Genomic DNA, 115,082 nt, shown 5'->3' on the forward strand with positions numbered 1-115,082 from the left:
TATTATCATTTAACCCTCACAATAACCCCCATTTTACTGGTGAGAAAACTAATGCTTACATGGGTTAAGCAACTTGCCCGAGGTTAAGTTACATGTTACACGTAGCAAAGCTGAGGTGTGAACCCAGGGCTGCCTGACTGTTGTTCTTGCTGTTAACGACCATACTATATTCCTCCCATTCATGCAAATGTTTGAGTTGTAACCATTTGAGCTTTACAACAGTGGGCCACAGAAAATCAGCATGGTCACATACTAGCTTTGTAATTTGACTAAAGGAAGCTAAGTAAAGTCCTAATTCAGAGAGTAAAACCAGAACTGCTGAACCTGAAGCTGACCTGTGCCTTGAATCTGCAGGGTACCAACTAAAAGGACTGCACTGTAGGACACTAGCTAAAGGTGAGAAACAGCCTAAATGTCCATCGGGAGGGAATTGGTTAAATAACGTGGTACTGAAGCTATCAAAAAGCAAAAGGGAAAGAAAAGAAAAACGAGGACGTTTTTAATGTACTGATATGGAACACTTTCCAAGACATTAGATGAAAAATGTGAGCTTCATTACAGGATGTTTCTTATGTTACCATTAATAATTATGTTTAAAGAGGATGTACATACATAAACATTATGTTGAACAAGCATGACTCATGGGGTGTGTATCAGTTAATGCAGGCTAAACTACTGCAACAAGTGGATTTAAAACAGGACGCAAATAGTTTATTGCTTGCTCACCTAATAGTCCTGGACAGATATCCAGGTCAGGGAGGTGGCTTTCCTTCATTGCTGTCATTCAGGGCCCTTGGCTCCACTCATCTTGTGGTCTGCCATTCTCTAGGTCAGAAAGTGGAAAATAATATGGAGGCTCCTCAAAAAACTAAAACTAGAACTACCATACAATCCAGCAATTCCACTTCTGAGTATTTTTTCCAAAGAAAACAAAAACACTAATTCGGAAAGACATATTCACCCATATGTTCATGCAGCATTATTTACAGTAGTGAAGATATGGAAGCAGGGGGCAGGGTAGAGCTCAGTGGTGGAGCGCCTGCTTAGCATGCACGGCATCCTGGGTTCAATCCCCAGTACCTCCATTAAGTAATAAACAAATAAACCTAATTACCTGCCCCCCCACCAAATATGGAAGCAACCTAAGTGTCCATTGATAGATGAATGGATAAAGAAGACTATATATATATATATATAGCAATGCAATGTAATGTAATATTACTCTGCCTAAAAAAAGGAATGAAATCTTGCCATTTGCAACAGCATGAATGGACTTAGAGGGTATTACACTAAGTGAAATAAGTCAGAGAAAAACAAATACAGTATGATCTTACTTACGTGTGGAATCTAAGAAACAAAACAGTGATCAAACAACAAAACAGAAACAGAGTCATAAATACAGAGAACAAACAGGTGGTTGCTGGGGGTAGTGGGTGGGGAATGAGCGAAATAGGTGAGGGAAATTAAGAGATATAATCTTTCAGTTACAAAATAAATGAGTCACTGGAATAAAATGAACAACTTGGGGAATGCAGTCAATAATTACATGATAACTTTGTATGGTGGCAGATGGTAACCAGACTTGTCATGGTGATCATCTTGGAATGTATAGAAATATCAAATCACCATGTTTGGTACCTGGTACTAACTCAGTGTTGTAGGTCAATTATACTTAAATTAAAAAAAAAAAGAGTTAAAAGGAGTATAAAAAAAATGCCCTTTCCTGGAGGTGAAGCAAGCTCCTAGGCTAGACCCAACTTTGCTCTTTGGGAAACATTCTCATGTCACTGTTCTCCTGAAACCCTGCCTCTGCCCTCTGGCAAGTCCTCCCTTGGCCGCGTTCTCTCTGGCTACACGTGAAGTGGGAGCGCACCTTTCTTTGGGACTGCAGAGCTTTGACAGCCTGCTCCCTGAAGGTGCAGGTTTGGAGATCCAAGTGTTGTTTTATGGCTTTACTTATTTATTCAGTCCAGGCTTGTGGGGTTTTTGGCAACACAGGTCCCTCAGGAACTTCAGATTTCTCTGCAGCCTATATTCCCTAAGATCTCTGAGATTTTTAATATTGTCAAAAAAGTTAGAGAAACTTCAAAAAATTTCAAAAGATAACAACCTGGTCAATACTCCTTGTCTTATTCCCATAACTTAGTTTGAGAAGAGGATCTTTTCTGGGGGTTAAACCTGTGAAAAACTTGGATCATGATTTTGGTGAACTTCCCAGTCCCTCCTTATTCTACTAGTTGTATGTTTGTTTACGTTGCTGTCTATTTGGTGTCAGAATTAAACTCTACTATGTAGTGGCTGTCCCATCAGATGGTGTAACAGATGATCCTGAATCAAAACCAAAATGAAATCATGATGATTACCACAACCACCATTTCACCCTGCAGGGAAAGCCATAATTGTGTCTAATCTAGATAGAATAGATTTAGAATTCTAGATCAGAGGTCCGCAAACTATGGTCTGTGGGTCAAATCTGGCCAACCACCTGTTTTTGTAAATAAGGTTTTATTGGAACATAGCCGCACTTCTTTGTCTACATGTAGTCCGTGATGCTTCTGTGCTACAACAGCAGAGATGAGTAGCTGCGGCAGAGACAGTATGTCTTGCCAAGACTAAGAGATCTAGCTGCTGGTCCTTTACGAAAAAAAAAAAATTGCCCACTCCTGTTCCAGACAGTATTTAATAGTCTCTTCCATGATCTGTCAGTGAAGACCAAAAGGGAGATGAGAATGGAAAATTCTATGCTTGCCTGAAGGACCTTACTCATGCTCTCGGGTATTTAAACAGGAAAAAGTAAAACCAGCCAATATCAGCCTTGGGCTAAATCACCCAAAGCCACCAAAGTCTTCTACAGTAGGTCTGCTCTTGAAATCCATCCAGTCAATGACTAACCTCACTTCACTCTGAGCCAATCATTCATATTTAATCTAAAGCCCACATTTCCCCCAAGCCCTATATAAATCCTATCTTTTACTTTGTTCACAGAGATTTTCTGTCTCCTTGCAGTGTTCCCTTGTCTGGCAAGAAATAATTTCTACTTGTAGTGGGCTTTTTTTTTGTTATTTGAAAGAATTGTGATACCTTTAATACAAGCAAACCCAAAATACAACAACTTAACAAAACAGAAGTTTATATCCTACTCACCTAGTCATCGTGGACAGGTGTTTAGCTTGGTGGGGCAGCTCTCATCCTCGTTGTCATTCATGGACCCGATTCCTTCTATCTGTCATCCTTTGTGTCCTTGTCACCACCTGCATCCAGCTGGCAGGAGAGGAAAGAAAGAGCTTCATTGTGTGTGAGGGTGTGAGAGTGTGTTTAATAGGCCGGTCCTGGGAGTGGCACCCATTGTTCACCCCTAACCCATCTCATATTCCATTGGGAATTCAGTCTAACGGTTATTTCAACTTGCAAAGGACACAGGAAATACAGCCTAGCTTTCTGCCTGTAGGACAGAATGTCTATCAGTAGGGAGCCAGAGGTCTCTGCTACAGGGTGTAGATCAGAAAGCATCTTAATTTCTTTCTTCCACTGGCCCTTTAGGTTATTCTCTGTGGCTGCTTTTTCTTTGTCCCTCAGGCGAAACCTTGGTCAAGTCCATCAACTTCGCTGATCATTCTTAGTATTAAACATCCTCCTGAAATGCTAGTCTCCCAAACAACATCAGTTAAGTAACAAAAATGCCCATCCCCCTCTAGTAGTCATTACTCTAAAATTTACTTAATACCGAGGCTTCTTCCTCTCGCACAGCATGGGCTGTGATGTGGGTCACTTCCCATGGAAAAGGAGTACGTGGTCAGTTTCATTCCTTCATCATTCAATGCTTCCACTTTCCTCATCCATTGCTACTTGTCTCTGATCCCTCCAAGCTGGGTGGCTGCTGGTTCAACTGATGTCTTTGTGTGGATTAGAAAAAGTTTCCCCTTGTGGGTGGATGCAACCCCATGATGAGAGAACTGCACCTCTGTGTGAAGTAGGAAAAGGCAACTCTTCCTCCAAGTGGACACAACCCTGTGCCAGCCCTGTGCCATGTGGTTTGGTAAGTGGAAAGCAGGCTAGATTTTAGACCCTATTAGAACCTACAGCCTGGCTCCCTTTTCAGTGAATGACTTACACAACCATGAAGCCTGATAAGGCTGGAACATATGGAGGAAGTGGTGGGGGAACAGTAATGCTTGGACTTGACTGGTACTGTCAGCAGTGGCATCTGCATTCTCTGAGGTTCGCAAAGAAGAGTCAAAGATTGAGAGAGCAGATACAGAAAAACAAGGACATGGGAAATATCACCCCTCCAGGACAAGCTACATAATTTGGAGGGCCTCTTGTTCATAAATTATTAAGAATTTCAAATCAGCAATAGAAGAACATTAAACCAAGCATGGGATCCTACTGAGCATGGGCCTTCATATGACAGCCCATGAGGCTGGCCCTGCACACACAACCTGTCATTCACTGCTTTCAGTAGAAAGGGACTAGAACCCTGATTCAGACTGGCTTCAATCATAAGGAAATGCAGATGGCAGAAGGTTGTTCTTCAGACACAGTATGAGCACTTGAAGTCATCAAAGGCACAGGTTCCTTGAGGCAAAACTCTGGGCTCAGTGTATGGGATTTGCTCACAGACCCCATAACATCCAACGTATGAAATGGGCCACCTCCTCCTGTTCTCTTTGAAGGGAGCAAAGATGACTTTCCCAGGAGCCTCTCACATTTCCTTAGCCAGAACTGGGTCCCATGTCCATGGGAGGAGGAATTTAGAACTATGATTGGATTAATCTATCAGGATGCCCCTCTTGTAGCTTGGAGTGGGGCCATCTTTCCCTGGAGCACAGGGCTATGTAGAGGAAGGTCGATGCCTGAATAAAAATAGGGCTCTGGTGGGAAAAAGGAGCAGGAGTGTCTGCTACAGTTCCAGACACACTGCTGATTCCAGAACTGCTGATACAAAGACAGGATGGTTGGATAGCAACACCATGTTGTGTGAGAGGGAACGGTGTTACACAGTTTCATTGTAGGTGGATCAGAAAGAATATTTTTATTTCAATAAATACATGTTTATTCTTATATATATATTAAATATAATTGTAAGTGGAACACAAAAAGCACTAACCATCAAGAAAAAAATAGATAATTTAAACTTATTAAAATGAAGAATTATTGTTCATCAAAGACACCATTAAGTGAGCAAAAAGGCAACCCACAGAGGGAGAGAATATATTTGCAATATATATACACTGGTCAACATACACTTATCAAGAATATACACACACACTTATATACATATACACATGTGCAGGGGAGACAGGGGAAGATTCTGTGTGTAGTTTGTAACAAGCCCAAGAAGGGTCCTTGGGGTTCTGGAGCAAACTTATGCCATCTGCAGTGGGGAATTCATCACCCTTTGAAAAGTATATACACATACTACAACACAAAAATATCAATAAGATTTTTCACAGAACTAGAACAAATAATCCTGAAATTTATATGGAATCACAAAAGACCCAGACTTGCCAAAGCAATACTGAACAAAGAACAAAGCAAGAGGAATAATTCTCCCAGACTTCAGACAACACTATAGAGTTACAGTAATCAAAACAGTGTGGTATTGGCACAAAAACAGACGTATGGATCAATGGATCAGAATAGAGAGCCCCCAGATAAACACACACACTTATGGTCAATTAATCTTTGACAAAGGTGGCTAGAATATACAATGAAGAAAAGACAGTCTCTTCAGCAAGTGGTTTTGGGAAAACTGGACAGTCACATATAAATCAAGTTAGAATACTCCCTCATACCATGCATAAAAATAAACTCAAAATGGCCTAAAGACCTAAACATAAGACAAGACACTGTCAACCTTCTAGAAGAAAACATAGGCAAACATTCTCTAACATAAATCTTAGCAGTGTTCTCCTAGGACAGTCTACCAAGGCAATAGAAATAAAAGCAAAAATAAACACATGGGATATAATTAAACTTACAAGCTTTTGCATAGTAAAGGAAACTATAAACAAAATAAAAAGACAACCTACCGAATGGGAGAAAATATTTGCAGATGATGTGACTGACAAAGGCTTAATTTCTAGAATATATAAACAGCCCATACAACTCAACAACAACAACAACAAAAAACCCAATCTAAAAATGGGCAGAAGACCTAAACAAACATTTCTTCAATGAAGACATGCAAATTGCTAACAGGTACATGAAAAAATGCTCAATATTGCTAATTATCAGAGAAATGCAAATCAAAACTACAATGAAGTATTACCTCACACCAGTCAGAATGGCCATCATTAACAAGTCCACAAACAATAAATGCTGGAGAGGGTGTGGAGAAAAGGGAACCCTCCTACACTGTTGGTGGGAATGTAAATTGGTTCAGTCATTGTGGAAAACAGCATGGAGATTCCTTAAAAAAGTAAAAGTAGACTTACCATATGATCCAGCAATACTGCTCCTGGGCATACATCTGGAGGAAATGCTAATTCCAAAAGATATATGCACCCAATGTTCATAGCAGCACTATTTACAAAGGCCAAGACATGGAAGCGACCTAAATGTCCATTGACAGATGATTGGACAAAGAAGATGGAATACTACTCAGCCATAAAAAAGAATAAAATAAAGCCATTTGCAGCAACATGGATGAACCTGGAGATTGTCCTACTAAGTGAAGTAAGCCAGAAAGAGAAAAAAAAACATATGATATCATTTATATGTGGAATTAAAAAAAATGACACAAATGAGCTTATTTACAAAACAGAAATAGACCCACAGACATAGAAAACAAACTTGTGGTTACCAGGAAGGAAAGAGAGGAGTGGAGGGATAAATTGGGAGTTTAGGATTTGCAGATACTAACTACTATATACAAAATAGGTAAAGAGCAAGGTTCCACTGTACAGCACAGGGAACTATATTCAATACCTTGTAATAGCCTTTAATGAAAAAGAACATGAAAAGGAATATATATACGTATGACTGAATCACTGTGCTGTACATCAGAAATTAATACAACATTGTAAACCAACTGTACTTTAATAAAATTTTTTTTAAATATATAAAATAAAGTTCTGTGTTGTCTGAAAAAAAATCAGTAAGAAAACCTCCTAGACAACTCGATTAAAAAGAGGGCAAAATATATGAACAAACACTTCACAGAAAAGGATATGCAATTGACTGATAAACACGAAAAGTTTTTCAGCCTCATTAGTCATCAAGGAAATACAAATTAAAACCACAATGAGATACCACTTTACGCAATGAGAACGGCTAAAATTAAAACAACTGACGCTATCAAGCGCTGCTGAGGATGTGAAACAACTGGACACTCCTCAGGTGCTCCTAAGAGAGTACACAGGTATAGCCAGCTGGAAGACTGTTTGGCAAAGCCTGTAAAACAAAACATGCCTATGACTCAGCAATTTAACTCTTGGGTGTGTATCTTCAGACAGGCACACGTGTATACCTGACGACATGAATGAGAATACTCAGAGCATGGCTATTCATAACAGCTAAGACCTGGGAAAGTGTCTATCAGTGGTAGAAGGGATGAACAAATTGAGGTGTGATCATACAACAGAACGCTATGTATCAAAGAGAAAGAAGAAACTATTGCTATGGGGCCACAAAATAGAGGAACTTCAGAAACACAATGTCAGGGCAAAGAAACAAGTCCCAGAAGAATACACGTGGTATAACTTATTCCATTTATATTAAGTTCTAACACAGGTAAGTGAGTGCACTCCTATTCATAGCAGTGTTATTCACAATAGCCAAAAGGTGGAAGCAACCCAAGTGTCTGGCGACAGATGAACGGATAAACAAAGTGTGGTATACTCATACAATGGAATGCCATTCAGGCTTAGAAAGGAAGGGAATTCTGACATGTGCTACAACACGGATGAGCACTGAGGTTATCATGCTAAGTGAAACAAGCCAGTCACAAAAAGACAAATACCATATGATTCCACACTTAGATGAGGTATCTAGAGCAGTCAAGTTCACAGGGACAGAAAGTAGAATGGTGGTTGTCAGGGGCTGGCAGGAGGGAGCATGGGGGTTGTTTCATGGGTACAGAGCTTCAGTTTGGGAAGATGCAGAGTTCTGGAAGTTGGCTGCACAAGAGTGTGAATGTACTTAACACTACTGAACTGTACACTGAAAAATGGTTAAGATGCTAAATTTTATGTTACGTGTGTTTGACCACAGTTAAACTTTTTTCTAAACAAGGCAGGTAAACAAGTCTATGGTGATAGGATAGTGGTTACCTCGGGGGAGAGACATTGACTGAGAAGGGGGATAAATGGGGCTTCTGGGGTGCTGGTAATTTGGGTGGTGGTTACCTGGGTGAGTTCATTCGAGATTTGTGCACTTTTATGCATGTATATTACTGTGGGATACATGGTGTTATGTTACCCAGATCCCCCACCTTCAAGGAAAGACCTGCTACCTAGATGTAAGGAGAATGGTCAGCAGACAGAGCTGACAGAGAACTACCTTGTCCGAGGTCACCCCCTTCCAGGGGCAGCCTGCATCTGGTGACCGAGCCAAGTAGGGCTATAAAGGCCCAGCCATGTAACCCTGATGTGGGACAGCTCTGATGGGACTTCTCACTCCAGAGTGAGCTCCGGATTGGCTGGGACTGTGCTGAGCCTGCAGCACAGGCTGACTCTCCCTCTGCTCGTCCTGCTCTTGCTCCCTCCCTTTCGAGAGTGAGGGTCTCTAATAAACGTTTTATAACCCAAATTCTATCTCAGCATCTCCTTCTTGAGAACCTGATCTTTGAGAGTTGATACCCGAAGTGAGAGATGGAGCTGATGATAAGATGGGAGTTTGGAACCCAATCACCACCCATCAGACGAGGACCCCATTACTGGAGATAGATGGTGTACAACCAGTGGCGAACTGGGAGGGTGGACCAATAGAATAGAATGCCCTAGAGGGCACAATGTACCAGGTGCTAGAGATGTATGGAGGGACTGGGGCTGTAAGGATGGATGGAATTGGATGGCTCTCGCTAATTCAGTTGGATGTGCACAACTCTAATGCTATCAGGGTGGATGTTCCTAAAGATTTTAACTCCACAAATCCCTTTGAATCTTCTGAGCCTGCAGAAGTGAGCCACTCCTCCCTAGTAAGAGCCTCTCTGCTGGGAGACAGGGAAGACGCCTCTCCCTCACAAGGAAACAAGTAACCCCGGCATGCTCTGCCCCCCTTCCCTTCCTAGCCACCAGGCCCACAAAAGGGTGGCTGCAGCACAACCCACTGCAGAGTGCAAGCCTGACAAGGGGAGAGAGGGCTGGTGACCAACAGGAGAGCAAGGCCTAGCCAGCATGTACCTGCAGGAGCCAGAGGGGACACATACGGAATTGGATTCTGAAGGTGCTTAATGATGGGGGAAGAAACATAAAATTGGAAATGGAAGAGTTTGTTGACGTGGGGTCCCTTTCTTAAATTACAGGATTCAATATCCTGGAAAGGACCAGGATTCGGAGCAAACTCATCACTAGGATGGATCTAGAAGCTTAGAAAAAGGGATGCCCCACGCTACAGGAAACTTAAATGTTAGAATTGCTGTGGAAGATGATGTGGGTGGGATTAAAAGACGCAGGGAAGTGGGAATGCCAGAATGGACTATGGACAACCAGACCATGGAAAGAACCAAAAGACACACTATTTACTAAGGCCAAAGCAAATGTGCTGGTGAGAAGCCCACTAGAATCTCTAAAAAACGTTAAGTGGTGGCTCTCCTCTGTAGGCCAGGCCTGAGGGTAGAATATATCATTACAGAACTTGGCTCACTGACAGCAGTGTAGATAACTGGACTCTGAAACAATAAAGGCCAAGTAGCACTGCAGAACTTCTAGAAGCCGGGGAATGACAGTTATCGTAATGGCTGGTAAGGTCGGAGCGGCAGCCAGGAGGACCTGGCCCGCAGAGCACGATGGAGGTGGTTAACAGAACAAAGCATCCCTGGGGGCCAAGTAGATGGGCAATCGTCCAGGGTACTACTTAGCCTGCACCAGCCGAAGAAGTTAAGGACCGATGACTGGGAGACTGAAGCAAGAGCAGTAAGAAAAGGTCATGATAAGTCACTCCCTTGCCCAGTGTCCAGACCATGACTGAAAAGGTAGGAAGGACCCTCAACACTATAGCAAGAATACATGCTAATAATTCTATCAGTCCTTTCCAAAGAGACCTCTAGCCATTTACTTGGGCAACTGCACTGAGAAAAGGGGAACAGCCAGATGCATCAATGTTTGTTGGACACAAGGTCTGTGTTCACATTAATACTGAAGACCTGAAATACCATCTGCTCCCTCCCCGTTAGAGCTGGGAAGGCACATGATGGGCTGGGTAACAAATAGGATCCTGTCGTAGGTTTGGCTTATAGTGGGTCTGGTCTGCTGGGTTCTCACGCCCACCCAGGACATTTCTTAGTCCCTGCGTGTAGAAACCCTCCGTGTGCTTGGGCTCCAACGCCTCACGCTTGACCACCACTGATCCTCCTCTCCCCACCGTGGACTCCCTCCTCACTTGGCTTGGGCTTCAACACTCTTAGCCCAGCCACGAAATGGGATTTTTTAAAGCAAAGGGATTAAGAATGTGCACTGAAAATTCTGCCTGTGAAGAAATCAGTCATATGTCTTCAATATGGGCATGAGGGCAAAATTAACAGTATCCTGAACTTATGTTGGGGTTCTAAACAAACCAACTACATTTCAGCATTTAGTCTACTTGGCACGTATTTTTGTAAATGGTATAAAACGGGTGTCTAGTTTTTTGCTGGTAAATAATGTCAGCACTGTTTATTACATAATCATCTTTTTCTGAGTTAAAAATTCACCTTTCACATGTTATAATCTTATCATCAGATATCTATTCCTGGATTTTCTTGTCTATTACACTGATTCATTCGACTACTCCTAAGCCAATATCCTATGGATTTTATTATAGTAGCCTTATAGCGTCCTCTGACATCTGGCAAGCCAAGTGCATCCTTAGAGTACTTCTTCCCACATTTATTGACTATTCACAGGTACTTAATTTTTTCCAAGTGAATTTTAAGAGAATTTAATCCAACCAAAAAAAAAATACATGGGTAGCTCACAGTGAAAAACAAATGTGACAATGAATATATGTATGTTCATGTATAACTGAAAAACTGTACTCTACACTGGAATTTTACACAATATGTAAAATGACTATAACTCAATAAAAATGTTAAAAAAAGAAATATATGGGGATTATAATTGTAATTTTAATTTCACATAAATTTGTGGAGTTGACCTTTTTGTCTTCACACCCGAGAATGAAATAATGAGGGCATTCAATGCCTGTTTATTATTCAGATCTTGTTTCATTCATTCATCCAACAAATATTTTTGTTGAGCACCTACTATATGCTAAGCACTGTTCTACATGCTGGGGATACAACTGTGAACAAAACAGACCAGGCTCTTCCCTTTTTGAAGTTTGCATTCTAGTAGGGGAAGACAGGTAATAAACAAATATGTAATATATATATATATATATATATATATATACACAACAAGTAAATATGCAATATGTCAGATGGTGTTAAGGGCTATGGCAAAAAAAAAAAAAAAGAGAGAGAAAAAGAACCCAGCTGAGGAGGATAGAGGATGCTGGGAGGAGGGCTGTTTTTCTATTTAGAGTGATAAGGTGATGTGATGACATTTGAGCACTGCTGTGTGGAGTGATTCATGCATTCCAGGCAGAGGAGATAGCGAACACAAGGGCGGGAGCATGCTTGGTGTGTTTTACTGGCACAGGAAGAGCAAGAGGCCCGGCATGGCTAAAGTGGGGTGAGTGCAGGCTAGATGGGTGGATGAGCTGGGGTGGAGGGCGGTGAGGACTTTGGCTCTGAGTGAGGAGGAAAATCACTTCTGAGTTTTGAGCAAAGGAGTGACATGATCTGATAAAGGAATTAAAAGATCATTCTGGTGGACGGGAGTGGAAGGAAGGAGACGAATTAGGGATCTCTTAGGACAGCTGTCTCCTGAGATGACGGCTTCGAGGAGGGTGGTAGAGATGGTAAGAAGTGAGGGATTTTGAGCAGCCTAGCTCAAGTGCCACCATAGTCCACCAGAGGGCACCATAGATGTGTCCTGGAGGGGCTGAGCTATGACACCCGGTCCTTTATCTACCGTCTCATAATTAGTTTGTGGCAGCTACCTACATGATAGCCACCCCTCTCTTTTGCTACTAGAACTTAGATTTTATTTGAGACTGTGGTGTTCCCAACCTTAAGGGATGAATCATGATGCTATAAATACCATCTCCATCTCCATGATGGTGTTACCTAATGTCATAACCTACCTTTCCTTCCAAGACCCTCCACAGTCTCCATCAGCCTCTCCTATTCATGTACATGCATCAGCTAGTTTATTAAGGTATCTGGGGAAACAGGTCTGCTTAGTGTGACTGGGAACTCCCTTCTTTGCCATTATTTCTTTTGGGGACATTGCCTCTTTAAACTTGTAGTGTTGAGAAGAAAAAAAAGCTTTAAAAATTTTAATTCGTGTACATGTGAAAAAAATTTTTGAGATGTACCAAGGAGTTCACAGCAGCACTGTCCAATAAAACTATAATGGGAGCCACGTATGTAATTTAAACTTACATATGTAAATTTTAACTTACACATGTGACCAGAAATAGTATCATTTCAAAATGCAACCAATATAAAATATACTTCATGAGATATTTTCCTTTTTTTCATATTAAGTCTTCAAAATCTAGTGGGTATTTTACATTTATAGCACATCCCAATTTGGACTGGTCACATTCCAAGCGCTTAATACCCACATGTGGCTAGGGTCCGCTGTATCAGATAATGCAGTTTCAGTGTGGAGGACCATCTCATCATCCCCCCAGTGCTCATTCTTCTCTTTCTTTCATTGTAACTCCCCACCCCCCAACAAGCTGAACAATGCACATGCATGTCCAGCTGGAGGCACCGTTTCCCAGCCTCCCTAAGGGTTGCATGTCTATTTATTTTCTATTGCAGTGTAACCAGCTACCACACACTTAGCAGTTGAAAACAACACTTGCTCATTATCTCAGAGCTCTGCAGGTCAGAAGCCTGGGCTTTGGCTGGATATTCTGCTCAGGGTCCCTCAAGGCCCAAATCAAGGTGTCGATGGGGCTGGGCTCTTGCCTGGAGGTTCTGGAGAAGAACCTGCTTCTAAACTCATTCAGGTTGTTGGCAGAATCCAGTTGCTTGTGGCCCCGGCTCTGAGGCCCTGTTTCCTGGCTGGCTGTGAGCTGCGGGCTGCACTTGGTTCCCACAGGCTGCCTGGACTCCTTCTCGTGGGGCCCCAAGTCCTCAACGCTTTGAAACTCTCTGACTTCCCCTTCAACACGCCAGCTGGAAAAACCCGTGTCTTTAAGGGGCTTGTGATTAGATTAGGCCACCTGCATCATCCTCCTTTTGTCACATAACATTGTAATCACAGGAGGGAGATGATACCCACACTCAAAGAGGAAGGGCTGATACATGGGCAAGCGGCACTAGGACCATCTAAGAATTCGTCCTATTACAACATGTGACTAAATTCTGCTCAATAGGAAGTTAAGGGCAACTCCATCCTTCCAGTTGCTCAGGCCACCATTTGGGTGTAACCCTTGTTCTCTTACTTTTCCTTATACCCCACTGGTCAGCAATCAAACTCCTCAAAAATTTGGAAGGCTCAGCAGAATTGATAGGAGAATCTATCAAACCTTCAAAGCTACTTAACATGTTCCGGAGCATAGAAAAGGGAAACTCCCACATTATTTTTAAATAGCCAAGTGCAATTTAAAGTAATCAAGATGAAAAAGTAGTCTTTGACATCAATTCACATATTTACCATTTCTGATGCTCTGCATTCTTTCCCCAAGATTCAAGTTTCCATCTGGTTCCAGGCAAGAAAAGGAGAAATAAGTGAAAAGGTGAGAAGAAGCAACACCTATAACCAGAAAGCAAAGCTTTTCCAGATTATCTTTGGCAGAGTTTTGCTTATCTCAATGACCAGAAATCACTGGTATCATTTTTAGCTGGGCACATTGCTTTGTCAAACAAATTCGGGGTTTTGATGGTTAAAAAGACATAGGGAATGATTATTGGGTAGAAAGAAAGCAGTGACTGTCACAGTCCACTCTTGGCTCTCCATCCTCCCATGTATAGAAAGTGCCCCCTCCCTAATGGGGACAGTTCTGAAGTCTCATCCAGATACTGCATCCATCTCAAAAGCCAGAATTTCTAACACATACGCCGTTTTCTCCATTTCGCGCTGATGTGAATCCTTATACATAGTCTGGTAACCTACAAACTAAAGGCCAGGTTATCTTCCCCAACATATCCCATACCTAGCAGTGGAGAAGGAACAAAAGTCAACTCCTGCATGGGAAAGGGAAGAATGGGAAGCTTATTGAAGCCATCTCAAGTGCCAGATCTACGTCAAATAGCAACTTGGACTAGACAGGAGCAGCCAGGACTCTCCGCCTGACAGTAATTTCCTTACTCAGCCAACCTACCCTCTGGGAGCAACTTTTTCAGTTGTGCTCCATGGTCCAGTTCCATCTCCCTGTGAGACGGCTTCTTGTGCATTATCCTCTTTAACCGTATCTGAAGTGACCTTTGAAGAGGATGGCCTTTCTGTTGTATGTGTTCAGGGACCTGGAGTTGAAAAATGATAAGGCTTTGCTGGTCAGGTTGATAAATTTTCATTTTTTGGTAATATGATTCCCTCAAGAATGTTGTAGGCTTCCAGTCTATTTGCCTCCTCTTCAGTCCTCTGTGTGAGTGACCACAGACAGCCATAGTCTTTAAGCCTGAAAATCCTCCTCGATTACCTACTGGCCTCTGTGCTCTGCCTTTCCCTCTAGTCTTCAACTTTATGCTCTCTGACTTGAGACAATTGGGGGAAAAGGCTCTATGGGAAGAGAGTACTTTGTAGGCCCCAGTTCCTCTGTGTAGTGGTGAAGGTGCTTAAGAAAGGCCAAGGACACCAGTCTTCTAAGCTGTTGGTTGGTGCCCACCACACCTATTGGGAGAATAGAAGCAAAGACCTTTTTTCAGCCCTGCAAGTCTCCAAATTATGAGATGTTCACTAAAGGAGATTTGCAGGCCTTAGGCAGAGTGTCTTCCTCAGTGAAATGATACTTGCTTCCCTTTTTCCTTCATCCTGGATAACTTTAGTTCTTTGGTCTCTTTCAAGGACTTCGTTGAAAGTGGAACAAAGTCGCCAGCACGTGGAAACATTCTGAATCATTCCAGCTCTTTTCTCTAACACAACAGACTTGGTTGAAATGTAGGGTATCTCCCATAGAAGAGCAAATGGACCAAAAGTTCCAGAAATGCACAGCAAGGTCGCTGGCATTCCAGTCTGCAACACGCGTACCCTCACAGCCCAACAGCCCATCCGACCACTCAACAGAGTCCCTGTTTCAGATTACATTACTTGCAGCATCTCACTTCAGGGTGCTGAATCCTCCAAGTGATAGGACTGCATTTGGATGCATTTAACAGAAACCCCACAAAGTGGCTAAACCAGAAAGGGGTTTACTTCTCTCATGTTATGGGGGGGGTCTGGGTTAGGCAGTCTGGGAACTAATGCAGCTGCTCAAGGAATCAGGCTCCTTCTGTCTTCTTCTGCCATCCTTAGTGTGTGTCTTTGGCTTCATGATCATATATTGGCTGTCACTCTTCTGGAAATTGTGTCTGCTTTGCAGGCAGGAAGAAGGTGAGGAAGGAGGCAGAATTCATGTGCCTGTTGAGTCTGACCTCTCTCTCTCTCTCTCTCTTTTTTAAATCCGGAAATTAACCACTTTCCCAGAAGCACTATCCTGTGATTTATACTTGCATCTTCTTAGTCACATTGCCATCCTCAGATCCAGGGAAATAGGGGAGATAAATATTTAAACTATGAATTAAATGGGGGTCCTGCAAGTAAAGAAGAAGGGAGAATAGATATTGGGTAGTCAGCTAGGTCTGCCAGACCAATGCAAACTGTTTTACACAAGAAAAAGGAGTATCTTGGCTTCAGTAACTGAAAGTCCAGAGGTTGTGCCTGCTTCATCCAATGGCTTATGGAAATCACCAAGAATCCAGTTTCTCTTCAGCTCTCCATTCTGCGCTCCTCCATGTCAGAATAACCTGAGGCTGACTCCTTCTTGGTCCTCATGTGGCTCCCAGGGCTACAAGCTCTCTCACTCATGAACCCTGGGAAGTACAGAGTATCAGGATCCCAGCATTTGCAGCTGACACACCCAGCCCATCACTGGGCTCAGAGGATGTAATGCACTGGTTGGCCTGTCCTAGGCGGCAAGCTCCACACCTAGATCTAGGATGGAACTGTCAGGAACTATGAGGACTGGGTCCCCAGTGGAAAGTACAGTCTGTTGAAAAGGGGGCAGGGACCTCTGGAGAGGGAGGTGGGGAAATGGAAGATAGAAAGACAACCAGCAAATGTCCTCAGGGTATCTACAGAAAGGAGGAGTTCACCAGAAGGGGGATTAGTTAGCACCGGAAACACTGGAAAGAAAGAGCTGTCAGTGATCATCCGAGCACCAGTGCAGAGAGGGAGGCCTGGTCCAAGGTCATATCCTCTCCAGTTCCCGTGGCAGATCTGTTTTCACGAGGGTCTTGGAAGCACACCCCTGCTCTCCTGGCCCCCCTCTCCTATTCTGATGCTCTGGTTCCAACTCACCACGTGGTCTTCTGATTATTTTGACTTCCTAAGTTGTTTTCTTACAGGGAGAGAGTGTCCTAATCAGAGACTGGAATGCTTAGCAATTGTGGTTCATAGTGTGAACCAATAGTGATTTTTACATTAATTCTGATTTTTATGTTAATTTCTGACTCACTGTATCGGCAAAAGCTCTTCTGGGAGCCTGCATGGCTAGGAACCAGGCCCCGAAGTCCTGGTGTTTCCAGGTTATCTGACAACGTGTGAGTCTATGAGCAACCAGCCAATGGGATTTCCTTGCCCATCCCCACATGGCCATGCTGCAATGCTGCAATCAATATTCTTACACATGTCTTATGCTGGAATCCCACTGTGTCATTCCTGATACTGATAAGGCTGGGTCTGAGCTGATGTAAATTTTTTTTTTTTTCCAGGATCTCTTGTTGTAAGCCTCATGACCTGCCCAGCTGCCCTTTTGATCCTACTGTATAAGGGTCTATGAGGCACAAACTTGAATCTTACATGAACAGACACTTCACACAAGAGGACATGCAAATGTTCATATGAAAATGTACTCATGCTCATCAGTCATAAGGGATATGTAAGATAAAACCAGAATGAAATATTATTACATCCCCATCAGAATGGCTAAAACTAAAAAGACTGACAATACCCAGTGCTGGCAGGGATGTAGTGAAAGTGAGACTGACACATTTCTGCTGGGAGTGCAAACTGGCAGAGCTACTCGGGAAGTCTGTCTGGCGATATGTGTTAAGCTGAACATACATTTATCTCATATCCTGGCAATTCTACGCCTAACTGTGTACAGAACAGAAATGCATACATATGCCCGTAGAAGACATATGTAAGAATATTCCTTGCAGCATCATTCCTAATAGTTCTAACTGGAAAATAATCCAAATGTGCATCAACAGTAGAAATAATAAATATATGCGTTATACTCACATCATGTGATACTACAAAGCAATGAAAATGAAGGAATTACCACTGCTGCTCACAACAACCTGGAGGAACCTTATTAACATAAAGTTGAATGAAAGAATGATTCCATTTAGAAGAAGCTCAAGAAAAGCAAGAAGTCAAGATAATGGTTACCTTTGGAGGAGGAGGTGGGTAACGGCTGGGAAGTGGCATGTGAGCTGCTTCCAAGGTGCTGTTAATGTTTTCATTTTGCTCTGGGCAGTGATTATATAGATGTGTACATGCTGTAAAAAAAAATCCATCAGATTATTAGTGATAATTTGTACACTTTTCTAGGCTGGGCTCACTCACTTATCTGTAGGTCGTCTGACAGACAGCTAACCGAGGCTGGCCTCTGCTGGGGCAGTTCAGGGGACTCAGCTCTGCAGCACATCCCTGGGCAGGCTAACTCAGGTATGTGCTCGTGGTGATGGCAGAGGTGCAAAAGGGCGGCCCCCACTGTTCAAGTCACTGGATCCGCTAACCCGCCATTGGCCAAACCAAGTCACATGGTGGAAGCCAGAATCAAGGGGCGGGCAGGTTACGTTACTCAGTGGGCGGGCACTGCAAAACGACATGGTACGGAGCATGGATCTAGGGAGGATGATGAACTGGGCCATCAACACAATCTACCAACTTGTGGGAGAAAGAAAAATGAAGTTAATGACAGTACAGTGAAACGCAAAATAATTGAAAGCAGTACAGAGTGCTTTAAGGGCACAAAAAAGGGCACATTTAATATTTTATCTGGTATTAAAATTATTCATAGAAAAATGTATGCATAGACATTTCCCCTTCCAGACTAGGAACTTCTTGTATGTGCTTCATTTTCACATCTTTCAAGCTCCTGGCATAATGCCTTGCATAAAGCAGGCACTTGAACGTTTGTGGTATAAATGTTCAGCTACAAAGGTAGTAGTTTCTTCTTTGTCCATTTTTAGTTCAGGCTCTAGAAGAGACAGACCCACATATGTAGCAAGACATATTTTTGTATTTTACAACCATTTTAGTGAAGCCACAATCTCCATTCACAGAGTAAGTCTCCAGTCAAACGAAGGGTTGGAGGAGTTCCAGCACAGTGATTGATGGGTGGAATCATTCAACTTTTGATGTGTTCCTTTTGTTGGTGGAAAGGGGGGGGGTGTCTTCTATTTACTTTTTAAAATCATAGTTAAATATACATAACATGAAATTTATCATTTTAACTATTTTAAATGTACAGTTTTGTGATACTGAGTATATTCACATTGTTGTGCAATCATCACCACATCTCTAGAACTTTTTTCGTATTCCCAAACTGAAACTCTGTACCAATTAAACAACAACTCCCCATTCTCCCTGCCCCCTATCCCCTGGCAACCACCATTTTATTTTCCATCTCTATAAATCTGACTACTCTAGGTACCTCACATAAGTGCAATCATACAGTCCTTTTGTGACTGGCTCATTTCACTTAGCATAGTATCCGCAATGTTTATCCACGTTGCAGATTGTGTCAAAATTTCCTCCTTTTTTAAGGTTGAGTAATATTTCACTGCATGTATATACCATATTTTGTCTATCCATTCATCTTTTTTTTATTCATTCATCTGTTAATGGACATTTGGGTTAATTCCACCTTTTGGCTATTGTGAAGTAATGTGCAAAGCAAATCTCACCCAGGTATGGAATTCTGGGGTGAAAAGTGCCTCAACACTCAATTTGAAAGTGAGATGAATCATAGCCACATCAGAACAATATAGCTGAGACTCATGGCCTAATTACCTTTCACCAGAGGTTATTTTAAAAATAGGGATTCTGATAATGACACTAGGAAGAAAATAAGAATTACTTTTCTGAAGGTGATAAGTCTGGCTGAGAATTTAGGAATAGGATGGGACATTAGACAAGCCTCGTTACGGGCCCCAGGAATGATATCCAGAGTGTGGCAGGTACTATGATTTCAAAATTAGTCTTGAGGGTGGACGGTCATAGGTGGACTGACACAGGCCATTTCTAAGATAGGTTCTTGCCTCCCTTGGTGTTTGTTTACATCTGGTTTCATTGATTCTGTGAGCTTCATGACACAGTTCCAATATAGCCCTTTTCTGTTAAGGAGTTAGTTTCCATTGTTCGTAACCAACAACACTGACCAGTACACTACAGTGAAATCTCTTTGTCACTATTTTAAGACAAATTATAACTTTAATGTAATTCATTTTTTTGATGTTTTCCCAGTTGCCATTTTATTTTATTTAAAAAACATTTTTATTGACGTGTAGTTGATGTACAATGTTAGTTTCAGGTATACAGCAAAGTGATTCAGTTATACATACACATACATATATATATTTTTTCTTTTCAGATTCTTTTCCATTATATGTTGTTATAAGAAATTTAATATAGTTCTCTGTGATATACAGTAGGTTCTTGTTTATCTATTTTATAAATAGTAATATGTATCTGTTAATCCCCAACCCCTAATTTATCCCTCCCTGCCCTTTTCCCTTTGGTAACCATAATTTTTTCTATGTCCATGAGCCTTGTTTTTGCTTCGCAAATAGAATTTGTACCATTTTTTTTAGATTCCACATATAAGTGATATCATATAATATGTGTCTTTCTCTGACTTACTTCACTCAGTATAATAATCTTTAGGTTCATCCATGTTGCTGCAAATGGCATTATTTCATTCTTTTTTATGGCTGAGTAGTATTCCATTGTGTGTATATATATATATATATACCACAAAATATATATATATATATATACCACAACTTCTTTATCCAGTCATCTGTTGATGGACATTTAGGTTGTTTCCATGTCTTGGCTATTGTAAATAGTGCAGCTCTGAACATTTGGGTGCGTGTATCTTTTTGAATTAGACTCTTCTCCAGATATATGCCCAGGGGTGGGATTGCTGGATCATATGTTAAGTCTATTTTTACTTTTTTAAGGAACCTCCATACTGTCCTCCATAGTGGCTGCACCAATTTATATTCCCACCAACAGAGCAGGAGGGTTCCTTTTTCTCCACATCCTCTTCAGCTTTTATTATTTATAGACTTTTTGATGAGGGACATTCTGACTGGTGTGAGGTGATACCTCATTATAGTTTTGATTTGTGTTTCTCTAATAAATAGTGATATTGAGCATCTTTTCATGTGCCTGTTGCCATCTGTATGTCTTCTTTGGAGAAATGTCTATTTAGGTCTTCTGCCCATTTTTTGATTTTTTTTTATATTAAGTTGCATGTGCTATTTGTATACTTTAGAAATTAGTCCCTTGTCGGTCACATCATTGGCAAATATTTTCTTCCATTTGTAGGTTTTTTCATTTTGTTTATGATTTCCTTTGCTGTACAAAAGCTTTTAAGTTTAACTTCATCCCATTTATTTTTGTTTCTATTTCCATTATTCTAGGGGATGGATCCCCCAAAATACTGCTGCAATTAATGTCAAAGAGTATTCTGCTTATGGCTTCTTCTAGGTGCTTTAGAGTATCTGGTCCTACATTTATGTCTTTAATCCATTTTGTGTTTTATCTGTATATAGTGTTAGAGAATGCTCTAGCTTCATTCTTTTACAGGTAGCTGTCCAGTTTTCCCAGCACCACTTATTGAAGAGACTGTCTTTTCTCCATTGTATATTTTTGCCTCCTTTGTTGTAGATTAACTGGTCATAAGTGCATGGGTTTATTTCTGGACTTTCTATCTTATTCCATTGATCTTTGTGTCTGTTTTTGTGCCAGTACCATACTGTTTTGATTGCTGTAGCTTTGTAGTATAGTCTGAAGTCAGGGAGCATGGTTCCTCCAGCTCCATTCTTCTTTCTCAAGATCATTTTGGCTATTCAGGGTCTTTTGTGTTTTCATACAAATTTAAAACAGTTTTATTCTAGTTCTGTGAAAAATGCCATGGGCATTTTGATAGGGATTGCATTGAATCTGTAGATTGCTGTGGGTAGTACAGTTATTTTAACAATATTGATTCTTTCAATTCAAGAACATGGTAAATCTTTCCATCTGTTTGTGTCATCTTCAATTTTTTTCTTATAGTTTTTGGAGTACAGGTCCTTTGTTTCCTTAGGTAGCTTTATTCCTAGATAGTTTATTCTTTTTGATGCAGTGGTAAATGGGACTGTTTCCTTAATTTCTTTTGATAATATTTTGTTGGCAGTGTACAGAAATGCAACAGATTTCTATACATTAATTCTGTATCCTGCAACTTTACCAAATTCATTGATGAGCTCCGGTGGTTTTCTGGGAGCATCTTTAGTATTTTCTATGTATAGAATCATGTCATCTGCAAACAGTGACAGTTTTACTTCTTCTTTTCCAGTTTGGATTCCTTTTATTTCTTTTTCTTCTTTGATTGCTGAGGCTAGGACTTCCAAAACTATGTTGAACAAAAAGTAGTGAGAGTGGGCATCCTTGTCTTGCTGCTGATCTTAGAAGAAATGCCTTCTTTCCACCATTGAGTATGATGTTAGCTGTGTGTAATTCACTTTTTAAACTTATCAAATAGGCATGGATTAAAGAAAGATAATACTACCGAAAAGGATGTGAAGAATAGGTGCTGTGGGTGTTTAATGAGGAACTCTGTTCCAAGATTGAAAGTTTGGAGAGAAGGATTCTGGGAAAATGATGGTGGTGACACAGCTTTTCCCCCAATTTTCTTATTGTGATAAAATACACGTAACACAAAGTTATATAACATAAACAACATAAAAATCTTAAGCATTTTAAGTTTATAGTTCAGTGATATTAAGTACCTCCACATTACTGTGCAATCAACACCACCATCCATCTCCAGAATACTTTTCAATTTGCAAAACCAGAACTCTGTACCCATTAAACAATAACTTCCCATTCTCCTCTCCCCTCAAACCCTGGAAACCACCATTCTACTTTTTTGTCTCTATGATTTCAACTGCTCTAGGTTTTTCATGTAAGTGGAATCATATAATATTTATCTTTTTATGAATGGCTTACTTCACTTAACATGATGGGTGACAGACTTTTTAATCTCTCTGGATTCCCACTCAAAAACAGAGACAGCAACTGAGAAGAAAAACCAAGAACTGAAGGACAATGTTTATAACAAAACTAGGTGCTATGGCCTGAATTGTGTCCCCCCAGAAGTCACATGTTAGACCCTAAATTCCAGCATGACTGTATTTGGAGATAGGGCTGTTAGGAGGTAACTAAGGTTAAATAAAATCACGAGGGTGGGTCCCCAGTACAATAGGATGGGGAGGCCTTATAAGAAGTGGAAGTGAGAGCTCTTTCTCTCTCTCTATGAACACACACAAGGAAAGGACAGTTGAGGACACAGTAAGAAGGTGGCCATCTGCAAACCAGGAAGTGAGTACTCACCAGAAACCAAACTGCTGAATCTTGATCTTGGATTTTCTAGCCTCCAGGACTATGAGAAATACATTTCTGTTGTTTAAGCCACTCAGTCTGTGCTATTTTTTTATGGCAGCATGACCAGAATAATGTAAGAGGTGACAAAGCATTTCCACCAACTCCCAAATACAAGTTGGTGAGAGCAACTGTTGGCAGCCACAACTTGCATGGTACCAGCATCTGCGCAGAAAGAAGCAGAATTAAGTAATAAGGCACCTAACAGGTTTGAGATCAGGAATTCCTACAATCAGCAGGTATTCACTGAAAAGTTTGACCGTTTTGAGGACAGCCCCTGAAACTGGGAGGTTCTTTGTCCATACAGTAGTGGATAAATGCAAGAGGTTCACTTTTGAGGTCTGAGGGACCAGAGAAGTCTAGACAGGGTGAACTCGAACATGACATGTCAGGGTTGCCTTCCAGGGTAGGACCTCACACTGTGGAAAGGAGAAGGCAGTGCGGATGCCATGCAAATTCAGGGAGGCAGGCAGGAAGGGTGAGGATGCAGAAGGCTTTTAAAAACCACACAAAGCAACTCAAATTCATTTCACAGGCCAGGTGGAGCTGTGAACGCTCCTGAGCTGCAGAGCAGAGGGGACAGGCATCAGGCTGGGAAGATGAAGGGACCAAAGAGCCCAGCTGTCCACGGGTCCTGTCCCTGCTCCCCTCCCTGTCCACCACGGCCACGTGGGGCAGGGAAACCACACAGGCTTGACCCCATCTCTACCACTTAACGGCTTCAGGACCATGAACGAGTCCCAGAAATGACATTCATGCCCCAGGCTGACCGTGAGGAGCAAAGGAAAGGGAGCGAAGCAAACAGCTGGTGCACGAGGCACATGGTAAACGTGAATCCCCTGGGCCACCCACTGAGCTGCTAGCTAAGCTTCCACTTTCCATGATGGGGAGCCGGGGAGATGCTGTCACTCCCCACTGGAAACCTGCCGTGGCTCCTTGGTCACTGCAGGACAAGTCTGACCTCACTCAGGCACTCAGGGCGCTCACTCTCAGGCTCCCGCCCTCCTTGTCTCCAGCTCCACCTGAGGATCTGCCACCAGGACGCTGCCTTCTGGTCTTGCCGACTTCAGGCTGTCACGTGTACCTCCGCATCCCCTCAGACAGGTGGCTGCCTCTGCCCGAACACCCCTCCCACAAACACACACCCCTTCCTCTGCCTGGCTAACCTTAACCAAGTCTCTGACAGTCAGCCCAAACGCCGCTTCCTCAGAGAAGCGCTCCCTGGCCTGGGCCCTCACCTCAAGCCTGGGCTGGGCTTCTCCCCCTGTTGCTCCCGCTCAGGAACTGCCTGGTGACCTCCACGGCAGGGGTGAGGACTGGCTCGTCTCCACCCCCGCAGCTGGACCCAGGCCTGGTACATGCGTGCTCAACGCTCAGTCAACGCTCACAGAATGCGTGAGTGACCTCTTCACCAAAACTGCCACAGGTACCCAAGCCAGGCGGTCACTGGAGTCAGGCCACGGTCACTGGGTGCAGCGGTGGAAGCCACAGGGACCACTGGCCTTGCTGGGAGCAGCCTCCCCTGTCACACTGCCACGTCCCAGCTCCTCCTAGAGCAAAGCAGGCCAAGTGGGAAGGCCCTCCAGAGGGCAGAAGAAAGCTCAGGGTCGAAAGTAACTAAGAAGCCGCGTGGGCACCAGGAGCGGGGAAGACTGACCTGCAGGCTGGGCTGCCCGGAGGCCTGCAGGGCGTGCTGGAGGGCTTGGCTGAAGAGATCGTTGGTGATGGGCGTCCCAGACTGGACGTGGAGGACATCGGGGAGGTCCCAGAGGAATGGCCCTAGACACAAACCAGTCATCAGTGCCACCCTCACAGCCGTCTCAGTCTCCAGCACACACCCACTCCTGTCGCATCACCCGTCAGTGCCCCGAAGGCCCAGCAACTGCCTCCCAGCAGGGGCCTGCACGAGACAACCCCACAGAGGTGCCTGAAAGTTCTCCACGTGGGCAGGAAAGGCTCCATCCTCTTCTGTCCAGAGAGATGGAACTGGGCCCCCGCCCTAGTCCAGGACCCAGCACTGGGAAGGCCTTGGAAGACGGCCTTGGACGCTGGAGTGACTGCCACCAGGAATGCATAAGCCCGTGTCGTTTGGCCACTTTCAGGAAAAAGTAAGGGCACCTTATGTGAGGGGAGGTTCTTCCCACCTGCTGGGAGGAGGACTCCACCAGGGCTGTGCTGAACTCCAGAGACTCCTGAGCCTTAAAGGCAGGGAGGGGGAGGTCACCTGAGCTGCACTGGGAACCCCACCGGGGCTCCAGGCAGAGTTCAGCCCAAAGCAGACCCAGCGCCAGGGTCAGCAAAGGGAACCCAGTCTACCCCGGGGACCTTCTCCCTTGGGGCCCAGCCGCCACCCTCCGGCCCTCTTCCCATACCTGGGTGCCAGGAGTCGGTGTGTGAGAGCTGCTCTCCGGAGTGCTGGCCAGGGCCAGGGCGGTGGCCAGCTCACTCTGGGTGATGGGCCGGGGTCCGGCAGCTCCACTGTACCCCAGGGAAGCTGGGCGGGAGCTGGGTGTGCTGCTCGAGGGTGTGGACCTGGCGCTCTGGACAAGGGAGGCGCCCAGAGTCAGGGAAGCAGCACTGGGACATTCCCAGACGAACCCCCACCCGCTCCAGGGTCAGTTCTTAGGGAGACTCCCCAAGCTGCCAGGTTCAGAAAGCAACAGTGTGACACAGATGGGCCCCCAAAGGGCCTCTGACCACTTCCCTGCTGGCACGTGCCAGGTCCCGGGGAGGGGCGCACCCCGGCACATCTCCCCCAAACAGCAGACGGCCGGGCCACTTACTGGGTGAAAGTCATCCTCATCATCAGAGAGCCCTTCAAACAGGAAGCCACCTGGAGGAAGGAGAACAGATTTAGGAGGAAGAACAGGAAGGCACAGGCGCAGCTCCAGAATCTCAGCTCTAGCTACGCTCCAAACTCAGATTTCCCTCTCTCCCCCTGGAAAATTACAGGACAGATGCACTCCCTGACTCAAACCGAGAGTTCCCAAGGAACGCCCGCTGCCAGCACTATACATAGCTGCTGAGTAGAGCAAATCCCTGGGCCACTGCCCGCCCCGGAGGGGCCTGTGCTCCGCTGCCCTGGGGCTCACCTGGCAGTATAGGAGCTGGTATACGTGGCCCAGAAAGAGGAGTTGGTCCCCGCTCTGTGGGGGGACTTACCGCCATCTCTGGTTTGGCAGCGCACACACTCACACACTCACCTAGACGGCCTAGGACGCAGAGCCGTACTCAGTTGGGGCACACCGGCACCTGCGCAGGGCAGCACGTGATCCCGCACCCCACTGTACACGCAACGCCCCCTACCATTCCGGAGAGCAGAGGTGCTGGGTCTGCTCCTTGGGTGACATTCAGTGGTGGCAGCCGTCCAGAGCAGCGGCAGCCAGGGATGCTGAGAAGCAGGTCTCTGAGTCATTTGGATCCGACGGGAGGTCCTGTCATCCTGTGGCCAGGGCTGACTAAACCAAGGGCAGACCGCAGAGTGATCCCAGCGCGAGGAGGCAGAGACAAACACCTGACCCTACCCCGCCCTGCCCTTCACAACCCTTCAGGCCAGGCTACAGGCTACAGGCAGCCAGGGAGCCTTTTCCACCTGCTACCTGGAACTCCATGGGGAGAACCTGGGTTGGGGTCGGGAGACAGCCTTGTGGTCTACGATTGGAGCCAGGCTTCCTCCGCTCTCTGGGGCACAGATACACCACCCTACCCTCACTCCCAAACTTCATGAAAGCATTGGCATACAAGTCAGGGAGGATCTCTCTGAGGGCACAGGCCACCTTGCTAATAGCCAGCTAAGTGTTTGGACCCCAGGGCTGTGTTTCTCGGAGGATGGGCTGCTGTGATTGGACAGGGCTCCCTCTGGGCCTTTACGCAGGAACAAGATGCTGTCCCCTCAGAGCTGAGTTGGGGGTGGGTGGGGTGGGAGGCAGACAGAGGGTAGATATCTGTGGGGAGCTCAGAGCCCCACCTTCGCTCCGCTCTGAGAACTGCCAGAATTTTCACCTTGGCCAGATTCTCTCCCTTCTCACTTTTCCTCTCTTCCCCAGTCATCAACCTTCTGGGCTGCCGGCCACACACACCCCTTCCCCACCAGCTGCTCTGTGTTCATAGAATCCAAACTCACTTCTATGAGTGGAGGGGGTAATTCAGAAGACCCTTTTTATTATGCTGTGGTAGTTTTCTTCTATTGCTTTTTCTTGAGTGTTTTTATTTTGAAAGGATGTCGAATTTTGTCAGTGCTTTTTCTAGATGGAGATGCTCAAGTGGTTATTTCCTCTTCACTTTGTTGATGTGGTGTATTACATTAATTTTGGGGTGTTAAACCATCTTTACATTTCAGGAATAAATCCCATTGGTCATGGCATGTAATTCTTTTAAATTGAATGCTATTTGCTAGTATTTTGTTGATTTTTGCCTCAATGTTTATAATGGATATTGGACTGTAGTTTTCTTGTAGTGTCTTTGTCTGGCTTTGGTGTCAGGGTAATGCTGTCCTTGTAAAATGAGTAGAAAGTGTTCCTTCCTCCTCAATTATTTGGAAAAGTTCGAGCAGAATTAGAATTGTATTAGTCGTTTAAATGCTTGGTAGAATTCACCAGTGAAGTCACCAGGTCCAATGCTTTTCTTTGTTGGCAGTTTGTTTTTTGTTTTAATAGCAAAATGTTTTTTTCTTTTTTTTTTTCAGAAGCTTCTCAGCACTATCTAGGGTGACAATCTTTTAAAAGTTTCAACTTTATTTAATAGTATCAGTTTTAGTCTCTCAGAGGCACAGCCCAAATGCTATGGTGTTAAAACAAGAGTCTCCAAGCAAGGTTTCCAGGACCACTAATTTCTCTGCAAAGGTACTCATCAGCTTCAAAACTCACTGCCTTTTTCCAGTTATCCTTTCATTTCTGGTATCTGAGGATTTCCCATTTCTCCTGTGCCCACAGCTATGTGATTGGTAATATGTATTATTTTATACATTTTTTGTTTTCAGCCGAAGTATTTACAGATGATTCTCACTTGCTATCTTGCCAGGCCCAGAAATCTCCATATTAATTTTATAAACAGAAAGTTATTTAAAAAATACAAATGTGTATTCTTATCATTTATTTTCCAGTAGTTAATGATTGGGCAAATAATTTCTTGAAGGTTCAATGAAAAATTGTCCACCACTTTCTCAGAGAAAACTAATGAGAGAAAACTAAAATATGAATTGGCTGAAGGACTGCCTGGATACTTTGCTTTTTATCATGTCTGGTCATCCATCTTTGTCTTGGGTTCAGGCTTCTAATTTTATCTAGAATCTGACCCTGGCTTCTGACCTACCAAGCACCTATGAGACAGGCTGGAGCCTGGGACCTGGGACCCTGGGCTGCAAGGCTTGCACCTGGACCAAACAACAGAACACAAAGAAACTATCAGGGACTAAGAATAACTGTGTACATGCACAGTTGGGGTGAATTATGAACAAGATACAAAAAGACTGAAAACCCAACTGCTACTTCTGAGGTGTCAGGAGAAAAAGCAGAGTGCTGCGCATGATCCCTGCACACAGCACCACCAAGGGGGAGGGCAGACCACCTAAGCCAAACCTCCAGCCTAACCCACGAATCCACCCCTACCCTCACCCCATTTAGGGGGCCAGCTCCTCTCTCCTTGGGGAGTGAGCAAGGGAACCTGTTACTTGTTTTTGCTCCGTTATGCTGCAGCATGGGTCCCCATAAACCTTGCCTGAATTTCTTGTCTGGTCTCATCAATTTCTATTGATTAAGGAGGCCAAGAATCCTGATCAGTAACACCTACTTAGTAAATTGGTTCTCAAAGAACATGTTTGGTCCTGGGTTATTCCTTCATTAGTTTACTCATTTAATAATTTCAAATGTTCAAAAACACTGTAATAATTCAGAACTCAGAGAGGCTTACCTCCTTTCCTGGGAGCAACAAGCCACATTTGGTAAATAGCTTTGGCCAAATTATTCATTCAACACATACTTATTGCTCACCTACAACGTGCCAGGTCTTGGTCAATTGCTGAATATAAAGGAAGGATAAGATAGTTACTGTTCATTTTCCTATAGAACTTATAACTAAATTAAACAAAAAATTCATGTGCATCTAGTATGCTCATCTCCACTATGAGGGAAACAAGACGGAATGATGCGGGTTCCGCATCTGAGGGTACTAAGGGCTGACTGCACTACGCCACTTTATATAAGGGATTTGGAGATCCGCAGATTTTGGTATGCAGTGGGGGTCCTGGAAGCAATCCCCTGCAGATACCTAAGGACGACTGTATGCCGTTTCTCCATGAGCATCCAGTGGAAATTCCCCTTCCCTAATTGATTCTATGAATGACTTATATGAACTTCACCACTGCATGTTGGGACATACCAGGAACGTTACGTGGTAACTCCTCTCAACGATACCGACTTTTAGAGGCAGTCATCCTTGGGTTCCTGGTATGACCCACAGGTAGGTTCGCCACGAGAAGCCTGAGGCGGGGAGCACTAAAGAGGCTGACTTCACTCGAGGGCAGGCGGTTTTCTGGTGAGGGCTGCTGGGAGTCGCTGGGGCGTGTCTGAAGAAGCTGCTCTGGAAAGGGACCTCCCGAAGGGAAGGGTCGGAGCAGGAGGGCCCCGCAGCGGGCGTTCCCACCTGCGGCGCTTAACCGACAGACTCTGCATGCTTCCCAGTACACTGCGGGAACCGCGGGGCTGCAAACCTCACACCAGGCCCTTCTCTCGTGACTCGCACCCTGGAACACGGACCCTCTCCTGTGGAAGCACGAAGGAGGTCTCGCGCGGGAACATTCAAGCGGCCCAGAAGCCACGCCCTCCCCGGAACCGGAAGCTCTGCAACTAGCGCCGCTTGTCGGCCGGCCATTTATAAACCGGCAGAGGCCGAGTCAAAACTACAACTCCCAGAATGCAAAGCGAAGCTTCCGGTTTCCGGCGAGAGGACCTGAGTGAGTGTTTACACCGGCGGCCCTGCGGCCGGGTTCCTTCCGCGGGACGGGTGAGGGCGCTGGGTCCTGGGCCGCGCGGGATCGGTGTGTGTTACTAGTTAGCTGGTTCTGTGGGCGCGGTGGGGTTGTCACCCAAGAGATAAGTGTCCCTGTCTCACTATTAACTATCAGTGACCTTGGGCCACTGGCTTCACCTTTCTGCGTCTCGATTCCTTTGTCTGTAACATGTCATCATCTGATAATGCCTGCTTCAGGGAACAATTGTGAGGATTAAATGGGATAATGGTAAATTAAAAGACCTATTTCCTTCCCTGCCTTAAACCTGGCGATGGGAGGATTGAGGATGCCTTAGGATCTGCTGGGCAGCCTCGGAGCCTTTTCTTTTACTTCCAAAGAAGGCACTTTGGAAGCAAAAATGATTATAACAGGGGCTGGTCTTGCCTTACAGGATTCTTCTATCCTCAGAGTTTCTGGTTCATTTTCTGGGCACCCATATGTGCCAGGCATTGGGATAATAAAGTAAAAAAATTCTAGCCTTTGCTTTCAAGGGCCTCTAAGAATGAGGTGCGGGCAAGATTGAGAAGTAGACGAATATTTGTAACCCTCTTCCTTGAGGGAATGTGAGAATAACAGAGGAAAGGGAGAGGGGACAGAGGAGGCTGTGTTTGGGTTGGTCTTAGTAGGAGTTTACTTAGAGACCAAAGGGAAGAAGAATTGCAGGCAGAGTTAGCAAATAAGCAGAGGTGTAAAGTCAGGGAGAGCTTTGTTATGAATCCCAGCTTGGAATTGGACTTAAGCGTTGGGGAGGGTAGGGCAGCCCAGAACTCTTGGGGAGGAAGGCTGGCAAAATGAACCGATGGGAATGTTTTTGAAAACCAGGGTGTGGAGTTTAGACATTCATAAAGGTGGTTTGGAGTCATGGGCGGGATTCTCAGCAGAAAAATGACTTAAACAGATCTGTGTTTTAAAATGATGAGTTGAGTAGCAGCACGGATATTTGATAGGGAGAGGCAAGAGGCAGGGAGTTTGTTATAAAGCTGTTTTAGTAGTTCAAGCAAGAGTTGTTAAAGAAAAATTGGAAATGTAGTGTACATAAGGGAGAGAGTTGGATGATTTCATTTGAACCTCACAACATTTCTGTTAGCTGGGATGGCATTTTTATGTCCACTTTAAAGATGGAGAAACTGAGTCCTAGAGAGCTGAAGTTCCTTGCTGTCTATCATAGGATGAGTAAAGAGAGGACCCCAGATTCTAGTCTGGTCTCCTGATGCTACATCCTGTGCTTTTGAATTATCCCTCATTCAACCCCTTGGGGTGAGGGTGGTGTAGGGTGGTGATCTGTCCTTTAACCACTAAGACTTTTTTCTTTTACAGGGAAAAAGAGAGAGCGCGAAAGAGAGAGGATGTCTCTCTCAGACTGGCACCTGGCGGTGAAGCTGGCTGACCAGCCACTTGCCCCAAAGTCTATTCTTCGGTTACCAGAGACAGAGCTGGGAGAATACTCACTGGGGGGCTATAGTATTTCATTTCTGAAGCAGCTTATTGCTGGCAAACTCCAGGAGTCTGTTCCAGACCCTGAACTGATTGGTGAGTCTTGGCTGGGAATGGGCTGCTGCTCTGATCTCTTTTTGGGGAAAATACTTCTGGAGTTACAAGGGTAAATTAGGAATTTGAAATTTTTTGCCTCATAGTGTTAATACTCTGGGGAAGTGATTGTTGTTGAGTGAATAGGAACACAAATTATATAGTAAAACAGTTGGTTGCCATTTCCGCTGTACATTATATACATTATACTGGACTACTTTGCCACAAAGTTCCTTAACTGTGATGCTGTTGAATTCTTTCTCTGAAAGAACAAGAATTTGGGGTGGGCTAGGGAAGGAGGAGCTGGTCAGGGAAAGCCCCCAGTACACAGCATTTGAGGTAGGTCTTAAGGGATGATTAGAAGGATTTTTGGGTGATTAGAGAGAAGGCAAGGAAAAAGGAAAAGAAGATGGAAGGGTGGAGGAAGAAGGAATTTAAATATAATTAAATTGTATTATAAACATGATGGCATATAAACTGACAAAAAAAGGTGTGTTTTCAGTCATAAAAACACTGGGTTCATGCTTTTTTATTGTTGCATTTTCCCATTCATTTAAATTGAGCAGTTTCTAGGATGTTAAGCTCTAGAGCTTTCCTGTGCTTATGCTGGCTAACAATCATTATTAAAGTGTATTTATTGAATAATAGTACTTTTTAAGGCATCTGTCATTCTCCAGCTATCTGTCAAAACAAGATAAAGTCTTAAGCGACAGAAACCATTTAAAATTGTTCTGAGGAGCAAAATATAAATGGACAGTTATTTATTTATTTATTTTTTTAGATCTGATATACTGTGGCCGAAAGCTAAAAGATGACCAGACCCTTGACTTCTATGGCATTCAGCCTGGGTCCACAGTCCATGTTCTACGCAAGTCCTGGCCGGAGCCAGATCAGAAACCAGGTGCGTGAGGAGTGGCCCTTAGACGTGCAGGGCTTCTGTAATATCAAGGGAAGGGTCTGTGTGTTCTTAAGGCATGGGCCTGGGTGGAACAAAGGGATGATTTACTGAGATGATGATAAAGGATATCTTCATTATTTACTGGATTTGACCACATTGAAAACCAGTGCAATTTTGATCTTCTTGCTACCAACACCACTAACAGAAGGGGGTTTGTTTCTCTACTTTTAAAGTTCATCACCCACTGTTCTAATGAACAGGCAGGGAGTGTGTGTCTGTTTAAACTCCTTTAGGGTAACAGTTTATTTCTCAGTGCATTTTGTATCTTTGTTTTTGTCCTTCTCATTAGAAAAAAGCTGGAAACTCCTTGCCCTCCTCTAAATGCTGTAGTTTGTTCTCTTGTTAGCAGATCTTCCCACGCGCTGCTTCAGGCGGTGACTTGTTCAGTCAGCTCACTCCTCCTGCTATACTGGTTATTTATTTTCCTAAAGCTTGAAAATTTTCAAATGGTATGAAAATCGCTCTTGAAGGAAACATACAAAGCCTTGAACAGCTTTTTTGATTTATTGATAAAAGGTGCTGTGTGGAATTCATAATGTAAAATTTTCATATGTATTTTAAAAGCCTCCCCAAGGATAAAGCTGAGCTGTATAAGAGATTAACTTTGTTAAAAACGAGCAGTTTGACGAATTTTTTATGTTCACAAATGCTATGACGGGTTATCAGCTTGAAATTTCCCCCTCTTTTCAATTCTAAACATAAAGGACAAAAAGGTCTTCTTCGATGGGAAGTGAGAAAGAGACAGGCAGTCTCTGACACCTGGGGGCTGGCCCGGTCCTCAGCTAGGCCTTGAAACATGAACAGTTTCACAAGTCGCCACCATCTACGAGCCCACACACCCTGGGACCATAAAGGATCAAAACAAAAACAAAGTCCCGCTTGTTTCTGAACAAGGACAAAGACCTGAACATTGTTCAGACCACAAAAATGACTGAATATCCCTCTATCCTGGCTGCTGGTTGCTTTACCAGGTACAGCTTTCTCCTTGCTCTAGTCTTCCTTCCTTCTAGATGAGAAGTATTAAGATAATCGATCGTAAAACCACCCCCACTTCCTGACAGCATCCAATCCAGAGCCAAGCCCTGCTTCCTTACACTTCCCCACAAGTCACTCGGCCGAAGCCCAAATCCTACAGTAAGTCCTTTCTCACATCCTCTTATTAAGACGCACCCCCCCCCCCCCCGGGCTCCTGAGGTGTGCTTTCTCCCTGTAAGGAGCAGGAAACCCAGATTGTTCAGCTGCAGGTGTGCCCCTCTGGTCTTTGGCTGGAGGGCTTTGACAGAAGGAAAGTAACATTTGTTGCTTCTTCCAGCCAGATTGTTTCTCTTTGATATCTCATTTAATCATTGCAGTGGCTCTGCAGGTTAGTTAGCATTTCAAAGACAAGAAAAAGAGGGTTAGAAAGGTATTTATTCAAGGTCACCTACTTAGAAAATGAATGCAAGGGCTGGGATGTGAGTCCAAGTTTTCCTGGCTCAAGAGCCCATGTTGTTTCCACCAGGATGGCTGCCTCCCACTTCCAAAGGCTGAGATTAGCTCAGAGATGTTATAAGGACAACTGTAACTCTTAGCTGATTATGAGCTTAAGATTTGAAGAGTCCTTTTCCTCCCCCTTCTGCCTGGAGATTTATTTTTGAAACAAATGGACTTTTTATTGGGAGGCGAAAATAAACTTTTGTATCTGAAAAGAAACTGTTTTGTGATGGCACCTTACATATTTTATCCTTGAGCACTCTTCCAAAAGGAAGCATGTTTCTTTATCTCCCACCAGATTAGAGCCTATAGGAGGGGAAGCTATCACTCTCCTCCTTCCCACCTGGATCCCTTTGGTGGTTCTTCTCAGAGGGTTACAGACCCCTGTAGGATCTCACTTAGACCTGCTGTTTGAGCAGGGATGTGTACCCTGGGCTCCAGCCACAAAAACAACTTGCTGTTCCCTCCAAGCACCTCATTATATTTTTCCATGCCTTTTCACGTGTTTTCACTTAGGCCTGGAGTACCTTCTCCCCCTAGTAAATGTCTGCTCTGCCTTAAATACCTCTCTCAAACGTTCTCTCCTGGGAGACAGCTCTGTGTGGCCCTCCCTTTCGGCAGTGGCTGTCTTCCTCTGTGTTCCTAACGCCCGCGCTGCCATCCATATCTCTGTTGAAATCCTCAGCATGGTACTTTGTAATGGTGTGTTTGATCCACTCTTGTTTCTCTACTGTCTTAAGAGTTCCCTGATGGCAGGGACTGTTAATTTTTGCATTCCTGTGCCTTACCTAAAATCAGATTTACTCCAAAACCATGTAGTAAATGCTTAGTACATGTCTGTTGAATGAATAAATAAGGTAATTTACTTGAGATGAGTATTTTTCAAAAGAGACAACCCTGATGATTAGAACTGCAGGTCAGGATGTGGTTCACCTTGCTTTGGGAATGGTGCCTCTGCAGTTGGGCCGCACCCAGACTGTCCAATCACAAGTAGCCGTGATCATTACACTTTTAAAAGTGTGACCCAGGGTGGACTTCTACTTACGCCCTCTCTTTTTACCCAGATTTCTTCACCAGTGGAGTGGGCTGATGTCCTAAATAATAAAGTGACCAAGTAACACTAAGACAACTGCTAAACTTTCCCATATATATGAAGCATAGTGTCCGAAGTTCAAAAAGGAGCTATGAATCTCAGTGACAGTGTCCTTGCTTTTGGGCACGTGATGAAAGTTTGTAAAGAACCCTAGAAGTACAGTGTTTTCTTGGTCCTTCTGGTACTTTTTTTTTTTAAAATATAATATTATAGGCTCCTGAAGGACAATATCCAGGAGAAAAGTTACCCTTAACCCTGTCACCCTACCTAGGGGCTGTTCTTCCCCTAGCCCCCCCACCCCAGTTTGGGGCCACGTGTACCCTGACACATCTGACAGAGTTTTACTAGAGAATGCACACACAACTTCGTGTTCTATTTCTTTCTCTTAACATATTGTGTCAACAGAGCTCCGTATTGTTCAGATGGCTTGAAGCTCTTATTTTAAATCACAGCACCAAAGTCTACTGAGTTCATTATACTGTTCTCCTTTTCAAAAGTAAGAAGTCTAGAATTCCTGCAGTGGGATATTGATCAGAACAGTTTCTTTTATGTGCTAAGATTCCCCTCTGCTGGAACTTGGATTTGCTTACCTACTGAAGATGCTTAAAAGAGAGTGTGGCTTTCACATCTGTGGCATGAATGGGTTTTTCTGAACGGGTGCTCATTCTTAGTGGGATGACAAGGGAAGGGAGCCTGCACCTGGGCACGTGCTGAAATGATGTTCTGCATCGGCGGCCAGGGCAGGGCCCAGGTTGTAGGATAACTGAGTGTCTTGTCTCCAGAACCTGTGGACAAAGTGGCTGCCCTGAGGGAGTTCCGGGTGCTGCACACTGCCCTGCACAGCAGCTCCTCCTACAGGGAGGCGGTGAGTGTGTGCCACGGCCCCTGCGAGACTACCCAGGGCTGCTGGAGAGGGGGAACACTGGAGAGAGGTGTAGAGTGGGAGCTGGAAGCCCGTTGCCATGGCTCCCAAGAGTCCCTTGGGGAGTTTTTGCCACGTCTGTGTGTCTCAGCAGAGCCCTGTCTTCCCCCAAAGAACTGTCAGCTAGGCATTGTTGATTCCCTGTAAGGACACAGCCTGTCCTGACACTGGCCTCATGGAATGAGTATGGTTACAGCCAAGGAGCCATATACTGTTTCTGCTGGGCTTCATTCTTTGAACTGCCTACCCACTGGGAAAACACACTGGTCTCTTTCTACAGGAGAGTTTCGATGAGCAAAATTAATACAGCTGCAAACTTCCCAATATATATAAATGCAAAATGGTAATTGTATGGAGATTGAACAGGACTTTGGGGACCTAGAGAAACCTTTGTTATTGGGCTTGTAACGAGAGCTTTTATTTTGGAGGAAAGGACCAGAGACTGAAGGTTTACTGTGATGTTGCTTTTTTATTGTTTGTTTACCCCTCCAGTAAGCCACGGTCTCAGGAAAAAAGAGGCTCCTCGGGTTTCCCGGGGCTGTTGCTGCATTGTGGTGGCGAATGTGCAAGCACTTAGAGGGAGGAAGTACTTCAGTGGAGTGTGGGTATTCGCTGAGTGCACTGAGCTGGTGGGAGGGCTCAGCCCTCCCCATTTCTCCTGCAGGTTTTTAAGATGCTCAGCAATAAGGAATCTCTGGATCAGATCATTGTGGCTACCCCAGGCCTCAGCAGTGACCCCATTGCTCTTGGTAAGTACACGGCTGAACTTAAGGAAATGGAAGCTGTTGGAGAAAGAGAAACCCGGAGGAGGCACTTTTACCCTAAAGGACGTTTGACCGTCTTTTGAAGAATCACTGTTCTTGTGGGGGGAGGGCATGTAACCCAGATGTGTTCCATGTACCCAGCCCTCCAAGGGAAATCATGGCCCACAGGGGAAATCATGGCCTACCTAACATCATAAATGAGACTATGAGGAAGCCATGTGAGGGCAGCAGTTAGCCCAAACCACAGCAGTCAGGGAAGACTTCCTGCACACCTTGATGGATATGGGAAGAACACAGAGGTGTGGGAAAAGGAGGCTGGCACATCGGTGTACAGTACGTAACCTAAGTGCTGGGGGAGGTGGCGAGCAGGGCACAAGGGGGAGAGCACCTGGGTTGTGCTCCCGGTGCTCAGTTTCCCCCACTTCCTGTGTGGGCTGCTTTGTAGTCCTATGTCCCTGGTAAGCCAGGTGCTCTGAGGTCTAAAGCCTCTTCTTCCCACTGGACCTGGCTAGATTTCCAGTCTCTGAGGTGAGCCCCTTTCTCCTTCAGGGGTTCTCCAGGACAAGGACCTCTTCTCTGTCTTTGCTGATCCCAGCATGCTTGATACGTAAGTACACCCATCTTTTTAAGGGGACCCTCTATCTGCTCACAGTCGGGCCAGAAACCTAATCGTCACCCTGGATTCTGCTCTTGGAGGCCATCCCCCAAATCTGTCTTCTAAGTATGTCAGGAGGTGAGAAGGAGTGAGGGCTTCTGGGGGAGTGACAGAGTCCAAGGGCAGGGGCACAGAGATGTAGAGATGAAGCGGGGCTCTGAAGAAGGTGGCTTTGCAGGCCAGGCTCAGCTTAGACCACATTCGGTAGACATTCGGGAGCCTTTGAAGGATTTGAAGCTAGGGGAAGAAGCAGGTGCATAGATCCCCAAATTTTAGAGCTGGAAGGGGTAGTAGAAGTTGTGTCCCCTTATTTGCAAGTGAAGAAAATAGCCCCACCCTGGAAAGAGAAGGGGCCTGTCAAAGATCACCCAGTGACATAGTGGTGGAGCCAGGAGCAGAGGCTGACACCTGAGCCGCCTTGACTGCACCTGTCCCGTCACACATGCGGAAGGGAAGGTGGGGCAGCGGCAGTGGGTCCCGGGGTGAAGGCATGCCTGCTGTTGCTGGGGGCAGAGCGGCAGGAGGACAAGGCAAAGGGGGAGATTGCTGACACTGCGGAATTGAAGGGCAGACAAGGGGGGCTCAATTACTGTGAGGGCACCCAGAATTCCTGTCATGGCCAGGGATGCTCCTTCCTTCTTTGTCACCCGTGTATTTCTTCCTGCCGCATCTCAGGTTGGTGCCTGCTCACCCCGCCCTGGTCAATGCCATTGTCCTGGTTCTGCACTCGGTGGCAGGCAGCACCCCGCTGCCAGGGGCCGACTCCTCTTCCCGGGGCATGCCCTCCAGCTCGTACCGGGACATGCCAGGTGAGCCCCAGGGCAGCGGAGCACAGGCCCCTCCGGGGCGGGCAGTGGCCCAGGGATTTGCTCTACTCAGCAGCTATGTATAGTGCTGGCAGCGGGCGTTCCTTGGGAACTCTCGGTTTGAGTCAGGGAGTGCATCTGTCCTGTAATTTTCCAGGGGGAGAGAGGGAAATCTGAGTTTGGAGCGTAGCTAGAGCTGAGATTCTGGAGCTGCGCCTGTGCCTTCCTGTTCTTCCTCCTAAATCTGTTCTCCTTCCTCCAGGTGGCTTCCTGTTTGAAGGGCTCTCTGATGATGAGGATGACTTTCACCCAGTAAGTGGCCCGGCCGTCTGCTGTTTGGGGGAGATGTGCCGGGGTGCGCCCCTCCCCGGGACCTGGCACGTGCCAGCAGGGAAGTGGTCAGAGGCCCTTTGGGGGCCCATCTGTGTCACACTGTTGCTTTCTGAACCTGGCAGCTTGGGGAGTCTCCCTAAGAACTGACCCTGGAGCGGGTGGGGGTTCGTCTGGGAATGTCCCAGTGCTGCTTCCCTGACTCTGGGCGCCTCCCTTGTCCAGAGCGCCAGGTCCACACCCTCGAGCAGCACACCCAGCTCCCGCCCAGCTTCCCTGGGGTACAGTGGAGCTGCCGGACCCCGGCCCATCACCCAGAGTGAGCTGGCCACCGCCCTGGCCCTGGCCAGCACTCCGGAGAGCAGCTCTCACACACCGACTCCTGGCACCCAGGTATGGGAAGAGGGCCGGAGGGTGGCGGCTGGGCCCCAAGGGAGAAGGTCCCCGGGGTAGACTGGGTTCCCTTTGCTGACCCTGGCGCTGGGTCTGCTTTGGGCTGAACTCTGCCTGGAGCCCCGGTGGGGTTCCCAGTGCAGCTCAGGTGACCTCCCCCTCCCTGCCTTTAAGGCTCAGGAGTCTCTGGAGTTCAGCACAGCCCTGGTGGAGTCCTCCTCCCAGCAGGTGGGAAGAACCTCCCCTCACATAAGGTGCCCTTACTTTTTCCTGAAAGTGGCCAAACGACACGGGCTTATGCATTCCTGGTGGCAGTCACTCCAGCGTCCAAGGCCGTCTTCCAAGGCCTTCCCAGTGCTGGGTCCTGGACTAGGGCGGGGGCCCAGTTCCATCTCTCTGGACAGAAGAGGATGGAGCCTTTCCTGCCCACGTGGAGAACTTTCAGGCACCTCTGTGGGGTTGTCTCGTGCAGGCCCCTGCTGGGAGGCAGTTGCTGGGCCTTCGGGGCACTGACGGGTGATGCGACAGGAGTGGGTGTGTGCTGGAGACTGAGACGGCTGTGAGGGTGGCACTGATGACTGGTTTGTGTCTAGGGCCATTCCTCTGGGACCTCCCCGATGTCCTCCAGCGTCCAGTCTGGGACGCCCATCACCAACGATCTCTTCAGCCAAGCCCTCCAGCACGCCCTGCAGGCCTCCGGGCAGCCCAGCCTGCAGGTCAGTCTTCCCCGCTCCTGGTGCCCACGCGGCTTCTTAGTTACTTTCGACCCTGAGCTTTCTTCTGCCCTCTGGAGGGCCTTCCCACTTGGCCTGCTTTGCTCTAGGAGGAGCTGGGACGTGGCAGTGTGACAGGGGAGGCTGCTCCCAGCAAGGCCAGTGGTCCCTGTGGCTTCCACCGCTGCACCCAGTGACCGTGGCCTGACTCCAGTGACCGCCTGGCTTGGGTACCTGTGGCAGTTTTGGTGAAGAGGTCACTCACGCATTCTGTGAGCGTTGACTGAGCGTTGAGCACGCATGTACCAGGCCTGGGTCCAGCTGCGGGGGTGGAGACGAGCCAGTCCTCACCCCTGCCGTGGAGGTCACCAGGCAGTTCCTGAGCGGGAGCAACAGGGGGAGAAGCCCAGCCCAGGCTTGAGGTGAGGGCCCAGGCCAGGGAGCGCTTCTCTGAGGAAGCGGCGTTTGGGCTGACTGTCAGAGACTTGGTTAAGGTTAGCCAGGCAGAGGAAGGGGTGTGTGTTTGTGGGAGGGGTGTTCGGGCAGAGGCAGCCACCTGTCTGAGGGGATGCGGAGGTACACGTGACAGCCTGAAGTCGGCAAGACCAGAAGGCAGCGTCCTGGTGGCAGATCCTCAGGTGGAGCTGGAGACAAGGAGGGCGGGAGCCTGAGAGTGAGCGCCCTGAGTGCCTGAGTGAGGTCAGACTTGTCCTGCAGTGACCAAGGAGCCACGGCAGGTTTCCAGTGGGGAGTGACAGCATCTCCCCGGCTCCCCATCATGGAAAGTGGAAGCTTAGCTAGCAGCTCAGTGGGTGGCCCAGGGGATTCACGTTTACCATGTGCCTCGTGCACCAGCTGTTTGCTTCGCTCCCTTTCCTTTGCTCCTCACGGTCAGCCTGGGGCATGAATGTCATTTCTGGGACTCGTTCATGGTCCTGAAGCCGTTAAGTGGTAGAGATGGGGTCAAGCCTGTGTGGTTTCCCTGCCCCACGTGGCCGTGGTGGACAGGGAGGGGAGCAGGGACAGGACCCGTGGACAGCTGGGCTCTTTGGTCCCTTCATCTTCCCAGCCTGATGCCTGTCCCCTCTGCTCTGCAGCTCAGGAGCGTTCACAGCTCCACCTGGCCTGTGAAATGAATTTGAGTTGCTTTGTGTGGTTTTTAAAAGCCTTCTGCATCCTCACCCTTCCTGCCTGCCTCCCTGAATTTGCATGGCATCCGCACTGCCTTCTTCCCGTAGTGTGAACACATCATTTCTCCTAAGCTGTGCACTTCCTCCTTCATGAGACAGAGATATTGATGAAGCTTTGAATATTCTAAATTATTTTAAACGCTTATAGTAGAGAAGACCTTTCATAGCTGAAAGTCAAAATCCAGGAACCATCATATAAATAGTAATATATCTTGAGTTCATAAAATTGAAAATCTCTGCATAGCAAATCAAACCAATCCAACAAAGAAAAAAAAAACAAGCAAAATCTAAAACCTAATAATAAACTGAGAAAAAAATCTGTAACAAATATCAGACAAGGGTCAAAGCTTTCCTGAATAGTAGAAATTCTAGTAATTTAGGACCAACAACTGTATAGAAAAATGGGCAAAGGACATGAGTAGACTATGCATGAGAAAGGAAGTCCAGATGGCCCTTAAAGCTGCTTAGCTCCTTGCAGTCCCATTTCTCGGAATTTCCCTGGAGCTGTATGTGCCTGTAGAAAATGACATCTGTACAGAGTCAGTCACTGCAGTGCTGTTTGCACCAGCAAAGATTGGAAACAGCTCAGCTGTAGTATGTTTCAGGGCATCCACGAATTGGAATATTACATACTTATTAAAACGTTCTTCATGTGTTGGCATAGCGAGATCTCCAGGACACATTAATTATGTTAGGAAAAAAAGGAGAGGTATAAGAAGATGGTAAATATAGGAATATATGTTCATATGTTCTTAAAGAAAATAAAATAGGTTATTGGGGGTGGAAATGGGAGTAGAGAAGAGTAAGACTTTTTACTAGGTATCATGCTAAAAAACAGTGAATTTTATTTTATTTTTTGTTTTCTTTTATTTATTTAATGGAGGTGTTGGGGATTGAACCTGGGCCTTGTGCATCCTAAGCAGGCACTCTACCACTGAGCTGTCCCCTCCACGCCAAAGTGAATTTTGAAATTTACCCTCCCCTTGCCGTGTGTGTGTGTGTGTGTGTGTGTGTGTGTGTGTGTGTGTCTGTCTCTATACATATAGCAGGAGAAAGAAAATAATTTAATCTTTTGAAATTTCAGCATTGAGTACTTTGTGCTTTCTCTTTTGACCCTTATGTTACGTTTTCCCCTTTTCTATTGGTAAACCTTTAATTTGTTCTCTAAACCCTCAGGCCTCTCTCATAGTCTTCCTAGAAGCCCTGTGCTGTAGGGAACTTCACATCAGCAGCTTTGCTGGAGGAACCCACCTTCCTCTCTCCCCCCAAAAGGACAAAGATAAGCCGGTCTCTGTAGGATCCTAACTGACCGCTTCCCCCGGTCCTGTCTTTCTGCAGAGCCAGTGGCAGCCCCAGCTGCAGCAGCTGCGCGACATGGGCATCCAGGACGACGAGCTGAGCCTGCGGGCCCTGCAGGCCACCGGGGGGGACATCCAGGCAGCCCTGGAGCTCATTTTTGCTGGAGGAGCCCCGTGAACTCCCTGTTCCTCCTGAGCCCCCAGCAAACTGCCAAAGCAGCTGCCCATGGGGAGCACTCCTGAAGGTGCCCCATCTCCCCTCTTCCCAATACACCTGATGGTTGACTTCTGCTTTGTCCAGTGCTTGGCCTTTCTGGCTGATCTGAGATGGTGGAGGCAGTGGGGCAAGCATGATGTGTGGGTCCTGGTGCCGTGGCATCCGGGAGCATGAATGGCCCTGCTTCTAGGCCCTGGGTGGAGCGTTTTAGACCCGTGTCATAGGGTGCTGTGTGATGCCCATACTCTTGTTTGGGGGGAAGTTTCCAGTGAGAGCCCCTAGAGTCTTTGGTGCACTGGGGTGTGGCATCCTCAGGATGTGCCCGAGGCTGGAGCAAGGCTGCTTGCCCAGTCTCCTGGGTGGCTGCTGTGTTACCAGCTGTGGCCAGACGAGGCTTGTGCGTCTGAGATGACCAGTCTGAGGAGTGGCCATGCGGACTTCCAGGGGGAGCAGGTCGGGCATCACGTCACTCCCTCTCTCTAAAGCTTCCAAAAGATTCCTTGTCCCTCCCCTGGCCGAGTCTCACCAGGCACTCTTTGGCGCCTGTTTTGTAATAATGCCAGAATCCAGGCCTCAGAGCTGTGCTAGGAAGCAAGGCCCTCTTCTCTGTCCTGAAGGCGTAAATACAAGAGCAGTTAAATAACAATACTAAACAACAACACCAACACGAACAGGGCTCAGCTTTCATATTGAAGAGAGGGCACCAACCCCCAAGCTGCTGCTCCATCTGCCAGAGCTCTCGTTCCCCTTGGCACGGCGTTCCCTGCTGCGTCGCAGACATGTCCAAGTTGAGCGAGTGGGTTTCATGTGCTTTGAATACTTTGTCAGGAGAAAATCCTTCCCTTCGGCTGGTGTTTCGGGGGGAGTTGCTCAGAGGTCTGCTCCTGCTCTGTGCCTTTGGCAAAGTTTCCACCCGCAGCATCCACCATCGTGGTCGTTTGGCTCCTGCTCATCACCTCCTGAGACAAAAGCTTTACCACTTACAAGAAGAACGGTCTACTCTTCTCTGTTCCCCAGAGCTTTTACCCCTCGGCCCCCTTTCTGCCTCGAGGGACCACACAGAGCAAGCCTGCTCCCTCTGCTCCACGAGCAGGGCTTCAGTTCAGGAGAGTAGTCAGTGTTTCACTTTCTTTGTGATCTGTCGTCCTGGTTTCGGTCCCCAGCACATCCTGTTCCTCTCTCCCTGGGTGACCTCCAGTTTATCACTGATGCTCCCAAAGGGAGGTCCTCGGGAGGGCCCACTATTCCAGATGTGGCCTGGGCGGCTTGTTTCCTTCCAGAAGATGTGTGGTCTCCACATTTCCCTCTCAATCCTAGAGCTAATGCTGAGGGGTGTTTGCATTGGCTGAGAAGACTCAGAACTTAGCAGGCTTCTTGGTGCCAGGTCTATTCGTGCCTCAGTGGTCTGCCTGGAACCCAGCTGCCTCTCTGTGGTCGGGAGCAAAGACCAGGCAGCTCTGTCTTTGAACCTGATGTCTGTGGCTTGTTTGTGATGGAAACAAAGGCCAGTTCCATCCTCACGGGCCTGCCTTGGTCAAATGGGGCTGACACAGCCCTTCCCGTCTCCCGATACAGCCCGCCTGGAGCTGGTTTCCATTCTGTGGCAACTTGCGCCCCGCCCCCGGGACGGTGCTGGGGCTTCTTAACTCCCCTGGCCCATTAGGCTACAGAACTTTCAGAACTGACTCCCAAATACCAGTTACACTGCTTCCCAGAATTGAACCGTCCGCACGATTTCCCTTTCCCTTCTTTGTCAGCTCTTTCCTCCAGGGTCTTGGCAAAGTTGGCTTTGCTTCCTGTAGCCATGTTTTAAATAATATATGTTGAGTCTGATAAGTGCCCCAACAGAGCCTGGGGCTTTCCATGGGCCGAGGACTCCTTCCTCGCCATTGTCCCCTTCACCCTTTCAGCATCATTCAGTCTCTGCTCTGTGCCAGGTAAACATGACGAGGGCCTTGCTCTCACAGAGCCCTGCCCTCGGTAAGACAGACAAACATGTTTACACTAAAGCCAAGTTGCGGGCTTGGGGCTCATAGGAAGAGGAGCTCAGTTGGGTTGGGGGAGGTGAGGGAGAGCTTCTTGGAGAAGGTGGCATCTGACCTGAGACCTGCAGCGGGTGAGGGGGAATTGGGCAGGGAGGTGTACGTGGGACCCAGGAGTGGGCTGGCAACGGGAAGAACACGGCTTCTGGACTCCTCTGTGCCAGGGTGGACTTCGAGGTAGGCGGAAGCTAGATCACTTCCAGCCATGAAAGGAGTCTGGACTTACCCTGAGGGCAGTGGGAAGTCACAGGAGAGTTTGAACCAGGGGAGAGAGTCAGGTAGACATTTCAGAAGGGCCACTGGCTGATATGTGTGAACAGACAGGGAGTAGGGCGAGCTCAATGGAGGGAGACCAGTGAGGAAGCAGTGATCCACTTAGAACTGATGGTGTGTGACCAGGCAGTGTGGCAGTTAGGGAGGGGAGGAGGGAGTGAGCGGAAAGAAACTTTAGGAATTAGTGTTGATAGCACATCTTGAGAAAGGCGTGTGTATTATGATTAGCTCCATTTATCAGATGGGGATGCTCAAGATTGAGAGGTGAGCTCATCTGCCCACAATCTCATGGTGGGGCAGTGGGCAAGTCAGCCTTAGAAACTGAGGTCTGTCTTACTCCAAAGCTGGCACCCTTCCCGCTGCTGCCTGTGGCTTCTGAATGTGGGGGAGTGGTGTGGGGTCGCATCGGGCTGAGGAGCTCAGGCTTCATCCTGAAGGCAAAGAGCACTCTTTGGATAGCTTTAGGCAGGGCAGTGGGGGGCCAGACACGTGTGTGTGAGAATTTGACAGCTGCGTGGAGGCTGGATTTGTGGGAAGTGAGACTCGGAGTGGGAGACCAGCTAGGAGGCTCGCTGCCTGCAGAGGGACACAGTGGGGGCCTTGACTAGAGCAGCAGCCCAGGAGCTGGGAGGAGGAGAGGGATGTGAGATGTGAAAGACGAGATCTGAGGGGCGAGGGAGAGAGGAGGCAGGCAGGATGTGAGTGGGTAGAGGGTGGTGCAGCAAGAATGAGGGATTGGAGTTGGGATTTGGAAGCAAGACCAGTTTTGGACATACTGAGTTGGAGATGCCACAGGACAGCCAGGAGGGGATGTCTTACAGGCAGCAGGATGTTTCTAGGCTGAAGATAATGATCAGGAAGTTTTAAGTTGAAGACGGCCTGGGTCATATGGGAGGGGAATTCAACCTTTCTGGGAAAGGTAGAGGAAAAGGGACACCCGCTAAGGAGTTAGACTTTATAGGAAATAGTGACTGGTGGACATGAGAGATGGAAAGGGGTGGGATGTGCTGCTTCTGGGAAGGTGAGAGCAGGAGTCATCAAAGCTGATGGAGTGGAAGGAACTGGACAAAGAGGGCATGGTCAGTGGAGTGAGATGCCACAGAGAAACGTGGTAACCCAAGGGCTGACCTTGGACTTGACAACTTGAGCTATGGTGACCTTGAGGAGATGTGGCAGAGCCCGGTTGAGAGGTTGAGGCCTGAATAGGTAGGGGCAGTTGAGGCAGAGAGGGGCAGATAACTTAGAACCTTGCGAGTGAGAGGGCAGTTGGAGGGGAGATGGGATTGAGAGACAGCTTTTGCAGTTCAGCAGAGGTGAAGTTGGAATTGATCACGAGAACTTTTCTAGGAAGCGAAGGGTAAAAAAGGAAGAGACCTGAAAATAGAACATGCAAATACGCAGAGACGGGTGAGTTTTTCTGAACAGATCCCTTCTCCTGATATAACTCAAATTTGGCTGGGCTGGCTGGGCTGGGCTGGCACAGCTTGCTGGGCACATGGGCCCCGGTTCTGCTCCTTGCCTTAGCCCCATCTGGCCTGGGCCCCAGACCAAGCTCCTGAGTCCTACCCTGAGGTGGCCTCTTGTTGCTTCTGCCACGGGCTTTGGCAGTGAATGCTTGGTGAGGATGTGGCTAGGGGTGGGGGTGGGGTAGGGGCGGTGTTTAGGCCTCCCTCTATCTGCTTATCCAGCCTCTCCAAATCCCCTCTGACCCTGCGCTGGGGTTAAATCAGCTTGGCTGTGTCCCTGCTTTCCCTGGGCCTGGCCATGTCTAGCTCCTGTTGACTGCAGTTGTTGGTAACAAAATTCAGCTTTCTCTCTGCTTGAAATGCCTTTTGCAGAGACCCAAGCAGTGCCCTACTGTACCTTGGCAAAAGCGGCCCGCAGCAATGCAGTACAATAGTGCTCAGTTATCAAGCGCCCTCTCTGTGCCAGTCACTGAGCCAGGCCCTCACAGGTGCATCTCAATTGATCCTCATAACAACCCTGAAAAGTAGATGTTACTATCCCCATTTCCAGATGAGTGCCTCCCTTTAACTGGATGTGACTGTGCTGGGAAACTGGCCTTTCCAGGACTTGGTGGCATTATATCAGCACGATTTCATCAATGCACCCACCTGGGGCCTTGTGCCTGGCTGGCAGGCCCGGAAGCCACTCAGAGGGGCTGAAGGGTCTGCTCATCACTCATCTTCCTGGAAGTGGCAGCTTGAGTCTTGGAGGAATCAGGTTTCTAAGTCAGACTGACCGAGGTTTAGGTCCCTTTTACACAGAAAACCTAACCTCTTGGAGCCTCAGTTGTGTCCTGTTTGATGTTTCCCCTCAATTTATATAAGTGGATGTTGACAACATGTGTATCAGAGATGCCAGGGCACAGAGCAGGACTGGTGAATATTCTAGATGACCGAAGGAGTCGTTGTCTCCTGGCGAAGAGGCAACCCTGACAGAGGGACAGGAACAGGGACATCTGAGATCCTGTGGTGGGAGCTAGAAAACCAATGACTCTCCTGCAGGAGGGGGTCTCAATTCTTCCCCTCCTGGGCCCAGATTCAGACTGACAATCTTTCTCAACCAGTGTCCCAGAAAGCCATGGCTGATGGGTGGGAAATGGCGCAGGGATGACCCTAGGCTAAGATCAACAGGATTTAACAGCCTGGTGTCTCTGCCCAACGAGGCAGTGCCTTTGGAGGGGCAGTAACAGAAGATGTCAGTCTTTCCATCCTTTTACTCCTCCACCTCTCCTTTAGGTGCTGTCTTCTGACCTGACTTCTAGTCTTTGAAGGAGATGGACACGAACCAGACTGCCTAGCACTTAAGACAGTCTCAGTAGAAGTTTGTTAAATGACTGGCTGATGATGTCCTAAGAGCCAACCAGGATTAGACCAAGAAAAGCCCCACGAGGGACCTCGTTGGAACTGGGGTTATTTACCCAGAAAAAAGAGTAGATTCAGAAGGGCATGACTTCTGTGTTAAAATCCCTGAAGGGCTCTGTTCTGGGAAGAGGGATTGGATGTGGTCTGTGTGGCCTCGTAGGACAGGTTTAGGACCACTGGGTGGGACTCTCCCACTGGGGAAGAAGGGTTTGTGTCCGAGCCAAACAAGATGAGTGAGGCTGCCTTGAGGGTGAGCTCGTCCTCCTGGAGCTGTGTAAGCAGAAGCCACGTGACTGCCAAAAGGGCTGTTGTGAGGGGCTCCCAGTTTGGTTGAATGACCTTTGAGAGTTACCTCTAATTCCATGAATTTGGATTCTTGGATCACTGTGTCCATGAAAGAAAGTGAACTGCATATGGGAAACCACACATCTACATGAATTTCTTTTCCTCACTCAGGTGGCCCCAGCAGGCCCAAGGATCGCATCAGAGCTGGGAGGGTCCTGGGATGTCTACTATCCTATGAAGATTTAAAAGCATGTTTATTTCAGCCTACAAACAAGAAGGAAATGCAGATATAGAATGAGAGGGGCTTTGTCTATCTCTGGTCCAGAAGAACTGCTGGTTTAGTAAGCAAAAAAATGGAGGCCTGACCTGGAGCAGGGTCTTGCTTAATTTGGGTCAGTGGTGGAGCTGGGACGTGAGCTTCGGCCTCCCGCCGCGTCAGTCAGGAGACTTTATTAGTGTAGAAGGCTGCCACATGACTCCCACAAGATCCTGCCTTGCCGCAGGCCGTGTGCACTGAGAGTGGAGGCTCAGAGATGGATTTTAGAGGGACTGGGAGGAGTTTATCTCCAGAAAGCCTTGGGAGTGTATGCAGTTGACCCTTGAACAAACTGGGGTTACTGGCGCAGACTTTCCGTGCAAAAATCCACGTATAACGTCCAGTCAGCCCTCTGTATATGCTGTTCCACATCCGGATTTGACTAACTGGGGATCGGACTAGGTAGTACTGTAACATTTACTATCGTAAAAAGTCCATGTGTAAGTGGGCCCATGCAGATCAAACCCAACTGTGTATCTAGTCTCTGCTAAGACTCTGTTCCGGAGTGGCCACCAGGTGGCACTCCTGCCACAAACCCAAGGCCATATGGGCAGAATTGTGGGACTAAGGCGGCTGGGTTGCCCCTGGACCATATTTTTAGGTGAGCTGAGTGCCCTGATAGAAGGAGAAAAGTTCTCTCTCTTCTCTGCCAATGTCCTGTCCATCACTGAATATCCCCCTGTGGATTTTTACTTTGTTTCTCCATGTGCCTGAGCAGACTCCCATCTTAGCAATTTAGGGTAGGGCCAGTCAAATGGAAATGCATCTGTCAGTGGTGGAGCTCATGCTTAGCATACACAAGGTCCTGGGTTCAATCCCAGTACCTCCATTAATAAACAAACAAACACCACCCCCCACAATAAAATTAGTATATTAAAAAAAAATCTGGACTTTCTGTGCTAGCACTGTCGTGACGCCACCAGGCCCACGCTTAACAAGCAGAATGATGCTGGCGAGTTTATGGACCTGTAACATGCCCTGGAAATGCCCCACCAACAACTGCATCAGGACCATGCATCCATCCAGATGAACATGGGCAAGGTTGACAAGATGACAGGCAGGTTCAATGGCCAGTTTAAAACCAATGCTATCTGCGGGGCCATTCGCAGGATGGGTGAGTCAGATGACTCCATTCTCCAGCTGGCCAAGGCAACGGCAAAGATCTTCTGAGACTGGAGAGGATCATGGATGTGGACTATTTTTCATAAATAAATAGTGACCACCACCCCCCCCCCCCAGTGCATCTGGAATGACTAAGGCAGAGAACAGAGATGAAGGAACTGGATGCTGCTGGGAAGTGTTGACCCTCTGTGCTGAGAAGAGTGGTGGCAATTCTGAGAAGTTTTCCACTTACGGTGGCTCCGAGCTGGCTTAGAAGGGAGAGGCTGGCTTAGGTAGGAGAGGAGGGGGGAGGGGCAGGGGAGGGGAACATCCTTGCGGAGGTTTAGAGATAAGCACCGAGGGGAGGGCGAGGTACGGTGTCAGGGTCTGCATGGGCCGAGGAGGATTTCCTCTGCACACCTCACCTGCTCCAGCCCTGCGTCCTGGTGTGGTCTTCCAAGAGCTGTGCCAAGCACTGGTGCTAGCTGAGGCTGTTGCGTGCACGCCTGTGCCTGTGAGATTGTCACGGGCCCGAACACCATGAGCACACGGTAAGCTGGAATTCCCAGATGTGGCCTATATGACCGTAAACATCTTACTTTTGAATTATTTGCCAATGTTTTTAAGTTGGGAGTTTCAACAAAAACTCACTTTCAGCTGCTCTTGCAAAATCAGCCGAGTGTACTTTCCCGTGGTCCCCGGGGACTGGAGCTGAGTAGCAACTGCCCTTTAGACAGACCCCCCTGGTCTCCCTGCCCCTGCAATGGGCAGAGGTGGTGATGGGGGAACAGGAAGAGCTGCTCTTATTAGTAGCCAGAGGTCCTGGGTGGGCACCAAGCTCGGAGGCCCCAGCAGGCGTGGGTTTAGCATGAAGAGGCTGTAGTCGGCTTGGGCTCCTCAGACCTCCATCCTTATACCTTCCACGGGCCTCTGTTAGGGGCGGGTCTCTCCTTTGAAGACAAGGAGTAGTCATGGAATCAAGGCTGAGGAGGGGTCAGAGGAAGCTTGGAGAGTGAGGAATGCTCTGAGAAAAAGACCTGGAAGACCTTGCTTGGAAGGCTGGGCAGAGCTCCCAGGGCCTCTTGCGGCTTCGGGGCTATGAACCTCAGGTCTGTGCGTGCCCATTTCTGATTCCCCAAGGGGCCTTCTTGGATTTGGCTTTGCCTCCGCTGCCCGCAGGGAAGACCTCTTCAAGGTATCTTTCTCCTGGATGGAAGCTGCCGCATCACCTCTTTCTCTCAGCCTCCTCACCCGACTCCCCCACAGGTGGAGTCGTGGGGAAGGGAAGGGCAGGACTGTGCTCTCAGACCTGTCAGCATCTGCATCTCTGGTTCCTCTGCTGGTTTCTTTCCCATCACTGACTGTGAGTGGGGATTGTGCCCCTGTCTTTGGTCCAGTGGTGCAAGCCCAAAAACCAGCCTTGGCCTCCAGTGAGGTAGGCTGACTCCTGTCACCATCCACACCATTCTCATTTGACTTCCCTGTGCTACCTGAGGCAGGAAGGTCCACACCCAAACACTGGCCCTCCCCACCCTGAGGGCCTGTTCCTCTCCATGCCTGTAGTCTAGCTGCTCTCTCCCTCTGTAGAGCTACTGCCCCAAGTCGTGGGCTCACTTCTCATCTCCCCCAGGCTGCCTGTAGCCAACCAGGAGTGGGCTGCCATCTGGTGCTGGCCCTTTGCCCCTAGATTGGCTGGTTCGGGGCATCCATTGGTGGTGAAGCAGGTGCTGAGCTGAGCATGGAGGAGCCCAGCCAGAGGCCCACCCTATGACATGAGGTGGGACAGTCTTCAGGACTACCCCTCACCCCCACCCCAGCCTGGAAAAAAAATGTTCCTGGCATCTTCCCCACTTTCCATCTGCTGCCCTGTTGCTTGGGAGGCCAAGCCCAGCCCTGGCCTGCTCCACCTGGTAACCTGGGCCCTGTCTGGTTGTTTCTGAGAATCACTTGGATCCAGCCACACACAAGAGGGTGCATTGCATTGAGAGCATTATGATATAGAAGATAAAGATGTGGGCCCCAGAGAGCCTGCCTGGGCTTCGATCCCAGCCCTACTTTAAAGAGCTGTGTGACCTTGGGCACATCTCATTCCCCCTCTGTACTTTGGTTTCCTTGTTTGCAAAAGGAGACAAGTAATAGCACCTACCTCTTAAGATTGTGAAGATGAATGAATTAAAGTGAGGCTATGAAATGAGCACAGCAGATAGTAACCTCAACATTAGCTCTTGCTACTGGAATCAGAAAACCCAGGTTCCATCAGCTGATCTTGGGCAGATCCCTCCCCCTCCCTGCGCCTCGGTTTCCTTCCCTATATAGGGTTGTGCTCTCCCCCTCACTAAGGAGAGAATGTAGGACTGGGAGGGAGAATGTAGGTGGAAGTGGGTTATGTTGTGAATTGCTGTGCACATGGGCAGTGTTATCCTTAATTCTAAATTCTCAGTTCTTAAAGGCAAGGCGGGGCAGGTGATTTCTCAATTTGCTTCCCCTTGCAGAGAGGGCAGGCCCTGGGGGCCATACGGCTTAGCACATGAGGCCCTGGGCTGGAAACGGAGTGTCAGTCTTGGAGGTTAGGCTAGGCCAGGACATGCTGCTGGCTTCAGGGTCACAGACTTGGGTACAGGCCTGGGGAGGGGTTCTTCCACAATCCACAGCCTCTCCCTCTTTGGGGCAGTGTACCTCTGGACATCATGAAGCTGTTGGCCCCACCCAGCAGGCCAAGAACATAGTCCTGCATGATATCTAGAGGCATCCTGACTTACCTTTTGGCCTGCTGGGGTATCTTGGGGGCACTTGGGGAGAGAGGAAGGGAGAGCTGGGAACAATATGGAACTGTAAGGCAGAACTTCCTGGTGATAACTTTTTCGTGGCCATGCAGCAGGGTAGAGGTTGGAGCCGGGGCTGGGGCCAGGGCAGCCTGCTCCCTGTTTTTGCTGGTGTCTGCAGTGTGTGAATCAAGTCCAGCTAGGTATGTGGGTCTTAGAGGCCCCAGTGCACGTCTGCTACTTCCTCCTAACCCTGTCTCCTCTCAGTGCAGCCCACCTGAGGATGGGCATCGAGTAAGCACTGGATAAGTGGATTTCCCATTCATGGTTACCTCAGGCAGAGGCAGAGGGTCTGGGCCTTCTCTGGCTTGAGAAGCGACTCCTTTAGAAAGAGCAGGTATGCAGCTCTGAAAAGACAAGTTGGTGGTAGAGCTGCCTGGGCTGCTCAGGTGACTGCAGAGGGACTGGGGGACCCTGCAAGGGATCACCACAGGGTCATCAGGTTGCCTGCATAGCTGAGCCCTAATCATCTTATGGGCAGAGATCCCCTAAAGCTGGCGTGACTCTGCCTTCCCAGCAGTGAGTCCTGGGCATGTGGGATGCTCCCCTCTCTTCCCACTTGGGGAAGGGGCCTTCTTAATTATATCCCCCTCACATGGAAATGAGTTTGGATTTTCTGAGCATACACCAGCTGGCTGGGGGGGAGGCAGCCCAGAAGGCTGCTGGCTGGGGAAGGGAGGAGAAGGGGTGGGAGGGAGCCAGGCCAAGATGAAAATTCCATGTTCTCACAGCAGAGCCTGGATGGGGCTCTGAATGCTCCCCACAGATCATCGACCCTATGCTTGAAACCACCCCTCCTTGGAAGAAAGTATCGTGCTCCTGCTTATAGGCTCAGGGGAGCCTGATCACTCAGGCCAGCCTGCCGTCTGAGAACCACAGCCTCCAGCGTCCAAATATTTAGCTGGCCATTAGTGAGGCTGTCTGTGCCCTCAGAGAGGTCCTCCCCGACTTTGAGGTCGATCTTCTCCTGAAGTGGTGAGGAGTGAATCTAAGGCCCTGAGAGGGGACGCGGCCTGGCGTTTAGCACAGAAGACCATAAGTCTGTCTTACCCCCGCCCACCCGGGTTGTCCCCGTTGAGTTGCCGGGGAAGGGGTAGTGAAGAGATCCCTGGCGAAGGTCCCTTCTGCCGGGAGGGGAAGAAGGCTGCGGGGGACGGGGGAGGGGCGGGGTGGGGTCAGGCGTTTGACTCCGCCTCCTCGTGCTGGGATCAGCCTGCGGTCGGGCGCTGGCTCAGTCTCGGCTGCTCTCCGCCGTCGCTCCGGGGCCGCGGGATGACACCGCCTCCGCCCGGATGCGCCGCCCTCGGCGCCCCGCGCACCCGCGTTCCCGGTCCGCTGGCTTGGTCCCGGCTCTCGCTGCGGCGGCTGCTGCTGCTGCTACTGCCGCTCTGGACGGCCGCCGCCTCCCAAGGCCACCCGAGGAGCGCACCCCGCATCTCCACTGTCTGGAGAGGTAGGAGGCGCCGCGCGAGCGGCGGGGCGCGGGATCCGATGCCGCGCGGGGCGGGCGCGGAGTGTGCCGCACCAGAGGGAGTGCGTGCGCGCGGCTCTGCGGGTCCCGGGCTGTCCCCGTGGCTAGCGTGTGGGTCTGGGTGAGTGTGTGAACGTGCGCGCTGCCACACCGGAGCGGGCTCTAACGCTGCTGCGAGCGAGCGGCGGGGGCCGGAGCCCGGGCTAAGTCGCTCCAAGTCCGCCCGCCACCGGGAGCCGGAGCGCCGGAGCGCAGAGGGAGAGAGAGGGCCCCTCTCTCGGCCCCAAGGCGCTCTCTGTCCTCCAGCGCCTGACCCTCTGTACAGGATCCTTTCTCCCGCCGAGACCCCCACCCAGGTCCTCTCTTCCTGAGCTGCTGGCTCCGTTGTCGCGCGGGGCGCGGGCTGGGCCGGCAAGGGGGGCGCGGACCCTTTGCCGCCGCCGCTGCGCTCCGGCTGCGGGAACAAAGACCCCGCTGCCTGCCCCCGCCCTCGCCCCGGTCCAGAGCGCGGGCCAGGTAGAGGGGTGGGCACCCTGTGGCGAGCCTGGACATGGTGCGGTGCGGAGGCTTGGGGCACCCGGGCGCTGCCTCTGCATTGCCGGGACCGACCGCTCCCCCCTTCTCCGCACGTGGCAGTTGTCACCAGTAATCGGCGCCAGTGTGGGGGGCAGTGCCCGTTGGGTAGGGCGCGGCCATTGGGACCCCCAGGCAGCGGATCTGGGGAGCGGGTGCAGTTTTTAGGCCCTGGTGCAATTGTGGACCTGGGGAACCGGAGTCTCCCCCGGGGGCACCTCAGTTTAGACCCCTGTACAATGGGTCAGAAAGCCGACTAGGTGGGGTTTGAGGTTTTCTGCTGCGAGGAACTGAGCTCCCTTCCCCTGCATTGCACACAAATGCTTCCCCGCCCCCAGGCCGACCGGGCTCTGTCCCCAAATTTGGTGGCGCAGCGGCCCCCCTTTGCTGGTGGTGGACTGGCGGTGGGGGTTGGGGGGACTGGTAGATCTGGCCCCTCCTGGAGCCCTTTGATGCCCGAGGCGGTTTGCAGGGATTGTCAGAGCCTGAGCATTATCTGGGGCAGGTATTCTTAGCAGAGAGAGGGAAAAAAACCCACAGGCAAAATGAGTGGCTTGAACTGCAGCTGCAGCAGAAGGAATGTGACTCGCCCAAGGTCACTCCGCATTGTGTGCCCTCACAATGCAGGCAGGGGGCTCTGATCTGGCATAGGACCAGTGCTTGTTCTGGGTTAGGAAGGGGAGAAGGGTTTAGGTCATTTTTTGGCCATGAAGTGGGCACTCTAGGGGTGAGCTCTGCTACCCAGCCAGAGATATTCCTGGTGGAAATGGAACAGAGCAGTAGACCTCTGGTCATCTACTCATAGTGGACACCTGCATACCCCTCAGTCATGCCCGCTCCAGCCTGGGCTTCCTCTGCCTTCACAGCATCTTTGCCTTGCCCCAGTCCCCTTGGCTGTCTTGGACAACACAGCATTTGTATACTCTGCAGAGAATGAATGGTCGCATCTGAGAGTTCTGGAATCTCCCCCTGCACCAAATCCCTTGCATTTGGCTCTGCTCGCCACCCCGCTCCCCACCCAAGTCTTCCCAAGACACCCCCCCCACATACTTAATGCACACCCACCTCTTAGTACTTAATGCTGCCTCCCCATCTCAGGCACTTAGTCCCCACCCTGAGGCTATTTAAAGCTGCTTTCTGTCCTCTTACCCACTTTCAAAGTGCTCTTTCCCCTGCACACAGTTCACTATTGTAGCTACACTTGGCTGTGCCCTCTGCTTGGTAAAGCACTATTGACCCCTTCTCGGGTCTGCCAGCACCTCACCCATTGTGTTCAAGTGTAGTCTGTGGTCTTCTTCACCAGTGCCAGGTGCCCCGCTGGCCAGACCCTGACATCTTCCTGTCCCCCAGGACCACCAGCTGGTGATGGTATGCCTGCCTGACAGCTGCCTCCTATTTCCTATGGGGTGACACATGGCCAGTCGGACAGGAATGGGCTTGGGCAGGGCACGCCCAGAAGTGGGGTGAGAGGTGGACTCTCCCAGCCTTGCTGTAGGCGTAGGTCCCTGTTTGCCCATGAATGGAGGGATGGGGGTGCCAGCCTCCAGAAAGGACTAGATCAAGGACAATGGTGGTTCTGGAGCATCTCCATGAGGCCTAGGTTGGGGTTTTAGTTTTGAGCCAGGACAGGTGTGGGGACTGGAATAGGTATGGTGGGCTCCTTTCTGTCATTTATTTTCTGCAGCTTGAACCCCTAAACCCTAGGGAAACATTAAGTAAGGGTGTTCTGGGAAGGTCCCAACCTGAGCTTGTCAGAGAGATTGATGCCTCTCTGCTGCTGAAACCTGACCCGAGTGGCTCCGGGCAGAGAGAAGGATGTGTTGGTACTGACGTGCTGGGTGCCCTTGAGCTCTGTACCTGTCTCTGACCCTCAGATCTCCCCAGAGCTCTGGAGGTTGTTCCCCGAGGGCTGTTGCTGACACATGGGGCAGTCAAGGATATGAATGTGTGGTCCTGACCTTCCTGCAACAGGGGCTAGAGGGGAGTGGGTTACAGGTGACAGCAGGAGGTTAGCATGCTTGTATAAGCTGTGTACCCCTCTCCCATTCTCTCCCTGGTTGGAGGAGATGGAAAAGCTCCGGAAGGTTCTGACCTCTGAGGTCAGAGGTGAGCCAGCCTATCCACAGTGAGAAACAGAGCCCAGTCTCCACCTGTCCAGCTGAGCCAGTTCTATGCTCTCCCTTGTCCAATTAAACAACAGGATGTTATTGTTGACTTGGTGGATGCTGGGGGAGCCATTATGCGGCCGCTCCCCAGGGCAGGGGGTTGTTGTCACCTCCTCTAGGGGATGAGGTCACAGCTGGGGCTCCCGAAGCATCACCATTTCCAGTGGAAATCCTTGCCCCCTTGGGAACTGAGATGTATTCATCACCCTCAAGGTGAACTCCCCCTGCAGAACAGAGTGGGGGGGGCAATTCCCAGGAGGAGAGGGGGTTTCTAAGCCGAGAGAGATGGGAGAGATGCTTGGTGATGTCACCAGGAGTTTCCTGCCAAGCTCTGTAGCCCCTCTGTCCTGAATAGTGAGGATTCTAAGAGCAGGTAAGGGTAGGAGTGGATGCTGGCACATGCCCAAGATGACCATGGTGTGGGGGAAAGAGATGGGAGATTGAGATTGGAAGCCTAGTTCTAGACCCAGCTCTGGCCTGATTTTCTGTGGGATTCCAGGCAAGTGCTTGTCTTTTTCTGTGCCTCAATTTCCTTAAATTTCCAAAGCAGGTGTAGGGAGGAGCTTATCAGAGCACGAATCCCCTTGTCTCCTGGGGTGGGCAGAGGCTGTGGTGGCTCAAACCTTAGCAGTGCTGAGAAACCGGAACCTGGGAAGTTAGGGGAAATCTTGAGTTTTGTGTTCTTTCCTATCTTTCTCTCGTAAGCGGAAGGCTGAAGGCTGAATGAAGATCAGCTGGAAGAAATGGCTCATTTGGTTTATAGCAAGGGTAGACATAATTATTCAGCATTTTTGACATCTGACATTTACTGGGGCCAACCTTGTGCTGGTCCTGGGCTTGGGGAACCAGGGATAAGAAATTAGATGAGTCTGTAGGCTTCTCATTGTAGATGGTGGGACTGTCGAACAGGTCGAACTGCAGTTACAGAGAAACATGGAAGGGCCTGTAACAGAGGACAGCTATGGGACTTGAAGAGATACATAACTCAGTCTGCACAATCAGAGAAGGCTTCCTGGAAGAGGTGGTAAGCCAGGAGGGCAGGAAAAGTAGGAGTCAGCTAGGGCAGGGGAAGGACCGAAGGAAGTACCCTGGTGTGACAGGATTTCAGACCCAACTACTTATGACTAAGACTGAGGAGAGAAGCCATGTGGGGGCCTCCAAAGGGGAGACGTTGAGTCAGCCTGGGCCTGGGGGCTCCAGGAAGGTTTCCTGCAGGAGAAGGCATCTGAGCTAGGCCACCTGACCCTTCACAACCAACACAGCAGTGAGAAGGCAGGACCATGGCAGGCAGGGAAGACTTCACCAGTGCCACAGCTCCCTGATGGGAGGCTGGGGCTGGGTCCAGGGAGGGGCATCAGGGCTTTCCACTTGACTCCTGACTGACCACAGGGTTCTCTGAGCAAGGAGGCCAGGGCCTCAGCAGAGACTCTCCATTGGGGGGAGGAGCTCCCCCAGCGTCAACCAGGCCCTGCCAGCATGGGAGGGGCAGATGCCCTTTCTCTGCCCAGCTTCCCCTTCCAGGAATCTTCAGTCCCTTAGCAGGGTGGATCACTACCCAGGCTGGGCACTTGGGAGAAGCAGGGACAGCTGAGCACCGTCCGTTGAGGTGGGAAGGTGGGAAGCGGAGGCTCAGTCCAGGGGGTGGGGGCCAGCGGCCTGTAGGGGCAGTGGCAGGAGTGGGTGGCCCTTGAGTTGACAGCTTGGGCCCCAGCTGACGTCCTGTCCTCCACCCCCGGCCCCATGTCCTCTATTTCAGCCACTGTGGGACCGTCTAGCTATGTCACAAGAGACTGACCACGCTTCCCCTGCTCTGGTTGGGAGCTCTGGGGCCAAAAAGCTTCCCCTTTTCTTGGTCTCCTTTTTTGGTCAGGCCTGAATGCCCTGGAAGACTCCTCCCTCCCGGAGCTGGGGGAGGAAAGGGTCCTCCTAGAGCACAGAGGACTGTGGCCTCTTGTTGGGCGCCCCCATCAGGGAACATGGGCTTCCCTTCCCTAGCCTGCCCAGGCCATGAGGGACCGTTTGATTTGTCCCTCTCTTGCCCCTTGTGGTACAGGGGTGGTTCTCCCCGTCCAGTCTGCCTCCAAGCCCTTTATTCCATCCCCATCCTCTGGCTTGGCCTGGGCCCTGCTGTGTCTTCAGGACTGTGCCCTGGCCTCCTCCAGGCCCTTCCATCCCTCTGGGACGCTGTGCTGGAGCACACAGCCCACCCACCTCATCCCCTACAGTTCTTCCCTGGAACCATCCCCCAGCTCCCCACACTTTTCTGCCTCAGGGCTATTGCCCTGCTCACTGTTGCCTTGCTGGTCACTGCTCTGCTGGTCATCCCTCCCAGCACCCAACTCACCCTCCTCCTTTCTGCCAGTTTTATTTCACTTCCTCCAAAGAGCCTTCTTGGATGACTCCAACCCACACAGCTAGACGTCAGAAAACAAATGTCAAGAGATCAGCTGGGCCAACCACACGTTCCACAGATGGGGAAACTGAGGCCAGGGATGACAAGGACTGGCCCAGCATTACCCAGTGGGACAGGCAGAGCTGAGACCAGGGCCGCGTCCTCTGCCTGCGCCTGCCCCTGGCCTCAGCGTTTGGCCTCCCTCCACTTGTCTGTCCATTTTCATGCTCTGTCCCCAGGCTTATGGCTGCCTGAGCCCATTCTCTCCTCGACCAGTTCCGCTGCGTCCACACTCTCCCTGACCCAGCACTGTCTGCTCATAGGGGCCCCACGGGCCATGACTATCCCCCCTTCAGGACCTTAGATTTGGGCTTGCTCCACGCACCTCTTCTGGTCTTTCCTCAGGGCAGCGGGCCTTGGCCTCAGGTCTCACGGGCAGGCTGATCTGTGCCCAAGGCATCTGGGTTTAACTGTCACGGCAGCCTGGGATTAGGCTCCCCTGCCTCCTGCACCCCCTTCCTCCAATCAGGAGCCCAGGCTTTGTGCCAGCACCCCTGGGGTAGCCCTTAAGGTAGAGGGCAGCCAGTCCCCGCCCTGTGCCTAAGTCTGTGTTCAGCTTCTCTGGGGGAGAGAAGAGGAGACGCCCTGGGCTTGCCCTTGGAGGACAGTGGCCTGGAGAGATGGGCCTGCTGCCTGTGACTAGGGGGGCACCTGGCAAGGTCAGGAGCCTTGCGCAGCCAAGGACTGTGACAGGAAGTGAGAACAAGAAAGGTCAGTTTGGGGTGTTGCAACCAAGGAAGACTTCCTAGGGAAGGAGGAAGAACCAGGCTAGAGTGAGGGGCAGGGGCATGGGATGGGGGCAGAGTGTGGCACAGATAGCTGCTCATATTCTTTGAATTCTGGGCCCCGGGCTCTGGGCCAGGCTAGTGAGGAAGAAAGGTCACTGTGATAAGCTTGGCACCCTGTCAGTGGCCCAGGAGTCTCCTTGTCTGACATCTGGGTTTGCTGTCTTCCCCACTATCTGAGCTGCCCCCACCTGCCCAGTCCTGGCCTTGGCTTGGCCTGGGGACCATGGGGTAAGAGGAGGTCTGGCCTTCACCTTCAGGACCCCACAGTCCAGATGAAATTCCACTAAACAGCGTGCTCTGAGAGAAGATGGTGTGTGCCTGATGGTGTGTGGTGCAAGGTCAGAGGGGGCGCAGGGCTCAGGGCTGGAGCAGTCTGGAACACTTCCTGAAGCCAGGGGGGCTGAGGCTAGATCTTCAAGGACAGGTAAGACCACGTGCAGAGAGAAGGGGAAAGAACAGTTAGGGGAAGGAAAAGCACAAGCAAAGGTGTGGAGAGGTGGGAAGCAGCCATGGCAGAGATGAGCAGAGATGAGTGGGCCTTGACTGCTGGGTAGGAGAGTTGGGCTCTGCTGAGACAAGCACTTGGGAGCCACGGTGGGTTCTTGAGCTGAGGAGCTGGGGGCGGGGTGGAAGCAAGTGTCTTTGCAAGTGCAGGCTGGGTGGGAACTTGGCTGACTGGGTCATAAAGAAGGGTTTCTGAGCACATCCTCCCTTGACTGTGGTCTGCCGAAGACAGCACAGTGCTTCTATTCTGGGCACAGATCACAGGAGGCTTATGTGCTGGTCAGCACTCAGTGCCGGGCTACACCTCTACGCCTTCAGTTCCCCCTCCCCACAACCTCGGACCTGTGCACCCAAGCTCATTTACACATACCTTCTTTTAGGGCATCATGGATGGATGTCAGGCCTTCATTGGCCAAGTGGCCTCTGACCAGGCTCCACCCGCTCTGGGCCTCAGTCTCCTCATTTATATGAGGGAGGCTGGCCTGGAAGCCTCCAAGGGCTCATCTATGGAGCATGGTGTTCCAGAGTCAGACTGCCTGAATGTCAGCCTCCACTCTACCACTTAGCTGTACGATCCTGGGCAGGTTACTTAACTTCTCTGTGTCTGGCTGCCCTCATCTATAAGTTAATACATCTGACACGCAGAGTAGTGTGCCTGGCACATCGTAAATGCTATGAACAGTTAGGTGGGGATGGGTGAGTAGGTAGCATCTTTGTCCTCCTCCTCCTCCTCCTTTGGCATCTCTGATTTCTGATGAAATGCAGCCCTGGCAGCCTGGCCCCTGCCAGCTCTCCCTAACTGGCTGTGCTGGCTGACTGCCTTTGCTCTCTGTCCCCTCCCACCCTCCCCCACTGATCCCGGCTAAGGCTAAGCCGAGGAACCTTCTGTTTCTCAACAGTCTTCCCGTCCCACCTGCCTCCCTGCACTTGGGGTGGTCTAGCCATCCTCTGCCTTCTCCTCCACCCCTGCCCTGGCTCTGGGCCCAGGGGCAGGCCCTGCACCTCTGTTCATCCTTTCCCTTGAAGGAGCCACCAGCTGTCTTGGGCCTCACTCCGGGGCTTTTTGAACCTGCTGGGCTGAAGAACGGGTGGAAGATGGACAGGACGTGGAGTTCATTATGGGCTTCCTGCCTTCTCTGGGCTTGGAGCCTCCTCCCCACTCCAGCTGGACCTCGTTGCTAGTCTTACCTTACCAAGCCCCCAAATCTGTCTTGACTCAGCCCTCCCCTCCCTCCCCTGCACACACTTAGCTTGCTCTCTCCAAATGCCTATGAACTTCACTCTGATTGGGGTTATTTTTTGTATTTTTTTTAATAGACTTAATTCTTTTAGAGTAGTTTCAGGTTCACAACAGAATAGAGCAGAAAATACAGAGAGTTTGCACATATATATTCCCCTCCCCTCAACGTCCCTCATCAGTGTGGCATATTTGGTACAATCGATGAACCAACATGGGCACCAAAGTCCATATTACCAACCAGAGTCCACAGTTTACACTAGGGTTCACTCTTGGTGTTGTACATTCTATGGGTTTTGTCAAATGCATAAAGACATGTAGCCACCACTATAGTATCATACAGAATAATTTTATTGCCCTAAAAATCCCTTGTGCTCCATCTGTTCATTCCTCCCTCCCTCCCTCCCCCAAACCCCTGGAAACCACGATCTTTTTATTGTTTCTGTAGCTGTACCTTTTCAAGAAGGTCATTTGGTTGGAATCATACAGTTTGTAGCCTTTTCAGACTGGCTTCTTTCATTTAGTAATATGTCTTTTACGTTTCTTCCATGTCTTTCATGGCTTGATAGATCACTTTTTTTTAACTGGACATATATTTTTTAATTTACATATATTACTGTTCATTGTTTCTAAGAATGTTTAGAGCTTTAGCTTTTTAAACATAGTTATCAAAGGAATAAAGCCAACCACAAAATAAGAATTAATTCAAAAAGAAACATATACCCTGCTATTAACAGCAACATTATTTATAAATGCCAAAATATGGAAGCACCCTAAGTGCACATCAATAGTTGAATAGATAGTGAAGATATATATGTAATGGAATACAACTCACCCATAAAAAAGAAGGATATTTTGCCATTTGTGGCCCTTCATTCACTTTTTTTTTTTCCACTTCAGAAACCAGAATTTGTAACTGGCAGAGACATTTCTGTTCCATCAAAAACAACAAAATACCTAGAAATAAACTTAACCAAGGAGGGTACCTATACTCTGAAAACCAAAATGACACAGAAATGGAAAATTTTCTTGTGCTCTTGGATTGGAAGAATCAACACTATCAAAATGGCCACACTACCCAAAGCAATCCACAGATCCAACACAACTCCCATCAAAATACCAGAGATATTCCTCACAGAACTAGAACAAACAATTCCAAAATTTATAAGGAACCGCAAAAGACCCTGAACAGCCAAAGCAATCCTTCGTAGGTCTCTCTCTTTTTTTTTTCTCTTTCTTCTTTTTGTTCTCTTTTCTTATGGTTTGATGACTAGAGAAGGTCTTTTAACATTTGTTCTAAAGCTAGTTTGGTGGTGCTGAAATCTTTTAGCTTTTGTTTATCTGTGAAGCTTTTGATTTCTCCATCAAGCCTGAGTAAGAGCCTTGTGGATAGACTATTCTTGGTTGTAAGTTTCCCCTTTTCATCACTTTAAATGTATCGTGCTGCTCCCTTCTGGCCTGTAGAGTTTCTGCTGGAAGATCAGCTGATAACCTTATGGGAGTTCCCTTATATGTTATTTGTTGCTTTTCTTTTGCTAATTTTAATATTTTCTCCTTATCCTTAACTTTTGTCAATTTGATGACTGTGTGCCTTGGTGTGCTCCTCTTTGGGTTGATTCTGTGTGGTACTCTCTGTGCTTCCTGGACCTGGGTGACTGTTTCCCTTCCCAAGATGGGGAAGTTTTCAGTGATATCTCTCCAAAAATTTTCTGAGGTCCTCTCTCTCTCTCCTCTTATTAGAGTGTTTCATGTTGCCCCAGAGTTCTCTTAAACTATCCTCATTTCTTTTCATTCTTTTTTCAGTTCTGCAGTAGTGATTTCCACTAATCTGTCTTCTAGCTTGCTGATCCGTTCTTCTGCCTCACTCAGTCTATTCTTGATTCCTTCTAGTGTAGTGTTCATTTCAGTGATTTTATTCAACTCTGGGTATTCTTTATATTTTCCAAATCTTTGCTAAAAACTTCTCTCTGTGCTTCTGTACTCGTCTTGAGTTCTCTGAACATCTTGGCCATCATTACTTTAAACTCTTTCTCAGGTAAATTACGTATCTCCTCATCACTTATTTCTTCTTCTGGGATTTTATCTTGTGCCTTGGCCTGGGAGGTATTCCTTGCTGCCTCATATTGTCTATCTTTCTATGTGTTCGTGGATTCCTTCCACAGGCTTTGGGATTGTTGTTTTCTTATTTCTAGTATCTGCCCCTGGTGGACGAGGCTGGACTAGAGGCTTATGCAGGTTTCCTGGCAGGAGGAGCCAGTGCCTGCTCACTACTGGGGGAAGCTTGGTCCTGGACCTCTGGTGGGTAAGGCTGTGTCTAGAGGCTTCTGTTGCTTAGGAAGCCTGCTGATGGGTGGGGCTGTGCTCCCACCCTGTATGTTGTTTGGCCTGAGGCTTCCCCACAGGCTGTTGGGTGGCGCTAGGTCTTGGTGCTAATGATTCAATCAAGGTGGCAGCCTCCAGGAAAGCTCAAGTAGATGAACACTCCTGGAATGTCCGCCGCCAGCTTTTATGTCCCCTGAGTGAGCCGCAGCCGTCCCCCACGTCCTCAGGAGACCCTCCAAATCCAACAGGCAGGTCTGACCCAGGTTCCTGTGAAATCACTGCCTCTGCCCTTGGACCTGGTGCACGTGGGTTTCTGTGTACGCTTCCCAAGCGAATGGAGTCTCTGTTTCCCCCAGTCCCGTGAGGCTCCCAGAGCCAAGCCCCGCTGACCTTTCGAATCGGATGTCCTGGGGTCACCTTCTCTTCCCAATGCTGGAACCCAAGCTGGGGGAACTGACGTGGGGCTTAGAGCTCTCACTCCTGTGGGAGGGCCTCTGCGACTTAACAAATCTTCAGCTTGTGGGTCGCCCACCCGGGAGGTATGGGGCCCAATTATATCATGAGCACGCCCCTCCTACCATCCTGCTGTGATTCCCTCTTTATGTTTCCAGTTGCAGAAGATCTTTTTTGCTAGGTTCCAGTCTTTTTTTGATGGTTGTTTAGCATTCAGTTGTGGTTTCGCTGTAGTTGCGTGGAGAGGCAAGCTCGTGGTCCTACCACTCTGCCATCTTGCTCGGAAATCTGCCACCCTGATTGTTTTGTTCCAAAAGTCATGATGGGTCATAAAACCTAGACCTTAGCAAGTACCAGCCCCTCCAATCCAAAGAGGAGGAAACCAAACTCAGGAAGGCCCAGCTCCTGGTCACGGTCATGGCTAACTAGCCACCTGGCTGCCAAAGGGAGCACAAGGCTCTTTGGAACCAGGGCTGAGCCCACACCTGAGGTATGTTCCCCTCCCGCCCATGGCTGACCTTGGTGGGTGGGAAGATGCTCCTCCCTGGCCCAGCTCACTGTTCCCACAGCTGATAAGGAGAGGCACACCCCCACGCCCCTGGGAGCTAAGCACTGCCTCAAGGGCCCGCCCTGTCCTGTGCCACCTGCCCTGCGCACTGGCTCTACCCCTGCCAGGCAGCTGTCAGGAACCTTGTCCTGCCAGGCTCAGAGAGCCTGAACTACAGCCTGGCTCCTCCTCTGCTGCCCCTGCTCTGTGCCTTGGGCCAGTGGCACAGGCTCTGTGGCCTCCATGCCCCCTCAGTTCAGTGACTTTTCTCTTCCCTTCCACCTTGACCTGTGGGGTGTGGGTTCCAAAAGGTGGAAAGGCTGCAGGCTAATTCTTAGGCCCCTCATGGGCCTTCCCTCTTCTTCTGGTGAAGGTGTGCGGTGGGCTCGGGGATTCAGGGTGGGGTACCACTTTGGGAGGAGGCTCCTGCCAGATGTGATTGAGCCCCCAGTCAGAGGTTGGCCTGGCTCCTGCCCCATGCCTGGGCCTCCCTGGCTGCAACGACTCAGGCATTCCCTGCTGGGCACCGCATTCCTGCCATTCTCAGGGCCCACCTCATTGCCGCTCTCAAAGGGCTCTTTGAGGTTAGCATTCAAGGCCTGTCAGGTCAGTGGGTCAGCTTGGAATGCTGTCCCTGCCCAGACCAGACTGTGGGGCCCATCCCTTGTTGCACCCTTGACAGATAACAACACCGCCCCCCCGCGTTCTAGCCACCACTCCACCCTCCCCCAAGCAGCCCTCTCTCACAAGCAATGAGGGTATGGGGATGGCGGAGACCAGGTGGTGGCAGCACCCAGAGTGAATGAGGAGGAATGATGCTCCACCAGGCAGCCTGCTTTAGGAAAACCCACCCCACACAAGTTCACACTTGTTCCAGCCAGTCGGCCCCTGGGATTGTGGTGGGAGGGTCGGGGCTATGAGCAGCATCAGGTCTGATTCCTTCCAGCAGGACCAGAGCCTCATGGATGGCCTGGCTGGGGGTCTGTGACTCAGAGAGGGGAACTGACCCTCACACCCAGCCATCTTTTTGACCCTCATCTCTAGCTGGGGCGGGGCTGGGCTGGGCCTTGTGCGTCCTCCCACTGGAAGGAAGGTGGGGGCACAGGGGGCCACGGAGTCTAGCTGGGTACAGGGCAGCCTGAGTGTGCCATTTCTTGGTCCAGAAGGAGCCAGAATTGGCTCAGAATCACATGGGGGTGGGGGGGAGGGTCTTGTACCTGGTCCGCCTCTAGGGTCATGCCCACCCTAGCCCCCTCCCCCTGTCTGAACCCCTGGTTATTCTGGGAGCTTTTAGCTACCACTTAGTCAGCCACTAATGCGTCAGGCCGGGGAGTGAGGGGGGAGACACAGTGCCAGACGGTGCTCCTTTTAGACATGCAGGATAGGAAGCAGAGGGGGCTGGTCAGGCAGGGGGAGCTGGGGCGGGAGTGGGGGGTGCTGGAGGAGGGAGGGAGGCTTTCCCGACCCTGGCCGCGCTCACAGGTAGGAGGCGGCGGCTCTGGAGACTGATGGGCAGTGGGTTGGTGTACCCATGGGCCTCCGCATCTCCCTTCCCGCATCACGCTCGGGGCTTCAGCCCACCTTTCCGATTCTTCTCTCATTAGGTCTCTGTCCCTACCGTACAGTCAGCTTCCCCATGTTCTCTCAGGCTGTTTCTGCTGCCTGGAGTTTTCTTCTTGCCTGTTCCTGACCCGTCTAGCTTTGGTCTGCCTCCCCCATCCCTTGAGATTCCTAAGGAAACAAAAAGACACATTTAAAGATGTGACACTTGCTCCCTTGGCTGGGCCTCTTTAGGGGCAGCCCTGGCCTTGCTCAGTGCCTGCTTGGGTGGACCCCTGACCGCCAGCCTTCCCTGGCCCTGCCCTCTCAGTGTTGGTGCCATGGGGCCACGGATCCTGGCCGGGAAGGCTGGTTGCTGCCTTCACTTCCAGGCAGCCCTCCTGCCCCTGAGCCCCCAGCCCCCGCTTCTGTGACCTGAACAAAGCTTCCTTTCATGTATTCATCGAGCTGTTGCCGCTCAGACACTTCCCCGGCACAATCAGGCCCTTTGAGGGCCTCGGGCAGTGCGGGAGCCAGGCTAGGGCTGGGGTGGAGAATGGGCCAAGGCCTTGTCCTGGGGCCGAGCTGGTGCCATCTCCCAATACACATCCCAGGCGCACAGCCGGGAGCAGGGGGGCGGGTGCTCGGGGTCAAGGGAGGCAATGCTCCAGGGCTCCTGTTTGTTCTTCTGCAGAGTGAGGTGAGCAGCCCCTGCCTCCTGCCATCCCTTGACCCTGGCAGCCACAGCCAGGATTTGAAGGGAACGGGTCTCACGCTCGCAGACCTGTGCAGAACCATCCTGGCGCAGCAGCTCCCCGTGCGGCATCCGGCAGCAGGCAGCCCTCACCCTCCCTCTGTGCTCTCAGAAATACTTTGTGAGCAGCCTTGGGGTCTACACCAACAGTTTTGCTGGAGCGGTGTGGAGGCTTGCTTTGGTGTGGTTGTTTCTCCCCTCCAGCTGGATTCTAGGGTAGAGCCAGGCCTTCCACTCAAACCTTACTTTCCAGGGCTGGGCCGTGTCTCTCCCATTAGGCTAGACTCCCCAAGGCAAGGCTCTGTCTCCCTCATCAGATTAGACTCCCCAGGGCAGGACTGATCTCATCCTTACAGGATGGCCCTGTGACCCCAGACGAGGGCTCCTTCAGGGCCCTGTCACAAGCCTCTTTCCCCACATTGGAGCTGTGCAGGCCCCTCCTCTGAGCCTGGGGGCTGTGGCCTTGGTGTGAGCTGAGGTGACTGGTGGAGGTGGCCAGCATGATTTGAGCCGCGGGGCTCCCCCGCTTTGGCCTCCGGTGGGGCTTCAGCGCTCGGCCTCCAGCCCAAGGTCTTCAGACACAGACACATAGCTTCTCCCGGCCGCCGGGCTGGCTGGGGGAGTAGGTCAGGAGCGGGGTCTACAGACTGTCTAGACTGTGGGCTAGGCTGCAGGGATGGGGGCTGCTGCTCGGGCTGTGGGCGAAAGGGGAGCAAGGGAGCTGAGTCAGGAAGGCCTTGCCTGATCCTAGAGCTCTAATTTTATCCCAGCTTGGGGGGAGGGGAGCCTGGGTCCGAGACCTGCCAGCCCTGCCCGGGCCTGCCAGACCCTCACTGCCCAGCAGGGAGTGGGCTCTCAGCCCCTGCCAGCCCAGCCTCGGAGTGCAGGGAGGCCTGACATTCTGAGCTGTCAGGCTGTTTGCAGAGCACCCGGGGAGAGCCAGGTGAGTCCGAAGACAGAGAGCTCAGCGCTTCTCTGGCCCACGGTGCTGGCATCTTCCTGAGTGTGTCTCAGAACCCATAGTCTAGGCGAGCCAGTCTGTCCTGCCTCCTAGTGCGACCTTGGGCTGCACCTCTGTACAGTGAGCCGGGCCGCAGCTGAGGTGCAGGGTGAAAACAGCCCACTTCCAGGGACGACTTGGCCGTGGAGGGAAAGGGAATGCAGGTGGGGGTCGCGTGGAGGGCAGTGCTCTTTGTTCCTGTTGAATGCAGAATCAGTAGGAATGGCTCAAGTGGCACCAAGGGGGATTTGGGGCAAACTCGAGGACATGGCAGTCGTTTTCTGTCTGGGCTGGAGGGTGTCCTGCTTGGGTGTCACTGCTGAGCTGGCTGCAGCTGAGTAAATAGCGGTCAGGCCGAGTTCCTGGATAAGGTGGGAGGATGCTGGCTGTGCCTGATTGCTGGGGGCACAGCCGCAGGCTGTCCCATCCCTATAATTTAGTCCTGCAACCAGGACAACCTCAGCAATGTCACCGGAGATGAGACATCTCCCCAGAGGCAGTGGCTGAAGATAGTTTCTTTTCGGGGCAAAATTGTCCGGATCAGCCCTTCTGCTTAAAAGCCCAGGCTGTGCTCTGTGAAGAACCCCCTGTCCCGGTGGTGCTGTGGAGGGAGGGCTGATCTTTCCCCCTGTGGGAGCTGGTATCTCTGTGAAACTAGCCAGCGTGGGGGCAGGAGCTCTGGTTCATGGCCTGCCACTGACCGTGTGGGCTTGGGCTGTTTCTCTCTGGATCTCTCTTTTTCCATCTGTAAAATGGGAGGGAGTAGATATTAAGATCCCTTTCCAGCTCTAATCTTTCCATACTGACCTGCTCATTAAGGGGATGGGGTGGGCCAGAACGGGTCAGAGAGGGCTTCCTGAAGGAGGGGGTGGGGTTGTGAGCAAAGGAATTCCTGGGAACCTGAAATATAAGTGGGCTTCTTGCAGGGGGTGGAGGTGGCTGCTTGCTCTGTGCTGGGCAGCAGAGGGTCTCATGGAGCAGAGCTGGGGGGCTCTGGTCCCTCCTGCCTGAGCCCAGCCGCTTTAGAACAGCAGAGTGTGTGTGTGAGGAGTGTGTTCTCCCCAGAGGTCCATAAACCCTGCCTCTGCTCTGAAGTCACACGTGTTGTAGGGTAGGGGCCGTGGCTTATGGGTGAGGATAGCTGGCCGGACCCCACCAGAGGACCTCTCATTTTTCTGAATGCTGGAGCCGCCGTTGCCAGATTTAAGCACTAGTTGCTAGGTGGATGCTAGGGGGTGGTCCAGGGTCTTCTAGCCCAGGTCTCAGCCTCAACATTTCTGCCAATTGTCTCCTTCTTAGGCCATGCGCGGCAGGACCACATAGACTTCGGCCCAGCTGAGCCGCACACGGTGCTTTTCCATGAGCCTGGCAGCTCCTCCGTGTGGGTTGGGGGACGCAGCAAGCTCTATCTCTTTGATTTCCCCAAGGGCAAGAACGCCTCGGTACACATGGTGAGCCTGGACCCCTCTCCCGGTCCCCTTCTCTCTTCTCCCTTCCCCGTCCCTCCTGTCTCCCCTCTGGCCTTGGTGAGGGGCCTCAGGGAACCCATGAGAGCTGGCATCTCTTCTGAAACTGATCCACCACCTACCATATCCCATAAATGGTCCCGGGGAGGCTCCCTGAAGGTGGTCTGATTGGCGTGGGTATTGGGATGGTGTGGAGAAAAGCGGGAGCTCATGCACCTGGCCGGGGGGTTAGCACTGACTGGGGAGGCCCAGGCAGGAAGCTCCCAGGCTGCAGAATCCCCTGGCCCTTGCCTTCTGACATCTCTGGTCTGGCCCACGAGCTCTGGGCTTTGGGCCCTGTTATTAGGCTGAGCAGCCTGTGTGATCTTGGGTAACTCACTCCCCCTCTCAGAGCCCTAGTTGCTTATCTGCCAAATGAGCTGGTCCTGAAGATGCTTGGAAAGCACTTACAGGGGCATCTTGCCCCTGGCAGAGTGGACTAATGTTCCCCTCATTCTCCCCAGGTGAACATTAACTCCACGAAGGGGTCCTGCCGAGACAAGCGGGTGAGTCGGGGAGAGGGGTGCAGGGGGGAGGCTAAGCCCCTTGGAAAAGGGATGAGATTCTCTGAGAGTCTGAGGAAGGAGGCGTGGCCCTGCCTTGGGAGCCCAAGTCTGGGAGGAGAGAGGTAGCCCTGCCTTAGGGTTCCCAGGCTGCGGGGAGACGCTCCTTCCCCTTCCCCGAGGCCTCTGTGCCCTACCCCTGTTCTTGGTGGGGCTTAGAATCAGCTGCACCCTCTCTGGGCTCTCCTTGGAAGCTGCTCCTGTACTCAGACTTTTGACGCCTTCTTCCCCAGTACTGAAGGACCTAGTGGTAGGCCTTCCAGGGCCTTCCAGCCACCCTCTCTCCTTCCCCTTCTCTTGGGCAGGATTGCGAGAACTACATCACGCTCCTGGAGAAGCAGGGTGAGGGGCTGTTGGTCTGCGGCACCAATGCCCGGCGACCTAGCTGCTGGATCCTGGTGAGAAGGCCCCTCCCCATGTACCTGGTCATCTCTCCCTTGTCTGGGTGGGCTTCTGCCCTGCCTTGGTGGGAAGGGGGTGGGGGGACTCTGAAGCTGGCCTCATCTTGTATAGAATTCCTGGGAGTTTGGGCACCCTGAGGGGGAAGCTGGTGCCCATGGGAGGCAGTGGCCATGGGATCACGTGGTGCTCTGACCCCCTTGGTCTCCCCCAGGTAAATGACACTGTGATGTTGCTTGGTGAGAGGAAAGGCTATGCGCCCTTCAGCCCGGATGAGAACTCCTTGGTTCTGTTTGACGGTAGGGCTGTGGCTGGAGCGGGAGGGCCCCTAGAGGGCTGCTGCCCTGGGCCCGGGGAGGGTGGTCAGCTCCACGCCCAGGGGCCCAGGCCCAGAGGAGGACTTACCATGCCCCTCCCACTTGCCCAGGGGACGAAGTGTACTCTACCATCCGAAAGCAGGAATACAATGGGAAGATCCCTCGGTTCCGCCGAATCAAGGGCGAGATCGAGCTGTACACCAGTGATACTGTCATGCAAAGTGAGTCAGCCTCTGGCTGGGCTGGGCTGGGTGAAGGGGTGCGAACGCCCAGGGAGGTGGCTGGGCTCCTTAGGTTCCAGGGAAGGCTTCCCGAGGGCCGCTGGGGCCACAGGCCAGTTGGCAAAGTGGGAGCTTGGTACAGTCCGGTGTAGGCAGGGCTGAGGAGGTTGGCCTGACAGGGAGCAGGGGAACAGCAGAGACAAAGATGTGGATGCAGGATGGTGAGCACCCTCTGGGAACAAGACAGAGGAAGACCCAGGCCCAATGTAGGGTCCCCGGGAGCCCTAGTGTGTCCCTCTGCAGAGCTCATGTGGGGGCAACACCCCCTTCCTCCTCATTAAGGCTCTGCCAATTAGGCAGAAGTGACGTAGGGGCCCCCAGGGACCTCCCTTGAGTCCCCAGGCATGAAGTCATTGCTCCTGGGCCGATGACGTCTTTGTAGGAGAGGGCAAAACAGGTGTGGGGTTGGGGTGCAGGTTGTTCAACACCTTGGGGAGTTGGGCCCGATGTTCTGAGTTTTATTCCAGGTCTGATTTGGTCCGGGTTTGTTTGTGCAGACTCAGGGGGTGTACAGGGTTGGAATGCGTCCTCTGAGAGGCTCCCAGCCTCGCACCCATTCACCTCTGTCCCCGGCAGACCCGCAGTTCATCAAGGCCACCATCGTGCACCAAGACCACGCCTACGATGACAAGATCTACTACTTTTTCCGAGAGGACAATCCTGACAAGAATCCCGAGGCCCCTCTCAACGTGTCCCGCGTGGCCCAGCTGTGCAAGGTGAGTGGGTGCTGAGTGGGCAAGGGTATGTGTCTGTGCCTGAGTAGGAGCGCGTGAGTGGGTGAGTGCCTGTGTGCAAACTGTGAGTGAGACTGTGGAACTGTGGGAGGAAATGTGTGCACGGGAGGGTCCGTGCATCTGTGAGTGAGTAAAAATGGTTGGGCTCATGTGTCTGTGTGAGGGTGCAAATGCGTGTTTTCGTGTGAGAGTGTGTGTGGGCATGTGCCTGAGTATGAGCGTGTGTTGACGTGTGTGTCTTTCACGTGTGAAGGTGCTGGGATGTTCAGGTCTGTGTCGTGTGTGTGAATGTGAATGTGTGAGAATGGACAGATGTGTCTGAGCCAGTGCGCCCTGTGGGGACCTGACATCCTCACCCTGCAGGTCCCCACTGTGGGCCCTGTGGCCTGGGTCAGCCAGGCCTGCTGGCTGGAGCCCGGCCCAAGAACCTGGCCTGAGTCATGGGGCACCTCAGCCTCATCCCCTGGCAGGTCCCGGCCCCTTTCAGAGCCTCCCTTCCCCCTTGGAAGCCTGGGAGCAGGAGCCATGGGTGTGGGACAGCCCAAGTGGGTACTAAGGGGGCTCCCCGACCACCTTCCAGGGGGACCAGGGTGGCGAGAGTTCGCTGTCTGTCTCCAAGTGGAACACCTTCCTGAAAGCCATGCTGGTGTGCAGCGACGCCGCTACCAACAAGAACTTCAACAGGCTGCAGGACGTCTTCCTGCTCCCTGACCCTAACGGCCAGTGGAGGGACACGAGGGTCTATGGCGTTTTCTCCAACCCCTGGTGAGTGACACTCGTCCTGGGGCTGGTACTGGCATTAGTTACATGTCCAGTGGGGATTAGAGGGTTTGGGCCCTGCTGAGGGACAATGCAGTGGCGAGAGCATGGACTCCAGGCTCAAGGGACTCCTCTCTGGGCCTGGGGTGGGAGGACAAACAGTGCTCAGGGAGATGTGTGTGCTGCTGTGTGAGTCTGTCCAGGCGGGCGTGTGAGCACGTGCCGGATGTGGTGCTCACGGCTGTGCCTGTATGTCCGCCAGCGGTGTGCTCAGAGTGGGTGCTGGGCCCTGGGAAGAGGCTGCTGAGGCCTCTCCGGGTGCTGGGCGCTATCACACCCACTCAGACATTGCCTGCGCCTGATAATTCACACCTCTTAATCACTCTCATTGATTCAAAACAAGGCAGGCAAGTGTTGGGTGTGTGTGGGGAGAGGTAGGGGACAGGGTGGGGACAGAGTGGGGATCCAAGACTCTGTCTGGGGCTCCTGGGTGGACCCAGAGGGCTGCGAAAAGAACAGGGGGCTGGCTTCCTTGGACATAGTATCCCAAGGATGCACACGGAATTTCTCCTGCTCCGAGGCTGACTTCTGTGTTCAGTGATTCTGTGGCAGAATACAGGTTATGGTTTTAGATTGCAGCAGAAAGAAATTATGTTGAACTTCCCTCCCTGCCTCCTCCTGTTCCTCCCTCCCTCCTTCCTTCAGTGGTATTTGATATTCTCAGGCACTGGCCTTGGCCTCCAGGATAGTCCTGGCCCCCATGGACCTTGAAGGCCAGGGAGCTTGGTTGGAGGGCTGCAGTTATGCCCTGTCTGGTGCTAGGCTGGCCTGGGCGAGTGCAGGTGGGCAGGTCCTGGGCTGCCACTGAAGTGGTCTCTGTTTCCCTCCAGGAACTACTCAGCCGTCTGCGTGTACTCCCTCGGCGACATTGACAAGGTCTTCCGCACTTCCTCACTCAAGGGCTACCATGCAGGCCTTCCCAACCCTCGGCCTGGCAAGGTGAGCAGTGACACCCGCCACAGCCCAGGCCCCGGCCCCACCTCCCAGCCACCCCACTGATCTGGACCCATTCTCCTTGACCAGTGCCTCCCAGACCGGCAGCCGATACCCACAGAGACCTTCCAGGTGGCCGACAGTCACCCCGAGGTGGTACAGAGGGTGGAGCCCATGGGGCCTCTGAAGACACCACTGTTCCACTCTAAGTACCACTACCAGAAAGTGGTCGTCCACCGCATGCACGCCAGCAATGGGGAGACCTTTCACGTGCTTTACCTAACCACAGGTGAGGGGCCGCCCCGGGAACCCCCGGTCTGCTTTGTAAAAATGGGTATGAAAAGTATAAAAAATAAGATAATTAACATCTGGTTGGATCTTTATACCTGGAAGGAAGAATTGAGTGACTCAGAGCTGTCAGAAGTTAGTGTGTGTGGCTGTGGAAGAGTCATGCAGGGAGAACTTCCTGGAGGAGGGGGGGCAGAGGGACAAGGGAAAGGCATCATAGGCTGGGAGAAGAGCAGGTACTGAGATTCCGAGGCAGAAATGTGGGTGCAGCTTTGATCCAGCTGTCTGGCTCCTAAAGATGGTAGGAAGAGATGTGGAAAGTCAGGAGGAAGGAGCTGGTCCTGGGGTGTCCCATGGGCCTCCACCAGGCAGAGTGAGGAAATTGGACCCTCTCCTTGTCTTTGAGATTCTGTAGGTGAGAGGGAACCTTTGATGTGGGATACAGAGTATAGTGAGATGTGATGAAGGACTGCCAGATAGCAGAGCCATTGCAGGGTCTTGCAGAGGACTGCAGGGGCTGCTCCTCTTCCTTTCCCTCTTCCTCTAGGAGAGCAGGGTCTTGCTGACTCCTAAAGCTGCGTGGGATGCCCTGCGAGATGTCCCTGCACTCCAGGAACTCACTGACCCTGAATGAGCTAGCCCTGAGCTGGCTTTATAGCAGCTTCCTGGTCCCAGGCTGTGGGCAGAGGGAGCTGGGAGCCAGCATGGAGATCAGTGTTGGGGGAACTGCAGACCCTCCTTAGACTGGTGGTGGTGCCATCAGAAAGGCGGTGTCTCCCCCAGATGCCTGGCCCCTCTGGCACCACCCTCCTCAGTTGTTCACACCTTCCTCATGTGGCTTCCTGCTGCTGCTTCACCTTGGGGATTTCTCCTGGTGGCCTCATAGGTTGTTTGGCTCCTGGGAGTCTTGGGGAGAGTAATTTCCCATTAACAGTCCTGGTTTCTAAGTCCTGAGACCCACCTCTTTACTCTTCCATTCATCCTGGCCGCACCCTTTATTTTTTTTTTGTTGTTGTTTTTTTTTAATTGATCTTTGGTGGTGGTTGTTTTTGTGGGATGGAGGCAGGTAATTGGGTTTACGTATTTATTTATTTAATGGAGGTACTAGGGATTGAACCCAGGACCTTGTGCATGCTAGGCATGCGCTCTACCACTGAGCTCTACCCTTCTGTGGCCGCACCCTTTGGCTCCTGTCTTTGTTCTGCTCCAGCAGCAGCTGGCCTAGCTGTTGTAGCCAGCCAGGGGGACAGCAGAGCATTGGGGTGCAGGAGACAAGGGATCACATGATGTGGGACTGGGAGCAGGAGCCAGGACAAGGAAGGCTGGGCTTGGGCTGAGGGAACTGTGGGCCCCTTTCCTGCAGAACTGGGAGGCAAGTGCATTTGTCTCCATTCCCCCTGAGGGCCATCAGAGAGAACCATTTTGGAGCCTGCAGCAGGGAAGGATTGAGGTCAGACAAGAAAGAGAACTTTCTGAGTCCTCTGCAGAGAATGGGAGGCTCTCATAGCTGGGAGAAGCTGTGGCAGGCTGTTGCTGGGCTGAGATGGAGGAGGTGAAGGGCAGTGTGTGTGTGTGTATGTGAAGGTAGTGACTGGGCCGGGAGCTTGTCAGGCCAAAGGAGCATGGGGCCACATCCCAGAGCCTGCTGAAGGGGGTCACAGACACATAGACAAAATGTCCTAGGCGGACAATCATCCAATCATCTGACTGCTTTTTTTGGGGGCAAGTGATGCCCTGGGAAATTGGGAGAGTGGGAGAGGGAGGTAGGCTATTCTAGAAATTGGGACAGCTGGTGAGGTGGGATTGGGAGGACCCAGAGGTCAGGTTGCCCATAAATCCCTGACAGGTGCGAATGCAGAGCACTGGGCTCCGAGGCAGGCAGCCCAGTGTGTGGCCTTGGGAATCCCTATGTGGAACCTAAGGTCCTTTTCAGATCTGAGATTTTATAAAAATTTAAAAATTCCCCAGACTGCTTGCAGTCAGAATCCTGGATTGGATCCTGGAACAAAGGACATTAGTGGAAAAACCTGTGAAATCCCAGTAAAGTCTGTAGTTGAGTTAATAATGATGTATTGGCGTCAACTGCTCAGCCGTGACAAATGCTGCAGTTACATAAAACGGTAACGTTGAGGGAAACTGGGCGAAGGATGTACGGGAATTCTCTGTACTGTCTTTGTAACTTTTTTGTAAGTCTGAAATTATCCCAAAATAACAAATTTATTCAAAGAAAATAAATCCCAAAGAGTCCAGGAAGCAGAAAGTTTATAGAAGAAGTTGAAGAGTGGGATTCTGACCCCTGTGGATTCCAGTCACTAGCTGTGTGACCCTGAGCAAGTTGCTTAGCCTTTCTGAATCTTATTTCCTTATCTGTGAAGTGAGGAAGATAATACCCACCTCCCAGGGCTGTGGAGGGTTAAAGGACGTAATGCTAATGCATGTAGCTAAATGTAGCAGCTTGACACAGTGCTTGGGGGCGTGTGGGACTGCTGGTTTTGTTCTTCATGCTCCGGTTTTGCCTGCGGCCTTGGGGAGCCCTGGGCCTCCTGGGCTGGCCTCCCTGGCCCAGTCCTATGACCCTCACCTGAGCCATAGCTTCCCAGCCCTCCCTGAAGTGGGTCTTTCCTGATTAGCTTAGTCCAGAGGGAGGCTGCCTGTCTCCGTGGTGGGACTCCCGCCCGCTGACCCTGTGACCCTCACCCACAGACAAGGGCACCATCCACAAGGTGGTGGAGTCAGGGGACCGGGAACACAGCCTTGTCTTCAACATCTTGGAGATCCAGCCCTTCCACCGAGCAGCCGCCATCCAGGCCATGTTGCTGGACGCTGACCGGGTGAGCCTTCTTACCCTGCCCTGTGGGGCTGCCCAGTGAAGGCCAGCTGAGGACAGAGCTCCTCTGCATGTGAACTGCATGTCCTTTTTGGAGCCTCTGGGCCCTAGGGCCTAGGGCTTAGAACTCAGTTGGACTGGGGGCCCTGACCTGACCCAGTCTTCTCTCCTTCCAGCGGAAACTGTATGTGAGCTCCCAGTGGGAGGTGAGCCAGGTGCCCTTGGACCTGTGTGAGGTCTACAACGGGGGCTGCCACGGCTGCCTCATGGCTCGAGATCCCTACTGCGGCTGGTACCAGGACCGCTGTGTCTCCATCTACAGCTCCCAAGGGTATGTTGTCTGGGATCCCTTGTCCCTCAGAGAAGGTGGACACAGCAGTGGGGGTCAATGGGCTACGGGAGGCATCCCTTCTGGCCAGACCCTCCTCTGGGTGGGCATCACAGCTGATACTGGGTGAGGGCTGAGGACAGGGAAGGGGCCGGGCCGGTGGCCTCCTGTCTGCTTAGCCTCTTTCTTTCTTCCAACTCCAGGCCAGTGCTGCAGTCCATCAATCCAACCGAGCCACACAGGGAGTGCCCCAACCCAAAGCCAGGTACCTGCGCTGGCCCCGCCCGGAGGCTGCAGTCCAGTGAGGGTGGTACAGCCATGCCCCAACTGCCCTGTCTGAGGGAGGCATAGTCTGGTCCTGGGGGCCCAGACAGATGGGGCAGGACAGTGCTGTGGAAGGATCCCCCTTGGTGTGGGGGTGACTGTGAGCGGTGGGGTGAGGGAGGCCGTGGAGAGTAAGAAGGAGACTGGGTGCTAGTTTCCCCGTGTTCACTTAGAAACCTTGGCCTTGGAGGCCCATCCATGGGAGCCCTGCCTGGGAGCCTGCCCTGGGAGCCCTCAGCCCTTCCTTACGGCTACCTCCCCATCCCTCCCCAGAAGAGGCCCCATTGCAGAAGGTGTCCCTGGCCCAGAACTCTCGCTACTATCTGAGCTGCCCCATGGAGTCCCGCCACGCCACCTACTCATGGCGCCATGAGAAGAACGTGGAGCAGAGCTGTGAGCCCGGCCACCAGAGCCCCAACTGCATCTTGTTCATTGAGAACCTCACGGACCTCCAGTACGGCCACTACTACTGCGAGGCCCAGGAGGGCTCCTACCTCCGCGAGGCTCAGCACTGGGAGCTACTGCGGGAGGACGGCGCCATGGCCTCGCACCTGCTGGGCCATGCCTGCACCCTGGCTGCCTCCCTCTGGCTGGGCGTCATGCCCACACTTGCTTTTGGCCTGCTGGTCCATTAGGGCCTCCTGGGGCTGGCATGCTGCAGGCTTCGGCAGCCCCAAGGCCCTAGAAAAATCCCACACTCAGAACTGGCCGGGCCTGGAGCTCCTTGCCCATCACTTCTTCCAGGGGGACTGCATAACCCAGTGGAGGACGCCAGGCCTGGAGATGGCCAGCCGCAGGCGGCTGCTGGGCCCCGGTGGGGTGGGGGTGGTTTGGGCCAGAGAACGCAGGCTCTGACTGTGAAGCTGGGGCATTGATGACCCACGATTTTATCTTCTGGCGACTATTTTTCAAAAACTCCTCCTCAAACTTGACTAAATGCAGAGGTGGCTCTTGGCCCAAGAGCCTTTGGGCCGGAGAGTGGGGTTAAGAAAGGGGAGTTGGGGCCCCATCTCTGGACCTTTGGGCTGAGGCCTGAGTCCTTCTGGACTTTGATACCCAAATTGCCCCCTCATCCTCCCTCCTGCCATGGCTGGGGGTGGCTAGTGTTCCTGCAGGCCCAGGGCTGCCCTCTGTGGCCACCTCGCCAGCCCTGGATCCCACTAGGCAGCTGCCTTGCATGTTTATTGAAGGATGTTTGCTTTCCGGACAGAAGGACGGAAAAAGCTCTATTTTTATGTTAGGCTTATTTCATGTATAGCTACTTCTGACTGCATCTGTATGAAATACCAAAACTACATGCTGGGGGTGGGGTGGGGAAGGGAGGGGCTGGGGAAGGGATGGGTCATGGGGGGTCCCAGTCTGTGGCTCCTGGGGATGGGATGAGTCCAGGGATGGGCATGGGTTCGATGAGAGTGGCATGAGCTGGCTCTGCCCTGGGAGCCCAGTCTGAGGGGGACGTTGTCCAAGCCCCCGCCATGGGGTGGATATGGGGGGGGTGGGGTGAGGGAGACAGGGGAGAATGAAGGAGAAAACTGAGCCCTAGGTTCACCGTGTTCATTTAGAAGGAGGAGCCGGGTCCTCAGGGGGAGGTTCCAGGACTCTGCCCTTGGCATTGGGGGTTGGGGGGCGGGGGGGCCCCCTCCCCTCCCCTCAGCCCCCTTCCCCAGGGGCTGTGCTTCCATGCTCCTAGCCTCCCACCTTCAGCTCAGGACATGTTATAACTTAGGCTAAACTGTGAATTCCTGTAGGGACAGCCTGGGCCATGCTCTCCAGGTGGACGGCTCTGCCCCAGCCCTGTCCATGGATTTCAGCAGAGAGCTGGGCCCTTCTCTGGCTGTGTCTGGCCAGCCTGGGGCAGGGCCTGGGGCTGGTGGCCTTCCAGCTTTGGCCCCTGCATCTCTTCTCAATGCACTTTAATAATGTAACATATTACTAATAAACAAGCTATTTATTTATCTGGGCCTGCTCCTTGCCTTCAAAGCCATTCTGGTCAGGGGGTGAGGGTGCGGGGCTCCTGTTCACGATCTGGCACCTCCTGCCGGTAGGAGCATCACACACTGTCCCTGGTCCTCTCAAGCTTCCAGCCTTGGAGCTGAAGAAGCGCTCAGCAGAGCTCCCGGAGCGTGAGGCAGGAGTGGGAGCTGAACCCACAGCTCCTGAGCAGTGTGCTGCCTGCCGAGCCGTGACCCTGGGCTCAGCCCCTGCACCCCCCTCTCCCCACACCTCAAGAGCAGGCCTTTCCCCCTTCCCAGCCTCCACTACCTGCCCCCACCCACACACTTCCCCTGAGGGGCCTGGCTCGGAGCAGCCTCCAGCCTCTCTGCCTTCAAGGGGTCCATTCTGGGCGGGAAATCTGATCAAGTAAGACCCCGGGGGGATAAGCCTGTGGTGATGGATGTGTGTGGCCAGGAGGCTGGAGGGCGGGGGAGGTGGTGCCTCAGTGAAGACAGGTACTTGCTCCTGCCAGGACCAGCAGGCCTGGCCGGGGCCGGGCTGCATGCCCAGGGGACGGCTGCAGAGCAAGGAGGGACTGGTGGGCGAGCTTTGTCTGCTAGCCCCAGAGCTTGGCTTTTCAAATCCCAGGGCAGTGACAGGGCTGGGGTGGAATTTGTGCCTTACAAACTCTTGAGCTCCCTCCAAGGTTTTAGAATCCCAAAGGATGTGTGAAAAGAGGCCCCAGAGACAGGGGTGAGAGGCAGGGAGGGGAGTTGCAGACCATTCAGGGGGATGGTGAGCAGGGCTAAGGACCAGGGATGGAGGGTGGGGCCTGTGGGGGGTGTGGAGAGGAACCCAGATGTCCCCCAGAGGACTCCCCATCTTCTCCCCTCCCCTCCCCTTTGTCCCCCTCTCTCCTGCCCCTTGCCTAGGGACCCAGGCCTTTTGAAGTTTTCCCAGGCCTGTTAGGAGATTTTCCTGGAGCAGTAACTACTGGGGAGGGAATTGTGGCAGGCTTGGGACGACGGCTCCCCTCTTTGAATCTGAGCCCAGCTTGTGGGTGGCTCACAGACCCCACAGGGCTGGAATTACCCCCAGACCCAGAGTCACTCCCTCCCCTTCAGTCTGCCCTGTGCTCTCCTGGGCCAGCCCCAGGCTGAAGGTTTTGCCTGGTTCTTTCCTCCCCAACACCCTGCCTTCCTAGGGTGACCAAGGTGGCAGCAGGTGCTCAGGCCAGGAGTCTGGGAGTCGGGGACCCCAATGAGTTCTGGGCTGGGGCAGAGACCTGGGGCCGCCATCACTCTTCATGTTCCCAGGCAGACTTGGCCTTTCCTGAGCCTCATTCTCTGCATGATGAAGAAGAAGGGGCTGGAGGGGCTTCTGAGGGACCTCTTCTTGTGCACTGTTCTGGGTTCTAAGGCCAGTTTGGTCTTTGGAAGGAGCTCAGAGTCAATGACTCGGTCTGTTTTTCCAGCTCACAGCCAGGCAGCAGCAGCACAGGGGCTTCACAGATGCCCCCTCTGCAAGGCCCTCGATGGTAGGGAAAGAGAAGTTTCCAGGAGCAGCTAGGGGAGAAAGTGGGGCTCAAGCCCTGGTCCTGCCTGGATTGCTGGGCAACCTCCAGTGAGGTCCCTGTCCTCTCTGGACCTGAACAAGCTCCCTCTTTCCTGTGGGGATTCTCTTGGTGCCCCTATGGGCCTACAGCAGGGAACTTGAGGGACAGAACACACTCCTTTGTCTCTATGGAGGCACCGGGAAAGGCCAGGCGGGCAGTAGGGCGGGAAGCCGAGTGCATCGAGGCATGAAATGAGCCCGTGTAAATCCCATGTAAATGAGCCTGCAGAGAGGGGGCTGGCCAGGCACAAGGCTCCTGCTCTATCTTTCACTGATGGACAAGCAGCACGGTGGGCCTTGGGGATAATGGGTGGCTGGACCATTAGGTTGGGCCCTGGGGGCAATGGAGATCCACATAATATGAGGGCACCAACACCAGCCCCTTGGGGGCCAGGGACAGAAGCCAGGCCTGTCCTTCTGCTTTCTGTCTTGTGCATCCTGCCCCAGGGGAGGCGAGGCACAAAAAGAGAGAGCAGGACTGTGAAAAACCAACGTTCAGCTCTCCTGGAGAAGCCAGCAGGGAACGGGAGCCTCCTTTATGCCTCCTTTTGCTTCATTCATCTAAAGGGCCATGAAGGCTTACCCTCAGTGGGTCAGCACCCAGCCATCCTACCTCCCTTGGGGGAAAACACTGCCTTCTCATCTCTCTGCTGCTTGAAACCCTTTAACAGCTCCCTCTACCTGCAGACTAGGTGGGTCCCAATGTCCTGACCCAGTGTTCACAGCCCTGAGCACTCTGGTCTTCTCTATCCCCGTCTCCCCTCAGTCCTCCATGTATCTTTGCTGGAAACACTCTGTACCTTAGCCTCTCTCTCTCCCCTGGAATAACAGGAGTAGGATGATCTCAGGCGGAAATTTCAGAATGACCTTGAATTCTTCAGAGGAGTCCTGATAACCCCCACCCTCATGCCTCTCCTGCTCAGTCCTGAGCTGGGGGGAAGACGGAGCATTAGGGTGGGTGCACCTGGAACCAGGCCTTAGGCTCCTGGCGGGGAAAGGCACAGGCCCTGCCCTCAAGCCCTCACCGCCTGCAGGGGAGGAAGATGTGGGGCTGGGAGGTAACCATACCGGTGATGGGGCTGGGTGGGTACCCAACCCATTTTGGAGGAGTGGTCAGGGAAAGCACTGAATAAGCTTTAGAGGATGCATAAATGTCCCCCCCACCCCGTCCCCGGGGTAGAGAAGTCACTGAAGAATGGAAGAGGGAACAGCATTTGCACAGGCCTAGGCTGGGGGCTGCGGGTGAGGGCCCTCGAGTGTTATGGACTTGGCAGGAGTCATGGGAGCTCCAGGAAGGCAGAGAGACACTTGTCAGTTTTGGTCACCGCTGCATGCCAGCACCTAGAACAGTGCCTGCAAAGTATTCTTGTTGAGTGAATAAGATGAAAGAGGGGTGAACATCCGGAAATGAGATCGAATGACTCCGTCAGTGCCAGCTCCTGGGGTCTAAGGCCCTAGATCTTTATCCTGTAGGTTCCAGGGATCCACTGAAGCATTCTGAGCAGGGCTGGGGTGAATGATGACTATAAGGATGATGGGGGCCTAATGACAGCTTTTCTCATACCTCATCCCTGCCTCCCTCACTCCAAGCTTACCACCCCACCACCCACCTCCCAACCCTCAGGCATTTCCAGCTGCCTCCATGGCCCAGTTTTAGCTTCTCATTGTCTAGAAAAGCAAGTGGAGAGTCTGGGCTGGACCATCCCAGCCAGGGTTGCAGGAGTCTGCGGGCGGGCGTGGGCTGTTGGAGTGGGGCTGAAATGGCTAATTCAGGCTCAGGAAATACTTTTCTGTTGATATTATTCAACTCTGGGAGGAAGAGGCCTTGGGAAGAAAACAAAAACAAAACCCACATTCCCAGGGTCACCAGTGTCCACAAGCCAGCCCACAGGAGAGGAAGGAGCACAGGACCACACCCAGGGGGCACTTAAACTGTTAGGTGCTGGTGCCTTTGGTCGGGTGGTCCCCCTGTCAGAACTGCTGGACCCACACCTGAGTAAAGCCCCAGAAGTCAGATTGGCAGTTTTCTCCGGTGGGGCAAAATGAGCGGGCTCAAAATGGCTTGGCGGGGGACGATGAACATGGGAACACATGCTTGGGGTTGTGCCTATAAGACGGAGGCAAACACATTATCCAGCTCAGGGGTCCTGCCTAGGTCCACAGCAGACGTCACTAATCAACTGTGGCATTCCTTTCTCCTGAGCGCAGATGAGCAGTTTCGTCCAGAACTGCATTCTCCAAGGATTCCTGAGCACTTGAAATGTGACTCGGCTGAATTGAGATGTGCCGTAAGAAAAGAACATACTGGGTTTCAAAGATGTAGTGTGAAAAAAGAATTCATCTTATTAATAAATTGTTATATTAATTACACATGGAAATGAAACATTTTGGACATACCAGGTTAAATAAAATACATTATAAAAGTTCACCTCGCCTGTCTCGTTTAACTTCTATTTAATGTGGCTATTAGAAAGTTCAACATCATCTTTGTGGCTCACATGTGTTTCTGTCTGGCAGCACTGCTGTAGAATAGCCATTCCTTGGGGGCGTTTTGTAATTTTTGCTCAGAGTTAAATCTCCAGCACCTAGAACAGTGCCTGGCACATAGCAGGTACTCAGTGATTATTTGTGGAGTGAATGAGTGAATCCTCGTCAACATTGCTCTTCAGGGAGTCCTGCCAAGTGATCAGATGGAACATATGTGCTTCCCTGCTAAAATCCCATTTGTGCTTTCTGATTTTAGAGCTTTATAACGTCCACCTTCTCTGGACGTTCCTGATACCCAGGAGGGGCAGCTGGAGGTGGACTCAGGTGAATGCACTGCTCTGCCAAAGGTCTTCTGAAAGAAAACTTCCTGTTCCTTCTGATGTGGAAACAGATGAGGGCAGAGTGCAGATGATATGAAAATCCCTTATGGGCATTTGCATGTCTGGAGGTACTGAGCATGCTTCCGGTCTACATCCTGGCCCCAGCCCCTAGTCTCTAGGGACAAAAGAGAAAGCTTTGGAGACGCTGAGCTTCAGGGGGAGCCTGGGCCACTTCAGTCTTTCCCCAGAGAGCAAGGGCTATAGCCTCCAGCATCCAATCCATCAGGAGCCTAAAAATAGTCTACAATTCCAGCCTCCCCCACAGCCATCCACGTGAAGCTGGGCCCTGTGCCCGCCAGCTCCTTTGCGCAGCCCAGACTGTCTGCAAGGTCTGCCCCAGCCACCGACCCCTGTCTCCCTGGCCTCAGTCCTATCCTGGTCCCGGGGGCCCTGAGTGAAGTGCTCCCCCATCAGGCCTGATGAAGATTTGCCTCCCTGCCCCCCCAAGCACACCGGGCCCTGGACTCCTGGACCTCCAAAACTGCATGCTCTGTCCACTCTTCCGTTCTTGAAAGGCTCTTAGCCAGACACAGAGGCAGGGGAGGGTTTCAGCCAGTGGAAACAACACATGCGAAACCAAGTGGTGTAGGATACTGCGGCACGTGGGAAAGGATGAGCCATTTGGAAGGGCTGGTCGAACAAGATGGAGCGGCGGGGCCAGGCACAGGCTGGAAGCAGTAGGGCAGGTTTGCTGGCCCACTCCCTGCCATGTATGCGTCCTTCAGGTGTCTCTGCCCCGCCCCTCGGGGAGGGGGCTGCCTCTCTTAGATCTGGCAGCCCACAGTAGAGTTGTTGCTGTTCTGTCCGAACTGTGTGTAGAGTCCAGAGGGAGCCCTCAGTGCCAGGGCCCTGCCCCCTCAGTACGGGCCTTCCCTATCTATGATTTGCGGGAAGCCCTGGTTCCTTCCAGATCTGAGCTTCTGGGGTCCCTGCCTATTCATCAGGGCTGCAGGGGAGCAGCCGGGGCTTCCCACTGAGGCCCAGAGGGAGGAGGTCCTCGAGGCAATCTGGAGCATCTGGCAGAGTTGGGACTAGAACCTCTGTACCCTGGTGCCCAGCTGGGACCCCTCCTCCAACTTGGAGCTTGAGTAATCACTGTTGGGGCCACATCCTGGTCTGAGTCAGAAGAATGGGGTTTGGGGTCTCACTCTGTGGAAGGCCTTCCTGGGGCAAGAGTGAGTGTGCAGGTGACACTGTTGGCCCGTGACGGTTTCTCCACTTGGGCTGAGCAGGGTCCCAGCTGCAGGAAGTGGAGGCAGCAGATGTCACACTTTCCTTTTCTGGGGGGAAGACTTTGGGGGAAATGCTGAGCTCATGGGGCAGTTCTCACAGCTGGTGCCAGGAGACCTACTACTGAAGCCACTTCCTGCCCCAACATCTCCTGGTAGCCTGGCCACAGCCTTCAGAGACAGAGAGCCAGGGTGGGTGTCACCTTCCCCCGGTGGAAGAATGGGACGATGAGGCCAGGGGGAGGGAGCCAGAACCACCCAGCCCCTCAGAGTCTGGCCTAGAACTCTTGCCTCTTCCTGCCCCAACACAGCACCCTCCCACAAGGAAGCAGAGGTGGCTGTGATCTAGATGCTTCTTGGCCAAGGTTAGGTTGTTGGGGGAAGTTCTGAGGTTTTCTCACCCTTACTACTCCCCTCATTTCCCAGCAAGTGGGCGCCCTCCTCAGCGAGCACACAGGCCACTGTGAGGTGTCAGTTTCAGGTTCCGGGGCCTGTGAGAAGTGCTCCTCTTCCTGAGACAGCGCAAGAGCCCAGAGCCACCTGGAGCTCTCTGCGCCCTGGATAGCAGACCTTAGGCCCATTTCTCAGTTTGAGGAAACCACAGCCTTTGAAGAAGGCCCAGGAAGAAACAGGCAGAGCGTCTGTGTAGTGACAGGAGAGTCGTGTGCCCTGGCAGCCTGCACCCGGGAAGAGCCTTTCACACATACACTTAACAGGCACGTGGGGCCACACATACTACCTTCTCACCTGCACACACACGCAGGCATGCGCATCTGTGCACGTGTGATTCCACCAGCAGAACCCTCCCTCCTGGGGTCCTACCCGCATACCCAGAGAAGAGGGTGTTGTGAAATTCTCTTTTCATGCGTCGGGCAGGCTCAGGGCAGACTCACGTCTAATTTCCCAGTTGTCTCTGCCTCCCTAGCATTGGCAATTGGGAGGTTGAAGATCTAGGCTGGGACCCCCATTGACATCTGGGAAATTTAGTGGGGATCCCTGGGCCAACATGACCCACAGAGAGAAAGAGGGCTCCAAGGAGGTGAGCAAAGGAGGGTGGAACGGAAGATGCCATGTAGGGTTGATGCCCTGGCCCAGAGGGTGTTGCAGGCCCTACCTCTTTTGATGCCCCTTTCCTGTGGTCCTGCTGAGATGCTTTAGGATCCAGCTGGGAGCTGGGTACAGAGGACAACTGGACCACAGGAGGCCCCAGTGTGAAGTAGTTACAGGGAGGAAGCCCGACTGGGTGTGTACCCGCCCTTGGACAGCTGGGACTGGATGCCCCTGCGGGGCAGGAGGGGGGTCATGTTGATAGAGGGACTCTGTTCCCATTCTTTTAGGACAATGGGCCAGACAGGGCCACATCAGGTACTTGGGTTTCCTGGGCGGGTCGGGGCTTTCCTGGAATACCTAAACTTCCTGGTCTCCTAGGGTTGAACTAATCCCACAGGAAAAGGGGGGTGCTGCGCAGGCAGGAAGCCCCTGGAGACACTGAGGGCCTGCCCTGCCCTGGCATCCGGACTCAGATGGACCCCAGATCCACCTTTGCCCACCATCCTCAGCACACGACTGGCCCTGTTCAAAGTAGCCCACTTACTATACACCTAAGTGCAGTCTCTGCATGCAGGAGGCTTGTGAGGGGCAGGGGGAGCCAGGGCTGGGCACCTGGGAGGGGCACCTCTCACCTCTGGGGCAGGAGGTCCTCCAGGGACTGGGGCTGACATAGCAGGAGCCCAGAGGTCTCCTGAAAGGTCTCACTGATCTCCACCCTCTTTGCCAGAAAGGGACATTTGTCATTCAGTCAGCTGGCTAGTCTTCAAAGGACAAGAATCCGAGGGCAATATTACAAATAATGATAGTGGTGACTGTACCTGGGACTGTTCTGGAAGTTTCATGTGAATCATCTTAGTTAATTTTCGCACCAGCACTATGAGGTTCAATCTATTATTGTCTCCATTTTATTAGTTAAATCAACTCAGGCACAGAGAGGGTAAGCAATTTACCAAAACTTCACAGCAAAAAGATACATCTAATCCTTGTCCTCAAGAAACGAGTTTTGGATGGTTTTATCGGATCTCAGGCACTCATTGTATAGTTACTACTAAGCTCCTCTTCTTCGCTGGGCTCGTGGTTGACACAGGGAGTATACATCGCAGACGTGAGCGGATAGGTGGGGGTCACTCTGGCAAAATGAAACAGTTCAGGCCTGGGGCAGAGCCAGTCCCAGGGAACCAGGGATCCTCACAAACCACCCACTCGGACCTGACACTTGGACAACAGAGGAAGATGATGGAGCCACTCATTCCAAGAGGCTCAGAGAGGGGAGGGAGGGCCACCTGCTAACCTATCCTCTGAGGGACCAGAGGCAGGCTGGGTGGGGTCCCAGCCCCTCTGCTCAGGCTGGGGGGCTGCAGATGTGGGGGTGGGGAGGGATCAGCCTTCTCCTTTTGATAGTTTCTTCTAGAACCATTGTAGGGAGCAGCTGCTCTGGGGGCTGGAAGGAGCCCACATCCTGTTTCATTACCAGGAAGTGAGCATTCGGGTGCAAGGACCTCCATGGGAGCCCAAACCTGAGTAAGGCTGAATCAGTCTGACTCAGTGGAAACCTCTGCCCACTGATGTCTCCAACCTGGATACCACAGTCAGACCAAAGGAAGAAGCTCCCAACTGCTGGTCCATGTACTGCTGAAACGCAAGCCAGAGGAGAGGCCTTTGGGAGAACATCAAGTCCCCGGCTCTGTTACACCTCATCCTGTTCTGTGAGGCAGATTCCTGATGGGGAAACTGAAGGAGGAGACAGGACCAGTGCCAGAGTCCAGACTGCTGCCAGACCCCGAGTCCCCTTGCCATGAGGACAACTGCCCTGAAGCTGGGGACACCAGGAGAGGGCCTCATTCTACTACAAGGCCCACGGGGTCTCCCCACCTCCCACTTACTACTTGCAAACTGAGTCTGGGGGCAGGGGTGGGGTGTGTGGGTGTGGCTTTCCCAGGACAAGGAATGGATCCCGTGGGATGATGTTTTCAGAGAGGCCCAAATAGATGAGCAAACCGGCCAGCCAGACAGATTTGGCCTTCTAGCTCGTACTTGCGGAGGTTGTTTATTTTGGTTTACTTATATTGAGATAAAAATCACCCTTTTAAAGTATACCACCCAGTGGTTTTCAGTATATTTACAGCGTTGTGTGACCATCACCGCTGTCTAACATGCCATCACTCCAAAAGAAATTCCATAGCTGTTAGCAGTCACTCCCCCTTCCCCCGCCCCCATTAATTTGCTTTCTGTCCCTATGGATTTGCCAATTCTGGACATTTCATATAGATGAAACCATATGTGTGGCCTTTGGGTCTGGTGTTCTTTCACTTCGCAGAATGCTTTCGAGGTTCATCCACGGTGTTGTAGGCATGAGTTCTTCACATCTTTCTGTTGCCGAAGACTAACCCATGGTGTGGATACGCCATATTTTGTTGATCTATTCATTAGATCATGGACATTTGGGTTGTTTCCACTTTGGGGCTATTACGAATAATGCTGTATGAACACTGGTGTACAAGTTCTTGTGTGGACATATGTTTTCAATTCTTTTGGGTATCTACCTGGGAGTGGAATTGTGGAATCACGTGGTGATTCTATGTTTAACTTTTGGGGAACTGCCAAACTGTTTTCCACAGAAGTTACACTTTACATTCCCACCAGCAGTGTGGGGTTCCAATTTCTCCACCTGCTCACCAACACTTGTTATTTTCTGTGACTTTGTTCTTTCAACACATGTTTTGTTGAGCACCTACTTGGTGTGAAGCCTGTGCTTGTGGTAGGGGATACGGGGCCTTGAGCCTCAGGCTGTTCTGGCAGAGCCAAGGGGACAGAGACATAGAGCAATGGCAGCCGGCGGTGAGCAGAGTGAAGGAAGAGGAACCGGGGGTCCGACCTGCGAGAGACAAGCGGGGCAGGCTTCAGAGGAGGTGACATTTATGCCCTGGGTCCCATCCCAGGACTCCTGATCCTGGGAAGGGTTGTGTTCAGGTGCCAAGTGCCCTCAGTGTTGCTATCTGAGAAGTTTTATCCTTGCTTGAAATCCAGGGCCTGTTTCTTTGTATTGAGTCCCTTGTCTTCTGGTCACATATCAGCAGCTCCTGCCCGATGAGGAAACTGAGGCTCAGAGAGGGAAATGATTTGCCAAGGGTCACCCTAGAAGGCAGTGGCAGAGAGAAGACCAAAACCCTGATCTCCAGACCTTCAGACTAGAGTCCTTCCAGCTCTGCTGCGGTGAGGCCTGGGGTAGCATGAGTCTGGGGGGAGGGACGGGGACTTGGCAGAGGCTGAAAGGGTGGCCCAGGAGGAGGAAGCCAAGCTTCAAAGATTTTCCCAGGCTGCAGGGAGAGGGCTCTGGTCAGGGTTTGTGTGAGTGAGGGGTGAGCAGTAGAGGTCCCCGGGGTTCCTCCTCTCCTCAGTTTCAGTTCTGCCTCACTTGCCCCCTGAAACCCTGGGATTGGGGGTGTGTTGGGTGGGGGTGGGGCGACTCTTCATCAAGCCTGTCTTGTCCCTTGGGGGTGGGGGTGGGGGTGGGCGTGGGGGACGGGCCCAATACCAGTCGGTGGGCCACCTTCTTCAGCCTGCCTTCCTGTCCCCACCAGGGCCTGGCGGGGCCCGTCCTCAGTGGGCGAGAATGAGCCAGGGCAGGGCCTGGCTTGCCGACAGTGTGACCATGTCAATGGCCTCTTCACTTTCACATCTTGAAGCCTGGAGCCTCCAGGGGCTAGTGATTGGTCCCAAAACAGGGCCTAGGGAATGTTTGCTCAATGAACTCAGACTTCGTATGACTAAGTCAAAATGTTCTCACCCCCTTATTCTATACTCAGTGACTCACAGGGCCCCAAGGTAAGTCCCTTGGCCATCCAGGTGTTGTGCGCATGTGGGGACAGGGTGGGAGGCAGCCCCAGTCCTCCCAGACAGCAGGAGAGGCCCTGACCTCCCACCAGCACGCTCAGGGCACTGGAAAAGGGAGTGGTGTGGCAGCCTCAGGCCCTGCCTGAGCCTGGAGGGACTTTCCATCCCCCCATGGTGACAGAAGCTCAGAGACCACAGCCCTGGTTTACCAGACATGATCCCCATTCGAGCCCTTGGACCACCCTTGGTTTGTCAGGGAAATTTGCAGCACTGTAGGGGAGGTGTCTGGGGCTACGTCCATGCCTTTGGTTCTCTGGTGTCTCTCCAGGTTTGGGGTGCATTCTTCAGGGGCTCAGCACTGGCCGAGAGACTCAGGCCTACCTTGACTTTCCCTCCTGTGCCCCTTGACCCAGAGGCTCCTTCCAGAGTCCTCAGCCTACTGGTTCTGGGGGCCCAGAACTCTGGGAGCCAGGAGGAGACATGTGTCTCTCGAGCCCCCCACCTGGTAGTCCCCCCCTCCCCAACTCCTCCTCTCAGGGCTCAGCTTACTCAGGCTGATGCTGCCTTGTCATCTTGTTCCTTAGCAGCCCCCAGGCCTCGCCCAGTGGCTGCTGCGAAGAAACATGAGTTGTCGGGGGAAGTCCAGGGGACGTTGTCCTTGAAGTGCCTCCTGCCATCTTGGCCTCCAGAAGGCCTCACTTCCCCATCACAGAGCTCCCGTGGGGCTTTGGGGGCAATCTTTTGATCTTTAGCAAAGGCCTCTGAGGGACTGGCTTTTCCTTGGGGCTGCCCTGCCGCTGTGGCACTGGGGGGTGGGGGATTTTGACAACACCAGGGGCTCGGCATGGCTGAAACTCCCCTGGGCTGGCTTAGCTGCCCAAGCGTAAGCCCCCGGGCTGCCCCAGCCAGGCCTGTGCCCCTGTGAGGACAGGCGTCAGGATCCATCGTGCCTTTGGGATGAGCACTCGGGGCCAGAGCTCTGACAGCAGTGAGCCCAGGTGGGGGAGCGTTTAAAACGGATGCGCTCCTACATTAGCACCACAGGGACACCTGGCCAGAGCGGTGCTTGCAGTTTGTCTTTGTGGGAAACTAGGAGTTTCGTAGGCAAAGGGGAAGCAGAGGGAAACTGCGAGGTCAGAGGCACAGAGGCAGGGAGCAGAGGGCCCTACCTGGGGGAACTGCAAGTGTTTCCATATGACTGACTGGAGTGGAGTAGACGTGTGGGGACAAGAGGGCCGAGGGTGAGCCGAGCAGCTCAGAAAGGACCCTAGAGCTCAGGTGAGGAGCAGGAAGTGTCCCTGCAGCTGGCAGCGGCGTGGAGAGCTGGGGCCCTCCTGACCGCCTTACACATCTGTGCAGGGAGGCCTCCCATGCGAAGCCGGCACGGGCAGCCCCCCCGCCATGGCCGAGGGCAGCTGACTCAGCGCCGTCTCTGTCGGGGCTGCCTGCCTGCCCACATGGACCATCTGAGCCGCCGTCTGGCCAGGGCTGCCTCCGCTGGGCTGCCCTCTGTGCTTCCGTGAGCTTGGGCCCTACTTCTGAGGGGAGGCAGGTCGGTACAGAGGGAAGAACATCAATTTGGAGTCATCAAGCCCTGAATCCAGATCCAGGCTCTGCTGGGGCGCACACTGGGTTGGTGAGGCAGTGGAAAGCCACGTCCGACACCTTGCTGGTTGGCGTTGACTCAGCAGTCCTGAAGGAGGGGTCATAAAATGGCCGCACTTAGGCTAACAGATGGCTTATTCTTATGCTCTCCCTTAAAACGGTCAACTGACCTGACTGACTGGTTGCTACTCACAGCTCCAGGCCTGTTGTTAAAGTAAAGTTATTAATTTTACTGTTTCTGCTTTACTCCAGTAATCAAAAATAATCATCATACTTGGTTTCTGAGTTGTTCTCCAGGAAGAAGGTCACGGAACTGTAACCTTACAAAATAGGCTAAATACCAGGAAGAACAAGCCTTGGGTGCCTGCGAGACAAAGAGACTGAAAAAGCGAACTGGTCGCCTGGAGGCAACATGACGCCACTCTAAGTCTTCTGATGAGAGAATGATTCTGCTGATTGTTATGGACGCTGTATTGTTTGAGCTCTGGCTGTATAACCACCCACCTGATCCCCAAGGCGGGCTCACACTTTTGAAGGCACCAGACTGCTGTGAGTCCCCTTTGCCTGGCAAAGTAATAAAGCTGCCTCTTTTCTTCTGAGCTCTAAGACCCTGTCTCTGAGTTTCATTTTGGCTCGTCAGTGACAGGGGCTGATCTATCGGCAACAATTGCACCTTTGGAAATTTGTCCTACAGAGACACCTGCACACATGTGACATATGTACAAGGCCCTACACAGCAGTACTGTCGTGACAGCAAGAGACTGGAAACACCCTTTGTATCCATCAATGTGGGACTCACTTAGACGTGGGTATGTCCCCATGATGGAATACTATGCAGACATAAAAAAGAACGTGGAAGCTTTCTATGTATGAATGTGCAAAAAAGCTCTTGGGGATTTTTTCAAGTCAAAACAGAAATGCAAGTCACTGATGTGCAGAGAAAGCAGCTCACGTCCAGGCCAGGGGCGGGAAGCGGCCTGACACGGGGAGTCCAGTGTGTCTGGAATGAAGGGAAAGTTTCCGGCAAGTGAGATGGGGACCAGCGTGGAGGGCCCCTGGGCTCGGGGAAGAAACTGAAAACCACCTGGAGCTAAGGGACAGTTTTTTTAACAGGTGGTGATCTGGTTTTTCTGGTAAGAAGATCTGGTAACTGCAAAGCAGTAATCCCCATTTATAATCTGCTCTCTGCACATTGTCTCACTGAGACCTTGCAACAACTCCACACCCCATGAGGGAGGTGCTCTCATCATCTTTATTTTACAAATGAGGGAATGGCGCACAGAGAGGTTAGGGGTCTATCCCAAAGTCACACAGCTGATAAATGGCAGAGCCAGAGAAAGAACCCAGCTAGTCTGGCTGCTGAGCTCAGGCCCGAATCACTTTGCTATCCTGCCTCCCAGGGTTGTGGCCTGGAGGCGGGTATCCTGGAGAGGGCCAGCTGGAGGCCAGGGAGAGTCAGGAGGCTGTTACAACAACCCAGACAAGAAGCAACGAGGACCTGGGGAAAGCAGTAGCTCTGGGGGTTGGGACTCGGGTAAATGTGAAAGCTTTTTCAGAGCTGGAAATAAGACCTGTGGTGAGTGGGGTGTGGCTGCTGCAAAGGGGGAGGAGCCCAAGATCCATTCAAACACTCAAATTAGCAAAATCATTGAGTGCCTCCTGAGAGCCAGGCACTGCTCCAAGAACTGGGCTTGCCTAAGTCACCGAAACGGACAAATATCTCTGCCCTTAAATAAGAGCTTTCTTTCTAGCTGGTGGAGACAGACAATCAGCAATACACGTAATAGATATGTTAATTACATAGTCTGTTAGAAACGTGGAAAAAAATAAAATACAAGTGAAGGTGATTGACAGTCCTGGTCAGGAGGCTTCTGAAGTTTTAAATGGGGTGGTCAGGGTGAGCCTCATCAAGAAGGTGACATAAAAAAAAAAGGAAGGTGACATTGAATGAAGACAGAAAGAGGGTGAGAGAGTGAGCCTCGCAGATGCCTGAGGGAGGGCCATTCCAGACAGAGGAACAGGAGTTGGAGCATCAGAGAGGTTTGTTAAACATCAAGTGGGCCACAGAGTGGGCAAATGGGGAGAGGTCTGGACAGAGGGATGGCGGGGTGCACATGTGGGCACTTGGGTGTCAACAGCATAGATCGCATGTAGTGCCTTGAGACGAGAGGAGGTGAGGAGGGAGAGAGTGAAAGGCAATGCTTGGTTTCTGCATCTGGGCCAACGAAGATGGAGAGAGAGGGAAAGTTTGGGGGAGATGACCAGCTGTGAGCGCCTGAGGGACATCCTGGAGGCAGTGTTAGGTAGGCATGTGGATTATCTGGTCTGGAGCCCAGGAGAGGAGCTGGAGGGAAATCCGAGAGTGGGAGAGGTCTGTCTCCTTGTAGGGGTGGGCAAAGAGAGGAGAAGGCCCAGGACAGAGCTCTGGGTGGAGGCTCATTTGAAGGTGGCATCGTGAGGAGAGGGGAGAACCAAGAAGGGGCCAGTAGGAGCAGCAGTCAGGGAGGTGGGAGGAGGTCTGGGTGTGCATCTCAGGAGCCAAGAGGGCACATGTTTTGAGAGAGTGAGTGGTCAGCAGCATGGAACACCAGCGAGGAGCAGAGTGAGATGCGGGTGGAGGCGTGGCATGGAATAACATTAGAGACACTGCCAGCGACCTTGGCAGAGTGTGGGGTAGGAGTCAGATCTCAGAGGCTTGGAGGAGGTGGGAGGTGGGTGGTGATGGAGGTGATAGGTTCAGACTTGCTTTCAGAGCTGCAGAGCAGAGGCTGAAGGTCAGGGTGAGCGAGGCGGTGGATAGAGGGTTCCTGCAGGGTGGAGGACTCAAGCATGGGTTTGATGCCAAGAGGCAGCGGCGGGAGGTGAGAGGAGGTTGGGATGCAGGTGAGACAAAGCAGATGCCAACAAGTTTCCTGGAGCCTCTCTGGGACACACGGGGGTGCTGAGCTCCTGCTTCGCTCTGGCTCCCGAGTCCTGAGCAGGGAGGAGGAGATGGATGCTAAGGAGGTTACGGGAGGGGCAACATGGTCAGAGCCAAGCGAGGGACAAAGGCAGGAGGAGAGGGAAGTGTCACCATCTTTTATAGAAACATGATGGTTGTTTCCACTGTGGTAAGGAAACCATAAAGGAAATCTCATGAAAGCAGGGGTGACTTTAGAAAAAATTTCCCAAACATGCGGGTGCAGGTCTCCTCCCAACCTGGCCCCGCCCTCAGGCCTAAAACTGGCTGCCCTCAGAGGGCCCTCGCTCAGACAGGCTTCCAGGTAGGGGAATCCTACAGTCACAGAGATGGGAGGGTGGGCAGGGCGGGAGGGCAGCCTCAGCAAGGACACGGAGGCAGGGAAGCCTGTGACATCTAGGAAGGAAGGCTGAAGGGACTGCCAGGGAGAGAGGCTGAAGCCTGACCCTGGAGACCAGCCTGCCAGGTAGGAGCATCTGGGCCCTGTTCAGCAGGCCTCAGGTGCCAGACGTCTTAGCCGAATGTGACCTGACTGGAGATGCCCTGGTCCTGTGTCTACCTTGCACCCCTGGCCTGGGAGGGCCTCCAGGCATTCATCACCCTCTTCAGGTCCTGGGCCAAAGGTCCCAGGAGGGAGTGGCTGTCTGGGGGCTCGCCGGGGGCAGACGGCAGACAGCATTAAGTGGGGACGTGGTGGCTTTGTAACCTCTTCCCTTTCTGCGCGCACCTGGACCTCACCTACTGAATCATCACAGCCAGACATTTGCCTGGCGGTGAAGCTTCCCCCTCAGATCTAAGGTTTCTCAGGAATCCACCTACTTCCTCTTTTCTAAAGTAAGGAACCTTTTCTTTATAGGAAAAGGAAGTAGCCCTTGTTGATAGCCGTGCCTCCCCAGCCGTGGTGCGAGCAGGTGCCAGGCCCCGTGCTGGTTCTTACCCACCTGTGTGATCCTCATGAAGACCTCAACACGTGGGGACGCTGAGGCAGAGGGAGACACAGTGACTCAACCAAGGCCACATTGTGTAGTGCATTTGATGAGGTCACTGACGTGACATGGAGAGGCCTGGCCGTGAGGTTATCTGTCTCATGTTATATGCATGTGGCTGGCCTGACGCTCACTACGGCTGGGTAAACCCTGAATCACCCCTTCCTATCTCGGGTGCTGCTTCCTGGATGTCTTGGGTTCCTGTGGCTCCCACAGACACGTAAGAGAGCTCCTCCATCTCTGGCGAAAGGTGCTCAGGACCTGAGAAAAGTCCAAGACGGTGCTTGGCAAGCAGCCTGCTTCATAGACAAGCTTCATTTTCTAGGGCACCCCACTGGCAACTCGGGATTGGCCCCTGCAGGAGCTGGAGGCCAGAGCTGGGGGTCCATGCGTGACTCCGCAGCTGTGCCCCCAGGCAGCCTACTCTCTCCTTGTCCCCAGTGCCCCACGGTGCCCCAGCCAGAAACGCCCCACACTTCTCTCTGCCTGGCTGAGGACAAAGAGCGCAGGCTCTGGGCTCGGAGACGCGGCTTTGAGGCCACCTACGTGACCTTGGGCAAGGCCCGTGAGCTCTCGGAACCTTCACCTCCTCACCTGCAAAACGGGTACTAACCGTGACGCCGTCCCCAGAGGGTTGTTGAGGATTGGGGGAGAGTATTCCTGAGTCTGGCTCGCAGGAGGTGCTTGGGAAGTACTTTTCCCCCAGGGCCCCAGCCTCCTGGGACAACCCCCACTGTCAGCCACTAGGTGCTGGGACTGAGTTGGCTCTGACAGGTTATGGGGAGAGGAAGTTTAGGGCTTGGCCCTGCTCCAGGGAGCTGACAGTTCACCCTGGGGCTCTAGGGTTCATGTCCCCTTCAGGGCCTCCCATAGGAAGGAGGCCATGAGCTTCAGAGCAAGAATGGGGAAGCACTGTACAAAGTGCCTCTGATAGGCCACCCCCGCTGACATTTGCAGGGCTCCGGGCAGAAGTACAAATGGAGGCCCACGTAACATATGTCTAGATATTTAAGTTATAATCAAGCTAACAAACTGCTAAACAGAATATGTTCCAGCCTCCTACGTTGACAAATATACCTTCATAACCACCTGGAAGGCCAGGTTGCGTTTGGAATTCTTGGACTCCTGGGGTCCAGTGCTCGGATGTGGCAGCGTGGGGAGAGCCGATCCCCAGCCCCGACCCCGGCCCCACCCCTGGGCCTCGTATGTGACCGCCCCAGGATGGTCCATGGTCCATCCACATACCTGGCAAGACCTGGGAAAAGGCCCTTGCAGACTGTGGGGCAGGGAGTTCTGGGGTCCTGCATTTGTAGGAGGGGCATGGGCCTTGGGTGGGCATGTCCTCTTGGCTCACCAAATTTTTGCCCCTCTGTTGGGGGTAGTGGGGCCAGAGAAAGGCCAGAGTGCACTCTTCTAGAGTGCGAGGTCCAGGGCAGGGGCCCCCTCTTGCCTGGGTCTGTGTGATGATGCTCTCGGGGGAACACTCAGGACCTGGCTCTGGAGCGAACGGCCCCGCCGTGCATGCATTCCAACACTTGAGGCATCCCAGAGCCCCACTGGAGCAGGGCCACCCTGCCTTGCTGAGCTCACAGTCCGGGGCGCTGGCCCTCCCTCCGCCCAGGCACCGGGGCTCCTCCCTTCCTGCCCAGCACACCTCACTTTCCTCACGCGGCAGGTGGGGTAGGGGGCAGGGTGTTGTTTGCTGCTGCCTGCCCCCACCTCTCCGGGACCCCGATCCTACCCTGCCTCCTTGGCTGTGTGGACCGCTCAGTGCCGGGCCCTGCGGGCAGGGGGCAGCCCTCCCTAGCTTGTGACAGGAAAGTGGGGCACCAACTGTACTTTAGCCAATGTTTCTCGCTCACTCAGCTGAAAAGCCACTGCTTCCCCGAGGCTCCTAACCCTCACTGGGCCTGGCAGCTCCTTCCCTGATGCTGTGTGACAGGCCTGACGTCAGGGCTCCCACACCTGCCCTGCTGCCCTGCGCCTGGGTGCCTCCCTCACAGCGGCGCAACATCAGACACAAGGCTATCGTGTCTGAACCCCCTTCCTGCATTGGGGCCACCTGCCTTTGGGCTCAGCATGGCCCCTTCTTGGCTGTACGTTCCCCCTCCTACCCTAGAAGGGGTGGTGAACAGACCCTGCCTTCAGGGTTGAGGAGGCAGGTCAGAGACCTTCTCCACTGGGAGAGGAGGGCCCTGGGCCCTGTGCGGTGGGGGCCGTGACAGGGATTTCCCAGGAAGACTAACATGTGTGCTCCAGGCTGTGGCCAGAAGGGACCTGTACCAGCCCTGCTCCCGAGTATGTGATCAGGAACACTCTGGACTGGACACTCAGGGGACAGGTGATCACGCCTCCGCCCTCAGCTGTGTAGCTGTGGTGCCTGCTCAGGAATGACTCCTGCAGATGCGGCCCCATCCCCCCTCTTTGTTCGCTGATGGCCTAGTTCCTGCTGTGTCAGCAGCATCCGTGTCCCTGCTGTCCTGCAGCCAACACACCTCCCCTGGCGTGTGTGCTCCTTGTTGGTGGGGACTGGGTCTGGGGCAGGGTAGGAGGGGGTGTCCACCTCATCCTACCAGGTGATGGAGGAGGGAGAGGCACCCATCGTCCCCTGGGCAGCTGTGGGCCACCCTGGCAGGCCTCTCTTCCTTTTTCATTCGTCATGATGGCCCTTGTCTCCCTCCTGGCAAGCCGCCTCTCCCTGCTGGCCCAACAGGGATCAGTTGCCTGATTCGTCAGTCAGTGAAGATACTCCAGGATGGGGGACAGTGCCTGCGGGGGACCCCAGATTCTCCCCCTGCAGGCCAGCCTACCTGGCCCGGGGTCTGGGGGCGCCCAGGCCAGCGGCATTAGTCTGCGTGGGGAATCTCTGAGCACCCCCTCTTCTCCACATCTTGCATCTGCTGTGCCTGCCCCAGCACCATCCCCCTCCTCGTGGCCCAGGGGCCCCCACGGTGCCCCCTTTCTGAGAAGCTCCCTTGGCTGCACAGCTCCCCAGCTTGGGTGAAGGACCCACGACTACGGGACCCTTGTTCTGTGAGTTGGGGCTCCTGGGAAGCGGCCCGGGTACCCTCTTGGTTTTACCCTGCCACTCACCTCAGCGTGTGCTGAGCCCTGGGGACCTTACAAGAGGTGACAGGCTCTTGATGCTCCCAGCACTCGCCTGTGCCTCACCTGCTCATCTGAGAAATAGGCACATCCTGCCTCCATGTCATTTCCCAGACAGAACAACCTGGCAGCATCCTGGTGGGAAGTGCCTCCCTCCCCTGGGAGGGTTCAGGAAGAAATTGAGGATCTGACATCATGTTTGCATTTGTCCGTTCATCCTGCCCTGTGTGATGCCGCCAGATGTTACAGGAGCTTCTGTGGGAGTGGGGGGAGTGGGCAGGAGATGAGTGTGTCAGACGAGGAGCTGGAACTGACCCCAGCCCCTCTTGGGACAAAGCTGTCCTGCTAACTGGGGTCCCAAGTTGCACAGGGAACTGCACAGGGAACTGTCCCTGGCACGTGATAGAGATTTGCAGGGGAAAGAATACAAGTGGATACCACCCTGAGGTCCGGGGCTGTAAAAAGGCAGGTTTGGGGCTGCAGGCCACATGGAGGCTGCCAGGGGCAGGGGACAGGAGCCTCTGGGACACTACACCCTTCTGGGAGCATCACTGAGCAGTGCTTGTGGGACAGGCTGGTAGACCAGTCACTTCCTCTTTCTGGACCATACCTTTCTAATGAGATCATCTCCTGCTTCACTGCCCGATCCACCTGGCTGTTGTAGGAGCAAATAAGGTGATGCAGAGACTGAAAAGCATAAAGGTGGTATTATTATTAGCAGGAGTCATATCTGACTTGCTAATTAGCTTCCTAAAAATAGCCATGCTTATTCTAGCATGGGGAAAACCCGAAGCTGGAGCTGGCGCCCTGGATTCTTGGTGCATCTCTGTGGCAGCCTTGCTGTGTGACCTTGAGCTGGGCCCTGGCCCTCTCTGGGCACCTGGTTCTAGGTGGAGGCTAGACAGTCTCTGAGGGCCACAGGCCCTGAGTGTGAAACAGTAGTCAGATGCGAACTCAGGGAGGAGGGCGCCTCTGAGGCATTAGATCAGGGCACTTGGTATCACTGAGATATTCCTGGCAGCTGTTGAGGAATTTACAGAGGTCTTGAGTCTGGCCTTGATCTGGGGGCCTGGGGGCAGGCTACCTGCGCAATCCCCATTACAGAGCCCAACCATTAGGAGGTTCTTGGGACTGCAGATGAGAAGGGTCAGAGAAAGAGGACCTGGGGCCTTGTGGGGCAGGATCGGAGGGGAGGGAGAAGAGGGGCTGCAGACTCACTGTGGGACACCCCACTGGCTGGGGATCCATTCATTCACTGCATGTTTACTGAGTGCCTGCTACGTGCCTGGAGATGAGCCACATGCTGTGGAGGTAGTGAAGGCCGACCCAGACCCCCTTCTGATCCAGTGGGGGAAGCAGGCACTCACCACTAACTGCACAACTAAATCTCATAAGATATATGCAATCTGACAAGGGCTAGAGAGAAGGATGCAGAGAGCAGGGAGAAGGAGGCACATGTAATAGGGAATGTGACTTCGTTGGGAAGTCAGGGAGGGCTTCCTGGAGGAAGTGACATGGCTTGAAACCTGAAGAGTAGGTAATAACTGGGCAAAGCAGGGGGTGAGCGGGGAATTCCAGGCAGAGGGGACAGAGAAGCAAAGACTGGTGAGCAGGTGAGTAGAAGAGGCTAAAGAAGAGCTGGGGCGGCTGGAGTGGAGGGAGGTTCCCAGGAGGCCTGTCTTTACTGACAACGCCAACATGACGAAAGCCCCAGAAGCGGGAGGGGAGTTTTGATTTCAAGCTCTTACAGCTGTCCAGGTCAAGGTGATGGCAGTTGAACAAGGATGACGGTGGCAGTGGGGCAGGGCGGGGTATGCAGAATATAGAATCAAAAGCACGAAGACAAAGGCCAGACTCACGTCAGCGCAAGGCAGCGGGAGGGGTCCTGGTGACTCAGAATGCTGACCGGAAGGGCACCTGCAGGATGGGGGTTCTTCCTCCCGTGCTTCCCTGTCTGGTTTCGGCTCCTGCTCACCCTGTCTGTCCATCCCTGAGTCACTGGCCGCTCCACGGAGGGGACCCGCCAGGACTCTGCCCATTTGTCTCCATCTCAGTTTTCCTTGCCGCTCTGTCCCCAGGGTGCTTGCTGTGACTCCCCAGCTCCTGGCCCCACCTGCCTGCTCTATGGGCAGAGGAACCAGTCAGCTTGTGAGAACTGAAGGTGAACTGGGACAACAAGCCCTTAGAGGGGACTTTCCCGGGGACACTGCCCAGACTTGGGTGTACGTGGGACACTGATGGGCACCCGAGGAGAGTGATGCTGAGAGCAGCCCCTGGGTTACCGTCTGGTCCGTCCCCCACATGGCACAGCCTCGCTGGGTGCTGAGGACCCGGGAGAGCATGACTTCAGCAAAGCACAGCCACTTGGATGAGAAACTCCAGCCTCCTGGGCGTTTTAAATCCCAGGGGAGGCTGGGCTGTGGGGTCTTTCTGGCCTACAGGTCCCCGGTATCCTCAGTGGCCTGGACCTTGCATCGCCTCCTGCCCTGGGGCTTTTGCCCCAGGGAGTGGACCTCTGGGCCTTTGAAGGGAGGCCTGGGGAAATAGGGGCCCTTCAGTCAGAGCAGGGATTCTAGCTGTGACCAGACTATAGAAGGCTGATTGCAGGAGCCTGCTCCAGGGAGAAGGGTCTTAGGGCTGCTGACGGACACATAGAGCCCCTCACCTGGGGAAGCCACTGCTCTGTGCTGGGATCTCTTCTGGGGCTTGAGGTGGCTCATCCCTGGACCCCCTCCCCTCCTTTGCTTTCCTGGGGAAAATGCTCTCCCCTCACCTAAGGGAGGTCTGAGACGGCAGCAAACATCCAGCCCCTCCCTCCCCATAGCAGTCTGACCATCCTCCTGGGCCCCCAGAGTAGGACAGGGACACTCAGTGTGGAGACCTTGGGAAGGCCCTTCTTAAGTCTAGCCTCGTTGCAAGGCAACTTTCTGCAAAGGGTGTGGCCGAGGACGCGTTCTCTTTTCTAGAGAGCAGAGGTCGGGTGGAGGTGGGCACGCGGCCAAGATGTTCAGCTGGTAGCCGTGGTGCGGGGGAAGGGCTTACTCTCTCCAGCGCTCAGGTGCAGAGGCTGGACATTGAGGGCAGAGGGGACTGGCATCAGGATGGGGCCCAGGAGTCCTGAGGTCCAGCCCTGTGTGCCCTTCCCACCCCTAGAAACCCTGTTCCACCCCTCCCCACACATCTTCCCTGCCTCCAGTCCCCTCACCTGCCCAGGGACCTAGGGATGGACCCTTGGGGGAAGTGGCTGGGAGCCTGGAAGCTCTCACTCCTGGGGCAGTACCACCCCCTGCTGGCCACTCAGAGAGGCCTGAGGGTCTGGAGGCTTCATCTGGTCCCTGCCCAGTGAGAACTGCTGGGTCCCCAGAGGGGCTGGTCCTCGTTTATCCCCCAGGCCAGGCTATATGCGCCCTGGGACCACTCGCAGCCTGGCCTCCCTGCCCACCAGGCTCCAGGCCGGCTCAGGACACACTGAGAGTAGAAGCTGTGTCCCAGCCTGGGAGACATGTCCCAGCGTGGCCTCTGGCAGGCTGAGTGGCCCGAGGCAAGTTTCTGTTCTTACCTGCCCCTCAGTTTCCCCATCTATACAATGAGCAGGGTGACTCCAGGAGGCTTCCCCCAGACCTCAGCTTCAGGGCCCTCAGTCAGCCCACCTTTTGTCCCCATGCCTGTTCTCCCGGCCCTTCCACATCTCTCTCCTTGGTGTCTGGCAGGCCCTAGCTCTGGGAGTCCTCGCTAGAGGCACACTCACACCTTCCCTCTGCCTCTGTGCCCCTCTCCCACCTGCAGGCCCTCCACTCTTGGGCCTCCATCTGCCTTGGGCCTGGCTGGCCCTGCTGGCTTCAGGAGCAGCACCTCCTCCCTCTCGCCCAGGTGCTCTCTGTGCTGAGCAGGCTCCTAATTGGACCATAACATTATTCAGTTTGCCCCCAGGAAAATGGGATAATAACACCCAACTCCCAGAGCTGTTATGAGGATTAATCAAGCTAATAACAACGTTTGCGAAAGAGCTTTTGTAAGTGGTGGGTTGTGTCAGAGGATGGGTGGTAAGAAACTCTGTGAGGCCCCAGTGACTTGTCCCTGAGGCCATGCTTCTCCAGACCCCTGCCTGCACAAGTGGCATTCGCTGGCCCCAAGCCCATTATCCTCAGGTCGGACCTCTGAAGAGTTGTCCAGTCCTGGTCCCTTGTGGTGAGAGAGGCCTGCAGTCTGACGAGAGGGGAGGGCTGTGCCCGGCAGAGCTCCGCCACTTCCTGGTATGAGAATAGATGTGGGGGCTGGTGGGGGGCGGGGGGCAGGAACAAGACCCCCCAGCGCCCCCGGGCAGGGCAGGCCTCAGCTTCTGCAGGAGAGGAGGCATCCCCTGGCACCATCTAAGATACCAAACTGATCGGAGACTTTATCCTGAAGGCTTCCCACTCATCTCAGGAGTAAGTTCACAGGCCTTAGTTGAACATGGAAGGTCTCAGTGACCCTTTCTGCCTCATCTTATCCCTCTTCCTCCCATCCCCTATCGGCCACTCTGAATTCATCCACAGGCGACCCTAGGAGACAGCTACTAATATTAAAAGGAAGCAGAGATGTTAAGTGGCTTGCTTGAGGCCTATGAACCCTGCTAGCAGTGGAGGAGCTGCGAATTGAATCCACCTGGAGCTGCGCACCTGCTGTCTATGCTCTGCTGCCCCTGGGGACTCAGGTGGGGGACCAGCTAGGGGCTTCACAGTTCTAGATGACAGAGGATGGAGGCCTGAGTAGGACAGGGCCAGGATGGATTTGGATACACCTAGGAGAAGGAGAAGGAGGTGCTGGAGTTTGAAGACAGGACAAGGTGGGGTTGGGGGCAGGGCCGAGGGAGCTGGGGGGTTGAGTTTGGGGTGGTGTGGATATGGGTGGTGGGAAGAGCGAGGGTCTGGGACTCTGGAGCAGAGCCACTTGGGGATTATCCACCCAGTGCTGGGGGACTGGATGCCAGCACCCAGGTGGGCGTTCATAGGGAGAAGTCCAGGGGAGCTGCAAATCAGGGTCCTCTGCAGGGAGGGGCTAAGGAACCAGGCAAGATCCCAGGGCTGGCCACCTGCCCGGGAGCGGTCCAGGGGGCAGCAGTGCCCGTCGGCACCCACGGCAGAGGGAGCAGCAGCTTTGGGGGCGGGGGGTGGAGGCAGGGCCTGGGGACAGGAGTTTCACAGAGGGGGGTTTCTCTCGATTTGAGGAAGAGTTTTCTCATCTGAGGAGCCCTCAAAAGTAACACAGGCTTCTTCTGGGGACCTGAGCTCCCTGTCACAGGAGATTTTTGAGGCAAGGCTGGATGGCCCCTCTGCAGGGTCGGGTTGTTTCTGGGGGGATTTTTGCACTGGGTGGTAAGAGATATAAGGCCAGAAAATCTGCATCTAGTCAGCGGCATTGCTTCCTAAACATTAAACACCCCTTCCTTGGCTGCAAGCTCTGACCTTGAGTGATGGGCTCCAGGCCTCCAGGCCTCCAGGCCTCCAGCATCACCAGAGAGAGCCCCCAGGCGTTCCCAGGTCTCAGACCCTCTTCTTGGGGCACGTCCCCTGCCTCCCTTCACTGCAGGGCAGGCTTCTGAGCCAGGGTTTTCTGCCCGGTGTGGCAGGAAGGGAGCCTCGGGGGGCAGTCCAGCAGCAGCCGCCAGCCGCCTACTCCATTCCGGTCAGCCTGCGGGCTGCAGTTGACAGGCTGGCCCTAGAGAGGGAGCTCCCGAGATGTTTCCTTAGACGTATAATTGAAATTGCACTGCTCGGTAATTAGGAGAAGCAGCGCACACTCTATAAGTGACTGTAATGATAGTTTCCACAGCCAGACCAGGAGTTTCGGGGATCACCTGGAGGAGCCGAGTGAAAGGGGGAGGGGAAGAGAGGTGAAGACTTGGTTGCAGAGGGTCTGCCATGGGTCAGACCCCCACCATGAGCTTTACTATACTCCAAGACCCCTCCACGGACCACTGTGGCTCAAGACAGTCAATAGGCCTGGAGACCCTGTGGTCCAAGGCCCCAGTTTGACAGAATGGAGAAGCCTGGAGAAGGAGGAGATTTGCCCCAAGTGGCAGAGGCGTCAAGAGCGGAGCCGGCACTGGAACCCAGCCTTCCCTTCAGCCAGACTGAGTCTCCCCTTTTGGGTTTTGGTCCATGCCAAGCAGTTTCTCTTCTCCGGGTCTTTCCCTGCTGCTCCCTTCAGCCTGGCACTCTCCCCTCTCCCCTCCCTGGGATACTGTTACTCTTCCCTCAGGTCGCCGTGAGACACTGCCTCCTCCAGGAAGCCTTCCCTGACTTTCGGGGCAGGGCCAGTGCCTCCTCAGATTCTCCATGGCCCCAGTGGTGTCCCTCTGGCCCCCAGCAACAACCCTACCCTGGGTGGACCTGTCTTCCTTAGCGACCATAGTATTGAGGTCACGGACTACATTCAGTTCCCAGTAGGGAACTGGAGCTGGCTTGTACTGGCTTTCGAGAGCTGGTAGTTAAATTCTGGGGAATTTTGTGAACTGGTTGTTAAATGCACCCATTGTTAGTAATTAGATTACGTAAGCTTACAATTAAATACATTTTGTTAAAATGGAAAATACCCACTAAAATCTCGTCGCTTCCTATTTTACTGTTCCCTGTGCTCGTAAGTTTATTTAAGTCTATCATTCCTGGTGGCGGAGACACAATACAACGATGTGAACCAACTCAGCACTCAGCTGATCCCTGCCATGGTCGGAATGTTGACACCGCAGAGACGATCAAATGCCACACATCGGAGCCCCTCCCCGCATCCGAGAGAGCTGGTTGTCAGACATTTTTCAGCTCACCACTGTGTTCGTCTCTGACCTTCGGCCTTGGTACACGGCAGTGCTCAGTGAACGGTTGCTCAACGAGAGGAGAGAAAGAATGCAGACTTTGCCTCAAGATGCAGGATTATCTTCCTCCAACATCTGCCGCCATCGCTGGCTCTGGCCCCTGTCCCATTTTCCTCCGGGGGCTCTCATGGAGGCACAGGTCAGGCCTAGGGCAGGAGCCTGCATCTGTGGGCACTGGGCCGGAGAGGAGACATATTTCCCAAGGAAGGGCTGAGGGGCCCCAGAGAGTCAGCAGGTGTGGGCGGCCTTGGCCCGGTGCTCAGAGAGCTGGGCCCGGAGGAGTTCCCACCCCTTCCTTTCCCAAACGGTCCATGGCAGTGTGCCACCAGCCTGCACCCCTTCCAGCCTGGACACAGCAAGAGGGGCTGGCAGAAAGGCTGAGCTGGCTCCAGAGAGGTTGTCTGAAGTCCCTCCTCCTGTAGAACCCTTTCAGATTCTTTCCTAAAAGTGGCACCCCTCTCTTTGGGAAGCAGACCCTTGAGAATCCCAGAAGGTGGGGAGTGAGGAAGGAGGGCAGAGGCTCAGCACCTTCTAGCTATCGTCACACACCAGCTCTACCCTCACCCTACAGTGGGCCACAGAGATGAACTTGCAGTTCATCTCTCCCAGGGGTTTCCTCCAGCTCTTGTACAATGGTTCTCAGTCAGGGCAATTTAGCACCCCAGGGCACATTTGGCAATGTCTGGAGACATTTTTTAATCATCACAGCTAAGAGAGGGGTGCTGCTGGCATGTAGTGGGCAAAGGTCATGGATGTTGTTAAACATCCTAACAGGCACAGGACAGGCCCTTATAAGAAAGAATGATCCAGGCCAAAAAGTCAACAGTGCCGAGGCTGAGAAACCCTGACCTAGAAAGATGTACTCAGACACGCACATACACATATACACACACACTGTCAGAGGACCCTTCAGTCCCGAGTTAAGAACCCCTGGTCTCCAACCTCTTAATTTACAAAGAGAGGAACTAGCCAAGGGCAGGGAGGAAGATAAACAGCTTGTTCAAGGTCACCCAGCGAGTTCCCCTTGTAACCTGTGCAATCAGCATAATACCTGCACACAGCAGCAGCAGCTCAGTGAAAAGTAGTTAAATTGGGAAGAAACCCAGGAAAGGACTGGGCTCTGGTCTGAGACTGCTCTCGAGGTGGACCTGGACAGGACCCCAGCAACGTGCTTTCGATCCTCATTGGACTGCAACCTGTCGGCAGCCATCACCCCCTCTAAACAGCCCCTCTTGACTGCAGTAAGGAGGCTGAGCCAGGCTGATGGAGGCTGCCTGAAGGATGAGGGATGGGTTGAAGCCAGCATCACACATCTGAGCCAGAGAGGCCACAGTGGTTGGAAGGGTACACCATGGAGATGGGCACCCAGGGGCACTGGGGTGGGGAGGTCCAGTTGCAGGTGGTGATAAGGGCTGGTGCTGCCTCCCCATGCGAGGCACGTGGGGTGTATGTGGAGGGCAGCTCAGATTTCCTGACCTTACCTGACAGATGACCCAAGATCCTTGATTAGCTGGAAGTTCTGGAAGCTCTGGTGCCTGCTTCCAGAGCTGGTCTTGGAGAGCCCACGGGGGTTCTGTCTGTAGGGACTTTAGCTGCCTCCTCCATTCTCCCTCCTCTTTACAGGAAGCAGAATTGCATAGTGTGGGACATGCAGGCTCTACAGCTCTACTCCAGGGAGTTACTATCTGGGATTTACTCCTTACTGGCTGTGTGACCTCAGGCAAGTTACTCAACCTTTCGGTTCTCATCTGTAGAAAAGGGTTAACACCACTGTATCTGCCTCATTGGGTTGGTGGGCTGATCAAATGAAATATTTTTTATAAAGCACTTAGAAGGATGCCCGGCCTAGAGTAAGCCCTCAAGGAATGTGGACTATTACTGGAATTGTTTTTATTAAGCTCCTCGTGGGCTCTGGGGCAGGTGGGAACTAACTCATGGCTCTTCTCTCTTGACTCTATCTCTCTGCTGCCCTCTAGTGGACACTGACTGCTCTGTCCTGAGGCAAGGCGGTTAACTTGGTGTGTCCAGAAAGGTAATTTCTTCCTTCAGATTTCCAACGAAATTTGCTGTTTAAGGGAAACTTGTGGTTGATTTTTGATAGAGTCAAACAACTAATTTCTTCCCCTTCCTCTCAAACAGAACTCATCTGTGGACTTGCATTTGCATATTGGTTTGCTTTGAAGCAGCACCCTGGTACAGTGGAAAGGCAAAAAGGGGGCAATTTATCTTCCTGATATTGATAACTGACCATTTTCTGTTTTTATAGTTGCAATGAGCTTTGACCCCAACACATTTCTGCAAATCTCCTTAACCCACTAGTTAAGGCAAACACTGCCCATCCACGTCCCCTGCGGTGGGGATAACCTGTCAGTTTCCTCAAATTCTCTCTCTCTCTCTCCATTTTACAGTTTGGTGTGAAAGCTGTGTAACAGCAGAGACGGTGTCTGTTTTGCTCACGACTCTATCTCTGGTGCCCATCACGGGGTCTGGCACATAGTAGGTGCTCAGTACAGGTGTGTGGAATGAGTAATGCAACCAGGTGGTCATAATGCCCGCCTACTCCACCCTCCCCCTGTCCAGGCGCTGCGAGAAGAGAAACGGCGACCACAGAGGGATGGGGAGGAGGGTCTACTGCGGCATTACTGGGTGAGCGGCTGTGCTGAGCGCTGGCTCTGGAAAGCTAAGTGTGATGTAACCGTGGACCCTGGAGAGAGATTTTTTAAAGGGAAAGACGAAGGTAAAGGGAGGGCATGGCTGCTGGTGAGAGGGGAAGGGCGGGTTGGACAAGGTCTTTCAACACCTATCTAGTTAGGCTGGTAGGAGGTCAGTGAAACCAAGGGGAGGGGCAGGCAAGAGTCCCAGGGCCCCCGACTGGGGAGCCTGAGTTCTGGAAGTGACAAGGCTACCAGAGGGAGCCTGGAGCTTGGTCTCCTGCAGCACACCTGTGCTGTGCTTGGGGACAACATGACCGATCTCAACCCAGATGCTGGATCAGCTCTGTATCTCCCGCCATCGTCTCAGAGGAAACCGCAACACCTGAGCCAGGTCTGTGCCTCTTCCCCAAGCATTTGCTCCAGGTTTTTGTCTATCAGCCACGCCCTTGACCCCGCCCCCTCCCTCCAGCCAATCCGAGAACCCCAGCAACCCCCACGCCCAATGCGGAGCCTCTCGGCCTGAGCCCCGCCCCTCTGCCTCCACCTGCCCCGGCCGCGTGGGGACGCTTTCTAATGCTGGCTCACCTGCGTTCAGAAGCCCCTCCCTCCGCCCGCCCCGCCCCGCCCCTACGGGTGCTGGCGGGTTTGGCAGCTGAGTGTCTGTGCCAGTTGTAGGCCCCGGGGCCAAGCGTGTGCCTGGGCAGCGCCGGCTCCCGGGATCGCCCTTCCTGGAGGCGTCACCTTCTTCATGTGCGCCCTGTCCACCGGCAGGGCACGGGTTCCAGGAGTGGGGCGAGGGAAAAGCTGTGGGGCGGGCTCTGGTTCTGCTCAGTTTGGGCTCCCCGTGACGCTCTCTCTGGGCCTCAGGCTATTCTGGGAAATGGGGGTTGCGGCTCTGGGTCCGCTCTGGGACCATTTAGCCTTTACTGCTAGGGCAGACTTTGTAAGCCAAATAAGCCCACCTTGGGCTGGGGCCGGCTGTCCTGTCCCCTCCCTGGCCCCACTCTAGACTCAGCCTCTTGTCCCCAGTCCCAGCCCCACGCTGTTGCCGTGGGCTTTGGCTCCACCTAGTGTCACAATATTTAACTTCAGAGGCGCTGGCTGAGGCTCTGGGGCGAGGGACGCTGCTATGAGATGGATACCTGTATATCTCAGAGGGACTGGGGAGAGGACAAAGTGGCATTTCTCTGCCTCAGCCCTTGCCGCAGACCTGGCTGAGGAACGTCTTAGTCCAGCTTCTCCCTCCGGTTTCGAGGGGAGGCTTGGAGTACTGGGGGAGGATCTTACCAAGCCCAGATGCCTCTCCAGACCCCTCAGCCTCCAGAAGGCCTTGGTGGCACCACAAGGGCTGTCAGAGGAACTGGTGCCCTCGCCATTCCTGGTCACATGACTGCCCGCACCCCCACCCCTGGGCTGGCCCTGACACCCAACTGTTGCTGCTGTCCCAGGGCCACTCCAGTCCCGGGATGTCCCGCTTCCCTTCCCTGGGTCCTGGCGCTCAAACCAGCTCTCTTCCCTCCTTGCCTCCTTCCCTCATCCCAGCTGCTTCTCAGCCATTCACTCTTCCCACCCTCTTCCTCCTCTCCTCTCTGCATCCACCCACCACGCCTCTGTCTGTCTGACTGTGTATCTGTCTGTCAGCCTTTCAACAGCTTCCTCGTAGGGCACTGCCAGTGTGCCATGGACTAACCTCTCCCAGCCCACTAGCCCCTAGGTCACCTGCCCAGAACGAAGAGGCTCCAGTTCCCAAATAGTTTTGGGCAACTGCTCTGAGCCTGGCTGTGAAAACCAAGCTGTCTCTTCCCCTCCTGCCCTCTCTACCCCCCCTCTTTGGGAGGGAGGAAAACCTCTGAGACTGGCTTGTCTCAGCCCCTGTGCCCTTAGCAGCTCCAGCCACTGGCTGTGGTAAGGAAGTCCTTTCTTACGTGACATGTGACATGACATGACATTGCTTACATCCCCGCTCTTAACTGGCCCCACTGTCTTCCTCATTGGGAGCTAGACTTTGCCTTCACAATCTAAACAAGGTGATATTTGTCCTTTGTGTGTGTGTGTAAGTGTGTGTGTGCACACACATGTGTAAAGGGGTGTATGCTTTGGGTAAAGGCTAGGGAAGACCTTTGAACCCCATTACTATGTGCTGCCCACAAGAGGGACTCATGGCCCAGGGCCTCCACAGGGTCCCATTTGAATATTTGACAGCTGGAAAAAAATGGCCCTAAAATAAGAACACTGCAAAATTGAAATCAATAAATTCTTAATCAAATGTCCAACTGTAACATTATATCAACCTCATTAATTGTTAAATTTAGTATTCATAAAAATTTCATTACATTTGAAAGAATGTGTGGGCTAGGTTTTTCTCATTTTATAAGAATTCTCCGGTTGTAATTTAAATCAGTTACTCCTAGCCAAATGGTTTCAAGAGCAAAATTATAAATATCCTTTCAAAAATTTTACAGAGGATTTTTAATGTTTTAATATGTTTGCACTGATGTGGGGGTGAAGCTGTCAAAAATAAAAATGCCTCGGCTTACAGAGGTCCTAAAACTGCACTTTGTCTCAGGATGAGGCAGGAGGCAGTGAGGCTGCTGGGGTGGGGATGGGGGTGAGGCACAGGAAGACCTGGGGACAAGGTGGGGACAGTGGTAGGGATGGAGAGGGGGAAGTGTAGTGCCTCCCCCCGAAACTTGACAGGGAATACCCTGGGCTACTTATCCACCTCTTAAGCTGGGGAACAGGGGCTCCTCTGAGTTCACAGGGGTCTTAAGGCTGCAGGGAGGGCCTCTCCAGGTAGAGGTGTGAAGACTGGGGCGTAGGCTTGTGCTCTCCCCTGGGGAAGTCCGTGTGGATGCTCAGCCCCCATGATGGGTGGCGCTGGGGGCCAGGCCTCAGAGGTGTCCTTTGCAGGGATCTGCAAACTGGGAACACTCCTCTGTTGAGGGCTCTGGGCCCCTGGTTTCCAGGTTCTATCTTCTCCACTCCCCTACCCTGTTTTACTCCTGCCCCCAAAGTCATACCAACTCTGTCCCGTATTTTCCTTCATTTCACTCTAGCCAGAAGGAATAGCCCAGGATCCATTAAAAGAAACAGTTTCCCAAGCGCGGTCCCCTTTCCTCCAAGGCACAGACACCCAGTCTTTGTAAACCTTGGCTGTGTAATCACCAATCTGAGCAGGGGGGGCAGATGTCCTTCCTTCCTGGGAAGGTCTGCTGATCCTCCAAAGGCCACATGATCCCTCCTAAGGCCAAAGAAAGAAAGAAGGAAAGAAGGAAGGAAGGGACGAGGGCAAAAGGATTTTAGTGTTAATTTAATAATAATAGTAAAATTTTAAGAGGCATATTCTGCTCCTTGAGATTAGAAAGGCCACAGCCTTGAGGCCTGTCTCCAGGGCTGGCTTCTATCCAAACAGCCCGAGGTCCTTCCCCCACTCCAGACTATTTAAACTGTTAAGGTGGGATCAGAACCTAGAAGAAACTCAGTCTGGAGGAGATAGGGTAGGGGCAGGGTGCAGTTTGACTTAGTGACAGTTTGACACAGTCTGGAGCTGTGCTTGTGAAAAAAACCATGAAAAGATGCACAGAATTTCCATGTATGGTGTCCGCACCGAAGATAAGCCACAGAGGGCGCCAGGGTGCTATCAAATGCAATGAAGTTAGGTGAGCCACTTTGAGAACCTGCAGATTTTCTGAATGTTTTATTAGCTTATGTAATCCTTGCAAAATCACTGAGAAGCAGGAATGATTATCTCCATTTTAAAGATGAAAAAATTAAGGCTGAAGTAGCTTGTCTAAGGCCACATGTCCACTCAGTGGTTAACCTGGGATTTGAATCTACATCCCTCTGGCCCCGAAGTCTTTGCTTGTTTCACAATGCAAAATAGTATGACTGTGTCTGTGGTCTGCCCGGCCCCTCCCTGCACTGAAGGCAGTCTTTCCCCCATCCTGCATGGTTCCCGAGGCCCCATCAACCACAGGAGCTGCTGGTCCCTGGCTGCAGGGCTGAGCAGTGACACAGGCCTGCCTATCGGGCCTGGCATAGTGGCCCTGCCCACTGTAATTAACTAAGGGGTGGGCATGTGACCCCGGCTGGTCAATCAGACCTCCTCTGTGGGAGCTGTGGTTGTTGGAGAGAGGGTCTCTCTACCTCTAGGAGGGGGAGCTCTGGGGACCACGGAGTCTGGAGCTGCCTCGACTTCTTTCTTGCTATATGCAGGTGATCGCAGGAGGGCACAGCCAAATTGGGTGAAAGAAGAACTAAGAAGAAAAGAGAAAGCATGCGAGCCCTGAAACACCACTGGACCACTAGCTTCTACCTTGACTTTTCATATTTATGTCAATGAATTTTTATTTATTTATGTATTTATTTTTGTTTAAGCCAACTTGAGCTGGAGTTCTGCCACTTGCTACTGAAAGAATTCTGACAAATACTATTCTATAATTAAATGTGTTATAAACACAGCAGAAGGAAGCTCTTCCCCACTGCAAAGGGAAAGGTAATTGAAGTAGTCCCAGAGTTCTTGATGGCAAGTGACAGAAACCCAGTTTGAGTCGGGTGGCACAGACTGGGAGTTTACCAGAAGGACAGAGGTATATGGGCCTCTGGGTATCCAGGAACAGGGACAAGATCTTGGCCATGACCGGTGTGCTCAGGACTCTTCTCGGAGTTTCCCTGGCTCTGGCTTTGCTCTCTTCACTGGCTTCCCTCTGGGTGGACAGAACATGGCCTTGCTCCTTGCTGTCTGGCCACCAGAGAGAGACTGCTGATCTTTCCTCACATGAATTTCAGAAGGTTCTGGAAGGGACCACGAATGGCCCAGGCTGGGTTAATTAACAGTTCAAACAGAATTGTCATCTGTGGCCAGAAGGGAGGGTTACTCAGGACCCACTGCTGTGTTTTTGGGGTCTTTCCCAGAGAAGAGGTGGTTACCATGAGACAGGGAATTACCGCACAGTGTCTACCACAGAAGTGGAAGTACTGGTCATCCCTTCTGTGCCAGGCACTGTGCCAGAGCCTGGGGGTTTCTGAGCTTCCAGGCACATTCCTGGCCCCCTGCAAGTTCTGCAGTGATTGAGCAATCGACCCAGACGTCAGACAGGGTCAGATTCTCAGGAAGACTGCTTAACCAGAGCTGGCTCAATGAGGAGGGCCCTTTTTGTCTTCTTTAGTTCTTCCCCCTGTTTCCGGGCCAGCAGCATGGTTAGAACTCTGGCAGCATCTTGGATCATGACATGGCTATGGGGCCACCGAGCAGGTGCTGGCAGGCATGGAGCAGGAAGTCGGAGCCTGGGCATTTCCATAGGATTGACACACTGGCCCCAGAATGGCCAACCTGGGCTCCGTTTATTGCTGGGAAACAAGCAACTAGAAAACAAGCCGTGTGTAAATTTTCATGAGCTTAAAATATTACATTCACACTGACTTGCTTAAAATGCACATGCTTGCTTTGTTTCAATGTTTGACGCAGTAGATGACCTATAGCACGTATTATGCTAAAGAGAATTTGTGACGGGCCATCCTGAGATTGACTGTAAGGGCACGAAGGAGGGCGGATATTTCCTTAGGGTAAGACAATGGATGGTCCTGGAAAACCAGATCATCCATTAACAGAACTCTGTTTTGGCATGAAAGCATGCGGTTTAACCCAGGGGAAATATTTGCTATCTTGAGATGTCCTGGAGGCAATCACATGATAGACTTAGAAATTCTGCAAACCCCAAGGAGGGTGATTGTTCCTGGAAGGGATAGACCTGAAACTAATCAGTTAACTAGCAAGCAGAACTTAGTGCTTATCGCATGGAGTAGCTAAAGCCCCACCTCTCAGATCGCATTTTTTTCTGAGCCATATACTCCTAATAAATATGATGTTGACCAGGCTTTCGGTGCTCTAGATCCATGAGATCCTGAGTCCCCTGGTCCCATCTTTGCCCTTTACTTTGTCTCTTTGTTTCTTAAGTCTTGTGTCGCCCGTCCTCAGACAAGGTCCTGAGCTGTGCTGGACGCAGCTCTTTATGTGAGAGAAAACCTGCTCCTAATTTGTGGAAGCCTGTGGTTTGGATTTTCTGTTTTTCCATCCAAATCGGATCCCAGTCCATATAATCATCTTCCTAGTCACAGGCAGCATTTTAGATGGATCTAAATGTGTACCACCTCTGCTCTGAAAACTACAGGGTGGTTCCAGAGTGAAGGAGGCAGCGCAGAGTGGACACGGGCTTTGTCGGCACCGGGCAGCCCTCCTGAGGGAGCCAAGGAGCACGCTGGCATGCCTGCTCATGAGTCCAGCTACACCCCTCCGAGAATCCACTTTCCCACTGTGAAGGGCTCGGTGAAGCTGGACCCTAACCTCCTGTCACTTTTGAGAGGGTGAAAATTTCAGTTCGGACACTAGCAGGAACAGAGTCAAAGGGAGGGAAAAGTGCACAATGTACATATGTATGTATAACATATAGAGAGGAAATACATATACGTGTGTGTGTGTGTGTGTGTGTGTATGATTTCATTACTTCCTGCAGTAGTCGGTGAGCTGGGTGCTAATTTTTCCATGAGCAGATGAGGAAATTTGCCAAGGGCCCTGCAGCTGGTCAGGGGTAGGTATAAAACTCGATCACACATTTGTTAGATTCTTAAAATTGGTTATGCTTTGCCCACTACATGTGGGTGTTTGAGTTGGAAGCTGAAGGCGTAGGAGGCATATCTTGAATGACCTTTTGGAATTTGGAGGGTGTAGGAACCACCGAGGCCTGAGTACACGGACCTGGTCTCACTGCTGGGACTCAACTATTAGGTCTCTGGGTGTGGTTTTGATCTTAGGGGTGGGGGTGTAGCTCAGTGGTAGAGCATGTGCTTAGCGTGTGCGAGGTCCTGGTTTAATCCTCGAGTACTGGTTTTGTTAAAAATCTAGTATTTGAGCATTTTGTCTGGGAAACAAAATGAGGCAGTGCTGGATTGTGACTGTCCTGGAGTTTCTTCTTCACTGAGTCACCTCATCTGATGGAGGGTGCTCCTAGGCTGATTGTCACTGCAGTAAGAGCTCACTGGCCCCCCTCACTGGCTCCCCTGAGCAGGGCAGCCCAGGGAGTGGGTGGGCAGTGCCCTGGATCCCTCCAGGCAGTGGGTGGGATTGTGTGTGTAATATGCCA

The 115,082-nt window shown here is 51.9% G+C and overlaps 2 protein-coding genes and 3 long non-coding RNA genes across 11 annotated transcripts; 3 read left to right on the top strand and 2 right to left on the bottom strand.

Annotated features, from left to right (window-relative positions):
- Positions 1 to 724: 724 nt before the first annotated feature.
- LOC140689845 (uncharacterized) lies at positions 725 to 23,167 on the bottom strand. Its single transcript, XR_012064985.1, has 5 exons — positions 23,034 to 23,167; positions 17,814 to 17,923; positions 13,878 to 13,922; positions 3,145 to 3,261; positions 725 to 825 (listed from the first exon to the last, which is right to left on the bottom strand). It is a non-coding gene; the product is annotated as an uncharacterized lncRNA (long non-coding RNA).
- A 1,577-nt stretch (positions 23,168 to 24,744) lies between these two features.
- LOC107035305 (uncharacterized) lies at positions 24,745 to 26,012 on the bottom strand. The gene is made up of 3 exons (XR_004195517.2): positions 25,865 to 26,012; positions 25,454 to 25,621; positions 24,745 to 24,860 (listed from the first exon to the last, which is right to left on the bottom strand). It is a non-coding gene; the product is annotated as an uncharacterized lncRNA (long non-coding RNA).
- A 3,874-nt stretch (positions 26,013 to 29,886) lies between these two features.
- On the top strand, positions 29,887 to 42,498 carry UBL7 (ubiquitin like 7). 6 transcript variants are annotated; one of them, XM_072951001.1, is made up of 11 exons: positions 29,887 to 30,030; positions 31,405 to 31,617; positions 32,396 to 32,515; positions 35,921 to 36,003; positions 36,704 to 36,809; positions 37,374 to 37,431; positions 38,155 to 38,288; positions 38,548 to 38,597; positions 38,841 to 39,008; positions 39,602 to 39,724; positions 42,250 to 42,498. In XM_072951001.1, the coding sequence occupies exons 1-11, from the start codon at positions 29,991 to 29,993 to the stop codon at positions 42,385 to 42,387; spliced, it is 1,233 nt and encodes a 410-aa protein (XP_072807102.1). In that variant the 5' UTR covers positions 29,887 to 29,990; the 3' UTR covers positions 42,388 to 42,498. The 6 variants fall into 6 exon arrangements, with proteins under 6 accessions (XP_072807102.1, XP_072807103.1, XP_072807105.1 ...); XM_072951002.1 differs by having other exon boundaries at positions 36,725 to 36,809; XM_072951004.1 differs by having other exon boundaries at positions 29,994 to 30,080.
- A 10,859-nt stretch (positions 42,499 to 53,357) lies between these two features.
- On the top strand, positions 53,358 to 79,210 carry SEMA7A (semaphorin 7A (JohnMiltonHagen blood group)). Its single transcript, XM_072951007.1, has 14 exons — positions 53,358 to 53,585; positions 69,237 to 69,388; positions 69,907 to 69,948; positions 70,311 to 70,403; positions 70,619 to 70,703; positions 70,832 to 70,942; positions 71,579 to 71,718; positions 72,317 to 72,501; positions 73,386 to 73,494; positions 73,579 to 73,777; positions 76,480 to 76,607; positions 76,780 to 76,934; positions 77,135 to 77,196; positions 77,529 to 79,210. The coding sequence occupies exons 1-14, from the start codon at positions 53,405 to 53,407 to the stop codon at positions 77,888 to 77,890; spliced, it is 2,004 nt and encodes a 667-aa protein (XP_072807108.1). The 5' UTR covers positions 53,358 to 53,404; the 3' UTR covers positions 77,891 to 79,210.
- Positions 79,211 to 102,523: 23,313 nt separating this feature from the next.
- LOC140689846 (uncharacterized) lies at positions 102,524 to 105,500 on the top strand. Of its 2 annotated transcripts, none has more exons than XR_012064986.1 (3): positions 102,524 to 102,692; positions 102,975 to 103,132; positions 104,680 to 105,500. It is a non-coding gene; the product is annotated as an uncharacterized lncRNA (long non-coding RNA). The 2 variants fall into 2 exon arrangements; XR_012064987.1 differs by having other exon boundaries at positions 105,063 to 105,500.
- The last annotated feature ends 9,582 nt before the right edge of the window (positions 105,501 to 115,082 follow it).

The sequence above is a fragment of the Vicugna pacos genome, chromosome 27 (genome assembly GCF_048564905.1).
Source record: "Vicugna pacos chromosome 27, VicPac4, whole genome shotgun sequence".
NCBI classification, from domain to species: domain Eukaryota; kingdom Metazoa; phylum Chordata; class Mammalia; order Artiodactyla; family Camelidae; genus Vicugna; species Vicugna pacos.

Coding starts and splice junctions, on each gene's coding strand:
- UBL7 (XM_072951001.1), top strand. CDS start 29,991: ATGCAAAGCGAAGCTTCCGGTTTCCGGCGAGAGGACCTGA. Junction 36,810..37,373: donor CAGTGACCCCATTGCTCTTG/GTAAGTACACGG, acceptor TTTCTCCTTCAG/GGGTTCTCCAGGACAAGGAC. Junction 39,725..42,249: donor CCGGGCAGCCCAGCCTGCAG/GTCAGTCTTCCC, acceptor GTCTTTCTGCAG/AGCCAGTGGCAGCCCCAGCT.
- SEMA7A (XM_072951007.1), top strand. CDS start 53,405: ATGACACCGCCTCCGCCCGGATGCGCCGCCCTCGGCGCCCCGCGCACC. Junction 70,404..70,618: donor GACCTAGCTGCTGGATCCTG/GTGAGAAGGCCC, acceptor GGTCTCCCCCAG/GTAAATGACACTGTGATGTT. Junction 73,778..76,479: donor CGTGCTTTACCTAACCACAG/GTGAGGGGCCGC, acceptor CCTCACCCACAG/ACAAGGGCACCATCCACAAG.